Raw genomic sequence first — 144,179 nt, 5'->3', positions numbered from 1 at the left:
TGTTCACATAGTTGATGAGGTGGAAATAGCTGGCACAGTTCATTCCAGATGGATGTTCTTCTTAGAACGTTTCATGAAAACGCTTAAGGGATATGTGCGTCAAAAGGCACGTCCGGAGGGTAGCATGGCAGAAGGTTGGTTGGTATCAGAGTCCCTAGTGTACATTGGAGAGTGGCTAGACGGATTTGATAAAGCCCGGGACACGCTATGGCGAACCATAGATGATGAGCACATATCTAGGATTTTCATGTGCAATCTCGGTGTTGAGAAGAAGATGACGGAAGATCTAGAGGCTAAAATCAACCGATTTTGCATGCTTCACAATCCAGTGATGCAAAAGTGGATTTCACAATATGAGGATGCAAAGCAAGAGCGACAAAGGGCACGAATCGAGTGGAGACGGGGAAGACGACCACCGATGCACTATCCGACGGTTCTGGAGAGCCTACCAACCTTCATGAGCTTAAGATGGTTGCACAACCAATTGAAAAGCGCACAACAATGCGGTGACGAAGTGACTGAGGAAGAGTGGGAGTACTCTCGGGGTTGCGCGACCAAGGTAAGTTTGCAATGTACGACTAGCTAGTGACTTTATTTCTAAATGTTTGAACGGCCACTCATAATCTTTGTTCGTTGTAGTATAAGTCATATACAGCAGCATGGTGTAAAGGTCGACATTTTAGGGTGGAACGAATCGACAAAAAGCGTTTTACTCAAGATTGTGGAATCATGGAAAAATTTGAACAGTCTAGTCGACGACGTTCCTCTGATGCAGATCCTGTGGTGGCGGAACTCACTTACTTCGGCACGCTGCAAGAGATTTTGAGGATCGATTACAAAGGATTTTTTGTCGACTTGTTCGACGTGCAATGGTTCAAGATAATCATGGAGGGTCGCAACGCTACTGTGCGTAGAGGAGAGTCTGGTTTTCTTGAGGTGGATTCTACTAAGAAATGGACTGACCTAAGAGACACTTTCGTACTACCCGAGCATTGTGAACAAGTAAGTATGTAAATAGTTAACATCCCCCTTTTACAAGTTATGTGCTTGAAAGCTCTCATGTAAGTTATGTGGCTTTGGCAGGTAATATTTCATCCTACAAAGTCTACATCAAACTGGTGGTACGTCATAGAGGTAGCCCCTCATAGTGCAAGGACGTATGAAGGCTACCATGTGCCAATCACAACGGCATCAATGGAGGAGATCAGAGAAGATGCTCAATCAGAAGCCGCTGCGGTGGTGCCAGACGAGCATCAAGATGCTACTACTCTATATGGGGTGCATGCAGAGGAGCTGCAAAATGAAACAGAGGATATGTGTTTAAACGGAGAGCTCTATATAGATATAGGAAGTTATGCTGAGTTATGCGAGGATGAGAGAGAGATCTCTTAAAGCCACAAATATTGTATTTGAACAATTTTGCTCCGTGTTGTAAAAGCTCTGGCTCTCTAAGTACCTTCCATGGTGTATAACGCTCTTTTCTACTCGTGCTCACATCTTTTGATTGAAAATTCTGAGTTTTCGACTTGCCTCTTCTATCACTCAATTCATTGCGTCATTGTATTTATATGCGTCATTACGTCATTGTATTTAATGGTCTTTGCGTCATTGTCTACTCTATTCATTCAATATTAAGTTTAAATATTCGTGTGTTTAATGCAGGTATGGATGATGAGGAGTTTCTTTCTTCTTTGTCACCGCAGCAGAGACAGTGGTACGTGGAGCGTCATCGCTCTGGCGCATCATCGCGCGTTCCTACTCCATCCGCATCTCCCTCTCTTTCGGAGCATTCGGCGCGCTCCTAAGCTTCGACGTCGACGAGACGAGCTTCACACTCGTCTAGACACCGGCGCTCTAGTGGTGGCGGTGGTGGTTGTTGTGGGGATTCTGCCACCGATGCCTCCACACCGCCTCGTGTTCGACGAGGCTCTTTACCCTCCCCTTCTTTGCCCGCCCCCACACCAGCCACAACATCGCCATCTATGCCAGGTTTTGCACGGCTGACTGTTCCTAGCAGCTACACACCTCTACCTACTCCGCCAGGAGCCACCCCACTCGACACTCCTCGCTTCGGGGCCCAGACGCCGGTGGAGACACCTGACGTCCGTACCCCCATCGACACGCCGCTAGAGACCCCTGCCGAGACACCCAGGTTCACGCGTCACCGGCCAGAGGGCTTATCTTACTCCGTCGACTTCAGCGGCGGCATCATCATGGATGATGATGGCAAGAAGGTGATCTCGCGCATGCATGGTCTTTGCTCTCAGCTGTTTAGACACTACATACTAAACAAATAGAGTGAAGTACCAAGTGATTAAAAAAACAGAGTCATCAGCATACTTCATGATGAGTTTCCCGTTCCAACACGGGATCAGCGCTTCAATGAAGACCTGATGAAGATTCGAATGCGCGAATACTGCAAACACAAGCGTTCTGAAGTGCAAAAAGCAATCAAGCATGGGTGGAACAGGACAGATTGGCTGGCCAAAGAAGATTGGAAGAATGCGAAGAAAGCAGCGCGCGAGAATCCCGACAAGTGGAAGCAACAAAAGGATGCAGCCAGAGCGCGAGTAGAGGCAGGGAGCTCGCACCACTTGGGGAGCGGTGGATGGGCATCATTTGAGGCCGATTTTGTAAGTGTTTTCGCATTGCTCTTTATGTTCGATAGTTTAGGGTTTATGAGTTTTTTAATTCTAACATAATGAAATCTTTGTATGTTTTGACAGTGATCGATGACAGGACGTGATCCCACACCGTACGAGCGCGAGTACGCAGGCAGGAAGGGCTTAAACGCCCTGATGGACATTCTCAGTTCTCGCGGCGGCATGGTTAGTATTAGGGTTTACTCTTTTCTATTTTTTGTATTGTTTTATAAATGTCGTTATATGTTTATACTTACTGAAAGCTGTCTTATTGTCATTTTTTGCAGAATCCGACAGATACTCCGCTTGGACGCGATGAGACATCTGACTAGACGACGTCAGTTTAGCCGTAGCTAGATAGCATTAGTTTAGGGTTTCTCATAGGTTATGTATCATGAGACGGATTTTATACGTCTTTTTGAACCATGTATATTATTACATTTGTCACCGCAGTTCATTTTGCCAATCAATTCTTTATGCCTATGATGTTGTACAATTGTCATTATTACATTTGCCAATCAATTCATTTTGCCTATGATGTGTACAATTGTCAATTTTACGCTTGTCAATTTTGCAAACAATGCGTCTTGTGGGTGACTATTTTGGGTCTATTATCTACCCTTGCACTTTTTTTAAAAAGTGAATCAAGTACAATATGGTTGATGGGTGGCAGGGCATTCAATGCCCTGTCACCAAAAAATAATTCTCTCAGGTGTCGCTATAACCGTCGCTATTTATGGCTTTGTAGCATCGCTATGAGCGTCGCTATAGACTTCTGTGTAAACGTCGCTATAACCGTCGCTATGAGCGTCTCTATATAGCGACGCCTATAGCGACGGTTATAGCGACGCTCTCGTAGCGACGCTATTAGCGACGGTTTTAGCGACGCCAGGGGTTATAAAAACCCAGTGTATTTCCGTCGCTAACAGCGTCACAAGAGCACACAACCTCTTGTAGTGTGTAACACATATGACAGAAAAACTTAATCTAAAATTGTAAATTTTATAAGCTATTTCTAATGGAGTGTGTGGCACGCACAACACAACCATCAGCAAACAGCTCAACAATCTCAAATGTAAATCAATTGTTGTATATATCTACGTTCAGAGTAACACCAAGTCATCTGCTGATGAATAATGATGTTACTACAGAAATAGAAGCACAAAAATAACGAAAGTCGTATTAAGATGAAGAGGGCATAAAGTATGCATTTCTACACTCTTAAAATGACGAACGTTAATTTTTGTGCTTCTATGTAGAATAATCAATAATGATTTACTTTAAGATTGTAAATTTTATAGGCCACTCTGAAGTGATAGGTGTAGCATCATGCCTACTACACTCCATGAGTCAACCTCTAATCCTAACTCATCTCTATGGTGAGAGATATACTACTACACCATACGAGTGAGAATCTAAATTTACCCTAAGCCTTCCCTGGAGTGAGTTATATAACTACACACCACGGGAAAGAAAACTATATTCTATACACCTCTGGAGTGAGCCATATGGGCCTATGGCTACACACCACGAAGTGGTCTACGACCTGCAAGCCAACTTTGTGGTGAGAGCCGAAACTACTGCACCACACAAGTCTGGCACAACACAAAAAAAAGTTAATATTTATTGAAAATTTAAAAAATATACCTGAAAACCGCTGTAAATCAAAGTCGCTGTCTCTATCTGGCAAACTCTCAGAAGCTCCAAGCTCTCCAAACCCCAAGAAAGTCCACAATGCTTTTCGATCGAATACGGCGACGATTGTATATATAAACTTTTTTTCGATCGAAAAATATTTTATACAGCTATTCGGTAATTATTCGGAGATACGGCGTATATTGACGTTTTATACGTATAATTTTTGTTATACGGGCTTTGTTATACCTGAAAACCGCTGTAAATCAAAGCAAGAATTGTTCTTGGGGCTCTTAATTTTTGTTATACGGGCTTTGTTATACCTTAAATTTAAAAAATATACCTGAAAACCGTTGTAAATCAAAGTCGTTGTCTCTATCTGGCAAACTCTCAGAAGCTCCAAGCTCTCCAAACCCCAAGAAAGTCCACAATGCTTTTCGATCAAATACGGAGACGATTGTATATATATACTTTTTTTCGATCGAAAAATGTTTTATACGGCTATTCGGTAATTATTCAGAGATACGGCGTATATTGACGTTTTATACGTATAATTTTTGTTATATGGGCTCACAGATTGCGGAGAACCATCTTGTTACAAGGAAGCATTACAAGTGGTTGACTCGAAAAAATGGCAGTTGGCCATGCAGTCAGAGATGACAGCTCTGCATAAAAAGTAGACATGGAAGCTAGTTAAATTACCACAGGGCAAAAAGGCTCTACCTTGTAAATGGCTTTACAGGTATAAGATCACCGCTCATGATAGTCAGCCAAAGTACAAAGCAACGCTTGTTGCCAAGGGCTTTAAGCAAGAACAAGGCATTGACTTTGATGAAGTCTTCTCTCCAGTGGTCAAGATGACTACATTGAGATGCTTTCTTGCATTGGTTGCCATATTGGATTTGGTGTTGCACCAAATGGATGTCAAGACAGCGTTCTTGCATGGTGATTTAGATGTGGAAATTTACATGCAGCAGCCAGAAGGGTTTGTTGAGAAAGGCAAGGAAGATTTGGTATGCCAGTTGTTAAAGAGTCTCTATGGCTTAAAACAATCACCGAGGGCATGGTACCATAAGTTCCACCAATTTATGCTTTCTCAAGGCTACAAACGTAGTGAGTTCGATCACTGTCTATATACAAAGAATGTCATAAAAATTAATATCTATCCAACCCAAATGATTTTCTCATATTAAACTGATCACTTAATGTGGGAGAATACACGGGAACAAGGGTTAAGATATAGACATGTGCTTATAGATCTATCTCAACACGGGGCCAATGGTTAAGGGGCCCAAATGAGAGATGGTCTATCAAAGAGCAAGGCTAACCAATGGAGCATAAGACCTTAGGGTTAGCTTCATTGAAGACCTCCAATAATGTGTGTAAAAGTCCTTTGACCTTAGGCAAGCTAGGGCTGAGCTTGAGGTGGGAACCCGGCCTAAGCTCGAGGTGCTTGTCCTGCTTGAGGTGCTTGACATGCTTGAGGTGCTTGATTAAGATGCTTGAGGTGCTTGACTGGCTCCATGCTTGAGGTGCTTCACTTGCTACATGATTAAGGTGCTTGAGGTGCCTTGAGATGCTTGCCTGAGATGCTTGTGGGAACACCCCCTAGTTCAAGTGCTTTGTCATGCTTGATGACTAAGGGGCTTGCTCATCCAAAGTCAAAAATATCCCTACAAGGAGGGGGGCGAGCCTACAAGGGGGGGGATGAGAGAGAACACACACACACACACACACACACACACACACACACACACACACACACACACACAAGGGAAGCCCCAGCTTGAAGAGGCAGCAAGGACACTTGTCAAGTTCCTCCCCATGTTTCCCTCATGGTGTGCCTGAAGCCTATTGGTTGGCCACCCAAGGGGTCCAATGATAATTTAGGATATTTAATTAATTGATTTTGCATTTATCAAGTCCTCTCTCTCAAAGGGGAAAGGGAGACACTTGTCCCAAGGCTACCCATGTTGCTTGTAATGGCTCCTGCTTGTGATTGGCTAGGCCTGGAGGGGTCCAATGAGCTTCAAGCATGAGCTACAAGGGGGGGTCAACCCAAGCAAGCTAGGGGGTTGCTTCGGGGGTATACTCACCCACACACACTCACAAACACTCTCATGGGGTGCTATGCAAAGTGCAAGAGCTCCATCTCCTTCTCGAAGCTCCTGGAGAAGTAGAGAGCCTACACCAACTCTGTTGGCTATGGAATGCAAATCCAACCAAGAGCTATGCTTCAATGCTTAAGCTTTCCATCTTCTTCTTCTCCATTACTATGCTATTATGTATGCTAGCAACAAGAGTATGATAAGTGAGGAACTAATTCTTTCTCCTATGAAATGTTTCTTCTTCCTCTTCCCTACCCTCATTCCCTGCTAGCTCTCTCCACCTTCGAAGGTGTTTGAGGTCTTGGGATTGAGGCTTGGGATAGTTAATGCTTTCTACAAGTGCATGTTATGCTTATTGCAAGAAGGCTAATGGTTTATTGCAAGTAGATTAATTACTTAATGCAAATAGATTAATTGTATTGCAAGGTAGATTAATTATTGCTTTAAGCACAAGTTGATGCATAAAAGTATACATCTTCATGCACTCAAATGATTTAGGGAACACAAAGATTAATGATGTTCACAAGTTCTTGATTGTTTTCAAGCTAAGATTGATTGTTGAAATTATGCAAAAGCTTGGTGTGTGAACCTCCCATCTCCATATTGCCAAGGAGGTCTCAAGGAACACAAAGATTGTATTGTACCAAGTCTCTCTTAATGAGAGAATCTATAATACAAATGCCTTTTGGAGGGGGGACCGGCTCCACATAAATCCGGTCCTCAACTGTTGTCATATTCTCTACACTCTCTCGCTTATAAAAGTATTGTTCATGCCTAGTTAATTAAGTGTTATGATAGAGTTGCTACTACCAATTAAGTTCACCCTCTATGCTCTCAAAATTGCTCACTCTAAATTCCGCTATTCTCTAAGTTCATAGGCCATTCCCATTACAAAGAAGGCTAAGGATGGCAGTTGGCTGATCCTTATTTTGTATGTGGATGACATGTTGATTGCTGGCAAACACTTGGAAGAAATTTCAGCTTTGAAGTCAAAGATGGCAAAATCGTTTGACATGAAAGACATGGGTGAGGCAAGTCATATACTTGGTATGCGCATTGAGAGAGACAGATCAAAGAAGTTGATTTGGTTATCTCAAACAGTTGCAAGAGTTCAATATGGAGAAGGGAAAGGCATTGAGTGTTCCATTGCCACCATATGTGAAACTTAGCAAACGAGATTGTCCTATGTCTGAGGAAGAAAAGGCTGAAATGGATAAGATTCCATATGCGTCTGCAGTGGGTAGTTTGATGTATGCAATGATTGCTACATGTTTGGATATTGCATTTGCAGTGGGAGTGGTTAGCAGATATATGTCAAATCTCGGCAAGAAACATTGGGAGGCAGTGAAAGGTATCATGAGATACTTAAAACATACAAAGAGTATGCGCATATGCTATGGTAGTCAGGATTTGAGTGTTTGAGGATACACTAACTCAGATTATGTAGGAGACTTGGATAAGAGGAGATCTACATCAGGCTATGTCTTTACATTGGCTGGAGGTGCCATATCATGGCGATCTCGATTACAAGATTGTATTACGCAGTCTACTACAGAAGCTGAGTATGTTGCAGCAAATGAGGCATGCAAAGAAGCTATTTGGCTTGGTAGATTGGTAGCAGACTTGGGAATCAAAGTAGATATGCCAGAGTTATATTGTGATAGTCAAAGCGCTATACAATTGGCAAACAATCCATGCAGTGTTCCATTCGAAGACTAAGCATATTGATGTGAAATATCACTTCATTAGGGAAGTACTTGAAGACAAGCAGATACAACTGCTGAAGATCCACACCAAGGACAATCCTACTGATCTACTCACAAAGGGACTTCCAGGAGAGGGCTTTCTTCATTGTCGTGAGTTATTGGGCATTGGATAGATGGCAGCCATGTAAATCTTTGTACATTTATGTTCATAGATTTACAGTTACTTAAAGTGTCACATTGGACTTTAAGTGGGAGGTTGTTGGGATTAAAGCCCAAGTGGCCTCTTATACGGATATGGCCGGCCGCCCGCCTTACTCACTTATCACTAACTCTTTGTATATACTCACTTATACTTTTGTGGATAATAAGGTTTTGGGAGATAACCCTTCAAATGAATTCTCTGCGTACTATGTAAGCTCTTTGTGTATCTGTGTGTGTGTGTGTGTGTGTGTGAGTCGATCCACGCTCTGCTCCGCGACGTCAACATGTAGCATAAGACCATTGTGAACTGAAGCTCTCAAGTTCGGTCCTCCATGGGGGCACCAAAACGATGACAGGAAAAAGGGTAGAGCAAGATACTGCCTCTCAATTGCTCGCCCACATTGTCAAGCATTCAAATAGATAGTAGAGCTTGAGCATTCCCATCACTCTAAGGCTCTTGTCAGCATCACACCTGGCTGTAAGTGAGGGCACTTGAGTCTAGAGAGAACATGAGAGTGTGTGTCCTCGGGAATATATATGCCTTCAAGCTTGTAGACTTGCATACACCTGATATCCACAAGCTTTGGCACCCCTTGAACTTATAATACTCACATATATGGTGACATTTTTGTGCCAAAACTGAAAGCATATTGAACCAAAAATGATCATATCTACATAAAATCATTGAGCTCAAGTCGAAAGAACTTTAAACTAAACGTTTGATGCCGTGGGTGCTCTCTGATGATGAGCCTTGGAGATGCCTTTCTACCTTTCATTGCACAACTAAACCTTTGGCCTTTGGTCTATCATTGCCCCTTGCTTTCCTCAATTGAATCTTCCCTTGAATGCTCCTTGATGGCTCCCCTTTGGTGACCCCTTCATTATATCTCCTTTTTAAAAAGGCCGCAAGAGAAAATGTTTGTGAAACCGCTTCTTCTTCTGAAATACCACCATTGATTGACTTAGGAAATTGGCCACTGCTCCTACTCTTGATGACAATAAGGAACTTCATGTAGGATCTCCCTCTGGTGCAATCAATGCCCCTTTAAGCCAATTGCCTTCCCCTTCATGGCGAGCTTTAAGATCTTCCCTTCCTATTGGCTTCACTGGGTTTTCTATGGCCTCCTGTAATGCTCAGAATATAGGGGTCCTTCTATTCCTATGACAGTTTTCCTTGCTTTAACGTGCCCTGTAGAACTCTCTCCCTGTGCTCCCTTGATCAGCTAGCCCCCTCTTGGTGCTACACTCGGAGCTCCTCAGGACGTAGCTCACCCTTTTTGCCCCCAAGGCAAGCTGAGCTCCTTTCGTTTCATGGCGGCTTTGCTTGACCGGTTTCTCTTGAGCTCTCTCACGTCCTCTCTGGCCCTGTAAGTTTCCCCCAACCTCTATCTCCACTCGGTAGTGCTACCCTTCGACTTGCTCTACAATAGCTTCATCTTATCTCCCTCAATCCTCTCCTGTGCTGGACGATCCTGCCCAGCGCTCTTAACCAGATGAAGAGCAGGCCCGTGATGAGATCCCTCTTGAGCTCCCTCTCTTTCAACCTATTCCCGAATCCTCTCTGTAGCTTTCCGTTTGTCAGATGTTGCCCTACCTCCCCAGCAGTATGTCCTTTACATTTCACCAGCTCCTCCCCTCAATTGTTGGCGTTTTTTCCCTCTGCAAGTGGGTGGCCTCAGGAACTCTCTTGCATGGCAACCGATGCTTCTTTTCGTCACCATGGTGGGCGGCTCCACGTGATTGCCATCTCGTCCTCATTGCCGATGACTTTAGAATTTGTTTTTTATAACTTTCAATTTTTTTGAACATGGACTGATTCCCACAAAGATATTGCTATCATATCAATCGATGTTGGAGCTCCTCGCCGGAGCCGTCCAGCTTGGATCTCGCCATCCTTAACCCTTAACTTGACAAGCGATCATGCTCACTTACTGGCTCTGCCTCAAGCAATACCCAATGCCTATGAAGCCTGTTGATGTAACCTCATTCATCACATCCTAAATAACGCTCGACCCTCAGTCACCTCTGCAAAAAGATTGGGCATAACCATGGATATTGACAAGCCTCCTATAAAGACTAAAGACCTTTGCCAAGCTTAAAGTGCATCCATTGTTTGCAAACTTGGTCAAATGGAGAGTTGTAGAGCATAGCCAAGAGCACACATAAAAAAATGGCAATTCCCAGCACTATACAAGCAACCATAGCACACTCAAAAGTGGAAAAAATGAGCACACCATATATACATGAGGCGACAAACTTCAAACCAAAAAACTCCTATCAACGTCACAACGCGATAGGAACAACCCATATCATGGACACGCCTTCCTATCGTGTTGTGGTGCGACATTTGGATGTCACATCACAACATGATAGGGACCACCCATATCGTGGAGAGAGCTTCCTATCGCGTTGTGGTGCAATATTTTTATGTCGATGCACATTGCAAGCAGGTCAACGGTTGTGTGACATAACCCTACCACTCGCATTGTGGTGCGACACATTTTGATAAAAGCTCTACCTTCATAATCATTAACCAAAAAAAGAAACAAAGAGGTAGAGACAAATGAACAATATATGAAGACATTTGCATTATCTTCAAGGACTCCATTACAACTTCAAGGATGCACTATCTTGTTTGTCCATTTCAGTTATTCTTTTTCCTCCTTTATCGTTGGTGGTTTCTTGTCCTCGGTCTTTACGGTGCAGTTTTCCTCAGCCTTTGTCTTTTGGATTTTCTTCTTCAGCTCCTTTCGAAGAGCTTTTGCCTCAGCTATCGTTTTCTCTATCTCTTCATTTCTGCCATCATCTTTTGGGAAAGCTTTGCCTTTCCTTTCTTCTTGTCCTCTATACCTGCATTGTGTAGATGTGAGTGAGTTCTGGAGTGTGCAGTCAAGGTGCTTTATATAGCTACAGTACTTGCTGCATGAAGGACACGTATCGTAGGGATGGTGGAGCTTGCCTCGGTCTTTGTGTTTCATTCATTGCACCGTTACTAATGCAATCATAAGGGTGGCTGAAATGACATGGTCGAGTTCCTAAAGAGTCTATAAATAGGAGGCGAGTCAGTCTCCCCTTTGTACTCTTTAGTGTTAGCCAGTGCCTTCCTACCTTCACCCTAACCAACAACCCAAGTTTTCTTACCTCTCTCCATAAATGGATCCCTTTCAGATCGAGATAGAGGAGGAGCCGCCTTGCTCTAACGAGGCACCCAAAGACAAGCTGTACCATTTTCTCAATAGAATTGGACTTCAGCAGGAGCGAGAGCAAGAATTCAAGCCTATTTTCAATCCTGTCTTCTCATTGCAAGAGTTTTTGGCTTCTACATCATATTTCCTTGCAGAGTTTTATCAGACATACGATCGACAAATGATCAACGACACATTTGAGTTTGGGGGTTGTCGATATGTTCATATGAAGGATATCAGTTCTGATCATTTAAAGAAATATATTTTCTACAGAAGAAGCCTCAAGTTTTCATTGCAGTCTCGCAGGAATGGCATCAAATGTCCCCTACATAATTGAAAGTGTCGAGTTGCAGATTACTATGCTGGGTTCATACTCTTTTTGAATGTTAATATGGACGATCACGGGGACACAGCAAAGGAGGCCAAGAGCAGTCACCGTTCAGTCACTATTGACGAGTTGGTGGAACCACCTAGTGGTGCTTTGTGTGTTTCAAAAGGTGTTCAACTGTCAGAGGGAGCTTTGCCAACAAATGTGCTCCCTATCGTCCCCATTGGTGATCATCATTATGTAATGCTCAATTACATCATGGAACTGTTTGACTTGAGAGAGGACTACTGCCTTGCTATAGTCGCTCAAAATTTACAAGAGGATGTCAATATAATCAACCCTGCCAATGACAAGTATTTTGTCATGGATGCTCATGTAACAACGGTTTATCAAACCAATAGAGGCACTAGCAATGATATACAAGGATGCAGCCGCATGTGCCGCGACGCTTCCAATGGAGTCAAAGTTCAGGGGGGTAAAGGAAAGGCTTGGAATCCAGAGATGGGGAGAAGTTCTCCATCAACGATATTGACGCCGTCCTCATCCTCTACAAACGAGAGTACACTTGACTTATGGAATGCTGCATTACTCGAAGAAAACGAAAATCAGAAGGTATACTCCTGTATAAATATTTTTTTGCTTCCCTATATGAGAGTTTCATGTGTATATACCAACAATTGGCTTTTATTTCTCGTAGCTCGTAGTCTATGATGATAAGTTCATTCCTCGTCCCCGTGGACGAGGTAAAGGAGACTTGGGAAATAATTCCTCTCTTGGTCAATACTTGGAGAATTTGAATGCTTCAAATTTCCTCTGCTTCCATTCCAGCTTCTCCGAAGACAAGACTGAATCTCCCCTTTCTATATTGAAAACACTCTCAAGATATGAAGGAGGGGCGGCCATCAGATGGAGCGCAAACAAGGTGATGTTGCTAGACAAACAAGTAGTGGTCTCAATTTCTGGTGGAGGGCCTAGCATGTATGGCCTGCGCAGTTGCTACTTTTTGACGCATGTTGCGTATGGTCTAGCTTGTGGAATCACAAACTCATGCCAGTCGCCACAATATGGAAAACATGATATGTTGAAACAAAAGCAATCAATCATTCAACTTATAGAAGAGGCCCCCCGTAGGTTGAGGCAAGTGAGGAGACCCAATTGCTCGCCCTCAACGTGCTTGCAACGGATGCTGATGACAAAACATCTCATTCAAAGAGACCAAGGCATGAGGAAGAGGGTCCTTCAGATAAGGGGCAAGGAGCCATAATATTTTGTATCATTTCCAGATGACTAGAAATAAATAGAATGTATTTGTTGCATGCATCAAAGTTAGATTGATTATGTAACAATGTCTGACAATGTTTTTTTTTTTTCGCAACCATCATTCACAATATGAAAAGTTGAAATTATATAGATTATTCTAGATACATTAAGTTTGATGTTTGGATCTTGCTATGGCTCAGAGTTATGGCATAACTTGCAATGGTGTTGTCCAAACCCTTTTGATGCGTTGTTTTTGTAGCCGCCAATCCGCATGTTGCCTAGCCACCAATCGCATGTTGCCTAGCCGCAAACGATAACTCCCATATCTCCTTTCTTTGTCGTTTTTTTGGGTAATCTCACCGTATGGTCAATCTGTCTTTGTTTGACTTGTTCCTTGCGATGTGACCTACGCATTAGTTTTTGATACATCCATTAGTGTAGCTCCTCTAAGCTATTTGCTTTGTCCGTACCACCTCCATGTCGAGTGTGACTGAAATAACCAGTACAAGCTTGGTCGTGGGTGTTTTCCATGCCCTATGTAGAGCAAACACCCAAGCTGCCATATTGCCTTGGAAACCAAGGCATGTGGTTATAAATAATGTGCAAACATTATAAGGATGAGTATTTGCATTTTAAAAGATTATCATGTCTTCAAACAAATTACAGAACCATGTAGTGAGTAATATGTTGATTTGTCCGCACACTTATGAATGTTTTGTGGTAGGTCTCCATGGCTTCTTGGAAATTTGTATAGTCACCATCAGTCCATGAATTCAGTTTGCAGAACCTGAATATTACGTCCAAAGTTTTTCATACATTCGCTTTGCGAGTCCTTGCTGCACCATTGTTTGCATGGTCAACTATAGCATTGTGCAAATTTTTCCACTTGTTGTATCTTAATGCTTGTCTTTCTTTTACACTTTGACTTTTGCGTTGTCGTCCAGTTTTGGACACTGAAAGGAAGCGTTGGGCTTTCACACCACCAATGGACATCTTCTTTGGAACATCCCGGCCATTTTTTGATCTCTTCTCATCTTGCTCTATCTTAACATGTCCTCCGTGCAAACCCATTTCTAAGAAGGTCATCTTTAAGGTTGAGATTGCCCTTTGCTTTGCAGAGAGAGGTCGAGTGGTCCAGGCAAAATAGATGTTGAGAAACATTAGTTTTTATATTATTCTACAAAGTGCATGCATTGTGCATATGTGTACTCTAGATAGTGGGATATCCAAAATGGGTCAAAATTTAGGGTCGCGCAGATGCCTATCCGGAGATCTCCTCCAAATGGTTTGTCAAGGATGTGAACCCCTCCCATGCAATACAAGAAAGGGCTTTTGCTTGTTGCTCCTTTGGAAACATTGTACATGCATTTCAAGGTCTTTACGTCTCCAGCCATGTGCCACTCAATATTGTAGGATCCCATGCCCTCCACATCCAATTTCTTTCCATTTCTCTGTTCGCTTATTGTTTCTGGTATGTCTATTTGATGAAAAACCCAATTCAATATATCGAAGTTCTTCGTGGGCACTTGAAAGGATAAGTTGGAACTTTTTACAATGCACATTCAAAAGCATTCAATTGAAACATAACGATTGATTATCTTAAACATAACTTCTATGAACCTTGAACGTCGCAAGAAGGAAAATGTTGTGCTCAGATTGCACACTAAGGTTTCGAGGATCATCTGGTCCAATGCTTGCATCCAGAGCTCTATTCATAAGTGTGATTGTGACTCGCTCAACCTTTGTCTCCTTTACAAGCTCGCATTCATCTAGCTTGATGACAAACTTCAGGAGGCCGTTGCACTCTTCAGTAGTGACATCGAACAACTGCACAATGTACGACTACAGCGCGATGATATCATAAAAAATATTCCTATAATTGTCAAAGACCATTTCTTCTCCTTTCGGCAATCTGTATGTTGATTCAATGTGGAAAGGACTTCCTAGCTTTTGAAGCACCTCCTCATTGACTTCCCGTTTTGTTTTTTGAATAGAGAAAGGGTTTGGAAGAAGTGTGTGCTTGATGTGGAACTTTTTGACCTGTCTTTGCACAAACCTGAGTAAGAGGAGTTAAGAATCAAAACCCTTTTCTAGTGGAACAACACTGCAATGATGCTACATACTTAAAAATGGCAACATATCCCTTATTGGATATACCAGCTTCATCCAAAATTGATTGAACGTCCCGTGCAGGGAGTTTGTTCTCCTTTAAAAGGCTGTCAAGCTGTTTAGCAACGATCTTACCATAGCGTTTATCATCCAAGAGGCCAGCTACGTTTTTGCGATTCAATATGAGTCTGTAATGGGCCGAGGAGGTGGTTGTGCTATACTCCACCTCCTTGTCAGGGTGAAGCAAAGATTTGCACAAGCATGTTAGTAGTAAGAGATGTAAGAGTTTATGAATATAAAACTAAGAAGGATAGATGCACTCACTTGATGGCTTGCACTCTTTTCTTAATTTCTCCCGAGCCAACTTTCAAGTCCTCAATGTCTCTTAGTTTTCTTTCTCTTTGGCAAAGACCTAGCACTGTTTTTTTTTCTCTGAGTTGTTGTGTAAGCTCCTTGATGGTCTCCTTGCTGCCTTCAACCTGTTGAGCACATTGCACGACTTTCTGGTGTAAGCGGATATTCTCACTGTATACAATATCTCTATCTTGTTGCAGAACGTCATTTCTTGTAGCCAGCTGCTTAGTGTAGCCATACAAGCCATGGTGGCCATCTCCGATATAGTTCGCTAAGGATGTAATATCCTTAAAAGGTGGAGTGGAGTTTGTGATGGAATGCTTTGGATACATTCTGCTGTTTAGCCAAAGGTCCACATTTTTCATGTCGTGTGATCTTAAGTTCTCACTTGAAGCTTTAGAAAGCGTCTGCTGTTTGTTTTTCTTGCAGAGGGGCTCATACTCTTGTGAGAGCTCCATGTGCATCTGATATACATCTCTCCTATTCCTCGTAGAAGTTCTTCGTTTGGAGAATCTACAAGTGTTGATTGAGACATGACTGATCGAAACTGTGTCCATAAGGAGGTGGGGGCGATTGAAGAATGGCAATTTGAATATCGCGCGTGCGAGAGAGAACACAGGAGGGAATGGGGGAAAGAAGGAGGCGAGGAAACAGAGCTTAGTTTTAAAAAATGCAGAAGATTGAGATATTTGGCATTGAATTTAGTAGCCACCGCACACAGTGAAGTGTTATCAGGACTGGAATTCTTTTTGGGTTTTTTAATAAACATACCTTGCATGAATAAGATATCTAGATTTTAGAAAACAGGTATGAAAAAGGGTTAAAATGAATTTCCTATTATCTCTCTCTATGCTGACATGGCATTTCTTACAAGGCCCAAATTTGAGTCCAAACTTTTTCTAATGAATATACATGCTTAAACCACATCTCTCATAGTGATGGCCCTTGCGACCCTCTCCTCCCCGACAAACATGATTGTCCCTCCTCCTGCACTCTCTTTCCACAAAGCCTCTCTCTTTCTTTCTCTCTCTCTCTCTCTCTCTCTCTCTCTCTCTCTCTCTAGACATAGAAAGACAATTCTCTCATTAATAATCAGCAAAAATACAGTAGTACTTTTGGAAATGCTTATTCTTGTCAACAAGTAGAAGACCACTGTGAGATACATCTTCTTCAAAGCCCCCTACCCTCAAAACCCCTCCTTCATGGTGGTATGAAGGTTTTGTATTGTAGTTTGCAATGGGAAACACTTTGATAAACCTCTCCTTTAATATTTATGGGGAATTCAAGCCTACTCTTCTCTCTTAGAACCCATTGAAGCTTGTTCCTCCTGCCATGTTGCTTGCCATTGCTTCTCATAAACTGTCTACTCTTGTGTTAATTGCTTTAAAGTATCAACATCTTCACTCTTCTAGATAGACAACACTTCGAGTAAAGATATGAACAATAAAATCTTGCTTAAGAGGCTATTGGTATGATCTACAAGTCTGCAAACAATCAATTACATAACCTACAAGGAAACCAACACTGCCATTTAAGGGTTCTCCCTCTAACCGTAAATGAAATCTTTTCACCTATCTGGCCCATCATGGAGTAAAAAATGATGGATCCTTCGTGGTAAAATTCGATGGGGTCCTTCTTTGTAGATTCATCAGGCCCACCATGGTGTAAAAGAACGATGCATCTGAGTCTTTATAAAGTACGATGGAGTCCTTCTTTGTAGATTCCTTAGGCCTGATGTCTTCTAAACATTTTCTTATGATGACCTCTGCATCAATAACGTCAACATCCAATCAAACTTTCCATGTATCATGAACTATTGCTTGTTGGCGAAAAACAGGGATGTGGCCACCCGTAGGGGATCGTTGCTGGGCGACAGGCAGTTGCAACTTACGATTCCTCGGAACTCCTACTACCAAAGATGTGAGGATGGAAGCCATTGATGTCGAGCTGTTTGACTCTGCGATATCTGCTAGTTCAGAGACAAACCAATGATAATGAGATCACCTCTACATAATATGGCCACCACCACCATGGGTGAATGGATGTGCTCCTACACACGTTGGTGCAACCAAAGTTGGTCCAGTGTGGGAGACCTCAACAGGACAGTGGCAGCAGAAATGTATGCTTAAAGTGGCTTTTTAGGCCAGGGGGGCCTTCAAATTGGGATAATTGAGATGGTAGGTCAAGGTGTTCAAAGTGTGGGGATAGGCCCTAGAATGAAGTGCTCAAGATGCTCTAGGAGCCCGTCCAAACGGCTCGTCAAACGGAGCCACGGTGTGAAAGACATGCCAGTCCGAAGTTAGAAGGCTTTGCAGATCTCGACAAACAGGACAAATACGGACATGCGACCAGAACTGGGATCATTGGATATGCGTGTAAAGCTCAAGCTGTGGAGCATGCCAGTCTTTTCGATTTGCCATTCGAAGCTCAGACAAGCAAGTTATAGCCTGTGGAGTATTTACAGGGGGTTGGGTACGTGCTCACCGGGCCATGTTGGTAAGCGCGTCGATAGGGCTCGCCAAGATTTTGGAAAGTGGCATGAAATATGGAAAGCCGACCGGAGTTTATGGCTCGCTAATCGAATTCATGGTCAGCAAGATATGCGCACTTCAAGTTGACAATCAGTCGCGACAGGGGGACAACTCGATTTTCTTACTACTTGCGACTTGGTGTTCGAGGGGGTGAACTGACCATGTTTCTCTCTCCTCCGTTCCCTCGGTGGATGCGCTTTGCCATCGCCGTCCTGAGAGGCCTGCCATCTCGAGTGAGGCGCAGCTCTTGTCCCCCGCCCCCGGTCCTGCTTCTGAACAGGACCTCCTCAAGGTCTGCTCCACCACACAATTCTTGGCTCGCTCCTGCCACGCCAAGTTGGCATCTGTGCGTATACTCTGCACCTGCAACCCTCCCATAAACCCTGCCTATGTCTGGCATGGGACTCACTTGCCTGTCCGGTTTCCGCAGAGCACAGGAAATAAAAAGGTCTCTCTCTCTTTCCCCCGCCTGGCTCCCTCCATGCCCTCGTGTCTCTCTGGCTAGATGTCCTTGCCGCCGCGCCCTGCCCCATTACAAAATCAATGCAATGCACAGGAAGCCGAAAAAATATTCCGGTCTCTCTAGGTGCTGCTGTCTCTAGGCCAGGATCGTAGATGTCTTTCACTCTCTCTCTCTCATAATAGGTCTTGAGTTCAACTCTGCTCGTGGGCTAGATCTTGAAGGTCTCTTGGAGAGTTTCCTACGACGTTCACAATCTCTTCTTCTTCCTCTTCCACCTCGCAGCCACAAAGAGAAAACCCTTCGAGAATCGTAGCAGACGCCACCTGTGCGACCAGTTTCAGGAAAAATGTGTCTCAAGTTAAAATTGTGCCGTTTTGAATTTAGAAAATGTCGGTTGTAGGTGAGGGGAAAAGGAAAAATTCCGCCCCAAAATTTAAAAAAATAGTATAAAAACCTAAACAATAGATCTAATTTTTTACAATTTCCTCTTGGCAAATTCAAGAAACAGAATTCTGTATGTTTCTCTATACGAGTAGTCGCTCCTAGTGCTCCACGTGTCAAGTGAGAGCTTGACTCCTCAATTTTGCAGCACTTCAAGCTCCTCTAGCCACTTGGTGGGACGAGGTCTTAAAACAATTAGCTTTACTTTTTATCCCTTGAAACAAAGGTATCTCCTTGGATTCTAACAAAATTAATGAATGCAAAATTGGGTGTGCGCCTACTGCCTTTGAGCCTTCTCTCTCTTTTTTTCAGACCTTACTCACCTGCCCTCTATTTTTCCTTTTAGCCTTGGGGTTCCCTCTTTCTTTTTCCCCTTAACTTCAGCCAGCCACCCTTTGCTTTGCACTTACCACCTTCCATAGCATCCGTTTCGCATGTGATCGGTGCTCCGTGTGCTCGGGCTTTCTGAATCCCTTTCTCGCCAAGCTACCCCGGCCAACCCCAAATCTTGAAAACTTTTCCACTTTTATTTACCTGTTTTCGGGACGCAGAGAGGAAGGCATCTGGTGAGATTCGGTTTAAAAGAGCATCGTAGACCCAGTAATAAGTCAATTGCCTAAAAAAGAAGCTTTTTCTTTGCCTTAAAAAAAACAAAGAGGAAAAGAGCGAGGAAAAGAAGGGCAACGTTTTCGAGATTGGGGAGGGGTCCTTGGTTTTTTTCTTGGAGCTGGGTTGGAGTTTTTGGGTTTGGCGTGGAGTTTGGGGGAGAAGGAGGCACTGCACGTGCGTAGAGGGGTCGAAGCTGGGATGTGTGGTTCGTGCAACGGGCGAAGAGAGCGAGCGCTTTGGAAAAGAAGAGAGCACGAGGGCTTGGAAGGAGAAGGGGCTTTCATGTGCTCGACATTCGAAGCTGGCAAGCGAGATGTTGTGTGTGAAGCGGCTTTGAAGAGCGAAGGTCTTGCAAGAGAGGCGGCTAGCGAAGGCTACCAAGAGGAAAAGCTGATGTCGGGGCGAAGCCAGATAATTTTTTTGGTCAAAACGTGTGCCAACGGCTTTGGTTTGTCGAGGGAGGTGTGTGCCCCTCTGTGTGAAACAATTATGGCCATGGTGCGGCTTAGAGTAGACTGTACGGGTCTTGTAAATGGGTTTTTTCGTTGAAGGGAAGCTATCATTGCCGGTTTTTAGCGTCGTCTCTCCCCCCTTTCCCCCTTTCTTCTTTGCTCGTCTCCAAGGTGTGTGGTGCCGGTGTGTGTGAGCGTGTGCGTCCCCCGGGCCCCCTGTGTGTGTGAGAGAGAAAGAGAGAGAGTGTGCGCTCCTTGCCGCACTGTCGAAGCAAGGGACTTGCCAATACACCGTGTGCGAGCCACAAACGGCTCCAAGCACACAACAAGCCTAAACTAGCAAGCTCAAAGAGAGCAAAGGGTGTGTCACTCACCGCTCTACGCTCGCCTTCGTGGTGGATTCCTCGCCGCGATGAAGAAGAAGCTGCAGTCGTGCCGCGCTCAACCGCTTCGCCGCCGTCGTGCCTTCGTAATGCTCGATCGCACACACACTCTCCCTCTCTCTCTCTCACACACACACACACACACAAGGAGGTGAAGAAGAAGAAGATGGAGATGGAGCAAGAGCACTCTTCTATTGCACAAATGAGAGAATGAGTAAAAATTAGGTTTAGTTGGCTTTTATAGGAGCTCACCCCATTCACACTTGGGCGCCCATGCTTAGCCAACTAACCCCTTGAATGTCCAAGTTAGAGTGCGCCTCTCATCGGCGATCACTCTACCTTTCCCTATTGGTCCGACAAGCCCGGTACCTGACTCTACCAAATACATAATACGCGTCCATCGTAGGTGATGGGGTGTCCGTGAGCCGTGAGGGTTAACATGCCCCCCTTCCTGATGTAGATTCCGTCCTCGGAAGCTATTGAGTTGAAGCTGGTTCGTCGAGGTGGAAGAGCATTTGAGATGAATGTCCTTAGCCTTCTTTAGTCACTGCAAAATCAAACAACATTGGCACAGTAATTGCATTCTCTTAAAAAGCATATGCAGTTTCAGGTAGACAAATTGATTGGTAAAAGAATTTCAAACAATTTGTTAGCAATGAACATTAAATTGCAATGTAATCAAATGCATAAACAGATGTAAAGGTAGAAAATTAAACAAGTCTGGGGTCGCTAATTTGACGGTCGAAAGGCACTAGAGATCGAATATTAATACCATGGGTAAGCTTCTTAATTTTTCGTGGTCAATTAAGTTGTTTAATCGCGAGAGCCAAGTATTCATGTTCGAGGGCTGACTAGAGGCTATATCTAGAAAACCTTGTAGTTAAGCTACCATAAAAGGAATTTCTCATGAAATCATCGCCTGACTATTACTTTTTCTTTGACCCCCCAAAGTCTTTTCACATTGATTCAATTATGATGTGTGTGCTTATTTTGTATGCCTTGGGTTTTTTGCTTTTCAAGGAAAAGCGCCCACACTAGGAACCTCTAGGGCTCTAGTACCATACGCAATACATGTGAGTGAAGTACCAAATCAAGCAGGGATTTCTCTTCCAGCTTAAAATTTTACATTGTGGCACTTTGATTTTTTGTTTGTTCATTTTCAGCATTTAAATTTTGTAACTTTGGGGGGTCATATAACACTGTTACCCTCCCCAGGCTCATCACATTAGTAAACTCCCTTTATAATACTTAAGCTAAAGGTCAATAAGGTTAAGCCCACTAGAAAGCCCTAGTACATTTCATACAATGCTGCCTAAATCGGATTAAGAACCTAAGTAACCATTCCTTATTAGGAAGGCATTCCCCATGGTATTAAGAGAGGATTTCTAATACCTAGCTTGGTCAAACTAGCTTAGTCGGACTGCTTGATTTTTACACCTAGACAAGTGATTATGACAAAACATTACATTGAATTAAATGTTTGATACTAAGCAAATGCGCTGAATATTATGCTACCAATCACAATCAAAGCATACAAACATAGATGCAAAAAGATAAGGGCAATGCTAATGGACAAAAAACACCTGTTTGTGTCGATGGTCGCGCTTGATTTGAAGTGTGAACGAGAGAAAGGTTCCATGAAGGTCCAAATCCTATCAATAGCAACACGCTCCTGTACACACTATGAAACACAAGGAATACCTCCAGGAGGCACATTAGTGGGAAAAGAGAACTTCGCTAATCACTCAACTCTAAAACAGAAACACTCCTATCGTACTAATCTTAGCTACCCTCCATCACTCAAGTGATGAGGATCAAAGATGTTTCATGGCATAGGTTTCTGTTTCAGTGTACCAGATGTGACATGTGTAGGTCTGAGTCAATGTTTTGACTTTAATGTGCATACTCGTTTGCTAATTGCTCTTGCTCTTTTTTTTTTTGTGTGAGTATAAAGCTTTATATGTACATTCCCTAAGATCGGAGATTGAGAGGTCAGGGAAAAAGGTTGAGAGGGAAGCAAGTGAATAATGGATGTCCACAAACACTCCCCCCTTCCTTGGGTAGATCATACCGTTTGAAATGAGCTTGTCACCCTTTGAAACCAATTGTTCCAGTTGGTAATAGGTGAGGATTTTTGCCAGTAGTTTTCTATTACCCTAGGTGCCTCGTCAAGTTGCAAGGGTGGTAAGGTACTCTCCCAGGATCGAACTTGAAGTGGTTCATCAGGTGATTCTTGAACACTGGGAGGTGTGGATTCTTTTGTAGCTTCATGGAGGTCCACTACTATAGATGGAGGCTGTGTAGAAGCTTTTACCTCTATGGATGTATTACATGAGGAGCTAGAATCTTCATGGGACTCCCCCCTTCCTGAGCTAGGTGGAACAAATCGTTCTTTCTTTGGTACCCAAACTAGCTCGGGAGCAGGTGTGTAGCATTCTGTGATTTTTTTCTTTCCACGATCATTGATTCGTTTTGGAGCTACGGGATTGGGCTCACTTGGGTCAGGTGATAGGTAAGAGCACAATCTACATTTTGGCACCCAGATTTGATCATTTCCTTGATAGTAGCCTTGGGCTTCCAATAGTCGTTTAGGGATCCATCGCAACATTTTCTTACTTTTCTTGGAGCGAGTGGTACGTTTCTTACAAGGCTTCTGTTTTTTAGCACTAGTTATGGTCACTAAAGAAGCTTTAGGGACCCACTTGTATGTTTTCTTTGTTACATTAGGATGAGTCTTGTCAGAAGCGATATGCATTGCTTGTAGCATATTTAAGGGTATAGGCATTTCATCCCCCTCAGGTGTTACCCAGGTCGTCCCCCTATTTCCCCAAGTGTCTATGGTTGATGCTAGGTGGACCCAATCCACATTGTCCGACTCAGTCATCCCAGGTAGGATATCCATATAAGGAGAATCTTGGCCAATGTCTGTATCCTTCTTACAAGTGTAACAATATTGTAGTGGGGCCGAGTGAACTGTGGTGTCAGAGCGATGATCAATAATGGTTTTACTCCCTAAGGGGTGTACCTTACCAGTCACCAAATCCACTCTAAGGACAGAGTCTTGGAATTGCAAATAGACATGATTTTTAGACCAATCATGAACCATTTGTGCTTCCCTCATGAATGGTGGTCCTAAAATCATTTCATATGACATAAGGTGTTTAGAGAAATCCATTACAATGAACGTATGTCGTACCTTGTGTCCTAGAACTTTGATCTTAAGATCCTTGAGCATCCCCATAGGTTTGGCTATGGTACCATTTGCCATCTTTACCACAATGTTAGTAACACTGAGGCGGGGTTTTCCCATGGATTCCCAACAATCTTTTGTAATGATGCTAACTCCCGCACCACCATCAAGAATTCCATTTATAGTTAATCCCTTGGTAGTGATGGGTAGGGTCGCATTAGACTCATCGCCTTCAAAATACTGCCCTAATTCGTTAATGGGTACCTCAATCACAGACTCGTGTCCATCTAAGTCAAGTGATTGCACATGATTTTCCTCATCAATCATAATCGAGTCAGGCCTATTTGGTTGTGCAAACTGCGGTAATCCCGTTCGTAGCTCTCCGTTAAGGAATGCTCGAAGTGCAAGGAATAACTCAGGATCTCCATACAGCTTTGCTATGATCGTGGTTCGGACCTCAGAAGACATGAAGTCCACTAGTTTGGCAACATTCATTGGCGTTTTGCAGGGTGTAGGTCCTTGACTAGGAACTGGTGAGGATGGAATCTCATATTCCTCAATGGGATCAGGTATTCCTTCGTTAAACATCCTTTCCAACAAGAAGGGTGTATGCTCACTTTCTAATGTCCCGTCCTCACTCCCTTCTTGGATGATACTAGATATGGCTAACGGTCTATGGTTCATGTGGGGTGGATGAACTTGCGTGGGAATCACTGTGTCATGAATTCTGACATGCATGGGTTCTGGTTCTAGTTTCCTTTGAGTCTCCTCCACTAAACCTCTTAGATGTTTCACCTGCTTAATCTCATCTACTGGGTTTGGGTACGTCCCAATCTTCTTTTTACGATTCTTCCCTTTTTGCCCCTGCGGTTTATCTTGGGGGTCTTGGATTGGATTTGGAAACACTTGTGGTGTTTTCAGAGGCTCTTTATGGTTTTCTCTTATTCGGTTTTCATTTGGTCCCATGTTACGGTTTTCCTTGTCAGTCTTTCCCTTTGTGGTATTGGTTCTAGTCTCCATTGTCTCGACTGAATCTGAATCACCCTCGAGGTCATTCATATACACGGGGTCATCTCCTGTTCCTATGTTTGTTTTGGAACTTGGCTTTGAATTTTCCGTATTCTGCGACTTCTTCCTTCGTGTCTTCTTTTTCTTTGCTTGGATAACTGACGCGGTATCTCTCTCTTCGAGGATATGTCCTAGCCCTTGAAGCATGGACCGTGTAATCGCATAAGCGGGTGCGACGGGTGGTATTGGCGATGTCACACTAGCAATTTTGACCAAATTCAGGGGTGTGATTTTAGGCGCATTTGGGTTATAGGGGCATTGGGCAATCAAGTGATCTATGCCACAACGATTACATGTGAGTATTGGCATTGCAGACGTGCTCCCTTGATTCACTTGCATCTGTGCAGCATTCTTTTGCAGCCTAATAGGGCACTCCGCTACTCGATGTGGTCCAGCACACTCGTAGCATTGAAGAGGTGGCCTCCTAGCCTGGGTGTTGATATTTTGACCTCTGGATGCGAGGGCAGCAGCTTGATAAACCGGCTTGACTTGCCCCCAACAATCTTCCATGTAGTATATAGGACACTCTTCCAATGTATCAAGTCCGTAGGCAATACTAGTGTCTATTTCCTCCTCACAGCCATCTGGATAAGCATTTGATGGCTCGCAACCCACTTGGTTCATAGGGGCGACTCTTGGATGCGGGGGCTGCGGTCCTAGCACATGAGGTGGTAGCGGTGTAGCTTGTACAACATTTTGAGATCTAGGGACCATGTGTTGCGGTAGTTGCTCAACAGGTGGAGTAGGCATCAATACAGGAGCTCGAGGTGCATCCGTCCAGCCTACAGGTGGTCTATTTGCCATCATACGTTTGATCATTAAACAATCCTTAGCTTGGTGACCATACCTACCACATGCGTTGCAAGTTCCATTAAATTTTACTCTAAACGTAGGGCACTCACTAGTGCTATGTGGACCTAAGCAAATGGAACACCATTGTTGCTCCCTTCTTGGATACATGTGACTATTTTGAGGGGGTCGATTATCCTTAAGAGACTCTTGGATTGCCTTGGTGAGGTCTGTCAAGAATGTCTCAAATACCTTTGGCTCATTGGCAATGGGCTTTGCAGTCATGGGTTCATACTCAATGGCTTGTGAGCTAGTGGATCTCGTGTCAGTAGACACCCTCATGCCTGCTATCATCAAGTTGTCCTCTAATTGGATTGCATTGGCAGTGACATCTTCCCAGGTTGTGATACCTCTAATCACTAGTCCATTATAGATTCCTTCATTCCTCAACCGTCGAATGAATCGATCAAGCAGTTGGTTATTGTTGAAGCGCTCATTTACAGGGCAGCGAGAGTTTAAGTGCTTTAGACGACTAATGAAGTCCCATACTGACTCTCCTTCCTTACGTTCGGCCTTCTGTAGCTGAGATGCTACACCCCAAAGCACACCTTCTCGTATGTACTCCTTTAGAAACAACCTTCGAAGGGTAGGGTAGATTGTTTTCTCGTCCACCCTTAGGGTCCTATACCAATCTCCAGCCTTCCCACTTAATGTCAAGCTTAAGGCATTGCACTTATGTAGTTCGTTGCGTTCCCCTAAGGAATCACATACTTGTTCAAACACTTCAATGTGTTTTCTAGCATCTTCGTCCCCATTGAATTTTTGCGTGAGTTTGGCAATTTGTACTGCCTTACTTCTGGGCTCTCTATCAGATGCATGATGCATATTTTCCGCGATAGATCGACCTATGGTTTGAGCAAACGCTGCCAAGTCACCTATGTGAGGAGGTAGGGCCGGTGGAGGTACTCTTGGAATCATATGTGGGAGAGGGACGGGTACCGGTCTTGGCATATGTGTGGATGATGCAGGATATGGAACATAACCGGGCATAGGTCCACTCGGATAAGAGCTAGGGAGCGGCACTCGAGGAGCATGAACAAGTGGTACAATTGGAGGTGTGGGGGTCATGTGTGCATAAGGGGCTAGAGGCACATATGGTCGAGGCCCCATATTAGGTACTACGACACTAGGTAGTGGCACTGCGCTAATCGTAGATGTCATCGGTACATTCTCTGTCAGGCTTATCCCTGGAGTGAGCACTGTGTTTTCCTTGATAGAGGGTTGAGCCAAGTTAGGGAAGCTAAAGTTTTCGCTCGGAGGCTCAGATTGCATAGAGACCCCCGGTGAAATGACGTAAGATGGGTCCATGGGGCTCATTAGAGGAGTCTCCATTTGTGATAGAGTAGGCTGTTGAGCCTTGCTCGTATCCAGAAATCTCATGGGGCCAGTTGAGAGTATATTTACCCCTCGGTTTTGCCTGCCTTTCTGATTGAATAATGCCATGGATAACATTACAGATCATTTTCTGTTGATCTTCGATGCTCGTGCCACTAGAGGTGGATTGTACAATCTCTATCCATCCTACATGGTAGGCGTGGCCAGAGTGTAGATCCTTCAACACCTCAGTGTGGAGGTCGTATGTCGAATGATCATTAATGAACAATCCTTCTAGAGTCGACGTGTTAACGGTTTCTTGTGAGGTAGAAGCAATGTTGCTCCCCGTGGTTTTACTTGTCACCAACGGTACTCTAGAGGGAACTTCTGAAGGAGGCAGCTCAACAGGGCCTTCTTGGTAAGAAGTTGGTAGGATATCCACATGGACACTCTTTGGGGGTGTGGGGTCCACGTGCGATGTGAAAGGAGAGTCCACTTCCCCACCCCCTTCGTGTGCTTCATTTGCATCAGGTTCCGAGCGAGTAGCTCTACCTAATGTTTCCATGAAACGGCTAAACATACTAGTACTAGGCTGTGGAGCTTCGGGAGGTGCATGGCCTTCTCTCTCAGTGTTTTGGGTAGGGTATGCTTCCATGATTTCTGAGTCGGAGGAGGAATCACTAGCGGCTATTTTAGAGTCTTGGGTGGTGCTACCTTGTGTCCCCGCTGAGGGTCTAGAGCTTATCGTGGATGGGTAATGGGTGTCCGTATGAACAGAGGCACCCTCAATATGCTCGTGTTCTAGCACCCGCCCAGAGCATAAGTGCATGTGCTTTTGATACCCTAAGGTGTCAAAAAGCTGCTCTAGGAGGCCTTGTGACTATTTTTTAGCGTGTTTTTTGTTTGTTTTTTTGCTAGATTTTTTAGAGCGTGTCGTGGAATGGGCCGTGTGATAGCTCGAAACGAGCGTATCGGTCAGAGGGTCGTGCCGTGCTTTACAGCCCTCCGTTTGGTCACTCTATGCCCTCGGAATCCCTAAAACTGTCAATTTCCAGTAGGGAACTAGGCCCAAACTAGAAAGTCTAAGGGTGCAAGTGGGAAGAGAAAGGAGGAGAGTGGAGGACTTGTCCCACATGCTCTCATTCTCTCTTAAGGGAGTAGGGTATATATATAAGAGTGAGTCTAGTATATATCAGAGGACTGAGGCCTGGGCTTGGGCTTGGGCTTGGGGAAATGATTCCGATCCCGATCTACCTTTTATACAAACCAACCCGTCCGTTTTAAGAGACACGTTTTTTATTTTCTCGCCGCCCGCTCACTCGCGTTTATATTTTCCGATTTTTATTTATTTATTTTTATTCTTTTCCCAGTTTTTTTTTCAAAAAAAATATTAATGCAGAAAATTGCAGAAATTGAAAACGCAGAAATTGAAAATGCAAAAATTGCAGAAATTGAAAAAACGCAGAAATGCAGAAAATTGCAGAAATTGAAATTGCAAAAATTGCAGAAATTGAAAAAACGCAAGAAATGCAGAAAATTGAAAAAGCACAGACAATAGCAGAAATTGAAACTTGACAGAAAATGCAGAAAACGCAAAAAACAGAAATCTCCACACACTCCTTCCCTGCCTTTCCTACGATAGAAATTGCACCACAAGGAAGCGTAAAGTGCTAACCGAGCTTAGTGTAGGGCATATCCCCGGCAGCGGCGCCAAAAATGTGCGCTCCTTGCCGCACTGTCGAAGCAAGGGACTTGCCAATACACCGTGTGCGAGCCACAAACGGCTCCAAGCACACAACAAGCCTAAACTAGCAAGCTCAAAGAGAGCAAAGGGTGTGTCACTCACCGCTCTACGCTCGCCTTCGTGGTGGATTCCTCGCCGCGATGAAGAAGAAGCTGTAGTCGTGCCGCGCTCAACCGCTTCGCCGCCGTCGTGCCTTCGTAATGCTCGATCGCACACACACTCTCCCTCTCTCTCTCTCTCACACACACACACACACACACACACACACACAAGGAGGTGAAGAAGAAGAAGATGGAGATGGAGCAAGAGCACTCTTCTATTGCACAAATGAGAGAATGAGTAAAAATTAGGTTTAGTTGGCTTTTATAGGAGCTCACCCCATTCACACTTGGGCGCCCATGCTTAGCCAACTAACCCCTTGAATGTCCAAGTTAGAGTGCGCCTCTCATCGGCGATCACTCTACCTTTCCCTATTGGTCCGACAAGCCCGGTACCTGACTCTACCAAATACATAATACGCGTCCATCGTAGGTGATGGGGTGTCCGTGAGCCGTGAGGGTTAACAGAGAGGTGTTGGATTGTGGAAGAGCTGGAAGCGGGCAAGATCGGTGTGATCACTGCTTAGCAATTGTGCAGGTCGTGTGTGCGTTGGGTGAAGTGCAGGCGAGGCCCTGCTAGTGTGAGTTGGTCTTTTTGAAGGTGTTTTCAAGAGGACATGGGTGCTGTGGATACCCTGAGCTATATAGGGGCAGTTGCGTGTGTGTCGGGTGTGTTCCCCATTCTCCCTCTCCATCTTCTGGTGCCCCCACTGAGGAGCACACTCATGCTCCTAGTTGAAGTCAAAGCGATGATTTTGGTGATGCCAAAGGTGCGGCCATTGAAGAGCAGGTGCTGCTAGAGAAGTAATGGCTTGGACGGGATTTCCCATTTTCACTGGGGTCGAAGATGCAGGAACCTGGCTCCAAGACTATGGGTTGTTCGTGCTGGAAAGCGGTTTGTCGAGGGAAGAAGGTGCGGTACAGGTGTTTCCTCTCCTGGTTCGTGGTAAAGCGAGGCTATGGTTCGATGGCCTTCCTAATGAGGAAAAGGTGGATCATAAAGCACTAGAAGCGGCTTTTCGAAGCAAGTATGTAGCAGATGCGCAGTTGGATGAAGTAAAGAGAAGGCTGGACAATTTGAATCAAGGCTTGGAAGCGGATTTTCAAGCGTTCCTATGGGGGTTTGAGGTTCTTTGGGGAAAGCTGATAAAGGTAACTGCTGCTGAGAATGTTGGGTTTTTAAAATTGAGCAAGTTTTTGGATTGCCTGCATGAAGAAGTAAGAGACAAAGTGGAGATAGATGGCCTGGTGTCATACGAAGAGGCTCTAGCTCTAGCAAGAGGGCGGACCAAAAAGATGTTGAAGAAGCGCAAAGCTAGGCAGGGTTTGCAAGGCATTGTGATGCCAAGACAGGTTGATGCAGTGGTAGCCGAGCCAAGGATTGTGCAAACAGAAGTGCATGTGCGAGAGGAACCAAGGGTTCTGTGGTTGCAGAGAGATAGGGTGGTTCCTATGCCGAAGATGCCGGCTAGAGCGGCTCCAATTGTGGAAGATATGTAGGTTGTTCCCGATCAGGCAAAGGATGTGCTACCAAGTCAAGGTATGGCGGTTCAAGCTCCATCAAGTGGTGGTAAAGGTCAAAGAGTGCGGTTTGCAGATGACATTGAAGCAATGAAGCCAGGGGAGATTCCTGAGCTTGAGACAGAGGAAGAGATTGGGTCGAGCGATAGTAGCTCTATGGACGCTGACACGAGTTGGGAGACTGAGTCCTCTTAGTCAGGATATGATGAGTTTGATCTCTTGCAAGTGAGTGGAGATGCGGTGAATGCATGTGAAGAGCAAGGATCAGTGCAAACCGTTATGTTCGGTGGAGACCAAGTGGAGGAGCCCGAGCCTACAAGTGATGATATGGAGGTGAAAGTGATGTGCGGTGCCATGTTAATGGCCATGCTGATGAAAGTGGCTGTGGAGTATGCCATGGTAGTGCAATACGTGCAGAGTTTTGCCAAAAAGGATGGAGAAACCTTGCCTATGGGAGAGGACGAGGATAATGCGATAGAGAGTGAGTTTCTCTCTTCCTTGATGGAGCATGATGCAATAGTAGAAGAGATGCTTGAAGAGCAGGTGATGGAAGCCGACAAGCAAGTGGTGCTTATTGACCTTGAAGGGACAATTGATGAGGGAGATCTTGATGATGTTGGAGTTGAGTACATGACAAGTGTGAAGGTGAGGGTGGAGCCAAAGATAGAGGTGCTTCCTATGCAGCAAGTGCACTCTGTGGCAGGTGATACGGATTCCCAGATTGTGTCCGAGCTTTCTAAAGGGATTTGTGAATGATGGTTGAAAGGGATGCTGATAAAAGCGGCTGTGCAGCGGGCTGTTGAGCATATACAGGATTTGTTGGATGAGGATCTAGCTTTACATGGTTGGGAGGGTGGGTCAAGTATGTTAGGTCTGTTCGGTGCAAGTGATGGTGCAGGTATGTCTTTGGATGGTGAGCACGATGGTGCTTTATTTGGTGTTCTTGGAGGTGCTTTGTTGCAAGCGGGTAGTATGCCGTGGGGTGCATGGAATAATAGAAGTATGTTGTTGGCAGTTTGGCTATGTGCCTTGGTATGGAATTATGCAAGGGTGTTACAGATGGACGGAAAAGACCAATACATGGTGTTTGACCCAGGCGGTTGATGACAGGTAAAGCACGGGGTTGGGCAACCCGCATGAACAAAGGCAGCGGGTAGCAGATGACAGGTTTTCTACATATGTTAGGTGGTTTTGTGATGTGCAGAGAGTTTGTTTTGGTGTGGCAGTTTTTAAGTGCAATAAGCCTATTTGTGGTTGAATATGAATGTTCAACAAGGGGGTGGGCAATGATGGTACAACCAAAGTTGGTCCGCGCTATAAAGTGTGCTAGGCAATGCAAAGGGTGCTAGCAGGTGCATGGTAGAGAACTAAAGCCAGTGTGGGAGACCTCAGCAGGACAGTGGCAGCAGAAATGTATGCTTAAAGTGGTTTTTTAGGCCAGGGGGGCCTCCAAATTGGGACAATTGAGATGGTAGGTCAAGGTTTTCAAAGTGTGGGGATAGGCCCTAGAATGAAGTGCTCAAGATGCTCTAGGAGCCCGTCCAGACGGCTCGTCAAACGGGGCCACGGTGTGAAAGACATGCCAGTCCTAAGTTAGAAGGCTTTGCAGATCTCGACGAACAAGGCAGATACGGACAGGCGACCAGAACTGGGATCATTGGATATGCGTGTAAAGCTCAAGCTATGGAGCATGCCAGTCTTTTCGATTTGCCATTCGGAGCTCAGACGAGCAAGTTATGGCCTGTGGAGTATTTACAGGGGGTCGGGTACGTGCTCACCGGGCCATGTTGGTAAGCGCGTCGATAGGCATGTTTTTAGGGCTCGCCAAGATTTTGGAAAGTGGCATGAAATATGGAAAGCCGACCGGAGTTTACGGCTCGCTAATCGAATTCATGGTCAGCAAGATATGCGCACTTCAAGTTGACAATCAGTCGCGACAGGGAGACAACTCGATTTTCTTACCACTTGCGACTTGGTGTTCGAGGGGGTGAACTGACTGAAAGTGGAAAAGTTTTCAAGATCTGGGGTTGGACGGGGCAGCTTGGCGAGAAAGGGATTCAGAAAGCCCGAGCACACGGAGCACCCACCACATGCGAAATGGATGCTATGGAAGGTCTTCCATGGTAAGTCCAAAGCAAAGGGTGGCGGGCTGAAGTTAAGGGGAAAAAGAAAGAGGGAACCCCCAAGGCTAAAAGGAAAAATAGAGGGGAGGTGAGTAAGGTCTAAAAAAAAGAGAGAGAAGGCTCAAAGGGAGTGGGGCCATGCTTCATTACCTAAAAAAGAAGCTTTTTCTTTGCCTTAAAATAAACAAAGAGGAAAAGAACGAGGAAGAGAAGAGCAACGTTTTCGAGATTGGGGAGGGGTCCTTGGTTTTTTTCTTGGAGCTGGGTTGGAGTTTTTGGGTTTGGCGTGGAGTTTGGGGGAGAAGGAGCCACTGCACGTGCGCAGAGGGGTCAAAATTGGGATGTGTGGTTCGTGAAGCGGACGAAGAGAGTGAGCGCTTTGGAAAAGAAGAGAGAACGAGGGCTTGGAAGGAGAAGGGCCTTTCGTGTGCTCGACATTAGAAGCTGGCATGCGAGATGTTGTGTGTGAAGCGGCTTTAAAGAGCGAAGGTCTTGCAAGAGAGGCGGCCAGCGAAGGCTACCAAGAGGAAAAGCTGATGTCAGGGCGAAGCCAGATAATTTTTTTGGTCAAAACGTGTGCCAACGGCTTTGGTTTGTCGAGGGAGGTGTGTGCCCCTCTGTGTGAAACAATTATGACCATGTACGGGTCTTGTAAATGGGTTTTTTCGTTGAAGGGAAGCTATCATTACCAGTTTTTAGTGTCGTCTCTCCCCCCTTTCCCCCTTTCTTCTTTGCTCGTCTCCCAGGTGTGTGGTGCCGGTGGGTGTGAGCGTGTGCGTCTCTCGGCCCCCCTGTGTGTGTGAGAGAGAAAGAGAGAGAGGTGTTGAATTGTGGAAGAGCTGGAAGCGGGAAAGATCGGTGTGATCGCTGCTTAGCAATTGTGCAGGTTGTGTGTGCGTTGGGTGAAGTGCAGGCAAGGCCCTGCTAGTGTGAGTTGTTCTTTTCGAAGGTGTTTTCGAGAGGACAGGGGTGTTGTGGATACCCTGAGCTATTTAGGGGCGGTTGCGTGTGTGTTGGGTGTGTCCCCCATTCCCCCTCTCCGACGTCAACTGTGCTCCATCTCCCGTTCTTCTAGTCTGCCCTGCAAATCCACCGCCATAGCGATTTTTCTTGTGCTTGTTGCGATGAGGTATCAAGACCTTTCAATCCCTGTGTGTGTGTGTGTGGTCTCTTACAAGATTCTACTTAAGTATCGCTGCTCCTTCCTTGAGGTATTAACATAATGTCAATATGCAAGGAAGTGTCTCGGGATGGGGCACGGAGACTCAATGAGATTTTCAATCTCACCAAAGTGAACCTAAAGGACTATTCTTACGTCTATAATAGCAAATCAACCACTTCCTAGTCAGAAAAGCAGTTTATGTCCAATCTCACCGCTCTAGGTCATCATGCTTTTTCGGCATCCAAACGAATTTTGAATGCAACGAAACTTAAGGAGAGGGGTTACAACACCTAATGCATTAGGAGAAATATAGACCTTGCATGGGCTTTGTAAGGAATCCTAATTTTTAGGGATTAAGGGTAATGTTGTGTAGGGTTAAGGGGACAAGGGCATTCAAGAAGATAGTTTTGAGTAGGCTTTTCTAGCCGTTTTTTAAGACACATGTAAGATGTGGACCTAAGAGGTCACCTTCTCTCTCTAGCTTTTTGAAAGTGAAGGGAGTAAAGAGGTGTGGCCACATCAGCAAAACCGTGGGTCACTAACAGTCAAAATTTGACTTTTAAAAAAAAAATTATATTTTCGCTTCTTTTTGACTTAAAACTCCTCCCCAACATATATACATATCAAAAATTTATTTTTTGACCTTTTTTTAAACCTACAAACACTAAAAGTCCAATTTTTCAAAAAAATTCTCTCCCCCTAAAAAAAAAAAACCTTTATTCTCTCTTCCTCCTCTCTCCTTTGTCCCTCTCCTCTCCCTCCCTGCCCCTTCTCTCCTCCTCCTCCCCTCTCTCTCCCTCTCCCCCACTGCCCCTTCTCTCCTCCCATGTTCCTCCCCCTCCCTCCCTATCCCCTTCTCTCCTCCTCCTCCCCTCTCTCTCCCTCTCCCCCACTGCCCCCTTCTCTCCTCCCATGTTCCTTCCTCTCCCTCCCCCCTCTCTCTTTTCATCATTTGCTTTCTCATGCAACAACTGCCATGGTGCTCACGGACGTCACAAATTGTATGCATACATATTTGCTTGTCTGTGACGTTTTCACTCAAGACCGCAAGTGAGAGTGAGCAGAGGTCATCCCAGGAACATCGTACCATCGGTGAGACGAATGTCGATGGTTATTCAATATCTTGGGAGGGGAGAAGTAGGCTTCTTGGGCTATTGCAATTGGTTTTGTATGGGTGCAAGTGCTTCTTTGCATTCATGGATGCACGAATGTCAAGCTCTTCAGCTCAAAACAGTGTCATTACAAGAAAGTATTGCATCTTCGAAGAGGGAGGTTGAAACTCTCCAACAATAATTACAGGAAAAGGATGTGTATATTATGAAGCTTGCCAATACCATCACATATTTGAATAAAACACCCCTTTTTGCAAGGTAACAATATATTTCTTACTTTTGGTTGTGTTCTTCTTATCATAGACTTTGAAGTCTAAGGTGTTGTCTCTACTTGTTTTGTAGTGCTTAGCACAAAGGTTGCTTTTGTGCACAAATAGTGAAAGGCTGCAGGTTAGAGAGGCCAAGTGTCACCACTTTTCCTCTAAAACAATCTTCTTTGCTACATCTTGCAGGTAGGTGCTTCAAATCCATGCTTATTAGAGGTGGGTAATCTCATCCTAATGTATATTTTGCGATTGTTTATTCCCAGTTGGATGGAAATACTTGCAAATTTGTACAACATATACTTAACAAGTGTCTTTATTATACAACTTGCAAATGTTGAATTCATACATGTTTTTGTTACAAGGTGACCTCTTACTATGCTAGTTGAGTGGAGTTGTTTGCAAGAATGGCTCAAGGAACTGGCATAACATGAAGCTTTTACGGTGGCACAAAGCTCTCCTCAGCGGCAATGTGGCTCCCACTACACCAAAAATCATTATGCTAACATGGAGAGATCCCTAGTAGGACAATGAAATAGCTTTTCATCAATAGCAACACACCCTTTGCTAACATGAGGGCACTCCTACCAAAGATATTTTTATGTGATAGGTCACCCCATGAGCATACCATGTCATGGAATGGATGCAAGAACTATGACCGCACTACTCCTTGGAAGTTGTTCACGAATGTATGTTTATCAAAGTTAATGAGAAGAAATTTGGACTTTTTTGTTTGTTGATGTGTAAGAGCACTCTAGGTCTACCATATTTTCAAATTGTTTGATAAGTTAAATAAGATTTGTAGTCATGTAAAGTGTAAATTTGTTTTTGTTTGGTAAGATTGTACATGAGAAGACATGATAAAGTACAAGAGATCTTGACGGAATAAACCTCGATCTCGATTAGATTCCTACCATGCACTTGTGAGACCAGGCCTCTCCTTGAACCCTTTGATTTCTATCGCTGTGGGAAGTCCAACGGTGATCTATTTTTAAAGTTTTTAGCAATAAATTATTTTTAAAGGAAATTTTGGTTATTTTAAAGTTTGTACATAGTCTAGGAGTTCATTATGATTGTTTTCCTTCAGTATCAATTTTTGACCGAGAGCACTCCTTGAAAGCCACTTCTAAAGGTACTAGGGCACGATTTTGAGAAAGTTTTGTATGTGGGAAATATAGTCCTTAACACAATAAAAAACATTGGTTCTTTGAGTATTTTCAGATTCCACGGTTTTAATGCTCGTTCGAGCCCGTAGATTAAGAAAAAAGTAAGAAATGTTTGTTTTACATCTTTTTTTTAGAAATTGTCAACTTGCACGTTGATTTTTGGAGAATCCGAGCAAGATATACTTTTTTTGCATCACACGATGGCCGAAGAGCGCAACGAGATGAACAAATTTATGTGAGACAAGCCCAGACAGATCCGGAGCTGATTGGAAGCTAGAGGCTCTTGAAAACAGCCAAAAAGTCCAACACTTGAATCATGGCCATGCATAAAAAATATGCATGTACCTGCCATTTTAAGTCCCCAGGGACCCTCAACAAGAGGGGCCACAAGGGCGCGAAAAATGGCCATCCAAAATTTTGGATGGCCATTTTTCGCGCCCTTGTGGCCCCTCTTGTTGAGGGTCCCTGGGGACTTAAAATGGCAGGTACATTCTTTTTTAATGCATGGCCATGAGATAGAACTGGGTAGTTTAATGTGTTCATAGCACCCCCCCCCCCCCCCCCCACCCCCACCCCCCTGGCAAACACCTAAACCTTGTATCATGCTTATCAACCATTTTTTACTTCCTTGTGTCCATCCCCTGTTTTTCGCGTCCTTGTGGCCCCTCTTGTTGAGGGTCCCTGGGGCCTTAAAATGGCAAGTACAAGCATACTTTTGATGAATTTTTGGATGGCCGTTTTTCGCAGCCCTGTGGCCCCTCTTGTTGAGGGTCCTTGGGGCCTTAAAATGGCAAGTACAAGCTTCTTTTATGCATGGCCATGAGATAGAACTGGCAGTTTAATGTGTTCATAGCACCCACCCCCCCCCCCCCCCCCCCCCCCCCCCCCCCCCCCCCCCCCTCGCAAATACCGAAACCTTGTATCATGCTTATCAACCATTTTTTTCGTCCTTGTGTCCACCCCCTGTTCTTGGAAATATCTTGGTTCCTATTTGTCCCTGGATGACCATTTTGCATGCCCTTGTGCCCTCTTGTTGAGGGTCTCTAGGGCTTTAAAATGACAAATAGGGGTTTTGTTTTAATGCATGGCCATGAGATAGAGGTTTAGTGTTTGATGTCCGGAGTATTCACTATGTAAAATTTTCCTATATCATGTGTGTTCACCACAATGGATTAAAAGTACCCCTTATAGGCCTTACCTACACATGTTTCTGTAACTTTACAAGAATATAAATTCCCTTCTGCTGAACACATGTGCTATGTTACATATACTTTAGTGAACTCCCCGGGTCCAAGGCCTCACAAATTCTGTGCACTAAATATTTAACACTAGAAATCAACCAAACAAGGAGCTAATTTTTACTTCCTTATGTTCACCTCGTGTTCTTGGGAATGTTTTGGTTAAGCCATTTCTTTGGTATTTGAAACTGCATGTGACCCCTACTGTTATGATATCCAACCAAAGGTTTCTTGATTAGCAGTTTACATATGCGCGAGTGATACATATCTTCTATGTTAACAATGCATGTATCTATAATTTATGTTTACCCTTTCTCTATCCAAATGAGCTACATAGTAAAAATCAAATCCGCAATTTAACAATTCAGTTCACAAGGTGATAGCTATTAGTATCATCTTTAGCAATACCAAAGAAATAGCTACCAATAGCGAATGAATAGGGATATTTAAGAAGATCTGATACCAAAAACTTGTCAACACTACTCAAAAAGGTGGAAACTCAATGGCTTTACAATATATGTATGATGAAACACGAATCAATAATAAGTCACCCATATACATCGACACCTCCATCTCAAGTTGTCATTTCTCTAAGTTAAGCTTGGCATAGGCATAGTATGGAAACAATAACATGTTGGAAGCAAGAATTTAGCTTTTTCAACTTGTGAAATGTTGCTAATGATATATATTCAAGATCCCCAAATGAGGACATCTTGACAAAGGTTATGATCCCCTTTAATAAGAATAACCATGAATGATTAAACTGAAATCAAAATACTACATGAATTTCTTCATGGTGGAATGATTAAGACTTGAGACTTGATACATCTTACACGCAAATCAAAATATCCATAAAGATCAACAATATTTCTCAAATCTATTCAAACGCTAGTAATCTAAATTAAATACTCTCACTCAATGCGACACCATTTAACAAAAAGATATACTTATATTGCATTTATAGAGGAATCCAGCCTCATGAAAATAATTACAAATGGAGACAATGTTGTTGCTGTTAGGCTTCTCTTACAAGTATTTGTCTTCCTCATCTAGAGATTCATATACACTTGAGTATTTGATGATACTTGGGAAGATAGTAGTACTATATGGATGGCTTTTCTAAGACCTCTTAGAGAGTACTTATTGGTTCAAGATTCTACAAAAATCCTACTATTCTTATCAAAATCTTTTGACATGGTAGTGAAAGGTTCCTCTTACGGAACAAAAATAGGGTGATTTCCATCTTTGCACATGGTTGCTTGCTCATGTCCTCTCAAAACAAGTTGACTCTGCAAGTAAACAACTGATTATGTGAGCACAAAGTTATAAAGTACAAAATGATATCATTCTACTAATCTAATGACAACTATACAAAGAATAAATTATAAGAAAAATCTTTGATGACTCTCCATAGATAACACAACTTACTTGCATTGTGAGACTGAATCACATGCTACACAACTATAGATGGCGTACCAAAGCCATCAACAAAATAGCATCACCCAGTGTTATGAGGCGTGAAGCCTAAACATTGAAAGCCATAAAGAGGTTAATTCTCTCCAGCATGATAAACTTAAATATGGAGATGATGTTAAGATTTGAATGTAAGCTACAAGGGTAGTTTTCTCACCATTCTATCTTTATGTTGGAGATGAACCCTTGCAATGCCCATGCACTATCACACCTCGTCTTGTTGTGGTATGCAAGTCATGTGAGCTCATGCTTTTTCCACCTTCGAGAGTAGAGGTTTCCATGTAGTGCGAGTGAATGAAAGTAGAAGGAGTAGAATCTTGTTTCATGCTGTAATGGAGGTGAGAGAAGGGAGAGGAGCTAGCTTGGTGTGAAACTATGTGGTGGGCAAGGGGTAGAGATGGGGGAGAAGCTTGCTTGGTGCTACAATGGAGATGGGAGAAAGCTAGAAGAGAGATAATGCTGGACTATAGGGGGTGCATGTGGTTGTTGCAGCCATGGAGAGCTTGGAAAAGGGTTTGTAGAGAGAGAAAATCACTTTTTAGCTATAGAATAGGTTTGAAAAGAATTTGGAGGGTGGAAAATGATGTTTTAAAATTTTTTGAAATTTTTTAGTGTACGTTTTTTACTTTTGGAGGTCAAAAATACTGTTTGACCATAAAATAGGTTAGGGGACCTTTTAAGGAGCGAAAACTTGAAATTTGAATTTTTTTGAAAATTTGAAATTTTTAGTGTATTTTTAAATGCGGGCCAAAAAGTGGGGGAAAAGAGGTCAAAGTGGTCCCCCTCCCTCACCATCCCTTTCCCCTAGCCACCTCCCTTACCTTCTCACTAGGTAAGGGGCCATTAAGAGGTGTAAGGTTACCTTGTCCCCCTACTTTTTTGAGGGTATATAGTGTGTCCACCACCCTCTTCCTATTGGCTGGCCTCTAATTAACCTTAATCCCGAAGGGCCCCTAGAGGGTTCGTATTCTTCCTAATGGGTATATTCATACCAAGTTCTGGAATCATCTGGGAAAGTACATAAATCACGATCCATCCCAAAAAATGTATAGAAAATGAAAACAGAACTACATGGAAATGTTCCCTTTAAGCATAGAAACACTTTTCTTTAAGGTCAAAACATAAAAAAACAACCATTTAAGCCTCAAATCAATGCATTTAGCTCACAGACAAGATGTTGTAAACCACAACAAAATTGAGAATGATTACACTTAGATTGAAGCAGCTCTTAGTCGACGTCCAATAACTTTCCAAAGTAATGATAATGTATCTTTCAAAACTAATGGTTTTGACTTAAAACTTGGGACCCCTTCCCACAGCCATTTGGCCACTTACATGGTTTGTAGGCTCAAAGAGACTAAGAGGGAATGATAGACTATATTACAATTTGAGAATCATCAACAACAAAATTACACAGCTTCTTTTAAAAAAAATGAACATAGTTTGGTGAGTATCCGGCTTTTAAGTGACATTCCAATGTATCCACCAAACATTCTGCCCTTCCTATTCATCGCACGTCCTTGTGTAATCTGCATTTGATTGTCGCCTTTAGTAGTTGATCAGCCTCTTCTCCAGTGTCCCTGTGAGTTGCCTGAATTTTTTTGCACTTGCCTTGATCACCATTTTTTGTTGCCAGTTCTTTGAAAGGATTATTGCTAAGAGTGCTATGATATGTGATATGCCAAGCTGGTAGATCTTTGGTCATGGGATTAAAGATGGAGGAGTCAGCTTTAAAGAATCCTATCATGATTGCCTCCTCAAGGGTTTGCATGTAGTGTGAGGGAAAAAACATGACCCGCATACAATCTCATGATGATGTTTTTGCTGGGAATCTTTGTTTCCATATTCTAGCATAGTCCTTTGGTGCCTTCCACAAAGACCTATCAAGGATGCTCCACTGCTTCTATATCATTGAATGCCATTATGCAGGTGATTAGTATCTTTGCAATTTTGACAAGCATCTGGCATGCAAGATCAGTAATTTTCTTCATCATGTTGATGATGCCTTTGAGTGTGTGAAGCATATACTTTTCTGAGGGAAGGAGGTTATTGTTTGGCTTGGTGATGATTGTGTAATTTAGAACTGCTGGTCTCCTACTTTTCAATGAATAAAAGTTTTCCCATGACCACCGTTCGTTGATGGGACAATAGGATGGGTTAATCCAGAGATGCTATGGAGCATTTCTATAATAGGTTTCATCGGTTAGGTGCTGCTCAAACCATTTCCTTAGCTAGGTTGGTTGATTGTTGATGATTGTCTGGACCTATATGGTGGTGACAAGAACATCCCTGTAATTTAATTTTGGGTTGGGCTTGAGGGAAGGTAGCATTTCTCTTTTCCATAAAAGAGCCTCCTGCCTCATTAGTGGGAGTGCAATCATTTCATGCCCGAGATTTTTCACCACTTCGTCAGGAGTGATCATGAGAAGGGTAGATGACTCCAACACCTTAAGCTCATATTGCAAATATTCTTTGTGTGAAGTGTCTCTTTGACTTCTAAGATTCACCACTGAACTTTTTCATCTTTTGTAGTGTTGGAGATTGATGTCATGATTGGATCTTCAAATTTGTGCATTGCCGTTTTTGTGCTTGTACTTGGCATATCTACATGGTGAGATTCAAAAGTGAACTGTCCCAGTCCTTCAATTTGTGTGACTTCTACACGGGATGGTTTGCACTGGCTTCATATGTGTTGCCCTGTGAGAAATCAATTCTTCCTTTGTCTCTGCCAGTTGCTTCCTCAGATTTTCAATCTATTCATCTTTATCTTTTTGCAAAGTTCTGTGCCCGGCTGTCTTGATTTACCTGTCGTACTGCTTCTAAGCAAGGGCATCCTTTAGATCATTAACCTCTTGTGTTAGAAAGGTAGGTTTAGCTGATGTGCTTGTAGAACTTGGCATCTGAAAGCTGTGTAAGAGTCTTGCTGACCACTTCTCATTCTGTTCCTTCTCTTTGTATTTCTGATTGGAGTTGTATTTGGACTTTCTGCAATTCCTCAATTTGAGTTTGTAATTTCAGTGTGTTCTCAACCTCTTTTTTTGCCTCCTTCTTTGTGTCCTCTAGCTCTAGTTTATGCAGGTTGTAGAGTGCTCTTTGGTACTAAAACTAGAGCTTGATCTGGTCTAAATGTGCATCAATGTCAAAGGACCTGATCATTTGTGCTCCTTCATCTACTACAGCCTGCAAATGAGGAGACCTTGGTTGTTTTTGACTTCTTTGTCCTTGTTCAAAAGTATGAGCCTCATTCGTCGTTTTCTCTTCTGTTATATCTACTTCACGAGCAACCAAAATTGTAGTGATCTTTGATAGTGCTGTCTGTTCTTCTTGAACTGTCTGCTTTCGTGACAACACTTCATCTGTCATTCATTCAGGGGGTCCATGGTGTTGTTTTTTTTTTTGCCTCTAAAGGTAAATTTTCCTCTTTCGGTGATGGTAAGGTTTCTATTTGATTATCGAGGTTGTCTAGACCACCTTTGTCTTCTTGGTCTTTTGCTTTCTCCCCTTCCTTGGTAGACTCGTCGGATGATTCAAGATCATTGACACGTGGACGTTTTACTTCCTCTCTTTCTCTTTGCTCCATTTTACGCTTAGTTCATTCTGATTCCATTGCCGCATTTTGTTGGCAATGTTCAGATTCTCCGCTATCTCTTTTCTTTTACATTGTTTGATTCTCTTCAAAGCTTCAGACTTCCTGTGTTGTAGAGGCACATCTTCCTTGTCCTCTCTTTCATTATCTGCTTTCATTCCAAGACTTCTCTTTTCTTCATGCTTTTGTTGGAAAAGTCTTTCCCTTTGTGCTTGTGCTTCTTCCATTGTCCTTCGTGCTTGTGTGATGGGGATTGCCTCTACCGCTCGGGTTGGCCTCTTCTTCAGTCTTGTGTGTCTAATTGCAAATTCACTTTCGTGTTCCTCATCTGAAGATTGATACTCTGAAGGAGTTTCTTTTTCCTTTCATCTTGCTTCTTTGTTGTTTGGCACATCTAATTCTATCTTCTTCCTTTCAGTGTCGTGTTTCCTTGAGTGTTGCCTTGTACAATTGCTTGATCTTTGGTTGTGGCCTCGTAGATGGTCCTGCTACTGGCTTTACTGCTCTTTTAGACTTGTGGATCAGATCCAATTGTGCTTCAGTATGTGGTAGTTCATTAATCATACCTAACGCCTGGTAAGAAATTCAAGTCAGCATTGGTCCAACATTCATATAAGACTTGCTCTTTTGGCTTCCCTTGATGCTTGCTTCCATTATATTGTCAAGGAGATAGTTGCCAAAATCACAGCTGACCACTCTTCTTTCGGCCAACCCCATTGTTATCACTACTGCCATGTGCAAAAGTGGTTTCGTGTAGCATGATGGCTTTTGCACTTTGAAATGTTGCGATATTAGTCATAGCGGTAGCTCTGTCTCTCAGTAGATCAGGTCTTGATAGATTAGCTTGTGTCCTCTTTGCTTTAGAAATGCCTTGTCATTATCTATTGCCTTGGTTTTTTGCAATAAATTGTTTGTTCCTTGCTATAGGTGGAGAGCTTTCTTGATTATCTCTGCCGTTATTTTGACTTTGACAGTAGCTTCATCTTTGTCTGTGAGAGTGGCTTCCCCATTGTACTAAATGGAGCTAATAAGTTCATGGGCTCTCCTAAAGTCTGTTCCCCATGGAGGTAGTCTTAAAAAACTGTCCAATTATAGACATCAGGCCCTTGCTAGCACTTTGAACCTTTGATGTAATGTCCACAGTTCCCTTGGAAAAAGGGTGGCCTTTACTATCTCTCCATCTGTTGCTTGGAACTTTCCGATGAATATGTTTGTAGGTATTGTTTCTAACACCTGTTCCGTGATGTGCGCTTTCTCGTTTGAGGAGATATTAGTGATCTTGTATGGAGCCACCTCCATTCCTTTTGCGCTTTTCTGCGAGGCATCTTGAGGCCAGTTTCAGGTTGAAAAATAGGGTTAAGCGATGGAAAGTTGAAAAAAATGCAAACTTTGACCATAAAATGAAAAATGAGCATAACTTGTCAAAACTACCCCAAATTTGACCAAATTTCACCAGTGCATCTAAGATTACTATAGTCACAAAGGCATGAGGTCACATATTAAATCTAGCTCTGAGGTACATGGATTGCGATCCATGTTGGGAAACATTTTGAAGATGTTATGATACCAGCTGGTAGGGCTTATCAAGGTGATTTGTTGGTCCAACCTTTTTGAGATTTGGATCATTGGTTTGGTACTTAGGTTAACTCTTGGTAATTTTCCTCAGAGTTAGAGAATTTGGGCATTTTGGTTTGGATTTTGGGATCTAAATAAAATGATACTTTATGGATAGACTTTGTTTGATGCTCTGAGCCAAATGATGTAAGTTTTTCTTTGTTTGGACAAAAAGGTACATGGATTGCGATCCATGCTGGGAAGGATATTGGGGCAACCCTCTGCACACATGTTCCTATAGGTCTTCCTAGCATACTAGAGAAATTTTTTCAAGTTTGGACTTGTTTTCATGTGTTTACTCAATTTTCCACTTTATGGTCATGTTTGCCCCGTCTTGACCATATTGTTTTTTTGGGATTCACTTTTGGCACCCTTTGATTAACATCTGATAGTGCATTGACTCTGGATGATTTGTGCCTGCAAATAACTATTTTGCGCGACTCCCTGCCGAATTTCATTAGTTTTTGAATTCATCTGAAGAGGGAATTTGATGCAGGCAATTTGCATGACTTTGTAGGTATCCCTTTGCTATGCTTTGTCCCTAATTAGACCTTTAGTGTTGATTTTTCTTGGTCCTTGGTTTTTTCCCATTTTCGGATTCCCTTTTGTTTTGGTCTGTTTTTGAATAAAGCCTCTGGAAGTTGCAAATGCTGCTAGGGTGAAATCAAGGGATGGTGGTACAAAATTGGTTGTCCTTGACACCACCTAGGTTTGGTGGGTGTGGTAAGGAGAATCAGACCCAAGTAAAAGATGCAAAATTGAACAAAAAGGAGAAAAAATAAAATCAATTTCTTGGAGGCTTTATAATTTACTCTACTTTATTCTTTTTTCCCGAAATAGGTTATAACAGATAAACAACGTGGGTGCAAGAAGTGGGGAAGGAGATTCGGCTAGCTCTCTCTCTCTCTCTCTCTCTCTATCTCCCTCTCTCTCTCTCACACACACACACACTCACACACACACATTCTCTGTTTTGTTCTCTATGGAGCACCCACCCTTCCCGCCCACCCTCTCTCTCTCTCTCTCTCTCTCTCTCTCTCTCTCTCTCTCTCTCTCTCTCTCTCTCTCTCTCTCTCTCTCTCTCTCTCTCTCTCTCTCTCTCTCTCTCTCTTACTCCCTCTCTCCCTCTCCCACCATACGACCATGGCAGCTCAGGCCAGTACCATGTCTTCAGAGATGACGATGGTTACAGGAGCAAAGCAAACCCCGAACCCCCGACAGCCTCTAAAACACCAGGGACCGAATGGAGCACCTCGAGCCTGTCATGGTAAAGCAAACAGGGGCACCACCTAGCTTCAGCGGCTAGGACGCAAACAACACACCACCATAACAAAGTTTTCATCCAAGAGAGATGGATGCTTGGGAGTAATGATGAAGAGGAAGGGGAATGAGATCAAGAGAGAGAGAGAGAGAGAGAGAGAGAGAGAGAGAGAGAGAGAGAGAGAGAGAGAGAGAGAGAGAGAATAGTGTCTTAGTACTTAGGCACAACAGAAGGATGGCGAATCAGCACACCCTTCACACATACACAAGCTCACTCCATACACAAGACTAGGTGGCGATTCCGCACACCTCACATGGGCAAAACATTGCAAAAAAACATACTCACAAAACCTCAAGATTTATTTAGAGAATAAGGCGATGAAATGGGGGGCATAGGGTAGGGGAATGAGAAGGGAGAGAGTGGTAGAGCACATGGCTGATAGGTGGGAGCTGATGGCGAAGACTCGCACGAGGGTTATGGCCATCATCCTTCATTTAGCTGCCCTTCATCTTCCATAGCCCAAGGGTGTAGAGGTCATGCTCAAGACGAGCATGGTGATTGCGGTGATGGTGATGGTGATGGTGTGGGTGTGTGTGTGTGTGCACTAGGCACACACAGTGCATAGTGTACTCTTTGGTGATGTTGTGTGTGTATTTAGTGTGATGGTGACCCCTCTTTATATAGGGGAGGAGGGGGGAGGAATTCTAGAATTTAGAAATGAAGAAATCATTATCTACAAAGGCCATGTGACTGTGGGCCCCACTTGTCTGGCTGTGTGTATATGTGCCAAAACAGCAGTCTCATGAGAGAGAGACTAAGAGAGAGAGATGGGTTGATGAAAAAAAGTGATAGGTGACATGGAGAATAAAGTAATTACAAGAGGGGAGAGAGGGGAGTGTGTTCAGAGGTGAATTTGTGTGCAGATGTGTGAGAACACAAGAAAAATCAGGTAACCACTGGGTGGGGATGGGTTTGTGGGCACCTTTTTCAGTGAAATTGAGTGTGTGTGAGTGTGGGGAAGGTTATTTAGCTACAAGACAAGAGACATGGTGCCCTTTAGAGAGAGAGGGGGGTATTTGGGTCATGGGATATGATAGGAGAGAGAAAGGGGGGTGGGGTATACTATTTTGGAAGATAGGATAAGTTGCATGTGAGTTAGGGTGCATTATTGGTGAGTTATAATGCATTATTGGTGAGAGGTGGGGTAGCTTGAGGGGAGAGAGAAAGGAGAAAGGACAAGGGGAAGAGAGAGGGGTTGACCTTTTGAGTGGAGGAGAGGAAAAGGGACACATGGCGGGGCAACAGTGAAGAAAAAAAGGAGGCAAGGTGGGGATGGGCTACCCCGCAGGCATGAGGTGGCCTATTTTACCTTTCTTATATATTTACATAATCATACTTTATGTTTTTTCTTACTTTTTCCAATGCCTTTTATCACTCCCTCCCTAAGAGGGGGTTTTCATGGGGTGGGGACGAGAGAAGAGGGGTATGGGAGCTTGGCTTGTGAAAAGCCCCCATCAATAGCCCTCCCCTTTTGGCTAGAGGCATTCATGTCTCTAGCTCATCTGTTTGATCATTATCGTTGGAGGTGGCGGTTGATGGTGTGTCCTGATCTGGAATGTCAATAGGTGGAGCCTGGTCAAATCGAAGAAAATAAGGTTTAAGTTGCCAACCATTTACCCTGGTTTATGAAGTTTTCCATCAGCCTCAATAAGCTGGTAGCTTCCATTTGCATACTTTTTCCTGACCATGAAAGGACCTTCCCATCGGAGTAGGAGTTTCTTATCCTTGCGCATGTCGAAGCGATTGTCGTAGCGGAGCACCAACATTCCTTTCTTCAATTCTTTTTGCCGGATATGCTGGTTAAAGCTAAGCCGTCTATGCTCTGCTTGTGCCGCATAATAATTTATTGCTTCTTCTTTGTCCAGCTGGAGTCTTTCCAAGTTGATGATGTGATCTCTCAAATGCATGTTGGGCTGTTGAAGTTGGCTTGCCATTACTCTGAGACTTTGTAGTTGCACTTCAATGGGCAAGATTGCTTCCTTACCAAATACTAGATGATACGGTGTGAATCCCAAGGATGTACGGAATGAAGTTCTGTAGGCCCATAAAGCTGGTAGTAGATACTTATTCCAGTCTCTAGGATGATTGTTTACCTGCTTGGTAATAATTTTAGAAACCATTCCATTTACCTTTTCAACTAAGCCATTACATTGAGGGTAATATGGTGAAGAGTGCCTCCTTGTAATGCCCAGTTTCTGCATTAATTCTCCTACCAAGTCTGCTTTGAAACCTGGACCTCTATCATAGATGATCTCTAAAGGTGTACCAAACCTACAGCATATGTGCTCGTAGATAAATTTATCTACCTCTACCGCTGTGATTCTAGTGGTGGCTATAGCTTCTACCCATCTAGTCATGTAGTTGACCCCCATGATAATGTAGAATTTTCCTGAGTTGGCCCTAGGTAATGGCCCAATGGCGTCGATACCCCATTTTTCAAATGGGCCATATGAGAGAATAGGTGTCTATGGTTCAGACATAAGTGATCTAGTGCCGGCCTTTTGACACAACTTACATGTTTTGCACCAGTGGTGTACATCACGGTTGAGGCTAGGCCATATGAAGCCTGCTTGCAAGATTTTCCTACTTGTTATGTCTAGGGCAAAGTGACCACCACAAACCCCATCGTGACAGCTAGCAATTACTCCCGTGATTTCCTGAGAGAGAGGGACCTTCCTGAGTATTTGGTCCTTACCCTTACAGTACAAACCGTCATTGATGAGTCGATACCTTGTGGCCTTCCGCGTCAACCATTGCTTCTGTCCCTTTGTTAAATCTGATGGGCATTCTCCTGTTTCCAAAAAATGCATGATGTCAGGCAAGGCATCACTGCCTTGAAATAGAGGGAGCTTTAGCTTTATTGCTCCAACCACCACTTCCTGTAGTCTTTCACTTGCTAGGGCATCTGCTTCTTGGTTTTGAGCCCTTGGGATATCGTGTATTTGAACTTCTTCAAACTTACCCAACAAGGTTTTTACACCACTTAAGTGAGTCCTTAAACTAGGATTCTTGCATGTCCATGCTCCATTTACTTGCCTTACTAGAAGTAGAGCATCCCCAAATACATTAAGGCGTTGTACACCTTGCGAGACGCACCATTGTAGACCCTTGGTTAGTGCTGCATACTCAGCTTCATTGTTAGAATGTGAATCTAACAATTGGCCCAACGAAAATACCTTTGTCCCTTTGTCATCAAAGACCACTATGCCTGCATCTGCTTTGTCGGACGCTCGCTTGTAGGCTCCATCAAAGTAGAGAGAGTATGCTCCTTCTACCATCGGTGGTACTGGAGGTAATCAGACTTCTCCTTCCTTAGATTTCTTCTCCTTCCCTTCAAAGACTTGGTAGGTCATGAGTCCCCCCAAACTTGCCCTTGTCGTGCTTTCTACCTGTACTGTGTAGTCAAACTCTTGCAGACGAACTAGCCATTTAGTAATCCTAGAAGACACATCCATGTGTTGTACAACATAGGGAAATATTTCATCCGTGGTTAGAATCACAAATTTCTTAGGCAGCAAATATAACCTAAACTTTGTAGTTGCGAATCTAAGAGCTAGGACTAAGTGTTCCACATGGGTGAAACCTTTCTCTCCTGCTGTTATCATTCGACTAGAGAAGTAGAATTGCCTCATGAAAGATGTCGTCGTATCCTTTTGGAGTAGCACAGCCCCCAATGAGTCATCACCAACACTTGAGGTGACATAGAATTTTTCATCCCACTTAGGTGGTGAGATAGTTGGCAGAGTGGCTAAGACCTCCTTTACCTTGTTGTAGTGATGTTCGCTTTCCTCGTCCCAAGTGAAAGTTGATCTTTGAGTGAGTTGTTGTAGTGGTAGAACAAGTTGTGATAGTAGATGTATGAATCTACTTAAGTACCTCACCTTCTGTAGAAAAGAGACCAGTTGATGTGCGGTCGTTGGTGAAGGTAGGGCTATGAGTGCGGACACCTTACTTGGGTCGGCGTTGATACCTCTTGCTAAAATTTCATGGCCTAGTAGAATGACTTTACTCTCCCCAATGTGACATTTATCCACATTTAATTGCCCACCTAGGCTCTGCAACCTGGCCAAACCTTTAGTTACCTTTTCTAAATGTGAAATACAGGAGCTATATATACAAAAATCATCAATGAACACTCTTATGGATGTTCCAAAGAACGGTTGAAAAACATATGTGACATATCTTTGGAATGTGGCAGGTGCATTTGTGAGACCAAATGGCATAACCCTGTATGCAAAACAACCCCATGGCGTGATAAAAGTGGTGTTTAGCTGATCTTCCAAGGCTATGCGTATTTGAAAGTATCCAGAATAACCATCACAGACGGTATAGCATTCAAAACCCGCTACTTCATTCAGAATTTCATCCAAGAAAGGGAGAGGAAAGTGGTCTCTCTTTGTAGCTACATTTAGTGGTTTGTAGTCAACACAGACCCTCCACTTACCATTCTTTTTAGGCGTCACCACTACGGGTGACACCCATTCTGAGTTTTCTATAGGATAGATGAATCCCGTCTCCAACAGTTTCCTTACCTCGGCCAAGAGTGTCTTTTCTTGTATGACCCCCAGTCGTTGTAGCTTTTGCACAACTGGTTTTACCCCTTCCTTCAGCTTAATATGATGTTCCACCATTGTAATGCCAGTGATTCTTTCATAGTTGTCAATGATAGGAAATCCCATCAACATTTGCAAAAAACTATCTTTCTCCTCAAGTGTTAATTCCGTAGACAACATACCCTTCAACTTACTTCCTCCTAGGCCAGGTGATTTTCTCTCCTCTTCATTGGGTTGCCCTTTTGGTGATGGATCACCAGTTGTGCTTACCCTTTGTGGATCCTTCATAATGATACCCATCACATCAATGGAACTATCACTTTCGTCGGTGGATGTGGTCTCCTCCTCAGAACTGGAAGATTCGCTAGTGGTTTCATCTGCCGATGTTTCCAGATTCATTTGCTTCTGCTTGACAATCCTCATGTCGTAGTAGATTGTCTCCCCTATCTTACTGGTCATGCGTAGAAGGCCAGTACCCCAGTCCTGTTTTGCCTTCATGGCCATCAACCATGGCCTTCCCAATATTAGTGGATAGCCCTCCCCCTTAGTAGGCATTACAAAAACATCTACCTCTACCTCAGTGTTGAAAGCTTTGATTTTCACGGCACTTATTACACCCACACACTTTACTTTTGCGTTGTTTGCCATCTTTGCCTTGCATGGAGAAGGCCTGTCAACCTCGAGCCCTAATCAAAGCATCATAGCTTCGCTCATTACACAGATTTGTGCACCTCCATCAATGTAGGTGTTTCCAACCCTCTTTCCTTTTATGTTTACGTCGACAATTGGAAGGATGTCATCCATGTTGCATCCCGAAATTGCTCCGGCTACCTTTTTTTTGGAGCATCTTGTACTTACCATTTTAGACCATTGTCGCCTTACTTTAGGTACAAGATGTAGCAACTGTGGCCATGTAATCTTCGTTCCTTGCTCTGCCACATCCAATGTTAGATCGTAGGGCTTAGAACTTTCCCCTAGCTGGAAGTCGGTGATGCCCAATTTCCGTCGTGGCCTGGATGGCCTCTTGCTAGTTTCTCCTCTCATGCTTCTCTCATCATCTGATTGTGTAGCTTTCTCCCTCCTAGCTCTTTTCACAGTCATGTCTTCAAGTGGTTCTAAAAAGGTTACCTTCTCCTTACCCTTGTCCCTCTCCTTTGCTCTTGGTGGATCCACTACTCTGGCTTTTCCTTTCTCTTCTAGCCTTATGATGTTTACAGGGCGATCAGGTGGTGGGGCTGGTGGAAGAGGTGGAATGGATGCTTGTAGTGGTGTCTGGGGTGGACGTAGAATTTTTGTTGGTGGGGGTGGTGCTCGGGGTGGGGGTGTTCTTTCTCTAGGGGGTGACAATTGGTTCCTCCTACCTCCTCTATTATAGTTTTGTCGTGGTTTGGGACAGTAGTACATACCGTGACCGTCTTCTCCGCAGCTGTAGCAATGATACTCCCTGTGTTATCGTCGTGCTCTTCCAGGGTCTTGATATCTTTATTGACTCCTCCCTTGCTGTATTAAGTGGACAGACAAATTCTGTAGTTGGTCAGTAATATGGGCCAACATATCTTGTTGGTCATCTCTTACCCCAAGAGCCGGTGGTGGTGGTGGAATGGTGGTTGTCGTAGTTGCCGGTCAATGCGATGTTCCTGCTTCTGTTGAATCGGTTTCTTTGGCTTTCATTCACAGCTTCTTGTCCTTAAGGCGAGCAATCTCAACGGCTAACTCGTACGTAGCCGGGAATCTACCTTTCACCTTCTCCTTGAGAAGCGGCCATAAGCCATGCGTGAACCGATCTTTTTTTAGGAAATCGGGTGCAACTTCCCCCCTTGCCAGTGACTCAACCCACCGTTCCCACAAATCCACAAATTTGGACTCATAGGTGGCATATTCTAAAAGACCCTCCTGCTTCAAGTCTCTCAACTTGTCCCACAAATTTTCTGAAGTGGTACCTCCCCCAAAGCGCCTCTTAAAAGCGGTTTTTAAGGGTTCCTAGTCATCCTTGGTTGCTTGTGGAAGTGCATTGTACCATGATCTAGCTTCTAGCTTCATGAGATGCTTAAAGATTCTAACCCGGGATTCATCCGTATCTTTGTTGCTCACTACACATGCTACTTCAAAGTCATCTAGGAAGTATGTTACCAAATCCTCCCCCTTCTTTCCTTTAAATGTTGGAAATGCTACACTTGCCATGATTACTGAGAGAGAGCTAGAAAGACACACTGCTTAACTTGCAAAAGTTTTTTTCTTCTTTACAAGGAGGCGTGTATACCCTCTTATACTAGGACATAGATTAAAACTTCAAATGGTACATTGCCTTGTACCAAAGGTAAGACAAATGGTTGATCTGATGCCAGAACCTCAAAAAATCGCTCCCCACCGAGCATGGTGTCAATGACGTGCTGGTAGTGAGCCTTCAAATCCAATATTACCTTGATTGAGCGTACACGTGTTGGTATGTGTGATCTGTCTTGAGGTAGGTTGTACTGATTCATGTGAAGCTTAGAGGTGCTTAGTCACTATCCAAGCTTGTGGGAGAGGGTGGTGTTCTTTCCTGAAACAAACTCAGTAGATCCCTAGTTTCTCTAGTGAGAGTGTGAGCCAATGATTCCGTTATCTGTGCTGCAGCATCAGGTGCGACTTGAAAACTGACTGTGATAATTACCTCGGTGACTTGAGTTACCCGATTCTCAAAGTAGAATAGTGTTGATTCTCTATTGTGTAGAGCTCCTTCCATTTTGTTGTTGTGGGTTGGTTGTAGGTTGTGGACATGGTTTCAACCTTCTCCTTCTTCTTCTTGGAACTTGGCCTATGTATATCCACTGGGTTTGGCGTGTTCGTTGACTCTCCCACTGCAAATCGATTACCGTTACGCCTGGCACTCGAGCTTCGATGGAGATGTGGAGTTCGTCTAGTTGTGCTTGGATCTCTTCTTCTTCTGTCGTCCAATTAGCAAATCCTGCTAGCCATTCATCCATTCACAATAGTTTAGGGGTTTCAATCTTGTAAACTGAAGGGTTTCATGAAAAGATCCTCACTGGGGGCACCAAATGACGGGAGCAAAGCGAACCCCGAACCCCGACAGCCTCTAAAACACCGGGGACCGAATGGAGCGCCTCGAGCCTGTCATGGTAAAGCAAACAGGGGCACCACCTAGCTTCAGCGGCTAGGACGCAAACAACACACCACCATAACAAAGTTTTCATCCAAGAGAGATGGATGCTTGGGAGTAATGATGAAGAGGAAGGGGAATGAGATCAAGAGAGAGAGAGAGAGAGAGAGAGAGAGAGAGAGAGAGAGAGAGAGAGAGTATAGCGTCTTAGTACTTAGGCACCATAGAAGGATGGCGAATCCGCACACCCTTCACACATACACAAGCTCACTCCAAACACAAGACTAGGTAGCGATTCCGCACACCTCACATGGGCAAAACATTGCAAAAAAACATACTCACAAAACCTCAAGATTTATTTAGAGAATAAGGCGATGAAATGGGGGGCATAGGGTAGGGGAATGAGAAGGGAGAGAGTGGTAGAGCACATGGCTGATAGGTGGGAGCTGATGGCGAAGACTCGCACGAGGGTTATGGCCATCATCCTTCATTTAGCTGCCCTTCATCTTCCATAGCCCAAGGGTGTAGAGGTCATGCTCAAGACGAGCATGGTGATTGCGGTGATGGTGATGGTGATGGTGTGGGTGTGTGTGTGTGCACTAGGCACACACAGTGCATAGTGTACTCTTTGGTGATGTTGTGTGTGTATTTAGTGTGATGGTGACCCCTCTTTATATAGGGGAGGAGGGGGGAGGAATTCTAGAATTTAGAAATGAAGAAATCATTATCTACATAGGCCATGTGACTGTGGGCCCCACTTGTCTGGTTGTGTGTATATGTGCCAGAACAGCAGTCTCATGAGAGAGAGACTAAGAGAGAGAGAGATGGGTTGATGAAAACAAGTGAGAGGTGACATGGAGAATAAAGTAATTACAAGAGGGGAGAGAGGGGAGTGTGTTCAGAGGTGAATCTGTGTGTAGATGTGTGTGAACACAAGAAAAATCAGGTAACCACTGGGTGGGGATGGGTTTGTGGGCACCTTTTTTAGTGAAACTGAGTGTGTGTGAGTGTGGGGAAGGTTATTTAGCTACAAGACAAGAGACATGGTGCCCTTTAGAGAGAGAGGGGGGTATTTGGGTCATGGGATATGATAGGAGAGAGAAAGGGGGGTGGGGTATACTATTTTGGAAGATAGGATAAGTTGCATGTGAGTTAGGGTGCATTATTGGTGAGTTATAATGCATTATTGGTGAGAGGTGGGGTAGCTTGAGGGGAGAGAGAAAGGAGAAAGGACAAGGGGAAGAGAGAGGGGGTTGACCTTTTGAGTGGAGGAGAGGAAAAGGGACACACGGCGGGGCAACAGTGAAGAAAAAAAGGAGGCAAGGTGGGGATGGGCTACCCCGCAGGCATGAGGTGGCCTATTTTACCTTTCTTATATATTTACATAATCATACTTTATTTTTTTTCTTAATTTTTCCAATGCCTTTTATCACTCCCTCCCTAAGAGGGGGTTTTCATGGGGTGGGGACGAGAGAAGAGGGGTATGGGAGCTTGGCTTGTGAAAAGCCCCCATCAATGGATACTGAGCGTGATTCCTTCACCTATCTTGAGTCAAGGGTACCTGCATCTACAGAGGGTGCTATGATGGAAACCACGAGCATTCATGAACCTGTGAGCAACCAAGTATTTTTGCGGGACTATTGGGCACAAAAGAAGCGTTAGCAACGACACAAGGAGCGCAACCCTGCTAAGAGAGATGAACTTGCTACAACCAGATCAAGGAAAAATATATGCAAAGGCATGGCTAGATGTTGGCGTCGGAAGACCCAAGGACTAACAACACTAGAACAACAAGAAATTCTAGAGCAGCTCATGCACCATCAGCCATTTTCCAAGTTGAGGAGTTTGGATGTGCAATCGAGTCTTCTTTCCGGTGTTCGCAACACATTGACTCAGCTAAAAGTGCCCCACTCTTCAACTGAGATTTTTGTGAAGAGAACCTCTTTGACGATGATACTGAACAATGGTGATCAGAGCATAACCACTGTGAACCAGTCCAAAATTGCTACTGCCTTGGGTGTTCATCGATGTAATATAGCGGCAGCAAGCAGTCGACTGGGAATGAAAGATGAGGATGAAGTGTTGCCACTTAGTGCTTGTCAGAGACAGTTGCCTCTGCATACAAGTATCACAATCAAAACTAGAGATTTGGTGGCCGCTTTCTGGAAATTCGAGACAAGAGTTTCTCCTAACAAAAAGGATATCTGTAAGCACAGGATCGAGGCAAAATGTGTCATCAAACATCCCATACATCTTCTAGATGATTCTCAGGTAATATGTGTTGCCCACACTTTAATCCTTGCTCGCCTTTTTACTCTTGGATTAACACAGAATACCACAACTTGTTAGCCAACAATCATTGTACGAATACTCAGCTCCATAGTACCATTTCCAACATGCCAAAATTTGACCAATTCCCAGCATGCCAAACCTGGTATCATTCTGGTACCAATTCCTACCTCAGTGGTACCCAATTTGAAGATTCTCTAGATTTTGAATAGTACCAAAGAGATGCATAGTACCATTGTTTGGTAGAAATGCTCCAAAGTAAAGATGCACAATCCCAATTAGGTACTTTTTTGTATCTGGAAAGTTGTTATTTTGGAACTATGGATCCATTTTGTAGCTTTGCAGTATACAAAAAAGTACCCAAATTGGTACTAGGTTTCCAAATTGGTACTATGTAGGGTACAGACATGTACCCACTTTGGCACTAGGGATCTTATTTGATACTGTGAATTTAGGCTGGTACTATGCAATGTACAGAATTTGGTACTAGGGATACTCTTTGAAACTATGAATTCAGGCTAGTACTATGCAATGTACAAGATTTGGTACTAGGGATCTTTTTTGGTACTATGAATTCAAGCTAGTACTATGCAATGTACAGGATTTGGTAATAGGGATCCTTTTTGGTACTATGAATTCAAGCTAGTACTATGCAATGTACATGATTTGGTACTAGGGATCCTTTTTGGTACTATGAATTCAAGCTAGTACTATGCAATGTACAATATTTGGTACTAATGATCCTTTTGGGTACTATGAATTTAGGCTGGTACCATGCAATGTAGAGAATTTGGTACTGGGGATCATGTTTGGTACTATGAATTCAGGCTGGTACCATGCAATGTACAGAATTTGGTATTAGGGATCCTGTTTGGTACTATGAATTCAGGCTGGTACCATGCAACGTACAGAATTTGGTACTAGAGATCCTGCTTGGTACTATGAACTCAGGCTAGTACCATGCAATGTACGAAACTTGGAACTAGGGATCCTATTGGTACTCTGAATTCAGGCTGGTACCATGCAATGTATAGAATTTGGTAGTAGGGACCCTGTTTTGTACTATGGATTCGGTTGGTACTATGCAATGTACATAATTTGGTACTATGGAACCTGCTTGGTCCTATGAATACAGGTTGGTTCTATGCAATGTACAAAAATGTACCCACTTTGATACTATGAATCCAGTTTGGTACTATCAATCCAGTTTGGTGCTTTTTTGCACTTAATTTGGTACTATAGCCTGAAATATGGCAATACAGTGCCAAATTTGGTATTTTAGAATGAGTTGGTGGTTTACATTGTTAATTTTGGTATTGTAAACTACTTTGGTGCTTTGCTGTTTTATAGTAATATTCTGAGCTCTAATGTGGATCAAATTTTGTATATAGGTGGAGCTCTACAGAAGATTCAAAAGCATGTATCGTGCGGTGTAGTTGTCACTTAGGTCCTTTGAGACACTCAAGCTATTCTTTGTCCAAAAGTTAAAGGAGCGCTATACTTACTGCTGTATTTACCATATCCAGATGGTATACTTCAGGGATGCTTTCAATCAAATGCGCCAGAAAAAGTTTGGGCATCACGCAAAGGAACATCCATGTAGATGCTCCATTTGTGGTACACAGTGTGAAGTAGGTGAGTGTTCTGCAAACCAGGCAGTTTTTCAGCACATAAGTATCTTGATGGATTTCATATTGTGCCCTCGCTCTAAGGATCATGAATATCATGCATAGAGATGCTTGCTCGGAGAGTGCCCTAGATGTGGTGTAAGGAAGTTGTCATTCTGCCCAGACGAGATTGTAGCAGATAGCAGGGAGGTGAGTGTTAAGATATTTAAGGATGTGGGTATTGGACAGGTTAATGCTGAAGGAAACGAGAAGAAGAGAAAGGAGTTAGTCGTGGAAAGGATGAAAAGTGCAACTTTCATCCATCTTTTTTCAGATCATCTGAAAAGCTTTGTCAAGCACAACTTTGTTTTTAGGTGGCAGGCCCAGCAATTTAAAGACTGCTTGCTAAAGTTTCCAAGCGACGTTGTGGTTTCTGTTGTTGATTTTTCAGAGAATTACAGCTTTAAAGTGAAGAATGAGATTCAGTCCATGCATTAGTGGTCAACACAGGTCACAGTACTGGTACACATCTCTTATATTAGAAATTCAGTAGGAGCCATTGAGAAGACTCTGCATTTTACATATCAGACGATAAGCTCCATGACACGCTCTTTTTCAGCATTGTTTTCTCTTGCATGACAATTGGATGAAACAACAAGGACAATGTTTCCGTTATCATTGGGTTTGGTCAGATGGTGCCACTTCACAGTTCAAGGAACGATGACCATACTATTTTGTAGCCAGGTATTATCAGTTGTGACAAAATTGCATATGATGCACAGCTTTTCCGCTTCAGGACATGGAAAGGAGAGCATGATGGTGCAGGTGTTGTTATCAAGAGAACCTTGATGCATGAGGAGCTAAAGCCCAATGGCTGGCCCATGAAGTGTGCGACTGATGTGGTCATATTTCTAAACGCGAGGTTTAACACAGTGAGGGAAGGTGGGGGTTCCAGCACAAGAAGGGTCTTCTGGTTGGTTTCATCGAATGATGTGTTGCGTTCTCCACTATGGGACTGCAAACCAATTGTAGGGTATCGCTCATTCCATTGTATTGACGGCTACTCAACACACAATCCATGTGATGTGCGTTTTCGGACGCTGTCTTGATTTTGTGATCCTTGTGTGCATGGGCAATGGAGGAGATGCAATAATAAATAGCACACTGAAGAATGGAAATATCTCTCCATTGAGCATTGACAGAGTCTGTTCAAGTAGGTAGTGATGAGGACGAGGATGATGAGGAGAACTACAATGATTCGTTTTCCTCCCAAGTGAGTGTGGATTTAACCATGCGTATGTATGAAGGAGACCCTAAGGTGTTGAGCCAATTACTCTCCATTGGGGATAACTTTGTTGTGAAAGCAGCCGAGGAGAAAGAGGACTTCTACCTTCTAAAGTGCACCAAAACCATGTACCAGGCACCAAGAGTACTGAAGGACCTTTGGCATAACAAGATCGTAAAGGGTGGAATTCTGGTTGAGGGTTTGTACTATGCCCTGGTTGAGGGCAAAGTTGATACTTATACCCTACTTAATGAGAAACCACCGGTCATGATCTGCTCCCATCTTGTCAAAGCCATACGGTACCCCATGGAGGTCAAACATGGCCTGCGTAACCATTTTAAACTATCGTCAGAGATATATGAAAATATCTACAACAGTATGCCATATGACGAAGGGAGTGACCACGAGGGGAGCCATACAACATAAACCCCAACTACAAGTCTAGCCACTGGCAGCAACAATTGTAATTCTCTTGAATAGAATCTTACTTATGATCAGTAGTGTGTACTTGCTAATTTGTTTTCAGCTAACTCTTGTAGTACCAAACTTGATAGCTAGACTGCCTAATCCTTGTTTGATAGCAGGATACTTTAATATGGTTGAAAAAATCTTAGGCAGGTGCAAGATTCCGGGTTTAGTTATCAATGGGACAGAAATTAAAGTGGGAAGGAGTAATTAATGCTCATGGGTTATTTAACATTTCTGTTGATTAAGGCTTCACATGCAAATAGCAACAACAAAATTACCAAAGAAGTGGCAAGAAAAAGATCATGCGCAGAAAAATTAAGTGCATGTGTAAAACTTTTATAGACGAAGGTTCGTGCCTAGCAATAATTTCTTATTACACGAAAATGCCAGTCTTTTATAGAATCTTTTACACATCAGGGGGGTCAAACCAGTATGAGTACCCTTCCAAAGATACAAAGTAGTCAGCAACATACAGGGAGATGTTGTCCTCTACATCAAACAGGGGTGTGCACCGGCTATAAGCGGTGGGGAACTTCTCATCTAGCCATCCTGTGATCCATGGCAGAATGACATCCATGAGATACTTCGGCTTGTTTGGATCGTAATAGTTTGGCTCATATGTCCGAATGCAACAGCATGACTCATAATCGTTCTTCAAATAATTGTATCTTGTGTCGTCCACAAGGAGCGTGCTAGCTTCATTAAATTGAGGATGCTTGCGCCAAACTGTTCGTAGGAGCTTCAGGAAAATGGGATTGTCGTCGAACTGCCCCAAAAGGCCTGCCACATCCTTCATAGAGGAAGCCCATTTCTCACAATGGGACTGGTCAAAAATATTTGTGTCAAGTAAACTAAGTTGTTGGAGCAGGTATACAGTCAGAGTACCAAACTCTGAAAAACAGCAATAAGTTCTGTACATAACAGTACCAAAGCACCAAAGTACCAAAGGACTTAATCACCAAAGTCTGAAAAACAGCAAGTTCTGTACATAACAGTACCAAAGTACCAAAGGACTTAAATCACCAAAAAAGAAAAAAATCAAGTTCTGTACATATCAGTACCAAAGTACCAAAGTACCAAAGGACTTAAATCACCACAGTCTGAAAAACAGCAAGTTATGTACATAACAGTACCAAAGTACCAAAGGACTTAAATCACCAAAAAAAAGAAAAACAGCAAGTTCTGTACATAACAGTACCAAAGCACCAAAGTAAGTTGTGCAAATAGTACCAGGTTGTATGGACAGTATCAAGTTGTGCAAACAGTACCAAATGTACCAAATGTACCAAAGGACCAAAATGAATAAAAATAACAAAAAAGAACCAAAAGAAACAAATAGTACCCAATTGTGCAAACAGTACCAAATTGTGCTAACAAAAGAAACAAATAGTACCCAATTGTGCAAACAGTACCAAATTGTGCTAACATTACCAAAATTGTGTGGATAGTATCGATTTGTACAAACAGTACCAAATCCTATACACGATAGCACCAAATAGTACAAAAAGAACCAATAGTACCAGAATATGTACAAATCAGTAGCAAAGGTAGATACAGTACCAAAATCAGCCAAACCAGTTCGGAAGTTAAGGAATTCATACCTAAAAAGAGACTTTGCATCTTCATCAACTTAGGGAAGCAAACATGCAGTATGGTCATCAGATTGTGTCTTTGGATGCGAGACCAAAGCATCACGTAGCATCGCCTCCTCAGGCTAAGGATGAAATCCTCCGCATCAGGTCTGACCATGCAGTATTTGTGCCGGGAGACCTGCACGCATCGGGGCCTACATCCCTCTAGAAATGGGATTTTCCACAAATCTTTGGGTTCTTCATGACAATCCTTCAACAGAACTCCATTCACATCCAGAATGACAAGGCGCTTAGTGCTCGCCTTTACGTCCAATGGCATTGATGTATCCAGTCGCTTTTTCATTTAGCCATCACCTGTCCCTCACTGAAGTACCACGAAGCAAAATGAGTAAAGGAACACCCAGTCTTTTGGCAATAGAAAGTGTGAACGTTTAGCACCATTAAAGGTTACCAAGTGTTGACGGCATGACATAACAAGGAATGGACACATTAACATCTGACTGACATGACACCAAACATCGACAAATGCAAAATGGGATCGTATTTCATGATAAGCTAGAAGTAAGTAAAAAATGATGTTAAAAAGCTAATTCTTGGAGGTTCGCGGTGATAGATCGCTTTTGGCGTGTACAAAGTAGCGTTTATATGCATGGTCATATGTACAAAAATATGTAAATACATGCATTTGGGAGCTTTGCAAAGTGGTTCAAGCTCAAAAAAAGATGCAACGTGTACACATTGTAAATAGTCAGGTTCGTGCGCTAGCAGTCGAACACATGTACATGCCCGTATAGGGTATCGGGGCCTTGGATATGGTTTTAGGTGGCTTATTTTGGTTCTAGATAATGTGTTTGAGCTTTCAAGAATGTAAATAATGCAAGTGACAAGTGTGGGTACTCTCATCCCGCTCGAGAAGTTTGACACATGCGGTAACTGTCTATTTGCGGCGCCTGATCTGCGGTGATACGTGCATCGCCCTAGAAGTGGTCAAAAATGGAATGTGGGGATGTGGAAATGCGCTTTCTGTATCGAGGATCAAGCGTGCAAAATTTGGTGAATTTTGGAGTCCGTTTGGGGGTTTTCCTACGAAAAATGCCCGCCGGGGGTCAAAACTGGCCAAAACTGGGCCAAAAAAGGTCAAAAAATGGTAAAAAAAGGTGTGAAATGGCTTCAAATTGCCACATCAATCACGGTTCCATGATGGTTCCAGCTGAGGGAGTATTTTGAAGAGAAATATCAACACTTTCACCCCTCTGTGTGTGGGAGGAAGCAGGGTTCCTACAGGTGGTCTAGTGCAGTCCTGTTGCGTTCCCGTCCTGTTTTCGAGTGTGTGGAGGAGTGAATGAGAGATTTATCTCTTCAATTTTGCACTTGGGAGAGTCTATGGAAGTTTTGAGGTTTCCATGGATGTGTGTGTTCAAGGAATTGAGGGAAAAAGGTGCGGCTTTCTGCAAGACTATGTGACCCTGTATCGATGCCATTAGGGTTGACGCTACTCCAAAGATTCCAACAGAGTGGAGTTTGGTGAAGATTTTGCAATGGTTTGAGAGTGGCCTTTTGTGGCTGGAGTTTTTGGTTTTTTGATGGTTTTTCTTGTATACTTTGGTCACCATCAAGCGTGATTTCAAGTGTTGATCACCTCGACTCACCTTGTAGTGTATGCGGGCAGGCAAGGGCTTGTAGGTCGGGACATTTGGAGTTTGAATTGAGCTTGTGGGTAGAGTTTTTAGGGAGATTTTGAGTGGTAGTGAGTGAGGTGAGGAATTCAAGTAAATTACTTGTGTTGTGTTGAGTTGTCTGGGTGTGTGAGTGTGCGCACGACATATTTTGCTCCATCATCCTTTGGCGATCCCACTGGGGAGCGGAAATTTGCCGGTTGTGCACCCAGGTGAAGCGGTTTTGCTGTGAAGTTAGAGATTCATTGAAGAAAAGTGGTGGTTTGGTTGAGGTGAAAGACTTCAAATCTTGTGGAATTACTACGCAAGGGAGAAGCAACTTCAAAGGGTTGGCGTATAGTCGGCCAGTGTTTACAGGGAAGGAGGATGTGAAGGACTGGATTGCGGACTTTGAATGGCATATGCTTGGTATGCACATTGTGACTGACGAAGCCAAGCTTCATGTATTTCCTCTTACGCTCAAAGGAGAAGCTCGGGAGTGGTTTGAAGGTTTAGAGGAAGACAAAAATCAAACATGGGAGCAGGTGAAGCTGGCAATTTTTGACAGGTTTGGGAAGAAACTAACCGCAACAGAAGCAACGACAAAATTGAGAGGTTTGTAGCAAGATGTTCATGCTAACTTTAAAGAGTTTTTGCAACACTTCAAGGGGCTTTGGGTTCAATTAGAGGCGGCATCCCAAGTACCTCTAGGGGATTTCTTTAAAGTGCGTCAGTTTATGGATTGTCTCCATCCAAGTGTAAGGGAGAAGGTCGATCAAGATGAGCATGCTACATTTGAAAGAGCTGTGGAAATTTCCGAGGCCAAGAGCAAGAAGATCAAGAGGAGGTGGGAGAAAGGCTTGACACACGCTGAGCCAGTTGTGGTGCAACCAATGGTCCCTGTGACAACGGATGATAGAGTGGAGCGAGTGGTTCAAGGTCCTGATCCCGTTACGGCCCGGGTTTTGCATGATCTTGCTGGTCAGTTGCAAGAATTAAGAATTAACATATGAATAGGAACCAAAAAGAGGAGCGGCCAGTTGGGAGAGGCAGGGGACGAAGGCTACAAGGAAGATGCTACAATTGTGATGAAGAGGGTCATTACGCCCTTGATTGTCCTGAACCACCAAGAGAGAGAGGAGGGATATACCCCCTATATGGACGTGGTCGAGGAAGAATAGAAGAAAATCATCAAGAACGGGCACTAGAAGCACCACCGGTGCAACAACAACCGCAACTGTTGCCTGCAAATGGAGAAGGTAGGGCTATCAACATCATTACGCTTGAGCATCAAGATGTGGATGTTTTGGACAATAAGAGAGCTAGGCATGATAGGGAGAAAGAGACAGAAGAAGAGAGGGAAACAAGAGCAAGGAAAGGAAAGGCTAAGGTAGAAGACAAACCAGAAAGTAGCAAGAGGCGACGAAGAAGGAAAATTGGTCCAAAGGACTACCTCCTTGGCCAAGGTGTTGAAGACTATGATATTGTCGACGACATACGAAATCAAAAGGCAAATATATCTTTTGGTCAGTTGGTGGCTTTGAATGCTAAATTGAGGAGGCAGTGGACCAAGTGTGTGAGTACGCGGCTCCCTTCCAAGAAGGAAAAGCGTCAAAGCATGGTGTCATCTTTGAGGGTTGGTCACCCAGTGGATATGGTTCCAATAGTTGAAGCTATGCTGGGAAAGAAGATGAAAGTGCAAGCATATGTGGATGGTGGTGCCCAGGTGTGTGTCATGACCGAGGCTATCATGAAGGAAGCAGGCGTTAAGATGTCAGTGAATGCTTCGATCCGTATGAGGATGGCCAACCACAAAAAGGCAAGGTGTCTTGGAATAGCTGAAGATGTGAAGATAAAAGTCTTGGGGATTGAGTGCTTGGTTGATTGCTACGTGATGCAAGCAGATGAGAATGCATATCCAATCATTTTAGGGAGGCCATGGCTTATAACCCTTGGTGCTCAGCAGGATTGGGGCACGGGATTGATCACCATCCCCAACAAAGAGAAAGGAAGGACCATTGTCTACAACATGAGGACACATGAGAGCCGTACACAGCCCCTAGCAGAGATGCAAGATACGGATTCGACGGAAACCACATCATACGATAATGATGCTTCGTCTACATCATCAAAAGAAAGTGTAGAGGAAGGCTTGATGCAATTATGTCCTGATTTTTTTGGGATAAGTGTTGAAAAGGAAGCATCGATGCATGATGTGAAGGTAAAGGAGGAGAAGGATAGTCCAAAAGCAATTGTAGTGCCTGCCAAAGTGAATGTAAGGAGCATGCTAGGAGAGGACTTGACAGAAAAAGAAAAAAAGGAGTATGAAGACATGTTTACAGAGTTTCCAAAGCTATTCGCCACTGAATATACAGAGTTGCAAGGAGCTAAAGGAGTCGAGCATAAGATCAATCTAAAAGAAGGTGCCAAGCCAAAGGTTCAAAAGCTTAGGAGGTTGGGGGTCATTCATGAGAAGGCACTTCATGAAGAGGTGATGAAGCTTTTGGAAGCAGATTTCATCTTTCGAGTGGAGGAGTCTGAATGGGTCTCTCCAGTTGTTATTGTGCCTAAAAAGAACGGAAGATTTAGGATATGTGTGGATTTCAAACCTTTGAATGCTGCCACAAAAAGGAATCATTACCCACTACCCTTTCTAGATGAAATCCTCAATCAGGTTGCAGGTCATGAACGTTACTCAATCATGGATGGATTTTCTGGCTACTTTCAGATCTTGATAGCAACTGAAGATCGATTGAAGACGACCTTCATTACTCCTTGGGGCTGTTTTGCCTACAAAAGAATGCCTTTTGGGCTGGTTAATGCATATGCTACCTTCCAAGGATGGATGAATAGAGTGTTTGGTCCCTACTTGGGTAAGTTCATTCGTGTTTTCATGGATGACATTGGGTGTTATAGCTCAAGGGTCACACATTTGGAGAAGTTGAGGTTGAGTTTTGAAAGGCTTCAACAAGAGGGTGGGCAACTCAACCCAAAGAAGTGTAAGTTTGCGCATGCCAGAGTCCATTTTCTAGGACATGTGGTTTCGCAAAATGGAATAGAAGCTGACAGAGAGAAAGTTAAGGCTTTATTGCTTATGGATCCGCCCAGCAACACAAAGGATTTGGCATCATTTGTGCATAAGCTCAGGTACTTGTCACGTTTTTTCTGGATGCTATGTCAGTATGTGTATCCTCTCCAGAAATTGAGTCAAAGAGTTCAAGGGTTTGAATGGAATGAAGACATGAAACAGGTTTTTGATGGCATCAAGGAGGTATTGTGTACTTTACCAACAGTGAGTCCTCCCGACTTGCAGTCGATTTTCTATGTATCTATTAGTGTGGGGTCAGTAGCTTTTGGGTCGGTTCTCTTACAAAAGCAAGGAAGGAACTTCAAGCCAGTTTATTTTGACAGCAAGATGAAGAATGTAAGCGAGTTCTCCTATACGAAAATGGAACAGTGGGTATTTTCCTTTGTTCTTGCATGTCGAAGGTTTAAAACCTATTTGTTGCCCCAAAAGTTCTATGTGCTCACCACATCGAATCTTTTGCCGGATGTAGTACAACATTTGAAGCCTAGCAAGCGCATCTTAAAGTGGACTTTGGAGCTTCAAGAGTATGAGTTTGAGTTTAAAGTGGATCATTCTGTTAAAGCTCACTTGGCAGACATAGTGGTACATAAGGGGGGCGAGCTTCCATCTTACCCAAGGGTTGACAAAGATGATCATGAAGAGGAAGTAGATATTACAGATGCGTATACATTGATGTTTGATGGTGCATACAGGAAATTCCTTCAAAAGGCAAGTGGTGGGGTAGTCATTAAGAACCCAAAAGGCGATGTAATCTTTTCTAGAGCTTACAATCTTGATGAAGCTGAAAGTAACAATGAGTCCGAGTACCTCACGCTTTTCCTTGGGTTGAAGCAGTGTGTTGAGTTTGGACTGAAGAGGGTCATTGCAAAAGGGGATGCATTGCTAGTCATGAATCAGTTGCTTGGTTTGTGGAATGTTAAGAAAGACAATTTAAAGAAGTGGTTCTATGGCATCAAGAAGCTTTTGCATGAGTTTGAGAAGATACAGTTTAAGCATGTTCCTCGTGAGCAGAATAAAGAAGCTGACGAGTTGGCTAGGGACAAGTTGTATGCCTTGGTAGCTCCTTTAAAGGTCAAGGAAGCCTTGTATGCGGGAAGGGAATCATTGCAAGATGTAGAAGTATTTCTTGGTAAAGGGAAATGTCCAGAGGGCATGTCAAAGGTTCGGCGTAAGAGAATAGTTGCAAAAGCAAGAAACTACACATTGGTAGGTGAGGATCTCATGCTTTATGACAAGGATAGCATTTTGAGAAAAGTGCCATACAAAGAAGAGATAGGATTGATTTTGAAGCACTGCCATGAAGAAACAGGCCATCAAGGCAAGGATCAGGTTGTCTTTCATGTTTTGAGAGCAGGTTACTATTGGCCCTCTATGATGAGAGATGCTTATTTTTGGTGCAAGTCATGCCATGAATGCCAAGTGTTTGCAAATCGAAAGCTTTTGGCTGAGCCTCAGAAAGCTATAATGTCTTTTGATGCATTTGCAAAATGGGGAGTGGATGCTGTAGGTCCAATGCCAAGGACCAACAATGGTAAAAGGTATATCCTTGTGGCTGTGGACTATTTGACAAAATGGGTGGAGGCAAGAGCAGTAAAAGATGTAACAGCAGGAAGAGTGGCCTCTTTTTTATATGAACAGGTGTGTTGCAGGTTTGGAGCTCCTATGGTTATTATTTCTGATCGTGGACTAGGGTTTAGGGGAAAACTTGTTGCAGCTCTCATGGATAAATTGAAAATTCAGCATAGGCATTCTTCTCCTTACTACCCACAATGCAATGGGTTGGTTGAGAATTGCAATGGTCAAATTGTAAGGATGCTATCAAAGTATGCTAGAGAGCATCCTAAAAAGTGGGACTTGGACTTGGAAAAGTGTTTGTGGGCTTATAGAACTGCGTATAGAGTGTCAACACAGTTTACACCATATGAAATTGTTTATGGAAAAGAAGCTCTTATGCCCATACAAGTGCAGTTGGATGCCTTCAAGTTGTTGTGCAGAATGCAAGGTGAGCATAGTGACAAGCTGCAAGAAAGAATTCTTTCTCTAGAGTTGTTGCGAATGAATAGAGAGAAAGCCAGTGATTATTATCTTCAACAAGCAGAGACAAGGATGGAGAAAATGAATAAGAGACTGCCAGAGAAAGAAATCAAAGAGGGAGATCTGGTGATGAAGTATGATTCTCGCTTGGATTTTACTTTTCAAAAGAAGTTGAGGGACAAATGGTTGGGTCCATACAGAGTGAAGCATATATTTCCTAATGACACCTATGAGTTGGAAAAATTGTCTGGTGAACGTTTGCGCTACAAAATAAATGGGTATCGATTGAAGAAATGTTTTGCGAGAGATGTGGTTCCAAATGCAAATAGTCTCTTGGTTGAGCATAAATGCTCTACCTAGAGGGTGGGCAATGATGATAGACTGCTTTTGGCGTGTACAAAGTAGCGTTTATATGCATGGTCATATGTACAAAAATATGTAAATACATGCATTTGGGAGCTTTGCAAAGTGGTTTCAAGTTCAAAAAAAGATGCAATGTGTACACATTGTGAATAGTTAGATTCGTGCGCTAGCAGTCGAACACATGTACATGCCCGTATAGGGTATCCGGGCCTTGGATATGGTTTTAGGTGGCTTACTTTGGTTCTAGATAATGTGTTTGAGCTTTCTAGAATGTAAATAATGCAAGTGACAAGTGTGGGTACTCTCATCCCGCTCGAGAAGTTTGACACATGTGGTAACTGTCTATTTGCGGCGCATGATCTGCGGTGATACGTGCATCGCCCTAGAAGTGGTAAAAAATGGAATGTGGAAATGTGCTTTGGGTATCAAGGATCAAGCGTGCAAAATTTGGTGAATTTTGGAGTCCATTTGGGGGTTTTCCTGCGAAAAATGGCCGCCGCGGGTCAAAACTGGCCAAAACTGGGCCAAAAAAGGTCAAAACATGGTCAAAAAAGGTGTGAAATGGCTTCAAATTTCCACATCACTCACGGTGCCATGATGGTTACAGCTGAGGGAGTAATTTTGAAGAGAAATATCAACACTTGCACCCCTCTGTGTGTGGGAGGAAGCAGGGTTCCTACAGGTGGTCTAGTGTAGTTCCGTTGCGTTCCCGTCCTGTTTTCGAGTGTGTGGAGGAGTGAATGAGAGATTTATCTCTTCAATTTTGCACTTGGGAGAGTCTATGGAAGTTCTGAGGTTTCCATGGATGTGTGTGTGCAAGGAATTGAGGGAAGAAGGTGCGGCTTTCTGCAAGACTATGTGACCCTGTATCGGTGCCATTAGGGTTGGCGCTACTCCAAAGAGTCCAACAGAGTGGAGTTTGGTGAAGATTTTGCAATGGTTTGAGAGTGGAATTTTGTGGCTGGAGTTTTTGGTTTTTTGATGGTTTTTCTTGTATATTTTGGTCACCATCAAGCGTGATTTCAAGTGTTGATCACCTCGACTCACCTTGTAGTGTATGCGGGCAGGCAAGGGCTTGTAGGTCGAGGCGTTTGGAGTTTGAATTGAGCTTGTGGGTAGAGTTTTTAGGGAGATTTTGAGTGGTAGTGAATGAGGTGAGGAATTCAAGTAAATTCCTTGTGTTGTGTTGAGTTGTCTGGGTGTGTGAGTGTGCGCACGACATCTTTTGCTCCATGAGCGGCTTGAGACCGCGACCTTTGCGGCGCTTTTTACATTTCATAAGGAAGAGTTCGGAGAGTGTGGAATAGTCAATGCTATAACCTGTTTCTAAGGTTGTCGCCTGCCCCGCACCTTCGGCCTCCTCCATGGCTTTCATCTCCTCCGTAAAATAAGCTGCCTCCTCCGTGCCATACTCTTTCGCAGCCTCCTTCGTACCCTCCTTCGCACCCTCGGTAGGTTTCGCCTCCTTCGCACTGTCAGCAAGTTCCGCCTTACTCTTTGCCTGCTGCCTCGTCTTTTTGCGTGCCTTCTCCTCTACATACTTTGGAGTTGCATCGAAACACTCGGCCACCGAGGGAACTTCCACTGCCACCTCCTCATCAGCCTGAATTTCTGCGTTGTTCTTCTTGCCTAGCTCTATCTCTATGTCATCAGCTTCCTCAATCGGTTCGCTTTCCTGTTTATCCTTCTCCTGCACTTCAGTTTTCAGTTTAGCTTCTTCCATACCAGAGCCCACCCCAGCCTCAGAACCTTTCCCTTCCACTGTGCTGGCATTAGGGCCTTGCTGGCTTTCCTGCACTTCGGCTTTAGTGTTATCTTCCTCCAAACTGGAGTCTAGAGCAGGCTCACCCTTTTTTCCTTCCATCTTGTTGGCACCAATGTCATGCAGTACTTCATGCACTGACTTATAAGGATCTTCCTGGAACATCTGACTTGCCGTATCCAAGAAGATCCTTCCGATCCACAAGGGTGTTTCATGGGTGTCCGCACCAAAAGATCCTCTCCCTACATATACACAAAGATGAAAGAGAAGATTAGATCATAAATTCAACTGATATTATAAGCATGTAGTGTCCAACACAAACACCCCACTTAATCTTCAATAATGACCTCCCTGAAATCCAAGCCTTTGCCTCCGAAGGGATTGCAGTGTTGCAAAGTGCCTTCACTCACGTATCTTCCATTCTCAATACACCTGCAAAACACAGTGGATGGTACTGATGCCTACAGGGAAGCATGAAGGTACCAACCACGTAAGAAGCCTCCAAAGCCTCCCCACAGGCAACACAAGAACCAAACACATGTATTGTGTTTTCAGGGTCCACAACATGAGGCCTTGGAGTCAATGTGTGAGTCATCCCTCTCTTCACATCAGCAGAGAGCTTGCTTACAAATTCGTACTGGTCTTGGGTTTCCAGGGACTCGTTGTAGAGCCTGGCATACTCTCTCTGCAAAACATAATTCTCTCCTAATTTACTTACCAAAACAACCAAGATGCATGGAAGAACGCATGCAATAGCAAAAAATTATTGAAAGAGTACCAAAATAGAACAAAACAGTACCCAACAGGCACCAAAACAATACCAAAATTGACTGCTAGCAAGGAATAACACATGCAGTACCAAAATATTATTGCAACATTTACAAAATAGAACCAAGACTGTACCAAATCAAACAATTAGCAAAGAAAACATTATTAGAAGAAAATACCAATGTAGTATCAAGGTACTAGAAATACCAGAAGTACCAAAAGTTTCAACAGTACCAGAGCAGTTTCAAGCACCAAAAGTACCCAAGTCATACTCAACATTACAGTATAAGACAGTAACTAGAAAGTACCAAAATAAGTAATCAAACTACCCAAAGAGCAGATAAATACCCAGAGTACCAAGGATTGTGCCACATAGCACCCAAGGCAAATCTGTAAACTATATGAGTACCAAAATTCTCAAGGCAGTGCCAAAATGGACAAAGAGAGAACCAAATAAAATAAATAAGCACAAAAGGTTACAAGGAAAGTACCAAAAATACCAAAATAGGTTGAAGTACCAAATGTTTCAACAGTACCAAATCAGTATCAAGCACCAAAAGTACCCAAGTCATACTCACCATTACAGTATAAGATTGTAACTAGAAAGTACCAAAATAAGTAATCAGACCCCAGAGTACCAAAGATTGTGCCACATAGCACCCAAGGCAAATCTGTAGACTATATGAGTACCAAAAATTCTCAAGGCAGTATCAAAATGGTCAAAGAGAGAACCAAATAAAATCAAGAAGCACAAAAGGTTACAAGGGAAGTACCAAAAGTACCAAAATAGGTTGAAGTACCAAATGTTTCAAGAGTACCAAAGCAGTATCAAGCACCAAAAGTACCCAAGTCAAACTCAACATTACAGTATAAGACTATAACTAGAAAGTTCCAAAATAAGTAATAAGAGTACCCAATGAACAGAAAAGCACCCAGAGTACCAAAGATTGTGCCACATAGCACCCAAGACAATATGTGTAAACCATATGAGTACCAAAAATTCTCAAGCCAATACCAGAATGATCGAAGAGAGAACCAATTAAAATAACTAAGCACCAAAAGGTTACAAGGGAAGTACGGACATAGCAGTTAGTGTTCGATTAAATACCGAAATCAGTTTAAAAAGTACCAAAACAGTCCAAAAATAAGCAAACCACTTTCAAAAAAAAACTGGAAAGTACCAAGACATTTAAAAAAGATACCAAAGCACTAAGTAGCATGTACCATAGCAGTCCCAAAATAGAATTGAAAAAGACCAAATGATCAGAAAAGCACCAAAAGTACCATGGATTATGCCATTATAGAATCCAAAACAAAACAAATAGTACAGTGTAAGACTCAAAAATTAGAAACAAGGAAGTACCAATATAGTACCAAGTAGTTCAAATGAGTATCAAATGAAATGAAGCAGCAACATAAAGTACTAAGGAAAGTTCCAACACTACCCTTAGTGTTAAATAAAAGTACCAAAACAATTAGAGAGAGTACCAAACCAGTCCAAGATAGTACTAAAACCCATAAAAATGTCAGCAAATAAACCAGTCAAGAAGTGAAACATGACAAATCACCAAACCTTGTGCAGAATAAAAACTTTCAACAGTCGTACACAATGCAATAAGCCAGAAATACAATACCTCCTGCTGTTCAACCTCAGCTTGGAGCTTCTTGATATTTTCGAAAACCGCGTGCCATCGTAACAAGCACTGACTTGCTCCCAGCTCAGCCTCCACCTCTCTGATCTCTTCATCAGGGATAGGTATTTGTTGTTGCTACACACCGATGCGCACCTCCAGGGTATCAATATCCTCCATCAAACTTTTCACCACGCCCTCTTTACCCTCATATACCAGTAGCTAGTCCTTGTTTGCTTGAATAGAGGCCTTCAGGTCTATTAGTTTTGATGACCCTAGATGTGACACTTGCTTTTGGAGTCTTTGGAGCAATGCCTCTAAGTCCGGTAGGTAGTCAGCCACTGCCCCTCTGACACCTTGCTCTGGTTCTATGTAGATGTTGCTGCCACTTTGAGTCATGAGGGCCTTCTTAATTGAGTGCGGGACAGTTCCAGGGGAGGAAGCATTTTGCTTCCTCCATGTCTTAACTTTACAGTCAAGACCGCCAGTCCTAAATGATATCATCTGCAACACTCCTTCCTCAAACCGGGCCCATGCTATTCTATGCTCTGTTGGGTCTTTTCTCACTGCATCACATTTCTCGAACGCATAACCCTTAGCAAATTTGGTGGTCAGTTCACCGCATGAAGGGGGTCCCTGATAAACTTTGGAGAATAGAAATCTGCAGTCATCCACTAGATGTGGCTGCAAATGATTTAAATAAATTTTGCTGTTCTTTTGGAACTTGTATTTGAAAACAGATAACCACTGCTCGGATGGCAAGTCCTCATCAGTCAAGTCCTTAGGGAGTTTTCCTTCTAGACTAAGGCCATACTCCTCATGCAAGTCCTCTGCTGTATAACAGAACCTGGTTTGTTGAGGGTACTCCTCCATTTTATTCTTACCTGAAATGTCAAACAAATCAGAAATTATTGTGAAACAAATCCAAAGTACCACATTTGTTACTGTACATTTAATAACTAATAACTAATGTGTTCACAATATGATTTATCCATACTCTATTTCCACGAAACTTCAACAATAGTCTGCAATAACTTCAGTTTTAATCCTTAGCATATGATATACAAAGCTCTAACATAAAGCAGGGAAACTATAGAATCATGTACATTGTCTCAGCTAAACCTTTCAATCCACAAACATTGAAGCTCCACAACCACTTTTCTAGAATATCTTAGAAAAATACACTTAATACTATAGAGCAAGCTGGATAATTAGCATGGTCCAAGTCAATTTTCTAATTTTTCTCTCATATGCATATGGATTACAAATGCGATGCTCCAAGGTATCAAATTTTACACTGAACATTTAAATTCAAAATTTTACACCATATAATTAACACTAGCCTGATTCCAATGAATAGCTTACCACGTCTTGACTTGTTGGCAGATTTTGATTCATCCTCATCGACACGGTGTGAGATCCGTTCCGAGTCGATTTCAGAAGCCTTGAATTGTTTTGCACTAGCCCTTGTGTTGGGACTGCTTTTGTTCTCCAGCTCTGTTTGTTGAGAGGCGGGGGTGGAAGAACCTTTGTTGTTGCTTCTCCCATGGGTGGGCATTCCCTCCTTGGCCTTCTCTTTCTCTTTGCATGTTGAAGGTGACGCTCTGCTGGCAGCAGCTCCCTTGGCCTTTGGGGTCCTCATGGTGGGAGAACTCACATGATAGCAGCTCTGCTACAATGCTGAGAGAGAGAGAGAGAGAGAGAGCAGCTCTACTAAGAGTCTGAGGGGGGAGAGAGAGAGCCTAAGCGCTGGCAGAAAGCGCTGAATTTAAACGGACGCAGTTCGGACCACTAAATTTACTAATTACACCACTTCTCTCACACGGGCTGGCCCATTGTGAAACTGCATGACTTGTATTTTTGAGATACAATTATAGATAAAAAATACAAATTCCAAAACTTTTGGGCCTCAAAACTTTCCCTCCAAAGGACCAAACAGGTGCAAAAAAATTGGCCCTTTTTTTGTACCACCATCCTTTGCTTTTAGCCGCCATGGATAGTGGGTTAGCTTCATGTTCCTCTCCTAGCCCTATTCCATAGTTGTTTTCTTGAAAATACGATCATTTTAGCCTTGATTAATTCAAAAATGACCCTTTACAGACTGAAAGTACCAAATCATTAGGTTTTGATGATTTTAAGGCCGTTTTTTGTGACTATTTTGCCTGGTCGGTTATACTTTTGCATCCACCAGCAAGTGATCAACTTCTGTCCTGATTTTGTCATCAAGGTACATGGATCGCGATCCATGTTGGCCAAGGTTTTGCAAATCCAATTTGTAGAGTTTGTTCCTGAGCTTATGGGAAACTCACTGTGCAATTTTTACTGATTTTAGGGTTTGGGAACATGGATCATGATCCATGTTCCCAACCCTTTCTGCAAATTGTTTTTGCATGTGGTGATTCTGTCAGCTATCAGGTGTCTACTGAAGAAAGAATTTTGGTTTTGGGCCATCTTTGAACTCCCCCATTAGCTCTGACAACTTGCAAAATTTCCGTATTGGATTTGATATGATCTACTGTTTTGGTATTGTTGGTGCAATGTGGAGCATACACAAGTGTTCTTGTAGGGTTAATTATCATACCTGTCAAATTTGTTGGAGTAAGAGCTACTAAGTTGATCACAGCAGACAGAAGCACAACACAATCTCTAAGCTTCTCTGGCTCTCTTTCTCTCTCAGTGAATGTAAATGAGCTTATTTTGCCCCATTTTGACTATATGTTCCCTACCTACTCGGAATGCCCCATTCATACTTACCTCCATTGATCATACCTTCCTGTTCATATCACCCATGGTTCGAACCGTTCTTCATTCTGATATTTGGTTGAAAAATGGCCTCTAATCTGCAGTTTGATCGTTTAGAAGCTGGCTCAAAATCCGTCATGTGCCAAAACTTTTCATATTTGCCATGTTCGAAGCCCTTGCTTTGAAGATTCGGCATTTGATCTTAGAAGTCAATTCCGACTATCCTGGCTCAACCTATTATTTTTTGTTGATTATTTGTCCTTTTTAGTTTTCTAGTGCTAAAAAATAAAAGAAATTAACCACTATTGTTATTAATTGGCCAAAATTTTACCAAAATTAATGCAATCACTCATACATACATATTCTTAGCCCGACATCTTGGATGGTGTCAATATACTCATGATTATGCCTGCCAAGAGCTAAAAAGCTCTAAAAATTTGATAAAGAGAAATAAAAAGAAAATAATATATACAAAATGATGAGTATCTTGCTGCTTTCTCTCCCCTTCCCATAGTGAGCCGTCCATGACAAACATGGGCCAAAGTGCATGGGTACAAAGTAAGTGTCTATGAATAGCCGTATATGCATGGGATAACAAATGGCTATGCAAGATATGGGTTTTGAACCATTTGTCTAGGGGATTTTGATGATGAGGTTAGTTTGAAGCTGCCTGGTCCGAACAAAAGAAGTTGTAGAAGACGCGCTTGTTCTTTGACGGTGCTACCTAGAAGTTTTGACACTACATTGTCTTTTGATTGAGAGCTTTGTTTCTTACGCCACTAAATTTTTTTTGATGTGGACATCAAGTTCGAGAAATCCAATGATTGAGTTGGTCTTTGTTTCCATTTCCAAATGACTTCTTTTGGTTGTCAATGGTGTGATTATATGGACCTTGTTTGTTTGACAAAAGTCGGAGCTTTTGGTGGTTGGGTGGGGTTTGGGTTTGGTTGACACTACGTAGGTTGAATTTCAGTACAATGTCATTTGGGTATCCATAATTTCTTTGGATGGGTTTGCAAAATGGACCTTTTAACCTATATTTTTTTGACCACCTTTCGAGACGATCACGATATTGGATTTTAAGAGGTTCCCATATGTAATCTCATTGTACAAATGGTGTGGCAAAAGATCTGTCATCTAGCTTGAGTAGTAGGGTATTATTTTGCTAATTTTGTGTGGCTTTATAAGTGCGAATCCACGACACTCCCATAATAACTGCTTCATTAAGGTCTAATAAGCAACGGCATGAAATTGATGAGGATAAACCGTTCCATGAACAGTCCACAAAGGTGGAGTAGTTGGCAACATTTTCTCTTGCCCCAGTGTACACTAATGCTTTCTCAGTGGTACCATCATCAAGTTTCAGCAAAATTTGTAGATCTATGCCACCTAACCATGTAGGCTCCGTTTGTATGGATGCTATTGGGGGGGAATTGACACAATTGTTCTGAAGGTTTGCTAGCTCCTTCTGCTTTAATATTTTGATCTTGGCCTCTTCTTTACCCCGCTCTTGAATATCATGGGCTCAACTTCTTTGCTGGTTTGTTGCATGAATTGTTTGGAGTTCTTCAAGTGTCAATGATGGAAGAAGATATTTCTTTAACCTGTAGCCCCTCATCCAATTAGGCATCTCCTCACCTTCCAATGTTTTAAGCTTGATGGATCCACTTTGCGATATATCATGTATTACAAAGGGCCCCATCCCTCGCTTTTTGAGTTTTTTGGAGTGTTGCTTTAGGATATACACCAAAACGTAATCCCTTTTTTGGAACTCCTTGCTAATCACATGCTGATCATGGAAATATTTCATTTGTCATTTTTGAGCATATATACTTGCTACCACTCTCATTATGGTTTCATCTAATTGTTCCAAGATGTCTAGTCTTTGTGGTTTCATCTAATTGTTCCAAGATGTCTAGTCTTTCAGATAGCTTGTTCCTGTCCAACTAAACTGTGTTGCGACTTGAAGCATGTTAATCAAAAACTCCATGGGTAGAACTACATTAATCCCGAACACAAGGTTAAAAGGAGTGGTTCCTATGGAAGTTTTAGATGCTACCTTGTAAGCCCATAATGCTCAATGTACCTTCTGGTCCCAATCAGTTCTTGAATCACTCACTATTTTGGTGAGCACTGTGCATAAGATTTTGTTAGTACTCACGGATTTTCCGTTAGCTTGGGGGTGGTAGGGTGCTTATTTGTGTTGGATCACCATGAATTTGTCAAGTAAGCTTTTGATGACGTTGTTCACAAAGTGTGTTTCTCTATCACTCACAATTTCAATGGGTAGACCGTATCTAGTAAGGATATGTTAAAAAAGGAACTAAGCCATAGTTCGTGCATCATTTTTTTGTGTTGCTTTTGCTTCCACCCATTTAGTCAAATAATCTATGGATACTATAATGTATGGTGCATGCGTTGTTGAGATGTCGAGCTCTACACCTTGAGCTGGCATCCACTACGGGTCTTGGCCGCTTACGGCATTTACTCACTGGCGCGTTAGGTGACCGACACGGAGGATCTCTGCCAGTGATTCTACAGCTGGACTACACTTATAGTGCCAGCCTAGTACGCTTCTAGCGAGTTCACACTTAGTGACCGCATGTACATATGTGCTACTTTTCAGCTTTAGCACTTAGTCATTTTGTACTCTCTTTTCTGTGAAGAAGAAGAAGAAGCTTTCCATCTCTGTGTGCTTTGTGCTTGTCTTGTGTAGCTCTCTTGCATCCTCATTCTTTACATGGTATCAGAGCCTGGTGCAGGCAAGAGAGGCTAAGAGAGCAAGAGCATCACAATCCCTTCGTTCGCAATCCACGACCAGATGCAGTATACAAAGATTTACTGTACAAGTACAGTGGTTGTGAAACGCTTGATTGTGGACACTCGTTGAGTGTAGAAAGCGTTACAGGAACCACGATAGCAGGTTCAGCAGATTTGCAGGTTTTTGCAGATTACAGCTATTTTGTCTTAGTGCTTCAAGATGTCTGACGGTTTCAGTCAGATTGTTACTGAGAAGCTTGAGAAAAATAACTACCCTGCATGGAAGTTCAGAATAACAAATTTCCTAAAAGGAAAAGGTTATTGGGACTATGTAGAAGGAGACAATGAAAAGGAACCAGAGATTCCCGAGGCAAATGCTACAGCAGAACAAAGGAAAGCTTTGAGGGACTGGCAACAAGGCCAGAGCAAAGTGATGTATTGGCTTTCTATGAGCATCACAGATGGCATGATGGGCTATCTGCAGGATGCTGAAACCCCCGCCATTGCATGGAGAAACTTAGGCAGAGTGTTCGAGGTGAACACCAAAGCCAGGAAGCTTCAACTAAAGTCGGAGCTAAAACAGGTTAAGAGGAACAACCTCTCAATCAATGATTATGCCTTGAAGATCAAGAGTATCATTGAGGCTCTTGGATCTATTAAAGTCTCAGTGGAAGACGATGACATTGTCCGTGCATGCTTGGATGGTCTAGGAGATGAGTATGTACATTTTAGGTCTTCCATGAATACAAGAGACGACATCCCCGTGTTCCAAGATTTGATTTCTATGCTTATTCTTGAGGAGAAGAACCTTGACACATCTTCTTCTCATGGCAGAAATAATTCTGAACAGGCCTTCTATTCTAACTCCAACAGAGGTAGAGGTAGAGGTCGTGGTCGAGGCCCAAGGGGTTGCAGGGGCCAATTTCTGGAAGGTCAATCAAATCAAAACAATACAGGTGGCAGGGGAAACCAGTCTCAAGGCAGGGGGAGTCAAAGAGGTCGTGGTGCAGGATCAAGCAGGCAGCAACATACTCCAGATAGTAGAGAATGTTGGACTTGTGGTGAAAGAGGTCACATGTCACGTGACTGTCCAAAGGGAAAAGCAAGTAGAAAGAGAGAACAGGGCAACTATGCATCTACTAGCAGAGATGCAGATGACAGCAAAAACGAGCGCATGTTTGTTATGCAGCATGTAATGAATACAATGACTGCAGAGAATTCCACCCAAGATGATGTTTGGTATGTGGATTCAGGTGCCTCTAATCACATGACGTCTCGTGGAGAGTGGTTTAGAGATATGCGCAAACCAGATGTGTCAGGCTATGTGCAGACAGGAGATGACACAGCTCACCCCATTGCTCATGTAGGGGACATACCTCTAAATACGAAGAGTGGGAAATCAAAGTACTTAGCAGATGTACTTCATGTCCCAAACATTACAAAGAATCTTGTTTCTGTTGGACAAATGGTTGAGCAGGGTTTACAGGTTCGCTTCAATCCAAATGGCTGTTATGTAGAAGATTTCCAGAATGGCTGTAAGCTGATCACAGAGGGCAAATGTGTGGGCAGAATGTTTACGCTGAATGTAGACATGCCTGAGGTAAAAGCTGCATTATTTGCACAGGGCACAGGTGTTGTGGCTGATGTTCACATTTGGCATAAACGCATTGGCCATGTCAATGAGCAGAGATTGCGCAGCATGCAATCAAAATAGATTGTAAAAGGTTTGCCCAAATTCAAGGTGGATGGTATGCATAAAGTGTGTGCAGCATGCCAGTTTGGAAAACAGTCAAAGGGCTCATTTCCACATGAGCGCAATGTATGTAAAAGGCCACTTGAGGTGGTGCACACAGATGTTTGGGGTCCAACCGATACTGCAAGTATACATGGTTGCAGGTATTATGTCTCTTTCATTGATGACCATACAAGGAAAGTATGGGTCTACTTCATGCGTAACAAAAGTGAAGTGTTTGGTCACTTTCAAGACTTCAAAGTCATGATTGAGAAGGAGACAGATATGCAAATCAAGACATTGAGGTCAGATGGAGGGGGAGAGTACTTCTCCAATGATTTTTCAGATTTTTTGCGAATGCATGGTATACACAGGCAGTTTACATGCAGATATACTCCACAGCAGAATGGGGTCGCAGAAATGAAAAACAGGCACATTGCAGAGGTTGCACGTGCATTGATGAATGAGAAGAACATGCCTCATCATTTTTGGGCTGAAGCTGTAAATACAGCTATGTACATTATGAACAGGAAACCTACAGCTGCGGTGCATGATGTAACACCTGAGGAAAAGTTTACAGGTACAAAACTTGATTTGGCACACTTGAAAGTGTTTGGCTGCATAGCTTACGTGCATGTACCAGATGAGTTGCGTAGGAAATTGGATCCTAAAGCAGAGAAATGTATTCTTGTGGGATATTCCCTTGAACAAAAGGGGTACAGGTGCTACAATCCTACTACACGAGAATTACGAGTGAGCAGAGATGTAGTCTTTGATGAGATGAGCAGCTGGTACAGTAATGCACATGGCACTATTGGGGCTGATGTAAAAGATGATGTGGTTGTACAAAATGTGAGGGCACAGTCACAGGTTTTGAGTGGACAACAAGAGTCCTCTTCTCGTGGCTCTATTGAGAAACCATGGAATGGTAGACTACGTACGCAGGTTACTCCACCAACAGGTACAGGGAATGTATCACGAAAAGGAAAGGAAAAGGTTGATGAACCTCCCTTTATGGTTGATGCATCATCAGGTTTTTCACATGTAGACATGGATTCAGATGGTTCTGAACAAAGTCTTGATGAGGAATTTGGAATTCGGGCTGTCAGGACACCTGGTGTAAGGAAAGTACAAGAAGATGCTAGAGGTCAAAGGAGTGACCCAGGACCGCGCAGATCTAATAGAGTCAGAAATCCAGTTCAGAAATTGACTTATGATGGGTATCTAGCGCATCACCAAGCCTACATGGCTAAGGTGATACAGGATGTGGAGCCCATATGTTTTGAGGATGTAGTTGGAAATGTGCATTGGGATGATGCAATGAATGAAGAGATGGCTGCATTGGAAGCAAATGACACATGGGAGTTGGTGCCATTGCCAAGTGGCAAGAAAGCTATTGGCTGTAAATGGGTGTATAAAACCAAGCATAAGGCTGATGGTAACATTGAGCGTCACAAGGCAAGGCTGGTCGCAAAGGGTTATGCACAGACGTATGGCATAGACTATGAGGAGACCTTTGCTCCAGTGGCAAAGATGACGACAGTGAGAGCTGTCATAGCAGTGGCTGCATCTAGAGGATGGATTATGCATCAAATGGATGTAAAGAATGCCTTCTTGAATGGTGAGTTGCAAGAGGAAGTGTATATGGATCAGCCACCTGGTTATGTCGATCCAGGTTACCCAGATTATGTATGCAGACTTCTCAAAGCTTTGTATGGTTTGAAGCAGGGCTCTAGAGCATGGTATGACAGGATTGCCAAGTATCTTGTCAGTATTGGTTTTAGGAGAGCTCATGCTGATCATTCACTCTATGTACGTGAGAGTGATGTGGGGATTGTGGTCATTACCATATATGTAGATGACCTTATTATTGTTGGTGACAATGCTATGGAGATTGACCATGTGAAGGGTCTTCTCAAACAGGAGTTCGAAATGAAAGATTTAGGCGAGTTGCGCTACTTTCTTGGCATTGAAGTGATCAGGACTCCAGAGGGTGTATGGCTATCACAGAGACAGTATGCTTTGGACATGTTGTCAAAGTATGGTATGGCTGATTGTAAGCCAATTTCTATTCCCTTGGATGTGAATGCAAAGCTGAGTGCAGAGAAGGGTGATGTTGTTGAGGATGTCAACATGTACAGGAAGATTGTGGGTAGTCTAATCTACTTGACTATCACGAGGCCAGACTTGAGCTACACAGTAGGCTTGGAGAGTCAGTTCATGCAACTTCCGAGGAAGCCACATTTGGATGGAGTACGACGCACACTTAGGTATGTGCAAGGTACTCTTGACTACGCATTGTTCTATGCAGCAGATGCACCATTAGCATTGTATGGGTATACAGATGCAGATTGGGCAGGTAGCATTGTTGATAGGAGATCTACAAGTGGCTTCATGTTCTCTTTTGGGAGTGCTGCTGTTACTTGGAGCAGCAAAAAGCAGCCTACGGTTGCTTTAGTGAGCATAGAGGCCGAGTACAGAGGTGCAGCAGTTGCGGCGTGCGAGGTAGCTTGGCTACGCACATTACTTGAGGAATTGGGAGTGCAGGTGGACCAGCAGATTTTCATCCATTGTGACAACCTCAGCAGCATGCAGTTGGCTAGGAACCCAGTGTTCCATGCCAGGACCAAACACATAGAGGTCCATTACCACTACGTTCGAGAGCGAGTGTTGGCGGGCGACATCGACTTGGTCTACGTCAGCACAGAGGAGCAGATAGCAGATATCTTTACCAAGGCCCTCGGAGCTGAGAAGCTTCGACGTTTCCGGACTATGCTTGGACTCTGCGACATGCAGAGCTCGAGGGGGAGTGTTGAGATGTCGAGCTCTACACCTTGAGCTGGCATCCACTACGGGTCTTGGCCGCTTACGGCATTTACTCACTGGCGCGTTAGGTGACCGACACGGAGGATCTCTGCCAGTGATTCTACAGCTGGACTACACTTATAGTGCCAGCCTAGTACACTTCTAGCGAGTTCACACTTAGTGACCGCATGTACATATGTGCTACTTTTCAGCTTTAGCACTTAGTCATTTTGTACTCTCTTTTCTGTGAAGAAGAAGAAGAAGCTTTCCATCTCTGTGTGCTTTGTGCTTGTCTTGTGTAGCTCTCTTGCATCCTCATTCTTTACATGCGTCCTGTATGCAAGAGGTATGATGAGGCCTATAAAAATCTATGTCCCACTTGTCAAAGGCTAGGACTCCCATCATTGGCCATAATGGCATTTCATATCTCCACAGAGGTTCTTTTGTGCATTGACATTCACCACACCTTTTGACATATGTCTTCGCATCTCTAAACAGCGTTCACCACCATATTCCTGCATGAAGTACTAGCCTTGCAGTTTTATCAGCAGAAAAATGTCCCCTTGACTGGCCCGAGTGTGCTTGTTCTAGGATAGAGAACAAGGTTTGTTTACCAAATATAACAATGTTTGCTGATCTACAAAAAAATGAACTTGTTCGCAAGAAGGTAATGTTAAAATTTTTTGACATCATATATCATTCCTAGACCTTCTCTCTCCGTGGTGTATAAGTTTTATCTACGTTGTTTGCTGCCTACTGAAGTAGCAAATAGGAAAATCCATTTTCTTCTCTCTTGTTTGGGCCAATATGAACCCTATGGCATAGGCCGATCCATCTACATGAACATGGAAGATCTTGTTCCAATCAGGGGCTTGCAAAATTGGAGCAAAAATTAATCCCTGCTTCAATTCATGAAAAGCCTTCTCACATTCTTCCGTCTAGTCAAACTTAGCAATGAGGGTATACCAAGGCTTAGCTATTACAACATACATGTATATGAAGCGCCTATAATACCCACAATGACCCATAAATGACTGCACTTCCTTCATTTTTATTGGTCTCGGTAGTGCAACAATTGTTGTATCTCATCTTTGTTTTTGGACACAATGTGGCCCAAGATTTTACATTGTCTTACCATGAAGACACATTTTTCAGGGTTTAACCAAATATGATAAGCTCTGCACTTTTCAAAGGATTTCTTTAGGTGTGTTATGTGCTCACTTCTCAATTGGGAATATATCTCTAAAAATTGCTTGAGATATTCATTGAATGCATGACTCATTAGTCCTTAAAAAGTGACAGGGGCATTCGCCAGGCTGTAAGGCATTACCCTGTATGCAAATATGCCCCACTATGTTGCAAAAGTTGTCTTATGTTGATATTCCGGTTTATGGTCAAGTGGTTGTAGCCTGAGAACCCATCTAAAAAACTGTAGGCCTCCTTCCCTACAACTCTCTCAATAACGTGGTTTGTTATTGGTAGTGGATAGTTGTCCCTGATGGTAGCAGCATTTACCTATTTGAGATTCACATAGACCTATAATTTCCCAATCTTTTTGGGTACTACCACAATTGGGAACACCCAATAAATATATTCAATCTCATAGATAAACTCTGCATCCTTTAGTTTGTCTATCTTCTCCTTAATTTTTGTGCCAAAAGTCTCATTGTATGTATAAGGATGTTGTCTACACGGTCTGGCATCACTGTTAAGGGGTATCATATGTTGACAGATCTCTCGATCTATTCCCTTTAGGTATTTGTATTACCAAGAAACACATCTTTATATTGTTTGAGTGTTGCTATCAATAACTGCTCTTCTTCTTCTTCCGTGAGGTCTGTGGCAATGTATGCCCGTTTAGGTTCTGCTTCTAGTTCTGCTAAGTTTATGCATTTGGATTTCTCAAGCCCATCATTTAAGGATCCAGGCTCTTTTTGGGTCTCATTTGTGCTTTTGCACTACAATTTTTTTGTCTTGAATAGTATACCTTTTGTAGTGAGAAGGTGCATCAAACTTATCATTGTCTCGTTCATCATCAGTTTCTAGCTCGGTTGTCCAAACCTCTTTTCAAATTTTGTTTCAATTCGTTGTATTTGTGCTTGAGGTCGGTTTTGGAATTTCGTTGACTTCTCCAAGATACTTTCTACTTGTGGTGTTTGTATGGTTTTCTTTTTCAAGCTCTTTTTTGTTGAGTCGGGTTTCATGAAGCTCTTCAATATCTCATCTTTAAGGCAATCAGTTGTTTCAACCAGCTTCAAATACTACGTTTTGTCAGTTAAAAGAGGTACAAAATTTTCTTTTGTTTTATTCCGTTTGTTCATACGTTTATTCAGATATCCACACTGTCTTCGAGGATTTTGGTTTGGAAAATCATAGTAGACACTTGTTGATCCTTCTGTTTGATGTCCTGGTTTGAGCTACTAGAAAGATCGTCGTCCACGTTATCTTCTAAAGGCTTGTTTTTGGAGTCTTGAGATACTTCCTCTTTGGTTTGATCAAGGCCCCTTACGGAGATCTCCTCCACTATGCGTCGGCAATCTGCAACTCCCTCCATGTCAGGGACTTTTGATTGCGATTTTGGACTTAGACTGGCACTCATCATCTGGAATGGAATGATGTTATATCCTTCCTTATCACAAAATTTAGTTAGGGTCACCTCATTCACACACACATCTAGAGTGGAAAATATCTTATTCCATCCAAAAGGTTCAAACATCTCTTCCGAAAAGGCTTTTGTACATACACCTCGTCTTGTACTGACCTATCATGAATACAATCCTCTTTTTTCAAACTTCCAATGCTTCACACATCCAATTGTGAGCTTTGTTTTGCAGCCAAGCAGTATTTCTTGTTCTTGGTCAGTTGTGGAGTTTAATTCTTCTCCCGGGGTTCATTCCACATCTCTATAACTATGATCTACGACATTGATCTTAGTAGTGACATCCTTGTGTCTTAGGTAGATATAGCCATAACCCCAATCTTGTACCATTTTGAGCTGACACATAAATGGTCTGCCCAAAATGATATAAAAATTGATTCTCTCATCTAAATTCATAATAGCAAAGATGTGTCCATATGCAATTCCACAAGAGGTTACTACGATTTGGTCTAAAATTCCAATAGGTATCTCCAGATACCCATCCACTAATTGAAGTTTCATTCTAGTTTTCCTTAGAGCAAGCTTTCCCCATTTTTCCCACATTGCTTTGGTGGCTATGGTAATTCCCACTCCACTATTCAATATAGCTATCGATTTTACTCCTTTGTACTCCACAAGAAAGGTCGTGTTCCCTTCTTCTCCTTCACAATAGTCTTCCACCTTATTCAATGGTATTGGCTCATGTTTAGTTTGTTTTGAGGTCTCGTTATTTAGTGTTTTTGGAGAAATGATTGGTGGCAGAATTACCAGCCCTATTTTCTCCAAATTTTCTCCCACCTCTTCCCAAAGAGATGAGGTCTTACATGCAGTAACGTAGATACAACTAGCATACAACAGATAGGGGACGACATCAGCTCATGAAGAGTGTTGGTATCCGTCATCTTAGAACCAGATTTCCATTGAGATGGTACTTTCCGTACTTCTAATCTGGTTTCATGGTTGCCAATGAATGAAGGTAATGTCTTCAACAACCGAGGTTTGTTGTCTTTTGACATTTCTGTACATGAATCACCATATAGTGATAGGATATCATTTGGGTAGAGCTCATGTTTGAGGTGGATCTAAATGATAGGAACTGACTAAAGCGTTGCACTTTCATCTTTCATGGTTTTTGATATCCTTCCACAGATCCTGTGGCCATGGTTCTTCTACTTCAGGAATTGGTATAGATGTCTGTGAATACACCCCATCTGTTGTATTGGCTACTATCCTCGTATCCAAAGGCATTTTATCCATCAAACCTTTTTGGTCTCTATCTTTGATACCTCACTCCTTCAATTCTTGGATTTTTTTGCAGATCAACACCTCAGTCCTTAGATTAGTTGAAACAGGTGGTTCCATAAGAGCTTGAGCTGCTTGGATGAGATCCTTGCACATCTTCAACCTCTCTTTTTCATACCCTAGGTGAGGATATGTTAACCACCTGTGCTGCTAGGTTTGGTTGGGCTTTAATCTAGCCTCATAAGCTTTCAAAATTGCATCCAAAGGTTCAAAGACCTTGTCCACCAAGACAGATCCTCTACACTGTATTACTCATTGTTTTGCTACATCGCCCTTTTCTTTAAGGTCCCTTTCCATTCTTAACCATTTCTCTATTGCTGTAATTTGGTTTCCAAAGCTGATTTTTCTTTCACTATTTTGGCTTTCATCTTGTCTCTTTTTGCCTTCCTGGATTTCCTGGGGGTTCTAACAGAAAAAATCTCTATCTCGGTTTGGCTGGCTGGGGTGCTCCTTGTAGACTCTTGTGCTTGTGCTCTTGTTACCGTGTTTATTGGAACGGTTGGTTCTGTTTATGATCCACATGAGCTTGATACAATTCTAATTTGTTAGAAAATAAGACATAGCTAAATAGATTTTTGAGTAGATTACTTAATGGAGAGAGATAGATTTCACACACAAGAGATTATAGAGTAGAGAGAGAGAGAGAGAGTACACACGATATACGTGGTTCACCCAATGTGGGCTACGTCCACGGGAAAGCAGCCACTCAATGGCTTTAGCACTTCAAAAGAAGAAGTAGTTTACAAAGGGATTAAACCCTTGATAGAGCTCCCGCCTTGCTTCTCTCTCACCACCTCACACTCACCTTGTTGCATCAACTTCACACTATGAAATGTGTGTAGAAATGGCCTCCTTTTATAGGCCAAAAGGGCTGCCCTCTCTAATGAGAGACAGCCATGTGTAGCCGCCCTTGTGCGAATAAGTCCAAATCGGACCCTCCAATCCGCCCATGTGTGGCCGCCCTTGAGAAGACAAGTGCGCTTTTGAATTCAGCCACCGGCCATTGAATTCGGCCACCGGCCATCGGCCATTGACTTCCGACCACCGGCCAACCGACCGGTTGTTTTCCGACCACTTTCCGGCCGCCGTCCGGCCATAATATCCCGGCGAAAAAAAGTCTCGGGGGCCTCCGCCCCCGAGGCCTCTAAAGTTGCCCTTGATTCTTGTCCGTGAAAAATTTGGTTTCCGGTGAGTGATTTTCCTTCACGCACGATGGCTTCTCCTCATAATGGGGGCCTTACAAATGTGTGTTTTTACCACAGAAAATTATAAGGGTAAATCAGGCTCCGTACTTAACATAATTTTGTCCATGGTTGTTTTTCCTTTGTTATTAGGGTTTTTTGGACAATGCGGAGTGAGATGGTCATTTGTGCACTACTCAAAGTACCCAAAGAGTTTGATACGCTCTCCTTTGTGTGGACAAGTTCTTGCCCAATGATCACCGCCGCATTCATAGTATGGTCCTATTGGTGGTGGAGAAGCTTGTGGAGCCCCCATCTGTTATCCTCTTCTAGGAGGATATCCCCTAGGTTTGTAGTTCTTGGTTTCCATGAACATAAGCATATTTTCATTGACCAAGTAATGGTTTTTTGGTGGTTGTGCTATGTATGATGATTTTGGCATCTCCCTGGAAACCATCCATGGAATTTGTCCCTCAGAAGCATAGGCATTTCCATCAAACCCTCTCTCATAGGTATTGTCTGAATCTTCTTGAACTTGGACCATACTTTGATCAGGAGGTGCCTCTATAGGTTGTGAAATTCTTACCATGGGCCTGTTTTCCTGGGGTAAACAAGGTTGATGTCCCAACACAGGTTGAGGTTTTTCTGGCCTTTAGGCTACGTGATTTGGTCGTACTTGGTATCTTGGAGTGGGTGGTAACTGCTACAAATGGGAGCGTGGATGCCCTGCGAAATACCCATAATAACACAATAAACAGCATAGAACAGACTGATCGGCATACCTGGCACAACCACGTGGGCGCATGATTGCAAGATACACGAACAGAGAGAGACAGAGAGCGAGAGAGATTGCGAAAGCACGTGTAGACGCACCTCCTAGAGCGGAGTGCTACGCCGGCACGGCGAGAGAGAAGAGAGGAGAGATGAGAAGAGCAACGTAGACACTGGGTGCAATCTCCCCCCGTGCAAGAGTGAGTCTTTCCCTCTTGCACGTATTTAATTTATAGATTTCTTGAATGCTCAAAGTGAGTACAAACTGGCCGGCCAGTCATAAATGGCCAGAGCTCATAAAAGAGCACTTGAATAATAAATTGTACGATATATATATTTCCATTCGCATAAGCCTAGCTCGGTCTAGTGTTTTCCACCTGTCACATCTGCAATGAATAATAAAATATCAATTCCATAACATACCTCTCCGTTGGAAAGCAATTGTCCTCAGTTGCGAAGGTAAAAATCTGCAAACAACACTTGTCAAAAACAATGATTAGAAATCTGTATCAAATAGTAAAAGAAAGATACATAAAATTAAAAAATGTTTCTTATGCTTGCCTTCATCCACATACTACCTATTCTAGTGTCCCCTACCACTAGAATAAGCAGTATATGTCATATCCTAATGAATCAAGATATCATTGGTCACACTCATCATCAATTTGATAATGTCAAGTCTCATCACATAAACACTGCTGTGATAAAATAATCATGAGATACCAAATCCCAATCCAATTCCAATTCCACAACAAAAGTCCAAATCCAAATCACATTCATTATGTACCCGGGTAACAAAATCATACCAGTTACAGTGGTGGCCAGCCACTGCAGCATGATTTTGTGATCGGTGTTGCCTCATCCGGCGAGTCTACACCAAAAAATTGTGCTGCCTAAATCGGTGAATCTGCACTAATGCTGCCTAAATCGGCAAATCTGCATTTGGTATTGTTTAAAAATCATGAATCTGTAATGTGATGCCTAAATCGGCGAATCTGCACCAAGATGAGTATCTACACACTGCCTAGATCGGCGAATCTGTGTGTGTGTGACCAATGGACTAGGAAAGACATAAAGGAAACAAAATATTTACTATGTTGTTGACATCAAAGTGCAGTATATCAAATCACTTACAAATTGTTGTGCACTATCTCAGAGTACTATATCTCACATGAGTAGCTGTATAGCTTACTAACAAAGCATCTCAACAAAATTATCTCACAAAAATTCCTTTGAATTCAATTAGAGGGCATAATCTTTGCAGTGTTTGAGTATTCAGCTTAAATACAATGCACTAGAGAAAAGAGGAGTGACGTATTCGAGGTACATACCAATAGGATCCCGAGTGGCTACTTGATTATGCGTGTCGAGAGAGAGCGTGTGGGCATGGGTGGGGAACGAGAGAGAGAGGGAGAGCTTTGCTTGCGGTGATAATGGAGGAGAGAGAGAGTCTCTTGGAATGCTATCAGTAAACATAACTAGGAGCTTGACACAATCTTGTATGACAGAGTTAGTATAATCAAGCAGGAGGAAGTAAGGTTTAGGTGAGGATAGATATTGGATCGATAACAGAGTAGGGGGTATCATAAAACTCGATAAAATATGGTGAGAAGATTAGTACGGAATCCGTAAGCATGAATTTTGCAAAAAAAAAGTTAAAAGATGACTTATCTGACATCCTCGCATTATGGTCTGCATCAGTTTTTGTGAATCCTTAAATGAGTTAGAGAAATGTAACAAAAACAAGTGAAGATTTTGATAAAAATCATTTGATTAAAGTCAAGAAAGACAAATAATTTTAATTTCTTGTAAATTATGATAAACCAAATAAACGTATGGGGGTTGAGCAGTGCTACTGTACATTAAATAATGAGCCATTTGAAGAGGAGAGAAACCCATAAAATCTTCACAATTTGGTAAGTCCTACAGATTTCAAGTCCCTAACGAAGAATGCGGAACATTTGACAATCATGATTGACAGAAGGAATCGCAAAAAGAGCATGCAATATAGCCGCGTTACAATTAGATGAAGTTGCGAAAAGGGGTCACCGAGCAAGCTGGGAGTAGTAGTATGAGCATGAACTAACGTGTGTTAATATTAACCAACTTAAAATAAAATGCAAATAGTATTGCTAGGAATCGCAAAGGTTAATACTGTGCTACGTACCCAAAATCATGCAAGTCTTGCTATAAATATTTTAAGATTTAGAAGTAAAATTAAATTTCTGCAAATAGTGTGATAGAATCCACTGAGGATATGGGAGTTATACAGAGCTTAGAGATTAAGTTTACTTGATGAATCTTGATTGTTTGTGTTTCCAGCATTGTGGTCTAAATACTGGCTACCTAAATTTGTGTTGTTACCTACTACAAATTTGTATGATTCGTTAATGGGCCTGACTATGCTCTAGTTAGATTCGTGGATAGTATTATCTAGCCAGATTGTAGTTGGTGATCGGGTGTAGTGCTAATGTAATTGTAAGAGGGGGGGGGGGTTAAATGGGGGAGGAATACGAGCAGAGGCCATGATACATGGTCCAAGAGAAAGGGATATGTCATTGTTCAGTATACTAGGTGTAGTACGTCAGATTTGCGTGATGTAAATGTGGTAGAAATTTGGGGAGAAGAACACGATTTTGCAAAAGTAGGGATGACAATCTATACATTTTTAGGTTATTTGTATGTGCACAATGGTCATGATATTGTGTGAAATGCGAACATACATAGGTTGCACCTACTGTTTTAAAAAAGGTGTTATGCTTGCGCCAGGAGTAGTGTGGAAAATAGACAATATTTAAAATTTGATGATCGAAAAATGAGACCGACATTGCAAGATTAATAAATTTTTACAGTGAAGAGCTATGAAAAACGAAAGTGCGAGTGCTGCCAGTGTAGGCTTATTACATCAATTAAAAAAAATTAGGTTTCAGCTAGAGAGTGTCCACACGGGGTGTGGTGGTTTCGTTGCTAGATGGGCGGTCGAGGAGGTGTTCGGTGAGGTCGTTTAAAATGGCTTGGAGTGTGCGAACAGCATTTTGCATGTCCAGAATTGAAGATATAGCCGGCGAAAGCGATGCTCCAAGCGGTTGTAGTCGCGTCGGAGTAGAGCGAGTTGTGCCTGTAGAGACAGAGTAGTGTTGGTGATAAGAGGGTCATCGTGAGATGAAGCAAGGTCGGAGGGGGTGGCAGAAGGTTGAGAATCCATGGGTTTCCACTGACTAAAGGGTCTTGTCACAAGGTCGGAGGATACCCAGTCCGCAGAGTACGGTACCGATCTTTGTCAATGAGGGTTGCGGCAAGAGTGTCGTCAATGGTTGACACGGAAGAGCTTGGGCAATGGCTACTACTGCATGCGGGCGCAATTGGTGGAAGTTGAGGGTTCATAATCACGAGGACAAGCTCGACAAAGAATCGCCTCAGTTCGTACGAAGATATCAAAACATCATGCCCAGAGTCACCGACTTTGCTGGTTGCAACAATAGGGGAGCAGGTCGCAGGCACGAACCCCGGCGCGCAGCAGAAAGAAGGGACTCCTGCGGGCGATAGGGAGGATGCTCAAGTGAGCATATGGTGCTGCTTGAGATCGCACAGGCGGTGGTTTACTGCACAACCAATTTGGTGGCGGCCCTACAGAGGATGAGAGAAAGAGCGGCTACAGTGCGCATGTTTATGCAGGGCCAAAAAAGTAGGGAGAGGGAATCGGAGTTGGCTGGAACAGTTGGCACCACCATGCGAGAGGGAAAACTCTGTGTGTGTGTGTGTGTGTGTGTGTGGTTGGCAAACCATGGCCGCACAAGGGGTGAGGAGGGAAAAAGGCTCGGATGACTGGTGGTTGGTCGAGGGTGCGAGAGTCCAGAGGGTTTGGTGAAAACAGTTTCATAGCTGACCTCCCATTAGCCCAAAAAGGCGGGTGCCCTCTATCTAGTTGGTGAGGTTGGTGCATGGCACCTCTGGGAGTCACAAACTGTGGTTGGTCTGGTGGCCCCAGAGAGAGAGAGATAACTACTATGGGTTGTTGATATGTTGCATGCTCGTGAAAAAAAAAGGCAGCTGGGTGGGTGCATGCAAGGCGTCGTCAGTCACTGACGACGAAGAGAGAGAGAAATAGAGAGAGAGAGAGAGTTCATGTTATTGCAGGTGGGCCTCCAGTTAGTGGCAGGGAGAGAAAGAGAGTTTGAGAGGCATTGGGAGAGAGAGATAGTTCAATTGCGTTTCTGTGTGTGTGCATGGTGGGCGCTAGAGTTGGGTAGGAAGTGTGTGGCGGAAACTGAAGACAGAGAGAGAGTTCCGTAGGTGAGCTGGGTGGTCTCCTTTGCATGCAGTGTAAAAAAATATTGAGAAAACAGCTGGTTTGCATGCTCCTAACGAGGGGTAGGGAAAAGAAGTGCTCGTACAAGCTGCGTTTGAGTGCTCTATAATCAGAGCCACAACAACTGAGGGTGAGGGCATGTGTGTGGAGACACCACAATCTGCATCACTCATCGATGGTGTGTTGTCATGCACCAATGGTTGATCCTCATAAAGATCTATTCGTGTTCGAATAAAGATCCATTCGTGTTCGAAGCTTCCACTCAAACATGATAATAGTTGTTAGTGCGGCCATTTTTGTTGATGGCACTGCCAAGTAACATGCAAGTCAAGTAGGTTGCACTCAAGCCAGCAATGGTTGTGGTTTCCTTTGCCTACTACCGTGGGTGTTGAAATCAATCATTGGGTGTGGACACTCCTTCCATGCTATCCGCTTCCTGCAAACTCGACGCTTGGTGCCCGTTGAGATGGCGGCTTTGTCTCTTTTGGAAATTCGCCGAGGTCTCTTAGGATTGTGATACTAATGAGAAAAATTGCTCGGATGCTTCACCTTCTACAACTCCTGAGATTGTGCCGAAAGTATTAAAATTTATCGACAATAGCTCTTCTTCTCCGTCTCCTATACAGAACGTATGACGATGTCTATCATGCTTATTAATATATATATATATATATATATATATATATATATATATATATATATATATATATATGTATGTATGTATGTATACACACACACACGTTAATATTATGTAAACTTTGCTTGTACTAAAAAAATTATCATTTCTACTATCTTATTCAGATCTTTCACTAATTATAAATCAATGAAGGATTAACGTCAAATTTGCATGAAAAAGATAATATAAAACAAGGACATAGAATTATAAATTTTGAAAATCAGAAGAAAACAAGAGCACTTAGCTTTTGGTTATCTGAATCTACAATCTCTGGAGCGTAGCTTGCGGCTCTGATACCACTGCTACAAACCGGAGCGTGGCTGCCCTGTCCAAAATAACACAATAAACATCATAAAACAGACTGATCAGCATACCTAGCACAATCACGTGGGCGCATGATTGCAAGATACACGAACAGAGAGAGACAGAGAGATTGAGAAAGCACGTGTAGGCGCACCTCCTAAAGCGGAGTGCTACGCCGGCACGGCAAGAGAGAAGAGAGGAGAGATGAGAAGAGCAACGCAGACACTGAGTGCAATCTCCCCCCGTGCAAGAGTGAGTCTTTCCCTCTTGCACGTATTTAATTTATAGATTTCTTGAATGCTCAAAGTGAGTACAAACTGGCCGGCCGGTCATAAATGGCCAGAGCTCATAAAAGAGCACTTGAATAATAAATTGTACGATATATATATTTCCAGTCGCATAAGCCTAGCTCGGTCTAGTCTTTTCCACCTGTCACATCTGCAATGAATAATAAAATATCAATTCCATAATAGTAATTGTTGCCCTCCAGGTGGCTTGTATTGTCTTTCTCTAACATAGCTTCTATTGTAGAAACATTTGTGGGTCTCATGGTTTGTTCATTTATGTTCAATAGCACACCACTTCAATACACGTTGTATATTTGCTCATGGCCTTGGCTGTATGTTACACCACTGAGTTGGATAGTCTTCTCCACAAGTGTCACATTTTTGTGTTGGCTGTTGTCATGTGTTTGAGTTTGTTCTATTTCCTTGGTTCATCCTTCTGATCACTTCCTCGATCACTTGATCAACGTTCGGCATAGTTGGGTTTTGCCCACCCAATTTCATTGTGGATTCACTAGTGGTTGAAGAGGTGCTACTTGTCCCTTGGTCTGTGTCCTCCGTGAAGTCGCGGAGCGGAGCTTAGATCGACTCACACACACACACACACACACACACACACACACACACACACACACACACACACACACAGATACACAGGTAGAGAGCTTACACAATACGCAAAGAATTATTTAATGGGTTGTCTCCCAAATCTTATTATTCACACAAGTATAAGTGAGTATATACAAAGAGTTAGGCGGGCGGGCGGCCATATCCGTATAAGAGGCCACTTGGGCTTTAATCTCAACAACCTCCTACTTAAACTCCAATGTGGCACTTTAAGTAACTGTAAATCTATAAACATAATGTACAAAGATTTACATGGCTGCCATCTATCCAATGCCCAATAACTCATGACAATGCACAAAGCCCTCTACTGGAAGTCCCTTTGTGAGTAGATCAACAGGATTGTCCTTGGTGTGGATATTTAGCAGTTGTATATGCTTGTCTTCAAGTACTCCTCTAATGAAGTGATATTTCACATCAATATGCTTATTCTTTGAATGGAACACTGGATTCTTTGCCAATTGTGTAGCACTTTGACTATCACAATATAACTCTGGCATATCTACTTTGACTCCCAAGTCTACTACCAATCTACCAAGCCAAATAGCTTCTTCGCATGCCTCATTTGCTGCAACATACTCAGCTTCTGTAGTAGACTGCGTAATACAATCTTGTAATCGAGATCACCATGATATGACACCTTTAGCCAATGTAAAGACATAGCCTGATGTAGATCTCCTCTTATCCAAGTCTCCTACATAATCTGAGTCAGTGTATCCTCTGACACTCAAATCCTGACTACCATAGCATGTGCACATACTCTTTGTATATTTTAAGTATCTCATGATACCTTTCACTGCCTCCCAATGTTTCTTGTCGCGATTTGACATATATCTGCTAACCACTCCCACTGCAAATGCAATATCCGTACGTGTAGCAATCATTGCATACATCAAACTCCCATATGCAGACGCATATGGAACCGTATCTATTTCAACCTTTTCCACCTCAGACTGTGGGTAATCTTGGTTGCTTAGTTTCACATATGACGGCAGTGGTGTCATCAATGCCTTTCCCCTATCCATATGGAAATGTTGCAACACCTTGTCAATATACTCTTCCTGAGATAAGTAAAGCATCTTCTTTGACCTATCTCGCTGGATACGCATACCCAGTATATGACTTGCCTCACCCATGTCCATGTCAAAAACCTTTGCCATTTTTGACTTAAGAGCTGAAATTTCTGCCATTTGTCTACCAGCAAGTAACATGTCATCCACATACAAGATGAGGATTATCAAGCTACCATGCTTATCTTGTCGAGTATACAGGCAATGATCTCTCTCACTTCTCTTGTATCCTTGATAAAGCATAAATTGGTGAAACTTCTCTTTGCCATAGAGACTCTTTCTCAAACGACATACCAATATCTGTTTGCCTTTCTCAACATACCCTTATGTCTGCTGCGTATAAACCTCCTCATGCAAATCTCCATGAAGAAATGCCGTTTTCACATCCATCTGATGTAAATGTAGATCATGTTTGGCAACCAAAGCAAGTACATTTCTCAATGTTGTCATCTTGACAACTGGTGAAAAGACTTCATCAAAATCTATTTCGTGTTCTTGCTTAAAACCCTTAGCAACCAACCGTGCTTTGTATTTTGGTTGTCCATCATGAGGAGTAATCTTATACCTGTAAACCCACTTACAAGGTAGAGCTTTCTTGCCCTCTTTCAATTGTACCAAATCCCACGTTTGATTCTTATGCAGAGCCGTCATCTCTGATTGCATGGCCAACTGCCATTTTTTTGAGTCAACCACTTGTAATGCCTCCTTGTAACAAGATGGTTCTCCACAATCCATGAGCATGACATAATTTAGAGGTGTCTCATAACGATCAGGTGGTTTGGAGACACGCTCATAATGTCTCACCACAACTGATTCTGCCTCTCTAGCCACATAGGCTGTTTCTGAGCCTAACCATGTTGTCTTGTTGTGCTAGCACTAGGTCTATCTTCCATGAAGACAACTCTTTTGATCTCCTCTGTCTTCTCTGGCTTAGCCTGAAACTTGGCTTCATTAAAATGCACATCATTGCTACGAATAACGTTTTTGGACTCAGGATCCCAAAGCTGGTAACCCATCTCGCCCGATTCTCCGTAGCCAAGAAATATACACTTCTTGCTCTTTGGTTCTAACTTATTCCTCAAATCCTTAGAAATATGGCTATAAGCTTCACAACCAAAGAATCTGAGATGCTTATACGAAGGTGCCTTGCATGTCCATAGCATCTTGGCCACTTCACTCTTATCCAAAACCCTACTAGGAGACCTGTTGATCAAATGGACTGTTGTAGCCACCGCTTCCGCCCTAAATCCATCAGGCAACTCAGGATTTGACAACATGCTTCTGACCTTCTCTTGTATGGTCCTATTCATACGTTCTGCAACTCCATTTTGTGAAGGATTGTATGGTGCAGTAAGTAGCCGCTTTATCCCTTTTGCTTCACGAAAGTCTTAGAAACGTACTCTCCACCATTGTCTGTCCTTAAGAATCTCAGCTTCTGACCACTCTGATTCTCCACAAGTTGCAAGAATGTATTAAAGACCTTGAGCACCTCATCCTTGTGCTTCAAGAAGTAAACACATACTCTGCGAGAATAGTCGTCTATAAATGTACAAAAGTATGTTGCTCCCCCTAGTGACAAACTAGGCATTGGTCCGCATAGATCACTGTGCACAAGAGCTAACCGTTCATCCCTACGATTCCTCTTTGATCTATGGGGTTCTTGTGTTTTCTTACCATAAACACAATGCTCACAAAACTCAAAATCTTGAAATGAAAATCCAGGCAAATAACCATAACGAGAAAGAATTTCCATTCCTCTTTTTGACATATGTCCTAGCCTACGATGCCACAGTGACACACTTGGCTGTTTAATCACATTAATTACATGGTTTTTAACCTCTGAAACATGTAAAGTGCACAGAGTTCTTAACTTGCTACCATGTGCTATAGTCATCAAACCTTTGGAGATCTTCCAAGAGTTGTTCCCAAAAACTATCACGTAACCCGCATCATCCAACTTCCCTGTACTGATCAAGCTCTTTCGGATTGCTGGAACATGTCTAACATTCTTGATCCATAAAGAAGAGCCATTTTGAAACTTCAATTGCACATCTCCCACTCCAAGTATGTCACAAACCTGCTCATTGCCAAGTCTGACATAATCTTTAGTAGTCACATATGATGTAAACCACTCTTTGTGCAGAGAAACATGTAAAGATGCCCCTGAGTCGATAATCCAATCACTCATAGCATGTCCATCCTGTGCAGTCAAGAAAACAGAATCAAGATTCCTTGTGAGGAAGATGTCACCAGCTGCTATACTAGAATCACTGTCTGAACCAGATCCTGTGACATTCACCTCTTCAATCTTCACTGAACTCTTCTTTTCATCTTGCTCAGAACTCTTTGTTTTGCCTTTTTCTGGTTTCCACTTCGTACAGTCTCTCTTCATGTGACCCTTATTGCCACAATGGTAGCATTCTATGTCACCTTTGACTTCGAGTCGCGAGACTTACTTCGGTTTTGTGCCTTCTTACCCTTCTTCTCTTTAAATTGTTGTCTCCCTTGAACGACCAAAGCACCATTGCCTTTGCCTTTATCAATGTTCTTCCTATTCACTTCCTTTGTGAGCAAGCTGCCTTCTACATTGGCACTTGTAAGACCTTCTGGCGCTACAAAATTACTTAACGCTGTACGAAAAGTATCCCAACTGTCTAGCAAAGTGATTAAGAGAAACATAGCCTTCACTGAATCTGGAAAGAGTATCTCTTGTGCTGTTAACTGGCTGAAAATTGTGTGAAATTCATTGAGACGATTTGACATGGCTGTCCCTTCCTTCATCTTCAAATCCACCAATTTCTTGAGCCAGTAAATCTGAGAAGCAGCACTTTGTTTCTCGTACATACCACATAGCTTTTGCCATATGCCATATGTTGTAGTCTCTTCTGCTACGTTAAAGTAAACATTTTCTGCCAGTGTCAGCATGATTGTGGAACAAGCTAACTCGTCAAGCTCTTCCACTCATCTTCAGCCATACCTTCTGGTCTCTCCCCTTTGAGCTTCAGTGGCTTCACTTGTTTTTTCTACACCAAAACCTGCCAAACCTGCTTCTTCCAGAATGAAAAGTTTGTGCCATCCAGCTTCTTTATGCTGTAAAGAGTCTCACTTTGAGAAGATGCCATGTCTGCCAAACTGTTTACTCCTGGGAAAAATCCGGTAGAGTTTCCCCTGTAAACTGGCCTCTGTACACAATAAACAAGCTGTAAACAACAAGCTGAACACCTCTCCTCAAGAACTGTCAGTATTTTGAAATTTTTTGACAGAGTCTCCCATGTAAACTGAGCTCTGGAATCCAAAAGATAGCTCAAAAACAACCATAAATAGCTGACCAGTGACAAATCTAAAAATCTCTGTAATATGTTATCCTGTAAGCATACACTGTCTCCTGTCTGGGTGATCACAGAACCTATATCTGTCTCAAGACTGAACCCTGAACAATGCCTCAACGGCGTGACCCATAAGATGCAATCCAGTGTCTACACAAATTCATACATCCTATGGGATAAAAGTCGCCAAAGAGGATGCGTGTAGAGGGTAACTCAAGCAACCTAATCCACCTCACACTAGGTAACCCAGCCCCCAATGCTTGGCTTCAAAAAACCTTACACACGATCCTCTCAGAAGGCTCAACAAACTGGCCAGAACTAGCATACATCCTACAATAGACCAATCACTCTCCTATGACCACTGCGGCAGTTTGTTGCTAGCATGACTCACAACTAGCAGACCCACATTCACAATACATCAATCTGCAATACATGCCAGTGGTGTCAAGCCATCCTATAGCCACACCTCCCCTGGAACCTGGCAAGCACAAGAAGTAGCAATGCAGACTGCAATATATATATCTGATGATATATATGTGTACCTGGTCTATAGATGATGCTTTGAAGACTAATGAGTGATGTATGTCGATGCCGATATTGATGCCAACCACCTCCTTCTTGCCAATCTACACAAGACGAGTTTCTTTGCGGCTGAAACCTATCTTTTGATGTAGTTCTCAGAACGAAATTATGAGGGCATAAACAGCTTTGAAAGGGGGGTAAAACCGAAGGTCACCTGTTGGACATACTCTCAGAACGCCGAGTGTGGATTTCCAAGCTCCGGATCTACAATCTGCCTGAAAAGTGCGTGCACGCGCGATTATGTGAAAATGCACTGAACCTTGCTCTGATACCAATTGAAGTCACGGAGCGGAGCTTAGATCAACTCACACACACACACAGATACATGGATAGAGAGCTTACACAGTACGCAGAGAATTCATTGAAGGGTTATCTCCCAAATCTTATTATTCACACAAGTATAAGTGAGTATATACAAAGAGTTAGTGATAAGCAAGTTAGGTGGGCGGGCGGCCATATCCGTGTAAGAGGCCACTTGGGATTTAATCCCAACACTCCGTTACCTCCCCATATGCCTTACAATTGTCTACCAAATACAACGCCTCTTTCATGACTTGCTCAAAAGTAACACATGCCTTTAAGTGCAAGTCTTTTTCGAGAGTGTCATTCTGCAATCCTTCTATGAAAAGTATTGACAGTCTCTCATCCTGAGGTAGTTCTCTAGCAGGGCATCTTTCTATGTATTGCTTAAATCGAAGCGAGGTTTCCTTCACCTTTTCCTTCTCCTTTTGTCTAAATGCATAGATCTAAGAGACAATATTATGATTAATTCCTCTCTTTGAGAATTCCTCAGTAAATTCTCGGAGAAGTTTCTCGATACTTGGGCATTACAGGTTGTTTAAAGGTTAAAACTAGGTCAAGGCCGTTCCTTCTAAGGTCAATCCAAATCCTTCATATTTAGTATGGAAATCAGTTACCTGTTCAACCCGTGACACTTTTTTGAAGATTGATACATGAGCATATGAATCTCTTGATTCGCTATACTTTTTGGGTACTCACTTTGCCACTTGAGACGATCGCATGCATCTAGATTTCGTAACCATCCTTGGTCCTCCTGATGCGGTCTCTCTAGCTTCATGTTCTCCTCTTGGAACTACAATTGGTATCCTCTCTGCCATATGTTCATGAGGTTGTTCTATTTGATCTCGAGTAATAGTCAGAGGGATTTTAGTTGTGTAAGCCAAATCACGTGCTACACTACCCCTGTGTGTGTTCATAGAAGCCTTAGACCCCGTTGATCCCATGGGTCCTGTGTTCGATAATCATAATGAATCTTCCACTCTGGTTCTTATTGGACTTACATACCCAGTTTCTGGTGTTGTTTGAGTAGTCGTGGTCTAACTTCCTCTGAATTTACATAGTATTGGTGGAGTGGTCCCTCAAAATATGTATATTGCTCCAGCTCCTTACAGTCCATAGGAGAGTAGTTTTGGCCATGCTTATCCATTATGACCACTTGGATACTTCTCCCCTCTGTGTATGTAAAAACATATAGTTTTTTGCGGTCAGTCAGCTCCTTGATGCGGGGTTCATCACATCTATAATAGAGTGTCTGTTCTCCATTGTTGAATTTAGATAGCCCTATGTAAGTGTTGTATGTATTAAGCTGCTCCATTTTGTTAGTGCACATAAGCACATCGTTTGGATTGTCCATTTTGGGCGGTTCATATACTAACTCTTCATCTACCTTGTCCTTGGTGCCAGCCAATCCCCATTTTTCCACAATAAAGGGGTTGTGAAAAACTAGGTACATCATCCCTTCTCGGTCAAAGTATCTGTCTTTGTCATAGTCCACATCTACAAGGTCCTTGAACTTGCTTGGCTTATTTTCCAACTTAACACAGTAGCGGTCCATTCCATCCTTATAGATTTTGGCTTCAAGCACATTCTCCAATTGAAACTTTAGATACAACAATTTTACATCAGATTCAGGTGTGAAGGACCTGCCCCCATGGAAGTTTCTTCCTTAGGGTTCACCTTGTTGGATTCCTCAATCATTAGGGTGTATGATCTTTGTGATGAGGTATCAAAAAAGATTTCCTCTATAATGGCTTTTAGAGGATGCAGTGGTCTTTGATTCATGCTACCTTCAACCGAGTGATTTCTCACTTGGTCTAAGGCATTGGGATTCCTATTCTGGTACAATCTTCTTGATCGCAAATACATGAAGAATTGATCTTACAAAATCCAAGCCTTGTTACCTCATTGGCTAACTTGAATTCCCCAATTTGGTCTTACTTGTTGGGTCATACTCTCTAGTAGTTGCAACCTGTCAAAAAATTCTTAATGGGTATGAGTTTACAGCCGATCTTGTTGGTTCAAGCTTTCAATCGACAAAATTTAATCAGATACTTCAATACTCCAAATTTTGCTCACAACATCAACAATTCGGGTCTAATTTCAGTTTTTAAAAATCCACCAGGGTCCTGGGGACTATCTCTCTCTATGATAAAATTCTGCTCTTATGCGTACTTAGAGGAACATGGATCATGATCCATGATGGGATGCCAAACTGAATTTTCTTGGTACTAGCAAAATCAACATAGTTAGTAGGTCTAGAATTTCTAGAAATGGAGTTTTAGATTTAAGATTAGGTCAATTCTAGCACTTGCTCAGAATACTAAAAACGGTCTAGAAAACGAATTTGACCGGCACTGAGAGACTTTGTCGTGACACAAAATTAAAATAATGGGCGCCCGTGTCAATCCCAGAGATTCATATTCTCCATATGTGGAATACGTCTCATGTAAGGGTGTCTAAAAAGAGAATATCCTTCAAGTATGAGATGTACTTGTGCGTGGAGGTAACTGCAAACACTCTATGATGGGAGTAAGAGGGACCCTCATTAGCCTTGCTCCACATTGGCTAAATCGAACTCCTTGAGTTCCTAGACCATGTTGCACCCATGTGGCAACATGTGCCAAATAAAGAAATTTGCCCAAATTTCCCGCCTGCAAAGGCCTAGGAACACTAATTGAAATGCAAGTAGTATTGCACATGTAACCTTGGGGGTGTTGCCTTTGCAATCTAGACCCCTTTGTTAAAATCAACATTGTCAAACCCCTTGGTTAAATTGTGCAAGAAAAACTCTCAACAAGCAGTCGGCCCTTGGCCTAGGTCCGTGACCCCCCTTGGGTTTGCCCATGGCATTACATTACTTTTGAAGTTGAAATTGTTCCACTACCCCTTGGCAGTTTGTGGACTCGTTTCCTTGAAAATTCAGGTGTGAAGGTTCCAATAATTGACCATCATCCCTTACTAAGTGATTTAGTAATCAGAAGCAGGGTCTGACCCCAAAATTGTACTCATATGGACACTCTTAGTGCTATAGATAAAATAGAAGATCCACTCAAGTTAGAATTGTATTCACCACTGGATCTACTCTAGACCCAAAATTCCATAATCTTGGGTTTTTGTGAGAACAACAGTGTTGTCTGAAATTCTTGCTCCATCTAAAAACCTTAGTCGAGAGAAGCCTTTACGAGTTTAATTCTTTCAAAAACTCAACTTGATCTTCACACTTAAGGTGTAAAGTGCAAAAATAATACCCAAAAACTCAGTAATGGCAAGACTCTTGCTTGTCCAGTAAAATCAATGGGTATGGAACTGAATAAAGTTATTCAATCTTGAAAGTAATCACTGATGATTACAAAAAGATGTCTCTTAGCCATTCCAAAATAGGTGGCAATAGATGGCCCTTAGCTCTTCCTGTTTCCGTATTGACATAGAAAAATGTCAATAAAAGCATGCCTAGTTTCATCTTTCTCGCATAGAAGTTAGAGAGAGAGAGAGAGAGAGAGAGAGAGAGAGAGAGAGAGAGAGAGAGAGAGAGAGAGAGAGAGAGAGAGAGAGAGAGAGAGAGAGACCTAGGATGAGGAAAACCCCTTATTCGAATGTGTTGTATGCCCCTTGCATATGATCCCGTGGAGACCATGTCTGTGTCTTAGCTTATCCTATAAGTGTACAACTACACGCCCTCCTGGAGAGAGGCTTAGCTTATCCTATAAGAGTACAACTATGTAATTGTACCACGCCCTTGTAGAGAGAGGTACTAGAAGTCACATCTTGACTGTTAACCCTCACGGCACACGGACACCCATCACCTACGACGGACGTGTATTATGTATGATTTAGAGTCAGGTACCGGGCTTGTCGGACCAATAGGGAAAGGTAGAGTGATCGCCGATGAGAGGCGCACTTTAACTTGGACATTCAAGGGATTAGTTGGTTAAGCATGGGCACCCAAGTGTGAATGGGGTGAGCTCCTATAAAAGCCAACTAAACCTAATTTTTACTCATTCTCTCATTTGTGCAATTGAAGAGTGCTCTTGCTCCATCTCCATCTCCATCTTCTTCTTCTTCACCTCCTTGTGTGTGTGTGTGTGAGAGAGAGAGAGAGAGGGAGAGTGTGTGTGCGATCGAGCATTACGAAGGCACGACGGCGGCGAAGCGGTTGAGCGCGGCACGACTGCAGCTTCTTCTTCATCGCGGCGAGGAATCCACCACGAAGGCGAGCGTAGAGCGGTGAGTGACACACCCTTTGTTTTCTTGAGCTTGCTAGTTTAGGCTTGTTGTGTGCTTGGAGCCGTTTGTGGCTCGCATACGGTGTATTGGCAAGTCCCTTGCTTCGACAGTGCGGCAAAGAGCGCACATTTTTGGCGCCGCTGCCGGGGATATGCCCTACACTAAGCTCGGTTAGCACTTTACGCTTCCTTGTGGTGCAATTTCTATCATAGGAAAGGCAGGGAAGGAGTGTGTGGAGATTTCTGTTTTTTGTGTTTTCTGCAATTGCTGTCAAGTTTCAATTTCTGCTATTGTCTGCGTTTTTCAATTTCCGCAATTTCTGCATTTTCAAGTTCGGCGTTTTCAAATTCTGCAATTTTCTGCATTTTTGCGTTTTTTTAATTTTCTGCAATTTCTGCATTTTCTGTAATTTCTGCGTTTTTTCCTGCAATTTCTGCAATTTTCTGCAATTTCTGCATTTTTTTTTTTCTCACAAATTTTTTTTTTAAAAAAATAAAATAAAATAAAAATTCGGAAATAAAAAAACGCGAGTGAGCGGGCGGCGAAATTTTTCAAAAATAAAAAACGTGACTCTTAAAACGGACGGGTTGGTTTGTATAAAAGATAGATCGGGATCAGGATCCCAAGCCCAAGCCCAGGCCTCAGTCCTCAGTCTTATGATATATACTAGACTCACTCTTATATATATACCCTACTCCCTCAAGAGAGAATGAGAGCATGTGGGACAAGTCCTCCACTCTCCTCCTTTCTCTTCCCACTTGCACCCTTAGACTTTCTAGTTTGGGCCTAGTTCCCTACTGGAAATTGACAGTTTTAGGGATTCCGAGGGCATAGAGTGACCAAGCGGAGGGCTGTAAAGCACGGCACGACCCTCTGACCGATACGCTCGTTTCGAGCTATCACACGGCCCATTCCACGACACGCTCTAAAAAATCTAGCAAAAAAACAAACAAAAAACACGCTAAAAACTAGTCACAAGGCCTCCTAGAGCAGCTTTTTGACACCTTAGGGTATCAAAAGCACATGCACTTACGCTCTGGGCGGGTGCTAGAACACGAGCATATTGAGGGTGCCTCTGTTCATACGGACACCCATTACCCATCCACGATAAGCTCTAGACCCTCAGCGGGGACACAAGGTAGCACCACCCAAGACCCTAAAATAGCCGCTAGTGATTCCTCCTCCGACTCAGAAATCATGGAAGCATACCCTACCCAAAACACTGAGAGAGAAGGCCATGCACCTCCCGAAGCTCCACAGCCTAGTACTAGTATGTTTAGCCGTTTCATGGAAACATTAGGTAGAGCTACTCGCTCGGAACCTGATGCAGATGAAGCACGCGAAGGGGGTGGGGAAGTGGAATCTCCTTTCACATCGCACGTGGACCCCACACCCCCAAAGAGTGTCAATGTGGATATCCTACCAACTTCTTACCAAGAAGGCTCTGTTGAGCTGCCTCCTTCAGAAGTTCCCTCTAGAGTACCATTGGTGACAAGTAAAACCACGGGGAGCAACATTGCTTCTACCTCACAAGAAACCGTTAACACGTCGACTCTAGAAGGATTGTTCATTAATGATCATTGGACATACGACCTCCACACTGAGGTGTTGACGGATCTACACTCTGGCCACGCCTACCATGTAGGATGGATAGAGATTGTACAATCCACCTCTAGTGCCACGAGCATCGAAGATCAATAGAAAATGATCTGTAATGTTATCCATGGCATTATTCAATCAAAAAGGCAAAACCGAGGGGTAAATATACTCTCAACTGGCCCCATGAGATTTTTGGATACGAGTAAGGCTCAACAGCCTACTCTATCACAAATGGAGACTCCTCTAATGAGTCCCATGGACCCATCTTACGTCATTTCACCTGGGGTCTCTATGCAATCTGAGCCTCCGAGCGAAAACTTTAGCTTCCCTAACTTGGCTCAACCCTCTATCAAGGAAAACACAGTGCTCACTCCAGGGATAAGCCTGACAGAGAATGTACCGATGACATCTATGGTTAGCGTAGTGCCACTACCTAGTGTCGTAGTACATAATATGGGGCCTCGACCATATGTGCCTCTAGCCCCTTATGCACACATGGCCCCCACACCTCCAATTGTACCACTTGCTTATGCTCCTCGAGTGCCGCTCCCTAGCCCTTATCCGAGTGGACCTATGCCCGGTTATGTTCCATATCCTGCATCATCTACACATATGCCAAGACCGGTACCCGTTCCTCTCCCACATATGATTCCAAGAGTACCTCCACCGGCCCTACCTCCTCACATAGGTGACTTGGCAGTGTTTGCTCAAACCATAGGTCGATCTATCGCGGAAAATATGTGTCATGCATCTGATAGAGAGCCTAGAAGTAAGGCAGTACAAATTGCCAAAATCACGCAAAAATTTAATGGGGACGAAGATGCTAGAAAACACATTGAAGTGTTTGAACAAGTATGTGATTCCTTAGGGGAAGGCAACGAACTACATAAGTGCAATGCCTTAAGCTTGACATTAAGTGGGAAGGCTGGAGATTGGTATAGGACCCTAAGGGTGGACGAGAAAACAATCTACCCTACCCTTAGAAGGTTGTTTCTAAAGGAGTACATACGAGAAGGTGTGCTTTGGGGTGTAGCATCTCAGCTACAGAAGGCCGAACGTAAGGAAGGAGAGTCAGTAAGGGACTTCATTAGTCGTCTAAAGCACTTAAACTCTCGTTGCCCTGTAAATGAGCGCTTCAACAATAACCAACTGCTTGATCGATTCATTCGAGGGTTGAGGAATGAAGGAATCTATAATGGACTAGTGATTAGAGGTATCACAACCTGGGAAGATGTCACTGCCAATGCAATCCAATTAGAGGACAACTTGATGATAGCAGGCATGAGGGTGTCTACTGACACGAGATCCACTAGCTCACAAGCCATTGAGTATGAACCCATGACTGCAAAGCCCATTGCCAATGAGCCAAAGGTATTTGAGACATTCTTGACAGACCTCACCAAGGCAATCCAAGAGTCTCTTAAGGATAATCGACCCCCTCAAAATAGTCACATGTATCCAAGAAGGGAGCAACAATGGTGTTCCATTTGCTTAGGTCCACATAGCACTAGTGAGTGCCCTACGTTTAGAGTAAAATTTAATGGAACTTGCAACGCATGTGGTAGGTATGGTCACCAAGCTAAGGATTGTTTAATGATCAAACGTATGATGGCAAATAGACCGCCTGTAGCCTGGACGGATGCGCCTCGAGCTCCTGTATTGATGCCTACTCCACCTGTTGAGCAACTACCGCAACACATGGTCCCTAGACCTCAAAATGTTGTACAAGCTACGCCGTTACCACCTCCTGTGCTAGGACCGCAGCCCCCGCATCCAAGAGTCGCCCCTATGAACCAAGTGGATTGCAAGCCATCAAATGCTTATGCAGATGGCTGTGAGGAGGAAATAGACACTAGTATTGCCTATGGACTTGATACATTGGAAGAGTTTCCTATATTCTACATGGAAGATTGTTGGGGACAAGTCAAGCCGGTTTATCAAGCTGCTGCTCTCGCATCCAGAGGTCAAAATATCAACACCCAGGCTAGGAGGCCACCTCTTCAATGCTACGAGTGTGGTGGACCACATCGAGTAGCGGAATGCCCTATTAGGCTGCAAAAGAATGCTGCACAGATGCAAGTGAATCAAGGGAGCACGTCTGCAATGCCAATACTCACATGTAATCGTTGTGGCATAGATCACTTGATTGCCCAATGCCCCTATAACCCAAATGCGCCTAAAATCACACCCCTGAATTTGGTCGAAATTGCTAGTGTGACATCACCAATACCACCCGTCGCACCCGCTTATGCGATTACACGGTCCATGCTTCAAGGGCCAGGCCATATCCTCGAAGAGAGAGATACCGCGTCAATTATCCAAGCAAAGAAAAAGAAGACACGAAGGAAGAAGTCGCAGAATACGGAAAATTCAAAGCCAAGTTCCAAAACAAACATAGGAACAGGAGATGACCCCGTGTATATGAATGACCTCGAGGATGATTCAGATTCAGTCGAGACAATGGAGACTAGAACCAATACCACAAAGGGAAAGACCGACAAAGAAAACCGTAACATGGAACCAAATGAAAACCGAATGAGAGAAAACCATAAAGAGCCTCTGAAAACACCACAAGTGTTTCCAAATCCAATCCAAGACCCCCAAGATAAACCGCAGGGCCAAAAAGGGAAGAATCGTAAAAAGAAGATTGGGACGTACCCAAACCCTGTAGACGAGATTAAGCAGGTGAAACATCTAAGAGGTTTAGTGGAGGAGACTCAAAGGAAACTAGAACCAGAACCCATGCATGTAAAAATTCATGACACAGTGTTTCCCACGCAAGTTCATCCACCCCACATGAACCATAGACCGTTGGCCATATCTAGTATCATCCAAGAAGGGAGTGAGGACAGGACATCAGAAAGTGAGCATACACCCTTCTTGTTGGAAAGGATGTTTAACGAAGGAATACCTGATCCCATTGAGGAATATGAGATTCCATCCTCACCAGTTCCTAGTCAAGGACCTACACCCTGCAAAACGCCAATGAATGTTGCCAAACTAGTGGACTTCATGTCTTCTGAGGTCCGAACCACGATCATAGCAAAGCTGTATGGAGATCCTGAGTTATTCCTTGCACTTCGAGCATTCCTTAACGGAGAGCTACAAACGGGATTACCGCAGTTTGCGCAACCAAATAGGCCTGACTCGATTATGATTGATGAGGAAAATCATGTGCAATCACTTGACTTAGATGGACACGAGTCTGTGATCGAGGTACCCATTAACGAATTAGGCCATTATTTTGAAGGCGACGAGTCTAATGCGACCCTACCCATCACTACCAAGGGATTAACTATAAAGGGAATTCTTGATGGTGGTGCGGGAGTTAGCATCGTTACAAAAGATTGTTGGGAATCCATGGGAAAACCCCACCTCAGTGTTACTAACATTGTGGTAAAGATGGCAAATGGTACCATAGCCAAACCTATGGGGATGCTCAAGGATCTTAAGGTCAAAGTTCTAGGACACAAGGTACGACATACGTTCATTGTAATGGATTTCTCTAAACACCTTATGTCATATGAAATGATTTTAGGACGACCATTCATGAGGGAAGCACAAATGGTTCACGATTGGTCTAAAAATCATGTCTATTTGCAATTCCAAGACTCTGTCCTTAGAGTGGATTTGGTGACTGGTAAGGTACACCCCTTAGGGAGTAAAACCATTATTGATCATCGCTCTGACACCACAGTTCACTCGGCCCCACTACAATATTGTTACACTTGTAAGAAGGATACAGACATTGGCCAAGATTCTCCTTACATGGATGTGTTACCGGGTATGACGGAATCAGACAATGTGGATTGGGTCCACCTAGCATCAACCATAGACACTTGGGGAAATAGGGGGACGACCTGGGTAACACCTGAGGGGAATGAAATGCCTATACCCTTAAATATGCTACAAGCAATGCGTATCACTTCTGACAAGACTCATCCTAATGTAACGAAGAAAACATACAAGTGGGTCCCTAAAGCTTCTTTAGTGACCATAGCTAGTGCTAAAAAACAGAAGCCTTGTAAGAAACGTACCACTCGCTCCAAGAAAAGTAAGAAAATGTTGCGATGGATCCCTAAACGACTATTGGAAGCCCAAGGCTACTATCAAGGAAATGATCAAATCTGGGTGCCAAAACGTAGATTGTGCTCTTACCTATCACCTGACCCAAGTGAGCCCAATCCCGTAGCTCCAAAACGAATCAATGATCGTGGAAAGGAAAAAATCTCAGAATGCTACACACCCGCTCCCGAGCTAGTTTGGGTACCAAAGAAAGAACGATTTGTTCCACCTAGCTCAGGAAGGGGGGAGTCCCATGAAGCTTCTAGCTCCTCATGTAATACATCCATAGAGGTAAAAGCTTCTACACCACCTCCATCTATAGTAGTGGACCTCCATGAAGCTACAAAGAATCCACACCTCCCAGTGTTCAAGAATCACCTAATGAACCACTTCAAGTTCGATCCTGGGAGAGTACCTTACCACCCTTGCAACTTGACAAGGCACCTAGGGTAATAGAAAACTACTGGCAAAAATCCTCACCTATTACCAACTGGAACAATTGGTTTCAAAGGGTGACAAGCTCATTTCAAATGGTATGATCTACCCAAGGAAGGGGGGAGTGTTTGCTGACAGTCATCATTCACTTGTTTCCCTCTCAACCTTTTTCCCTGACCTCTCAATTCCAATCTTAGGGAATGTACATATAAAGCTTTATACTCACAAAAAAACAAAAAATAAAGAGCAAGAGCAATTAGCAAACGAGTATGCACATTAAAGTCAAAACATTGACTCAGACCTACACATGTCACATCTGGTACAGTGAAACAAAAACCTATGCCATAAAACACCTTTGATCCTCATCACTTGAGTGATGGAGGGTAGGTAAGATTAGTACGATAGGAGTGTTTCTGTTTTAGAGTTGAGTGATTAGCGAAGTTCTCTTTTCCCACTAATGTGCCTCCTGGAGGTATTCCTTTTGTTTCCTAGTGTGTACAGGAGCGTGTTGCTATTGATAGGATTTGGACCTTCATGGAACCTTTCTCTCGTTCACACTTCAAATCAAGCGCGACCATCAACACAAACAGGTGTTTCTTGTCCATTAGCATTGCCGTTATCTTTTTGCATCTATGATTGTCTGCTTTGATTGTGATTGGTAGCATACTATTCAGCGCATTGGCTTAGTATCAAACATTTAATTCAATGTAATGTTTTGTCATAATCACTTGTTTAGGGGTAAAAATCAAGCAGTCCGACTAAGCTAGTTTGACCAAGCTAGGTATTAGAAATCTTCTCTTAATACCATGGGGAATGCCTTCCTAATAAGCAATGGTTACTTAGGTTCTTAATCCGATTTAGGCAGCATTGTATGAAATGTACTAGGGCTTTCTAGTGGGCTTAACCCTATTGACCTTTAGCGTAAGTATTATAAAGGGAGTTTACTAATGTGATGAGCCTGGGGAGGGTAACAGTGTTATATGACCCCCCAAAGTTACAAAATTAAAATGATGAAAATGAACAAACAAAAAATCAAAGTGCCACAATGTAAAATTTTAAGCTGGAAGAGAAATCTCAGCTTGATTTGGTACTTCACTCACATGTATTGCCTATGGTACTAGAGCCCTAGAGGTTCCCAGTGTGGGCGCTTTTCCTTGAAAAGCAAAAAACCCAAGGCATACAAAATAAGCACACACATCATAATTGAATCACTGTGAAAAGACCTTGGGGGGTCAAAGAAAAAGTAATCAGTCAGGCGATGATTTCATGAGAAATTCCTTTTATGGTAGCTTAACTACAAGGTTTTCTAGATATAGCCTCTAGTCAGCCCTTGAACATGAATACTTGGCTCTCGCGATTAAACAACTTAATTGACCACAGAAAATTAAGAAGCTTACCCATGGTATTAATATTCGATCTCTAGTGCTTTTCGACCGTCAAATTAGCGACCCCAGACTTGTTTAATTTTTTGCCTTTACATCTGTTTATGCATTTGATTACATTGCAATTTAATGTTCATTGCTGACAAATTGTTTGAAATTCTTTTACCAATCAATTTTTCTACCTAAAACTGCATATGCTTTTTAAGAGAATGCCATTACTGTGCCAATGTTGTTTGATTTTGCAGTGACTGAAGAAGGCTAAGGACATTCATCTCAAATGCTCTTCCACCTCGACGACCCAGCTTCAACTCAATAGCTTCCGAGGACGGAATCTACATCAGGAAGGGGGGCATGTTAACCCTCACGGCACATGGACACCCATCACCTACGACGGACGTGTATTATGTATGATTTAGAGTCAGGTACCGGGCTTGTCGGACCAATAGGGAAAGGTAGAGTGATCGCCGATGAGAGGCGCACTTTAACTTGGACATTCAAGGGATTAGTTGGTTAAGCATGGGCGCCCAAGTGTGAATGGGGTGAGCTCCTATAAAAGCCAACTAAACCTAATTTTTACTCATTCTCTCATTTGTGCAATTGAAGAGTGCTCTTGCTCCATCTCCATCTCCATCTTCTTCTTCTTCACCTCCTTGTGTGTGTGTGTGTGAGAGAGAGAGAGAGAGAGGGAGAGTGTGTGTGCGATCGAGCATTACGAAGGCACGACGGCGGCGAAGCGGTTGAGCGCGGCACGACTGCAGCTTCTTCTTCATCGCGGCGAGGAATCCACCACGAAGGCGAGCGTAGAGCGGTGAGTGACACACCCTTTGTTTTCTTGAGCTTGCTAGTTTAGGCTTGTTGTGTGCTTGGAGCCGTTTGTGGCTCGCATACGGTGTATTGGCAAGTCCCTTGCTTCGACAGTGCGGCAAGGAGCGCACATTGACCCACTTACCTTGTATGCGAGTGTGATTGTATCAGGGAGATGTATGGCACCTTGCCTATGAATAAACATAAGAAAAAAATGTTTGAAAACATCAACAAGTAAGCTTGTCCTTGACAGAGTAGCTAGTGCTATAGCGGAAGTGTATGCAATGATGGGTGTTTTACGTCCATCATACTAGTATGCCATGCATACATATCAAAAAATGGAATGATAAGCCCTTGGCTTCAATGACAGTCTCAACCATGTGAGCCGATGGTATACATGCTTTGCACGATTATACTGGCATGGATACATCGTAGTGCATTGTTGCGTAAACTATGAGCTTATATCGACATAATGTCAAAGACGTGTGCCATTATCATTGATCTAAAGTCAATCAATAATACTATGGCACATAAGAGAATCCGCGCTTCACATGAAGACAGGCAAAGCACTTTTCTTCGTACAATTGCTTTGTATGGAGTCTATTGGGAGTCCACCCAAGCACTTTGCTTTGCACAACAGAGAGATCTTGTCCAAAATGAAAAGTAAAACATAGACAAAAATAAACATAGCTTGAAATTGACTAACCTTGTCGCTCATTTGTGGGCAGGTGTATAGTAGTGCGCTTGACTATGGCTCATAGTCATATATGCAAATAACTTGAGACTCTGTTGGAGTCCCACACATGCCTTCTTGGCTTGGTGTAATCCGATCTCTAGTGAGAAAATATGCAGAAATGTTGCAAAGACTCCCAAGTTCGTATGCTGATAGCATATCTTGAACGTCAAAAAATGCTATGCCATATGTCTTAGAGTGAAGCCTTGCTTCCTAGAACTATATCAGTAAGATAAGACAAAATAAATATTGAATGCTCATATCAAACATGTACGCTTGTTGACACACATGTGTCCAAGTAAAGAAGAATTGACCTTGTCAAAATTTTATAGAGAATAGGCCTTGCCAAATTGTGCAGCGTATTGAGAATCATGAGATTACCCAATACTGATAGAGTCTATAGATTAGCATTGGATTCAGCTCATAGCTGTGGATATCAATGTTTACCACTGCTTTGTATACTTATGTTGCCTACTCCTTGGCAAGCTACAATATCTTTGTTGTGATTATATATTCAATATGTAGATTCTTGCTCCTAAAAAGGCTTGCTTTCCCTCTTTTCTAGGTAACACAAGGGTTTGTCCTTGCCTGGCCACATCAATGGCAGACAATTTGCATAGGAGCCATGCCCCAACAAATGTGTTTGACAATTTATTGTAATGAATGGTCTGCCTTGCCAAATACCATTGTAGTAATAGCAATAGGCCTTGCCAGTACTGCTATAGTATCACTTTACAAGCCACAAGGCTTGCTTGTACTTGCTTTGTTGCGACCAGATAACTTACAAAATGTTACCTTGATTCATGACCACTTTGGAGCCAGATTTTGTGCATATACTTGAATAATGTGTCAAACAAAACAAAAGGCACTACATATTTTTTGAAGTAATCCTGCTGAGTTGCCTTGCTCATCACTGTTTGAATTGTGTGTATGTGGCAAACTCTCATTGTTGCCTTTGCAATTCCCATGGATTACATAGAAAAGCTTCATACCTCATGATTGTCTGTCTGCACCATGCCTTGCATGCATTACTTTCACTTCTATCGTTGCTATCCTCGGAATCCCACCAAAGGGCCATGGATGTTAAGCAACCTTGCCTTTGCATCAAACTTTAACTATGAAGAGATCTCCATAGAATCGAGATGATCCATTCAAATGCCTTGCTCCATAGGATTAGACTGATGAGATCCCAAGCATTAATGTAATACCATCTGTTGTATCCTCAACCAAAGCCCTTGACTTTGGTTTGCAGCCAGGCATGCCTTGCATGCATTACTGTGACTGTCCTTACAGGGTTGGCCATAGTTATACCAAGACGCCTTGGTTTTGGTCCCCCTTGAGAACACCTCTACATCAAAGATCTGTCTCAGCATGCAATCCGCATACCCACAAAATTTGTGTTCACTGCAGTTTTAAACTGATGCTTGCCGAAAATCCAAAACATGGTACTTCGCTGCAATGTTACCATGGATTGTTGTCCTTAGCTGGGGGTACCCAAGACTAGGGCGACCATGTCCAATTGCAAGAAAATAAATATAAATTTTTTTTCTATAGTGATGGCAGCAACGAAACTGCACAAGAGAGAAACTCGGACTCAGAGGGCCTTCTGCTACAAACTGGGACTCAGCCCTATGTCAAATAGCATTGCGTGTTGTCTTGCGAACTGAAAGATCCTGATCCCGTTCGTTTCTATGCAGGTCCACCCATGATGTCCTCCTGCTCAAGCGGTCATTTTAACGGCCTTCAATCTCCTCGGCTTTGTAGAGGGCAATCTTCCCACGTAGTCCCTCTGTCAAGGCCACCTTTGCACCTCATCTTCGAGCTTGGAAACCTTGCTTCCCACAACCCATTCTCATCCTGCTAAAGGCGCCTGCCCACGGCCTTCACAACTCATCCCTTGCAAGAGGGATTGTCCACGACCCGAGAGAGAGAGAGAGAGAGAGAGAGAGAGAGAGAGAGAGAGAGAGAGAGAGAGAGAGAGAGAGAGAGAGAGAGAGAGAGAGAGAAAGAGAGAGAGAGAGAGAGAGAGAGAGAGAGAGAGAGAGAGAGAGAAAGAGAGAGAGAGCGAAAGACCATGCATGCTTCATTCAACCGATCTCCTTCCCCCCTCCTTCATGGCTCCTCCTCCCTGAGCTCTGATACCAGTGAAAGGCAGAGGGGACTAGAACATGCTAATCTCCACCCAGCCATGCTCTATATAGGCCCTTGGCCTGCTAAACATAGAGACCCCCTTGACTGCATGTCCATCCTAGACCTTGGCCCTGTCTAGTTGTACCCTTGGCATGACATCTGCTTTCAAGAAAACTTGATCAAAACAGTGTCCCACTGAAGCACAATCTCATTGGTCACTTTTTTCCAAAATTGGTCTCTGCGGTACATGAATCACGATCCATGTTCCTCCTAAAATCTTGCCAAACTTTACAGATTGCTTCTAGAGAGTCTGCTAATGCCCTTGATCCACAAATTTTTCAATTTAGATCACTTTTGAGGTCTCTACCATCAAATAGTCAGAATTTTAGAGTTGTGGTAATTTCAACCAAAATATGGTTTTCACCCTTTCTTTACTCAATCTTTTAGCCCAAATTTGATGTTGGAAGTTTCTACTTATCCTACTCCTAACCACTGAAATGAAACATGAAACAAAACCAACCAGAAGGGTACAAAATAAAGTCAAAATGGAAAATGGAATAGCACTCTGAAAGTATAGATAAAATCGAAGAATGAAATGCTTTTTAGCTATTTCACTCACAACCCTCTTTACCTCTTGAGAATAGATCTAGCAAGTCCTCGACTTCTAGACTATATCAAGCACTAAACCCCATATCCAGCTGCTTCCCTGATAAGGTGTAAATGGAATGGAAGACAAAACTTTGGAAAAGAACGCTCTAAATACGCACTAGGTCACTCACCGTCTAAGGATCATATCGCCAACAACGGCGCCAATGTTAGCAAGTCACCGCGCGACGAACGTCTGTAGCATTGCGATTTGGCACTTACATAATGTCAATACTTAGGGAAGTGACTCGGGTGGAGCACGGAGACTCTTTGAGATCATCAATCTCAAGAAGTGAACCTTAACAAGCAAACACACCAACTTAATAAGAAATCCAACACTCAATGATCAGGGAAATTTTTCTACGTCCTTTCTCACAACTCTAGGTCATCACGCCAGTTTGTTACTCGAACAGACTCAAAATGCTACGAAACTTTAGGAGGAGGTCTAGGATATTTAGGGGCACTATCCTACCAAGTATGATTGCAATCTAACAAGGTACTGTTGACCCCGCTGGGTCAACAACACAACATCACTCAAGTTTCGTACCAAAGTCTTACCTTTTGCGAGTTATGAAATGCAGCGGATTATGGCTATAAACGTCATTTGTAATGAGTAGTTATTCTAGTTTCAGAAGTCGGGGTGTAATGGCACTTCCAGATTGTAAATACAAAGCTATTTGACCCTTTCAACCCCATTTTTGGTTAAATCTAAGGTAGCCTTAGTATATAAGGTACCTAGGTCATTTTGTAAAGGGAGACTTTTTCATAATCAAAACTTTAGCACTGTCGTCTACTGTGTGTGAGAGAGAAAGAGAGTGAGCGTGAGCTTCATTCTCTTGCTACGCCCGGCTTGCTCAACACATTGGAGATCCGACTGCATCATTGTTGTAGGCTCGAGGAGAGCTACGAGACAACACCAAGCATTCCACGCGAGACGAAGCGCACATGCCGACGCATCTACGAGCTATTTGTGGCCGTAAGTGTATCAAACAATGTTTATTTTCTGCGTGCTAGTAGTCTATAGAATCGTGGCGACATAAGCTACGCATAGGTACTCATAAATTTCAGTTTCGGACACTTTCAAAATTCTGCTCTATCATCCTACGTGTTTTTCGCAGATGGGTTTAGAGTGAGGATTTTGAGTGTAGAAGCTTAGGGACAGGTGTATCCTAGTGAGGGGATGGTGTTCCTTAAGTTTCATACGAATCTAACATGATTAGGTGAGTTACCTTCTGTATTTGTGTATGTGGCTAGGTGGTGTAGTTGAGAGCAGTGAGGTTCTTGATTGTGGTTTAGTTGGCCTTCCAGAGTGTTGTATGTGTAGGATGGTCTTAGCCTGACAAGCTAAAGAGATTTCCTCCGTGTGCCTATCGTGTCATCTGTGTCCTCGATTGACATTATGTTGATCTAGGTAGTGTTTGCATGCACTTCATGGGTGTGTGAGTCGCTCCCGCAGCATTGGCGTCGTTGCCGAGGACACAAGGACCTAAGTAGGATTCCTAGTAACACTCGTGTGATGGTTTCTTGATTTAGTTTCGGCTAAAGAAAGAGTTTTTCTTAAGTGGATAAAGAAGAGGATATTCCGTGATCAAGTAGATAGCTAGGAAGCGTGTGTCTTGCCGAGAGTCTGCAACTAGATAGGTTTAGTTAGGATCTGTGGATTAGAGTAGGTTGTGGTGTAGAGAGTAGGAGTTGGAGTGATAGATGTGGTGGTAGGTTGACTTGAGAGTCCGTGTGAGGCTAGGAAGCAACCAAGATATCGAAATCACCATCTCACATTGATGAGTAGGAGTAGGGTAAGTAGGATATCTTGATTGTTGATCTAGAGTACTTTATGCATGTCTTATTTGCTGTTAGGCTCATTAGAGAAGTGGAAAACGCTAAGTAAGAAAGACGGTAAATTGTGTTTGGAGGCTGATTTGAAGTCCAAAAGTTTCTGTGATTATTGCTGAGAGCTCTACAGAGCATAGGGAATACTACTGCCAGAAAAAAATTTGCATTTTAAGACAGTAGACATCCTACGCGTCGGATGTCTCCGGGGCACTTTTGGCTGGGAATTTGGGGAAACTGAGGTTACCAGTGGGTTCAGAGGGTAGGTTTTACCCTAGTAACATATTGACTTGGGTGTTTTTCCCTATTTTTGTTGACCAAAAGCCAAAAGGCGGAGTCAAAAAACGTAAAATTTCAGAAAAGTCTTAAATTGAGTGATTTTTGCAATTGTGAAGCATACTTGCACTTGCTGAGAGCATAAGGAAGCATCAGGGACACTTCAGTCTGAAAAAATAAGCACTAGACATCCTACGCGTAGGATGTCTACAGGGTGATCTGGGCATTTTTTTGAAAATCTGAGGTTACCAGTGTGTTTAGAAGGAAGGTTTTACCCTATTTTCACCTGGAAAGTGGAAATTTGACCAAATTTTGACAGATCAAAGCCAAAAGACAAGAATTGCCAGACATCCTACCCAAATTGTGTCCAAGGCCTAATTTTGAGACCAAACCATAGGATGACTCCATAGGCATGTTCTAAATGTTGTATTGAGTGCATGTGATTAATTTCATCTCATTTGGGTCAGTGAAAGTGAAGATTGAACAGACTTTAGTGTTTTTGGACAGACAAAAGGCAAGAATAGCTAGTTTTGGGGTCTTTTGAGATCCAAACTCAAATCTAAGCATACCATTGGGTTGCTGAAGACTAGGGGGATCTTTGGTCCAAGTTTGGGTTCCTTCTGAGCAAAAAGACATCCTTCGCGTAGGATGTCTACTGCATAATTCTGAAACCAAAATTCTATTGTGACCATACCATGCTGTCCTATAGCCTTAGATAAGCCTCCTAGGCAAATTTGGTCCAATTTGGAGTTGATTTGACTTGGGAACTCATCAGAACAGACATCAGGCTTTTGGAACAAATTCTTGATTATTTGACCAACCTATAGGTGTCAGAATCAAAAAGTAAAAATAGTTGTGAGTTTAGCACATCAAGGGGAACCTACAGTGCAAGTTTAAGCTGAAACAGAGCAAATAGACATCCTACGCGTAGGATGTCTCCTGGGTCATAAAGTGGTCAAAATTCTACTGTAGCCATAAAAGGAGGTTCTAAGTGTCTCAAGGATTCCAGAACTTTTTTCAAAAGTGAATTTGGACCTTGTTTGTCCTATTTACCAAGCAAAGACAAGAATTGTCAGACATTCTACTCTTGGAGTGCACTAGAAGCTCTTGCAGCCTGAATCTTGACCTATTTGCATCCAAATTCAATTTTGAGTATCCCATTGGGTTGCTGAGCACTAGGAGAATCTTGGGATCAAGTTTGGACAAAATCTAAGCAGTGAGACATCCTACGCATAGGATGTCTCCAGCTTGATTTAGGACTCCAAACCATTTTATGAGCACACCACTATGATCAGCACATCAAGGAGAAGCTGGGGTGAAAATTTCAAGTCATTCTGAGCAGAAAGACATCCTACGCGTAGGATGTCTCAAGGCCATTTTTAGGTCCAAATCAACCTCTGAGCATACCATTGTGTTGCTGGACTCAAGGGGAGTCTCTGGACCAAATTTTGCTAAATCTGAGCATATAGATATCCTACGCGTAGGATGTCTCTAGACCAGTTTTAGGGTCCAACTATACTTTTGACCATACAGGAGTGTTCACAGTGTCACAGAGATCCCAAATCTTCTTTTAAAATTGAATTTGGACTCATTTTGACCAGTCTAAACTGCATTTCACTATTTTGGCCATAACTTTCACAAACGGTATCGGATCGGAAAAGTTTTTATATCAAAACATAGCCTGAGAGCGACTCTACAGATCTTAGAGCAAAACTTGAACTAAATGCATGCCCACGGCAACCATTTAGTTCAAATTTGAAAAAAAACATCGTTTGAGGCCTCAAAATACATCCGCAAGTTAGGGGTGTCTAAAAGTGACAATTTGCGAGAATTGTGACGAAACGGTTGCGGTTTTGGACATAGTTTTGACTTTTCCCTAACCAAAGCACTTGAACACAGTGGACTAAGTCTACTTGAACCAAGAAAAAGCTCTTAAGCCCATAAATCATGTCTACCCTAGATTCAAATGCAGCTTACACAAGCTTGGAGATCCGGACTATAGAGGAATATCCTCCCACAATGGATCTTCCAAACTTGCAATTGATAAAGATCCATCTTGTTGAGAGAGTTTGGATGATTGGTAATGAGGGTGAAGGACTATATAGATACATTGACGACAATGAGGTCAATCTTTATAGGTGCTCAGATCCATACCTAGAAGAGATAACGTATTACAAGCTCTTATATGTCTACACATACGGAGTCGACTGTCAATGGAGATCTATAGTTGTCGACAAGTATGGACGAGAATACAGAGTTGTAGAAAGCACAAATCCATAGACTGTATTAGAAAGAGGTGGATATTTGGTCAATGAAGAACCACAAATGCCTCCACCAAACACAAGAATTCCTATATGAATTCCAAGAAGAGAGCCACAAGGATTCCTTTCAAGAGCGATAACGAGAGAAGGATTGGGAGAGACTTGTAGACAATCGATGAGTTAGACCATCCCAAGTCCAGAAATGGGTAAACAGAAAATACTCCGGAGATAAAGATCCGAGAGATCACGTAACGGCTTTTAGAAGAGTGATTAGAGCAGAGGAAGTTTCAGATTTTGTGACACAGTTTGTGGGATTTGGTTTGACTCTAGAAGATGATGCAGCTACATGGTTCGACTCGGTGGAAAAATGGGATTTTGAGACCCTAGAAGAGCTGTTTGAGGAGTTTATTGAAGAATTCTCGCCAAAAGACATTGCTCACAACACGGTCTCGCAAATCCATAGATTCAAACAGAAAGAGGATGAATCAGTATGCAAAGCATCATTACGGCTCAAGAGATATGTTAAGCTCTGTCCAAGAGCGGAATTACCTACGCAAGCATGACTGATGCTGATCTTTATCCAGGGAATGAGACATGCGGGCCTTCAGAAGGATCTGCATATGATAAGGAGCATGACGCTAAACGAGTTGATCAAAGAAGCTCTTTATCTAGTGGATAACTGTGAGGCATACAAAGAAAACGACTTAAAGAGTCAAGGAGATGACACATCCTCTCAGCACAGTGTTTCACAGATAAGTGAGTCCATTGCCAAGCCAACGGCACCTATTGATCAAGAAAAGCTTATCGACGACTTGGTCAAGAGGTTGATTCCTCTTGTCAGGTCTGATTCGGGAGAGCCGAAGTGGTGTGAAATTGAGAGAAAATGGACGAACCATACGGGGGAATAATTCTATTATAGCATGGAAAATGCTAGGGAGAGGTATGTACAACATGTTCCAAAAGCACCTACTCCACCTAGATACATTACGGGGAATGCGCCAGGACCAGTAGGAGTTTTAAGGCCACAGCTTGTCTTAGGACAACAACCTCCGCTGCCAGGTGCTAGAATGCCAGTAGACATGAGCTACATGCCAATGATGGAAGCATCAGATAAACCAACGCCAGTACCAGCTACAAAGTGGTATAGCAACCAAAGTGAGTACTATCCTTCGGAGCAACAAAATGTGAGAGAAACACATGGAGTGGTGAGGCCGGTACAACCTCCACCTCTTGGGTTTCCGTCGAAAGAAAGAAGGTATGAAACGGACAAAAGGACATTGTGATTCATTGCAAATAGCGGCTTATCTAGGTCAAAGCTTGGTTATAGCCAAGAGGAAATGCTAAAAGAATCTCCTCAACAAGAGACATATTCTCACAAAAGTCGTGACAACCACTTGGTCAAACAATGTCCTCATACGGAGATCACTGAAGTAAATGCCTATTGTCTTGAGTGTGGCATCACTCACTTGATCCCCGATTGCCCGGAAAAACCAAACCAAATCAGGAAAATCACGACAAATGTATTAGGGATTGTTTAGCTCCCTAGTAGCTCAGAAAATGAAAATGTTGTACCAGTTCAAGTAGTTACGAGAGCACAAGCTCAAAAGAAAGCTGATGAGAATCCAGAGACAAAGAGCACGGAAAGTGACACGAGTCCAAAGAAAGATGATGGACCAAAGACAGACACACCTAGTCAGAAAACCAAGAGCAAACGAAATATTTGGAAAGCTAGAAAGACTAGGATGAAAGCACGCAGGGAACAAGAGCAAAAATCCCTAGCTGAGAAGCTTACCGAAGCTGAGGAGAAGATAAAACAACATGAGGAAAAGGAGGCACCTTCGCTTACACAGATGGTTAAACCTCTAGAAGAACCATCCACGGATGAGAAACCGAGAAGTGCTAGTTCAGGAGAATCTGTGTTGGCGGAGAAGGTTAATGAGACATTAGATGCCCTCTTGAAAGCCTATGATGTGAGGCTCAAAAACAACCAAACCCAAGAACACAGGTGGATGACATATCCCTATGCGGAACTAGATAAGCAAAGGTTTGAAATGTGCCAGAAAATGATTCAAACGGCCCAAGCTTTACTAGAACCACTAGTTGCAAAACTTGAGGATGTGATCCGTGTCATGCCTACACAAGTAATCCCACCAAACCAGGAACTAAAAGAGCCAGATTCTAGTCATGAGCATAGACCAAACCTCGAAGACCCAGAATTAGAACCAAGGATAGTACTGAATACCACGGATAACTCTTCCGAGGGATTTCACCAAGCTATACCTGAGGATTGTAAAGAGATAGATGGTCTTGACGAATTGTGGAAACAAGTCAGAGAGGCCAATGAAGCCGATGACCTAAGAAGACTAGTAGACAAGACTGGTGATGAACGAGGAGTGTTTCTACCACCAATAGAGGAATTTGAGACTGGATCTCAAATGAATCTAGACGTGCGATCGTATTGGGGCGACTAAGGATCTGTACAATCTATGGATAGTCAACCCCATTCTCTAAGAACACTACCGTCCTACATGGGAGAGTACGAGACCAAGTCAGATGTGGTTGCAGTCCCATCACAGAGACTGTCTCCCAACAAGGCCATCGATTCAAAGGGGCTAGTAGATATTCTATCTACCCTAGTCACCTGTACAATAATGTTAGCCGAGTTGCTCAGAATAAGACCAAACATGTGGGCTAATATGGGTAAATTTCTAGAGAAATTTGGTGTAAAAATCCAAATGACTCAAATCGAGGAAGGAATCAAAGAGCTTGAAATGCCTCAACTAAATACTAGGCCAGTGCCATTGAACAAGGTAGGCGAGTATTACAAGGGAGAAGATGGAAACACCACCCTTCCTATGGAATTCAATAGTGTAAAAACCATGGAAATCCTTGACACTGGAGCTGGTGTGGCCATTGCAACCAAAGAGGTTTGGAAAATGGGGAAAACCTGCCTTGATATCCACAAGAATGACCCTGTAGCTTGCAGACGGACACAAGAAAAAGCCCCTAGGAATGCTAGAAAAAGTACTTGTTACTTCTTGTGGCATTGAATATGAACACACTTTTGCTGTTGTTGACTTTGGCAAGAAGAACAACTATGACATCATTCTGGGAAGACCATTCATGCGACAATTGAAAATGGTCCAAGATTGGGGTTATGACCATATATACCTGAGACATATGGAAACCATAACAAAGATAAACTTGAGGGACCATAGCTATAGGGATGTGATGAGAACACTGGTTGAGGAGTTTGATTCCGCCACAGTAGCTGGATCAGAACTTCCAGCTTGGTTAGGTAAGCCTAAATAACTGTGGATGTGTGGAGCTTCACAATGTGGTAGCTTGAAACGTGAGGAATATATCCTAGAGCGGGTTATAGAGGATAGGGACTATATCCCAAAACCATTTCCTGAAGAAGAGTTAGAGCCTTTTGGATGGGAACACATCTTGGCTACTCTGGACGTGTGCGCTGTGGAGGATTCTCCCACAACAAAGTTTTGTGATGAAAATGGCTATGATGTCATTCCATATTTTGCAGTAAGTGTAATCCAGTAAAACGAATAGATCCAAACATCAACAAGCTCTCGAAATAAGGAGCAAACAAAGAAATGTGGAGAATCAAAAGATGAAGAAGACGACGAGTTCTATGACTCTGTAGAACACTTCGAGCTTCAGAAGATCAACGACCCAGGAATCAATGTCATCGCTACATGAATAAAGTGCATCAAAAGTGGATTCCAAAGTCTTCGGTGAAAACACAGCCACCACAAGCATCCTCATACATGGCTCCCAATAAGGATACAAAGACTCAGCTAGGAGGAATACGACCAGAGCAACGAGCTAACAATGCTCTAATCAATGGGCTAGAAAAGTCCTCCAAGAAACTACCACCCACGAGCAAACAGACAGTAACTTTCCACTACCAGCCAAAAAATCAAGGGAAAATACAAGAAGTCAACCTTGTTGAGGATAGTAGCGATAGTTGAATCTTACGACATCCCCTATCATCAACTCAGGCCATCACTATCACCAACCCCTTCAACAACAACCATGACAGGTCAAAAGAACAGGACAACAAGTCAAAGCCAAAAAGCTCGACAAATCTAGATACCAAAAAGCTAGATCGGCCAAAAACAAATATGGATCAAGAAGACAAAGATCTCTAATGACAAATCACAAGATCCAACACCAAAACAAAAACAAGGAAAGCATGCATGAACGGGTAAGAATATCACAAAGTCGCAAGCTTTCACAACTTAGGTTTGGGCTCCAACGAAGTTGATTCAAGCACAAAAAAGTCGGGAATTCATTTGGATTCCAAAACAACCACAATATCAACTTTCAAAGCCTGAATCTCGTCCCCAACCAAGCATACAAGGGCTGAAGAAAAGACCACTGTCGACTCACACAACAAAAAGGTGGATCCCAAAGAAGTCTCTTCAAACACAAACGAAGCACAGGCAAGTATGGGTCCCCAAACGAGCATCAGTAACAAAACAGCCAATAATCGGAAAGAAATGGGTCCCAAAGAAGAACAACAAAACTGTCGTCAGTGCATCGCCGCTTGAATTCTTACAATTCTTCCTACGATTACAGTACGGTTAGAAGAGAGCAAGTCGCTTTAATCAAGCAACGATACAGGAGCTTCAAAGACCATTACATTGCTTAGAATAGGAAGCCTCGCCAACAAATGCCAATAAGAAAATTGCTTATACCCACATCTTGCACAACATAAATCTTTTCCATGCATTGACTGTGTATGCATAATAGGGCTACATTACAAGGCCTGCATAGGCACAACTTTTAATTGCCCAAGCACAACACATACTCTTTGCGATACCCTGTCGTAAAGGATAACTCCAAATAGGAAGGGGAGAGGCATTCTGAATGCGGACCTAACATTATGACTATTATAGGGCAATGTTTTGTGAGATGCATTGAATTTTTGCATTTTATTGTGATAATTTTTTGACGAAATTTAGAGTATATGCCCTCATACTAGTGTTACAGAGGAGTATGGGGACAAAATCCATATATGAGCCCCTAGGGACATGTGTATAGTGTACATAGCATTTAGATTTCTATTTGAATTATTTTTCTTTTGTTGAGTTGTTTTAAGATTTTCTTTGTTTATTATTAAGAAAAAATAAAAAAATCCATAATCCACATGAAGAAAAGACTGACGAGAGGCCTGAGCACTACAAAGAGAAGAAGGTACAGGAAAACGATGAAACTTCATGAGGTATGTCTCAGCAGCCACTACAACAGCCAAAGAACTTGTCACAAAGCAGTGTCAACATGCAACTGACAAGTCATAAAAGTCAGAGTCGAGTAGCTAAGCCACAAGATGATTGAGGTGTCAGTCCCAAAGCTTCAAGTAATATTCTCTGTGGTCTAAGCGTCTTAGCTATTCTAGGTACTGCTGAAGCTGGAACATTTGAGCATATTTACGTTGTGTCGCTCATGCTGGTATAGGTGAGCAAAAAAGTCGAAGTCTAAGTACTTAAGTCCGGTGAAGTGAAGGAGAAGGTCCAAAAGACACTCACGTACTGAGCACAGTGAGATACGAGTAGAGAAACTTTTACATCGACAACCCTTCTTGGAAAGGTGGGAGCTATTGAGACATCTTTTGATGTCACATGTGCTACATTTATTCCTTGAAACACCCATCATCTCCTTCTTTCACACTGCATGCTTTTGGTGACAAATTTCTCATATGCATATAGAGTGTCCCATAATTGGCACTTGCATCAGGCACTCTTTCCGTGTTTCACCCAAGCACTCACCTTTCATGAACATGTACTTCACGTTCAACTTCTCAACTCCAATAAGAGCGTATACCAAAGGCATTTTTTTCCCCACAGGTTTTTTTTTCCCTTTGGTCATCCAGGTTTTAGACCCTAATCTAAAGACACCTATCACCATCCTCTTGTAGATATTCCTTCTACATCAACAATAAGGAAATGCTACTCAAATCAATTGAAAAATAAATTGGAGCACCAATTTCAGATCATAGCATACTTCTCCTCAATGGCGAGTCGAAGAATGCCCTACAATGACAAAGCTGCAGACAACACTAACAACATGATTGCACAGGAACAAAGAAGTCCCCAATGAAGAAGAGAAGACATAAAAGTAATCAGAGGGTCTCAAAAGATGAATGGTTATGCTGATAGATGTCCGCTCTAATTATCATAGTTCTTGTTGTGGTTCGACAAAGTTACAAGCAGTGCAATAGATGAAGTCAAAACAACAGCAAAGACCACATCACCATCGACAATCAGGTCATGTTGGGGACGACATGAACACGGAAGGGGGGAGTGTTGACCGTTGGGTCAACAACACAACATAACTCAAGTTTCGTACCAAAGTCTTATCTTTTGCGAGTTATGAAATGCTGCGGATTATGGCTATAAACGTCATTTGTAATGAGTAGTTATTCTAGTTTCAGAAGCCGGGGTGCAATGGCACTTCCAGATTGTAAATACAAAGCCATTTGACCCTTTCAACCCCATTTTTGGTTAAACCTAAGGTAGACTTAGTATATAAGGTACCTAGGTCATTTTGTAAAGGGAGACTTTTTCATAATCAAAACTTTAGCGCTGCCGTCTACTGTGTGTGAGAGAGAAAGAGAGTGAGCGTGAGCTTCATCCTCTTGCTACACCCGGCTTGCTCAACACATTGGAGATCCGACTGCACCATTGTTGTAGGCTCGAGGAGAGCTACGCGACAACGCCAAGCATTCCACGCGAGACGAAGCGCACATGCCGATGCATCTACGTGCTATTTGTGGTCGTAAGTGTATCAAACAATGTCTGTTTTCTGCGTGCTAGTAGTCTATAGAATCGTGGCGACATAAGCTACGCATAGGTACTCAAAAATTTCAGTTTCGGGCACTTTCAAAATTCTTCTCTTTCATCCTACGCGTTTTCCGCAGATGGGTTTAGAGTGAGGATTTTGAGTGTAGAAGCTTAGGGACAGGTGTATCCTAGTGAGGGGATGGTGTTCCTTAAGTTTCGTACGAATCTGGCATGATTAGGTGAGTTACCTTCTGTATGTGTGTATGTGGCTAGGTGGTGTAGTTGAGAGCAGTGAGGTTCTTGATTGTGGTTTAGTTGGCCTTCCAGAGTGTTGTATGTGTAGGATGGTCTCAGCCTGACAAGCTAAAGAGATTTCCTCTGTGTGCCTATCATGTCATCTGTGTCCTCGATTGACATTATGTTGATCTAGGTAGTGTTTGCATGCACTTCATGGGTGTGTGAGTCGCTCCCGCAACAGGTACCAAATTCACAATCCATCATGAAAAAGGTCCTTAAAACTGCAACATAACTATCCAAAAAGGTCACCCTATAGGATCTAGGAACACTCTCCTATGGTCAAAATGACTAAGAACAGTGAATTTAAGCACTCAAATTTACAATTAAGGCTCACAAACGCGTAGTCGCAAACCACAACAAAACTGACCATGCTTACACTTGAATGAAAGAGCAAAGAGAGAGGAACATAATGCAAGTTTCAAAACTGAAAATGGATTACCCAATCATTAGTTGTGATGATTACAAGTTTACGTTTTCAGAGCTCCTTTCTTCTTGTCAAGATAAGCCCCCTTTCACATTAAAGTTATTGACCTTTATACCTAGGGATTTCTAAATGGCCAGTGGTCGGTTGACATGGACCTTTACAAATATCATGATAGCATTACAACTTAGGGAATCAACCAGGTGGACACTCGTTAGATCACTCCTCTAACAATTATTCCATATAGTGGGAGAGCCTTGGTTGCAAACATATGAATGAATCTTCAAGAAAAGTTGATATACCCCAAGAATGAGCTCAATTTAGATACATTCATTGGTGCTTTGGCCTATTGGACATGTTGGAGTTTTTCTTTGTCATCTTGATGCTATTGCCCTAGAAGTTGCCCCTTCTAGACCATAAAGACCACCTTAAAAGAATTCAAATAAATCCATTTTTCTTTGAATCCCTCAAATACCATCTTCAAAAAGAAAAGATGTATGTCCTCCATCGAAAAGACAATAAAATTATTCACAAATCTTATGCAAAAACTCACTGGATTTTTTTATCATACACTATTGAAATTTTATTAAAGCATTGCATAATCCAAACTCCCCATTCACTAATAAGTTTCATTTATGCTATGTCCTCTCGTGATATCCTTAGTTGATTATAGTCACTATATCCATCCAACAATCTTGTCCAACATCAAATTAGTGAATGGCAGCAAAAATGGTCCTTGATAGTCTGAGCATTCAACTTTCGATAATCCACATAGACCCTCATCTTCCCTTGCTTCTTCAAGAAAATCACTATTGGAAACAAATAATCACCACTCACCACTTCAATCATGAATCCTACCTTCAAAAAATTATCAATTTCTTGTTTCAACTTCTTGTCATAATTTGGATTCATCTTGTACCTCTAGAGTCTCATTGGTCATGCATCTAGTTTCAATGGTATTCAGTGTTAACAGACCTTTGGATCTAGCCCTTTTAGGTATGTATTTTCCCAAGCAAAGCATCCAGTTATACTTTTAGAACATCTCCTTGTCTTTTTCTTTTAAATATGGTTTCATATATTTGTTGATTTTGACCACTTTTGGATTCTCCTTTGAACCGAGATTCCATTCTTCAATTTCTTTATCATTTGGCAATAACCAATTTGGTTGTTAGACGGATACGCCGCGACGGACGTCAACACAACGAGAACTCACCTAGCATATAATGTCAGCTAAGGACGAAGCTCGACCCGCAGGCGCGTGGAAGCAATCATAAGGTGTCAACCTACACTCGACCTACTCCTAACTAATTCCTTCAGACGTCTCTACCAATTGTCTAAGTCACAGCCTTCAAGAGTGCATAAGAGGAAACTTCCTACAACGATTTCTAGAGCCGAACACCCATCAAACAATCTCGAAACACCATAGAAATTGAAGGAGACCCTACTAATACCAATACGTCGCTCTCCCTAAGGTCTATGAACCAAAACCCCAACCCAAAACACCCGGTGCAAAATCACGTAGGATGTCTGGTCAAAATTTGTAGGTCTTTGTTTTCAAAATCTAAAGTGCCTAATGTGTAGTTCTACTCAATGTGAACGCGTGGATATGCTGCAACGCAAAATCGGACAATGTATGCTCACCCAATCACTAGATGAAGCTCGTAGAAGGAGCTTGCAAAACCGGACCGTACGCGCGTAATGTAGGTATCAGCGCGTAGCTCTCGTCGCTCCGCACTCGATTCCGACCACCGGTGCACATGTAGCGTCAAGATGAAGCTCACACTCTCTCTTGTACACAGTACGCTCACTCACAGACTTTAAAACTTATTTTTAAAATGACAAAAGGTTTTTCATTAAGGTCAAAAAGTGGTATATATACCTTACAATTCTCAAACCCTAAAGTTCCAAAATCAACTAACTATTCCATCTATCTATCAAAACTGGGATACAATCTGGAAACTTCTGTATGTCCCAATATTTACAAGGTGAAAAATTAGGTTTCCTCAATAAATGAATAATTATAAAAAATGATAATCCTCCGAGTAGTTAGTCTCCGTGGGGTGTGTCCAGCTTCTAACACTCCCCCCTCCTTGCTCATGTCGTCCCCGACATGGCCCACTGATCCGCTTCTTCATCGTATGGTTTCATGCATCTTGATTAGTGATTCGTATCTTGCATGCAGGTTCATCATTGTTGGGCCAAAAATATCAGTGTTTATTGTGAAGAAGCCTGTGTAGAACGCTTCTTCAAAGGCCTGGATGTGATAGGATGGTAGAAACATTATCCTTTGATACAGCGCATGTATCACCTCCTTGGAAGGTTGACCAGACAGATCATAAGCGCATCTGTAAGTATCTTGGAAGAAGAAGATATTGTCTGTCACCTGGCCTGGCTTGAAAGTCTCAAATACTGCCAAAAGTGTTTTACAAATTTTCTTCATCATGATGCACGTAAGGTCACGTGAGACACTGAACAATTTGATGGCGCCCGTTAGGGTTTTCACCATGTATTGGACACTTATTCTCTCACATGCCTTCGAGCCCGGCAACTTAGGGTAATTCAGCCAAGTGGGTTGCCTCCTTTGCAAGATCTTCTGGGCTTTCCACGTCCTAATCCTTGGTAGAGGACAAAAGCTGAGGTTGTCTCTGATGTTTTTCGGTGCCGCTACCAAGTGGATTAGGTATTGTGGGTACTTTGTGAGCCAGGCCTTCCTCCATTTTGGCTGAGAGTCAACAATTAGCCTGACCCCTTCTGGTTGGGAGGTATCTGCGTTGTAGAGTGGTACGGTCGGCTCTTCTCTTATCCGCTTATTGATGGTGGCTGCTTCATATTTCAGCAATGGATATGGGAGAGAGGGTTGAAGCCATTCGCGCCTGAGGTTGTTGGCGTCAATCTTCTGAATGGTCATAGACTTGAAAACCCTTTGCTCCCAATCCAAGGCTTCCTTTGTTGTCTCTCTAAGCTCCACCTCTATTGCCTTCCGTAGATTCTCTTCCTCCTCTATTGCCTTCCGTAGCTTCTCTTCCTCCTCCTGTGTTAGATCTTGTCACTCTTGAGAGGATCCTTCTAGGATTTCCTCTTGCATAGGCGTGTCCACCGGATCTGCCACATTTTCTAAATCGATGCCCTCATTGGCTGCTGGCCCTGTGCCCTCTTGCTCTCCTGCTTGCTGTCCTCTCAGCTCCTCTATCTGCTTTGGTAGTTTCTATTTTTTTTATTCATCTTCTTCACCCATATTCACGAGGAGGTCATTTAATTCGGCGTTTATCCTCTCTGCCTCCTCGAGATTTCTTTTTATCTTTCTACTTCCTCTTGCAGGGCTTTTTGGTCTTCTTCCATTCTTGTTTGCATGACAATAGACCCTTCTGCCATCATCAATCTTTGCTTTTTCTCTAGAGTTAGCTCCTTCTGAAGTTCTTGCATCTGTTCTTCATAGAGTTGACTTTCCGTAGTGATGTGAGTCAAGCTAGCAGCTCTGACTCTAGCGAGGCTTTCTAATCAGCAAGCAAAGAAAATCGAGCAAAGCCAATTTCCGAGCAAATATGAGCAACACCCTTGACAGACTCATGAGAGCACAAGGTATATTGAAGAAACGTGTGGTTGTCCTCCTCAAATATCTCCATAGCATTCACTAATATTGGTCTAGATCTTCGAACACTTTTACCCTGCACCAGACCTTTAAATAAGTCACCACTTCCAATATCTCCTCATTAGTCACTAATATTGGTCTAGATCTTCGAACATGATCAAGAGCATAAACATGCTCTCCTATATTATTTTTTCTACGCTCAAGCTTAACATGATCTTCGTCATCAATGTCAAATGTTCTTAATAGTGTCAACTTTGATCTCATGCATGTGACTATGAAGGTAGTCGCCTTCTGGCCAAGAGTAAGAAAAGAAAAGCATCACGATCACTAGATGTAGACCGCTAGGTTGGCGCAGGAGGAATGAATGGGGTTGGAGAGGGTGTTGGTGGAAAGCGAGAGGATAGTGATGGTGCCGCAGATGTTTCGAAGGAGGTGGAAGAGGTTAGCAAGGGAGGTGGAGATATTGGATCAGAGGTTACAGAGGACGTGGAGTTGGAGATGGTGTTAGAAAGGCTGCCAAGTAGATGGGATCAATATCTGAGGTCGAGGTGGCACACACCGTCCATCTATTCTCGGTGGCTAGAACTCAACATCTAGGGTCCGTAGCGTTGCTCTTGTAGCTGTACCATGGGAAAATAGAGGAGCTATTTTAGCAATATGGGAAAATGAGGAAAGGGCCACTTGCAAGTTGGCAGGCTCCATGGCCATGGATTACCTCAACTTGTGAGTATTTATCGAAGCTAATGTAGGAAAACTTACATTACATGTTAAAGATCAACGAGAATTGGCAGTTTTGATTAATAATCTCACCTTTTTCTTTAAAAGCCTCGTTAGGGAGCTTGACATCATGGCAGCCAGCTAGTAGCCGGGGTTTCGAGTCACCCATAAGAGGTTACATTTGGTTGACCAAAAATCCAGTCAATGCGTACTAGAGTCGAACCCTGCATCGATGTTGCAGCAGAACGCACCTGCTTGCTTGCAAAGTGCGAGGAGATGATCATAGCTTTAAGCCGTATGGTGGCACCCCTATTAGCTTTGTGACTAATTGTAATAGTACAGCTGACAGAGCAGCGCGTCAGCCTGTTAGTGAAAGCAATTACATAGTTATTCGCTCCTCCAAATGTATAGATACCTTTCTGTTTGGTGTGCACGTCGATGGGGTGGCTATTGTTGTGCCTTTTGAAATTCCAACCAACTGCAAAATCCGCTTCTACAATATTACCTACTTCCATAAGTACTATTGCATGGGAGCTCGAAGCGATCTCTGGATCAGAAATTAGGAAGCATAAGAGGAGGTGGAGTCGTGAGGTGATAGCAGAGGGCGAGGGGCTGCACATCAATGGCCACATCAAGAGAGGAAGGCTTGGCCGAGGTTGAGGATCAGTCTACCTGCAAAAGCGCAGGCTTTCGTCTGCTATATCAGCTTTCTACTGATTAAAGCTTGGAAGTTGGAAGCTTGACATACCCTTTGAATGCCCCGCATCGTGCTCGTCAAACGACCTTATGAGCAATGCAAGTATGCTCTGTCCGTATTCTCCGAGGGGAAAACAATTTAGAGGGAGAGAGGATCAAAGTTGAAGAAGGAGAGCTTGGGATAACGGCCTGCGAGCAAGCATTCAGTTGGTGAAGAATGTTAAGGATCTAGAGAGCATGTGATTCAAAAGAAGGGGAGAGAGAGAGAGAGAGAGAGAGAGAGAGAGGAGAAGGCTTCAAGAAGCTGCCTAGGAGAAAGAGCGCATGAAGAAGCTAGGAAGGAAGCTCTTGGGTGGGGATCTACTTGTGCTCATATGTCGTGGAATAGCAGGCCTGCAGCTTTGCTAATTATCAAGCTCTTGTGCTTCTTCAAGCTGAATACTCTCTTGCGCTTCTCAAGTTCTCTACTTTTTTAGTCGGAAAGGTGGAAGAAGTAGTTGCTTTCCAGCTGCCTGGTTTCGCCGCCACCGGTTTGATCCCTAGCCAACACGTTTTGCCACCGCCACCATCCTCCAGCCACAAGGTTTCGCCTCAAGCCGCCAAAAATAGCCTCTGTCTCAGCTCGGCCAGCTCTTGTGGAAGCTATCGAAACCAGTCCGCGCCGGCGCGGACAGGTTCCAGCAACATTTATGAACAATGCTAATTGAGTCTCAACAAACAATACCGCTGGTTGCTGATCTCTAGCCGACACATTTTGCCACCGCCACCATCCTCCAGCCACTCGGTTTTGTCGCAAGCCGCTAGAATTAGCCTCTTTCTCATCTCGACGAGCTCTTGTGGAAGCTGTCGAAACCAGTCCGCGCCGGCGCGGACTGGTTCAAGCAAAGTTTATAAACAATACTATAGAGTAAAAAACGTCACCCCGCCCAATAGATACCCCGACACAGCCTCCGCTGCGGCCATGCGGCCTCCTCTTCATGACTTGCCATCGCGCAGAGATGCCTCGCCTCGTTCGAGATGAGAAAGAGAGAGAGGTATCTCCTTTCCTTGCTACATCCAACATGGGTGTATTGCACAATAACAATAGCCGGGACAACTGTAAAGAATATGCACTCTGTGTGTGTGAGAGAGAGAGAGAGTAAGAAAGAGAATCTCGATAGATTATACATGTTATTTTGCACAATCTCATACGGGTTCGTTGAAATTTTTTAACAAATCATTTTTTGCCCTAAAGTTTGCCTCCGTCTCAGCTCAACTTGTAAGCTGTCGAAACTAGTCCGCGCCGGCGCGGACAGGTTAGAGCACCGTATGCAAAGTTCAATCGTGCATGTGGCCTAGGGATAACCCGGCTAGGGGCCAGGGCATAGAGAGGAATGCCAAACGTTTTGAGCCCGCTGTAAGTTGTCGAAACTAGTCCGCGCCGGTGCAGACATGTTAGAGTAGCGTCTGCAAACTCTAACCTTGCATGTGGCACCCGACTAGGGCCCATAGCATAGAGAGGAATGCCAAACATGGAGAGTAGCGTCTACAAATTATAACCGTGCATGTGGCACCTGGCTAGGGCCCATAGAGCCTTTTGACAGTTTGTGCGTGCATACGTGTGTGTATATGTGTGTGTGTGTGTGTGTGTGTGTGTGTGTGAGAGAGAGAGAGAGAGAGAGAGAGAGAGAGAGAGCAACTTTTGATCTTGCAACTTTCAGAGCTGAAGCAATCAGCATCTAGCACCCCCATTGGACTCTGTGGTGAACTGATGACTTCCACAATGCGACTTTGTGAGCAAGCGGAGACCAAAAGGGATGTTGTCTTCGCAACATCTCATCCATGAGGCGTGTCCACTCCATCGCCTCTCTCTGGCACAATAAGTGAAGCATTTGGTGAAGACTGACCTAAATTTTCAACAAAAAATAAGAAGAAGACATCAATTTCAAGTTTGGCGGTTGAGGTTTGAGGAAACATAGAGAAAAAGATGAGGACTTGAGCGATCAATATCTAGAGAGCACATTCACTAGACAATCATCTTCATACCCATACAAAAGAAAGAAAAGGGATACTTGGCGACCATGAAAACCTTTTGGAACAAAAAACATGTCCTTAGTATTCCAAACATCTCAATTTAGTTAAACACATGAATGTGAGACCACCGTGCTCCTATCTATGGCTACCTAATCAAACACTTTTGAAAATCTCTCTAGTTCACAAAAACTTTGTGGAGGGACTTGCTCGTTCTTTTTGTCGCTCGAAAAATCTCGCTCACCATCTGGTAAGACTCACTCTGATAGGGGATGCCCGCAGCCTCAATATATCGTTGATTTCTTAACCACCAGGAAGTTTCCTAAGAACATCACAAGAGCACGGAAAAAATCTATAGAGCTGGAAGCCCGTGACTTTCAGATAATTGGGAACCAACTCTATAAGCGAGGAAAGGACAATCAACTTAGAATCTGTGCAAGTGAAAGCGAATACCTGCTGATTCTAGAGCATGCACATAGCGAAATAAGTGGAGGCCATTTTTCGGGCGATAAGACGTCAAAAATTGTCTTAACCGCAGGAATATGGTGGCCTACATTGCACATGGATGCGGAAGAGTTTGTAAAGCGTTGTGACGCATGTCAGTGCACCAAGGTGCCGATAAAGAGAGATAAGATGCCACTACAGCCAATGATGGGAGCAAGAGCATTTGCAAATGGAGCATTGATTTTGTGGGACCTATTTCACCACCTGTATATCGCACCCATACCCAATATATCATTGTGGCTACGGACTATCTCACAAAATGGGTGGAAGCCAAGGCAACGCAAAAAGCAGATGCACGAACCACTGCACAATTTTTGTATGAGAATGTTTTTGTACGGTACGGGTTACCTATAGAAATTGTCAGTGATCGTGGGACACATTTTCTTAATGAATTCATTGAACATCTGCTAGAGAAATTCATGGTCATACATAGGAAATCTGCTCCATACCATCCACAGGCAAATGGACAAGCTGAAGCCACAAATAAAAAAACTATGCACGGTTCTTACTAAAATAGTGTCAGAGTCAAGAACAGATTGGGATCAACAGCTACACTCAACACTATGGGCATACAGGGTAGCTTACAAAACATCGTAGGAACAACACCGTACAACATGGTGTTTGGCCTAAATGTTATACTACCCATAGAGTTTTTAATTCCAACTCTACGAGTAGCGAAACGCTTAGAATGGACAGGGCATGAGCTCTCTTCAAGAATAGATGATCTTGAAAATCTAGATGAACTCCGCTTGAGAGCTGTAGCTTCAATCTATGCTAAAAAGAGAAGACAAAAAGAGTTTTTTGACAAGCATTTGCGCACTAAAGAGTTCAAAACAGGTGACTATGTACTTGTTTATACTTTGAAGCAACATACCAAGAAACTTAAAAAGCGAGGGATGGGACCATTTGTGATTAGTGGTCTATCACAAAGTGGACCTGTCAAGCTTGCTACATTAGCAGGTGAAGAAATGCCGAGCTGGATTAGTGGATGTCGACTAAAGAAATATCATCTACCACTCACACAGGAGATGCTCCAACAAATTCATCAAGGAAAACAACGAATGAAGGAAAAACAGAGAGTATGAGAGGAAGCTCAAGCGGAAGCACAAGAACGCATAACAAAAAGAAGACTTCTGCGACAACAACAACAAAGTGGAACACCATTGCGTATCAATGCCATTCGACTGACGAAGTTGGATGAAGACACAGTGGAGCCAATAATTGCAGTCAAAGTGGGCAGCAATCAAGTTGAATCGACGGCATTGCTTGATTCTGGAGCTCAAGCAAATTTGATCTCTTACGGATTATACCAATAGCTCAAATCCACAGGTCAACTTCATCCTACTCCTCAAGTGCTGGAAAGTAGTACATCACACCCGTTGAAAACATTGGGATGCACTATATTGCATGTACAAATACATCAATATATTTACCCACACAAATTCTATGTGGTGGAGGTTGAAAACACACAACACCCAATGATGTTGGGACAACCTTGGCAAAAAGAGTACAATGTGCAGATAGATTGGAATGCAAAGGCAGTCAAAATTCAGCATGCACATGAACAACAGGTGATGGCCTTTGCTCAGCAATACCGGAATAACCAGCTGCAAGCCATGCAATAACAGGAAAAAGAGACAAAAGCAAGAATGCCACCAAAGAACAACATGATACCCAAGGCCAACAAACAGGTAACAGCAAACCATGCTGACTACATACATACGAAGTCACAGACCACAGTGCAAAGATCTAGGTTACCAAAACAAGGGAAACAAGTATGGAGGCGGAAGGATAGAAATGACATGACAAACAAACAACAATGCGACGAAAGAATTCCACCGAAGCAGATAGTTCAACCAAAAACCAAGGGCATAAAACAAATATGGATCCCAAAGAAAATGCTCAGCAACAACTCAAATGTCACTAGCATTTGGATACCAAAACAAAAGCAAAATGAACTCCCTTCAGTACAAGCAACAACGAAAGTTAGACAGCTGCATTTGAAAAAGGACAGCCGACTTATGTGGATGCCAATCAACAACAAAAAAGTGGCAACAAAAGAAGTAGCAAAACATCTACAAAAACCGGCAAAAACAAAATACCAATGGAAAGCAAAGGAAATACGGTCCTCGCCATTCTGGCCAAGCCAATCCTCTCCATAGAAACAACTACGGCTATATCAACAGTGTCGGCAAAGCAATTGCCTTTTGCAAAAAAGAAAATTAAACAGAGAGCAGTAGAGTTACAGCTGTTACTTGCAAAGAAAATAGGAAACCTTGACGGCGAATGCCAATAAGAATTTTGTTTATTCCCTTCTCTTGCACAACATTAATTTTTCCATGCATTGACCGAGTATGCATAAAATAGGGCCACATTAATCGGCCAAGCATTAGCACAAATTTTTCAACCTATGCACGACACATACTCCGAGGCGATACATTGTCGTCCGGGAGGACTCTGGCTAGGAGGGGGGGAGGCATTCTCAAATGCGGAACCAATAGCAGAAAGAGCAAAAAAGGGCATGATTTTCGACTATTTTAAGGGTTGTTGTTTGATTGCGAAATTTTCTGGAGTAACCCAAGTATATATGCCCTTATAAAACATGTATCTATAGGTATATGGGGCCAAACGCCAAATCAAGCCCCTAGGTGTGTGTATATAAGTAGAAATAACCATTTTTTGGGCAAAATATTGGTAAAACGGAGAAATCCGGCCATAAAAATTGCATGTGAGTGTATATAATGTTTTGCGGTGATGTTTGTGATTTATTAGGATTTTTGGGAATTTTCTGGGTTTGATTTTCTATTTTCCTTTTAATTTTGTTAATTTTCGGCAGAAAAACTTCAAAAATACAAAAAGCAGGTGAAAAACAGTCGTAATGAAAAGCAAAAAATGGGGATGATCAGTGACAATAGGAAAACCTATGGTACAGTGGGGGTGCCATTATGAGACTGGAGCGGAAAGCGTGTTTTGGCCAAGTTTTGATCGAAATGCCAAATTTCTGGTAAACAGAGCAAATGGAGTCCAAATCAAGAAATTTTTGAGCCTAAACCGCATCTCGCAAGAAGATAGGAGCACATGTCAACTTTCATGAAAAGTGGTTTGGAGACCTCCATTATAAGAAAATTTCACCTCATTTTTAGCTCATTTTCACTATTGACTTTGTGGAGAGAGCTTCTGCCACCTAGAGCGGACAGACCTTCCAGCAGCTTCTACGATGCGCACGACTACTTGACGAGATTTAGGCATGAGGGGTAGACTCACCACCTTCAGCTTTTCGCACATGTTTTTCGTTTTGTCGCGAAAACTAGAGTAGGGTTCACACACAAAGCGGGCGGTAGAGACCTACAAGTAGAGGCGGCGAGCTAATGGCTAACCCAAAAGCAACGAGACTTCATCGGCAACTTACCCTAGCATAGGAGACCAGTCCTGGATGTCCAAAGGCAGTAGAAAACCATCAGGAAAAACCCTAATTCCTAGAATCCCACAAGAGGCCACCAAATGGGAAATCGGCGATGAAAAGGCGACCAAATGCTACCAAAATTCATGGGTAGGAGCATCTCGACATGCTCGACAAGTCTATGTGACCCGCATGACCAAAAAGTGACCCGAATCGGCACTAAACTTCAGAAACGGCATCAGACACACAAAGCGTCAAATTGCTCTCGCGGCCAAACCGCGTGCCCGTTTGCCACCAAGCTTCACGAGCGGCTTTCCTAGACCATCAACAACCAAGTCCTATGGTGGTAGACCACCACTAATCATCGAAGACATGTAAAATCAACCACGGGTGCTTCTAGAGCGACAAAGTGCCAAATGAAGCTCCGGTGAAGCCAAAGTCGACAAAAACCATACGGCAAGGATCCCCAGGGGATCAGGAAGCTATGGAGACCAACATCAAGAAATTTCATCGCCGAAAAGCACTCCAAAAGTCAAAAAACGGCTCGGAGGCTCTGAAGTCCACACAGGGAGTTATTCTCTATCCATTTGACTTTTTTGTTGAAATTAGGCTTGAAAGGGACTCAGGGGGACTAAGGGTAGGCACTAGGAGCACAATCCATGAAAAAATCATCAGGAAACATCCTATGCGTAGGATGTCTCAAGGGCATTTCTGGGCACAGATTCCACATTTTTCATCATACACATTTTTTGAATGACCTTTACATGCTATCCACCAAGTCTCATCACATTTGGACCAAAATTGACCTCATATGCATGAAAAAACGCAAAGTTAGGGTATAGATGCAATAATGGGCCATAGACCTACCAAATCTTGTCCAAATCACATGAAACTTGCACAACACATTCACAAGCACATCACCAACCAATCTGTGTGGTCAGAAGAAAAAATTGGTGAAGTAGACATCCTGCGCGTAGGATGTCTATTTGACTTTTTGGGCCTGCAGAGGATGTTTGTTCATTCCAGATCCAATCCCATCATCATCAAGAGCTCATATATCAATTTTGAAGCCATTCTAATCATTTTTGACCCCCAACACCTTCAAGATACACTTTTGGAGCCCAAAAACACCACACAGGCTCTTACAAGTATCAATCCTTGTCCAAATCCAAATCCAAGAACATAGCCATGTTCCATAGGCCAAGAACTACCCACAGAACAAATCTCATGTCATTTTGATCAAAAAGACATCCTACGTTGTCGAAAAATTTGCGGTCTTGCCAGGAAAGCACTGGGCTTATGGCTGTGAGAGTTTGTGAGAGAACTCAACAAAAACTATATGAAGGAGTTAAACCATAGATGCCATGAACATTAGGGTTTGGAAATAAGTGCAATCAAAGAAGATTCACTCTTTCTCTCTTGCACTCACACACACAAAGAAAGAACACAAAAGAGAATGTCAAAACAATACGAAAATGAAAACATCAAGGCTATGGTCATATCGTATCATGGGTGATATGAAAGGGTTAATAGATGAGTTAATGGCATTCAATCTTGGCTGACCAAATAGGCTACGAATTGTTCTTTGGAATTGTAGTTTTGTGCTTATCATAATATATATATTTTGTCTAGTGATTGGGATTAATTGTGTGTAAAAATCCTCTTGCTTCATAGCAAGATAACTACGCTTACGTCAAAAGAAAAGTTATAGTCTATGAAAGGTAGTATGATGGGATCCAGTGATAGAAGTATTTCATTAAGCCTTTCTGGGCCAAAGAGAAACACTATACGCTGTTGAAAGTGTATTTTTCGGCTAATCCATACATTAATTCTAATAGATCGTACAGAGTGAAAGCGATAGAAATGATCATCATGTGAGTTATTCATCGAGGATAGTATGTGAGAAATGTAGATATGAGAGAAGTGAAGAGATGAGAAGTTTCCCTCCCGCCCGTAGGCAATAAGGATACTGCGGGGAGAGATGTACCTGTAGCAAAGAGAACCTAGAGAGGATGAATTAACAAGAATGAGAGAGATAAGTTTGGTTAAGGAGATGAGATTAGAAACATATATATGTTGGATTAGAGATGAAAATGAAAACAACAATAAATCAAGAAAACATCAATGTAGAACACATCTTACTTGAAACCCTTCGGCACCATTATTGATGGGAGAGAGAAGAAGAGGGGAGAATTCAACATTGATTGATACACCAAGTACAACACCTTCTTTTATTAGAGTTGATCTTCCAAGGATAGCGTACAAGAATGGCTAGTCTTCCTCTAGGAGAAAGTGTAGGCTTGGGCTTATGTTAATGGGGCTGTACAATTAGGTATTACTACTCACTCCCTCAAGAATTCCTTTCATCAATGGCTTGAATGCTTGAGTTCTTTTTTAAGTAAGAAGAGATCCCCTTTTATAGGTGAAGGGAGCCCCCAAGGGTTTACACAAGAAGAGAGGAGCCAGTGTGAATAGGAATTGGAAAAGTTGGAAATGAGTTGTACCTGCATGATGTGGATAGACTAGGGTCCAGTATTTTGATCATATCTCCTCAACCGTGGCTCCAAATAAAAAAGTAAATATATGGACAGAAACTTCAACTCATTAGCTACGATTTTCATTTTAAAATCATTTTCCAATTCAGATTGGAACCTTGTGTAAAAAATTCATCAAAATAGGGTCTATTTGTGGCAGCAAAAGTCTTCTCGTGGTTCCCTTAGCCTAAACTTTCTTTTAATTCCAAAGGACACCTCATGCCATATGAAAGCATGACATTGCTCCTTGACAAAGTTTTGTAATCATGCTTGCAATAATGCATTAAAATAAGTGTATCTTTGAAATCATGCCACCTAGTGTCCCACTAGGATTTGATTCCCTCCTAGTAGCTATTTAAAAAGAAATATAAGAAAAGTATAAAAAGTACATAGAATATATATATATTGGAGTTTACCCTAGATATAGGATCTAGCTAGGGTGTGAGATGATAAGGAGATAGTAGAAATAAAGAATCAATGCTTTTTGTCCCAAGTTAAAGAGGCGGAGCTATTGAGCTTTTCCCATAGTATTTTCTGATGGTAAAGTAAGGATAGGTTACCCTTGAGAAAAATAATAGGATGAGATAGAAGGCTTATTATTATACTTAAATATTCATATGTACATTATAGGAAAGATAATTATGTATCTAAAAAGTTACAAGGTAGATCTTGTAGCATGCGTTCCCACTATGTACGTGTCACAGCACGACATCCACCCCCTCTAAACCTGCACATCCTCCGGTATGTGCCACATTATTTCTTTGTAAGATCAGCCCTCTTGTACAGCTTCCTTGCTTTCTTCTTCACTGGATGATTCCAAATCTTCATCTTCACTTTGATCTTTACCTGTGGTTTGCTCTTCTTCCTCATCAACATCTTCTGGATCATTGTCTCCTCTTCTCTTAAACATTTTGATCTTTTTTCCTGCAATGGGAATCTTTACTTTTGTACCATCTAGTTCAGACAAGCTATAAGTAGCATTTTCATGCACATGCTTTACAACATACGGTCCAAACCATCTTTTTGAAAACTTACACATGACTGTGTGCTGGTTATCAAGGCTACTATCATTTACCAAAACCCAGTCACCTTTGTCAATTGATTTGCTCCTGAGGCTATGTCGCTTATCAAAGTATTCCTTTTTTTTCAACCTTGCATTTTTGAGTCGTTCTTTTGCAGCTTCAATGTCTCCAGGTCTTCTCTCTAGCTGCCTTATACGCAGTGCAAGGAGATCTTCCCTGCTAAGCCCCTCTTGCCAAGGTAGTACATTCCATGTGGGAATTGTATCTTCAATCGGCATCACTGGCTTTTGACCATACATTAGCTCCGCAGGCATGTAGCCAGTTACTGAGCTATGTGTTGTACAATCAGCCCATAAAGCATATGGTAATAGTTTTGGCCACTCACCAACTCTTCCTTCACAAGCCTTGGCCAAAGCTTTGATGATAGGAGGATGCCCTCTTTCACTCTTTCCATTGCCTTCAGGATTGTAAGCTGTGGTAAGAGAAAGCTTGATTCCTAATCTAGAAAAGAACTCCCTTGCTTCTTCGGCATCCAGCTCACCTCTCTCTGCAGTGATCTTTCCCACACAACCATAACGGCAAATCACCTCATCAAGAAGGAATTTGCACACAGCTTCTGTGGTTTTAGCTCTTAATGCTCTTCCTTCAACCTGGTTAGTTAGGTCCTCTCGTGCAAGAACCAAGTATCTCATCTGCCAGAGTCCTAGAGGCATTGTGACTAGATCCACAACCCATTTATAGTGCATGGCATGTGGATATGTAGGGTGCAATCCATCACGATGTCGAACATTTGAATACACTTGACAAGTTACACATGTCTCTACAAACTAAGATACATCTTTATACATACCCTTCCACCAGTATTTTTCTTTCAACTTGGAGAAGGTTGCCCATACACCCCTGTGTCCAGCCTATAGACTCTCATGAAACTCTTGCATGAGATTTACTTGAGTCTCTTTTTTACATATAACCCTTTGTGGTGTAGCACCCTTTTTTTTATGATGCTTCCACAAGTAACCATCCCTCAAAAAGTACCCATATGCTTTCCTGCGTATCCTCTTGAATTCTTGTTCAGACCAATCATCCTGTTTTGTTAGAGTACTCAAGTAACTTCCAATAAGAAGCCAATCACCTTCATAAAGCTCTTTCAAGAATGATTCATGTAGATTAGTCATGCAGACATTGTTACCTTTGACATGAAAGATAGAATAGAACTTTGTGCCTACATCATCTCCCTCGTCAATCATTTATGACTCATCTTCATACCTTGCCCTTGATAGCATATCTGCCACTGTATTGTCTTTACCTGCAATGTGCTTAAACTTAGGATTTAAGGACTTAATGTAGGCAATCCACCGCAACATAGCAATGTCTGGAGTTGAGCAGCTTGTAATCATCCCAAGAAGTGGTAGACAATCTGTTTCTACAACCACACATGCACCAATTAGGTACTCTTTCCCACTTTTCAAGGCTGTAACCATACCCCATAACTCTCTCTTTATCTGTGGATAGTTTCTTTGGCGAGCACTTAGCACCTTTGCTCCAAATCTTACCACATACCTGTGTCCTTCTTTGTCATCTTGCCCTATTGCCCATCCAATCCTTGTAGGACTGGTGTCTACTGTCACAATTACTGGCCTTTGACACTCATAGTCTACCTTTCTCAAATTTGTTTCTGACTGGAGCAACTCCTTTAGCTTTTTCATGGATTTTACATGTGCTTCTGTCCATTTAAACTTATGATTCTTTCTAAGCAGCTGATAAAGAGGATCAGCTACATGTGCATAATGTGGAATCCAAATAACATAGAAGACACATGCTCCCAGAAACCTTCTAACCTCAGTGATGCTAGTGCACGTTTCTTTCATTCTTTGGATGGCATCTACCTTTGTTGGACAAGGTTTCCTACCATATGGCCCGCACATGTGCCCCACAATAAGCACTTCATTGACACCAAACATAGACTTTTTCCCTAACAATGTAAGATTCACTTCTTCCAACCTAGACAAAATTTTATCACAATCATTTATGTGATTTACCACAAACCTGCGACATCCCTTGAGATCCAAAGCTTCATCTTTGTCACTTTCTTCACATCCTTTGATAGGCAAATCATCAATGAAAGGCATTGTGATTTGAGGAATAAAGTCACGTAAGACCTTATTCATCCCATTCATCATATGCGCAACCGAGTTGGTTGCTCCCTGTGGCAAGGTACACATCCTTACCAAACCCAAAGGTGTCCTCATGGTTGTCAAGTCTCTACTTTCGATTGCAAGCTGAAATTGATCATACCCTCAGTAGAGATCCCCCATTGAGTAGATTTCCCTCCCTGCAAATGCCTCTGCAAACTCATCCACAATTGGACCTGTACCTACATTTCTAATTGTCACCTTGTTCACTGGTTGCATATCTTGGATGAAGCGTAGAGAACCATTATTCTTCGGAACTGTGAACCACCTGTTTGAGTATGGAGCACAAGAAGGCTCCAAGATTCCCATTTTGATTTTCTCATTCAGTAGCTCTACTAACTTTGGCAAATGAGCCTTTGGAACCGGAATAGGCCGTAGATTCCAAGGCACATGAGGTATTGTGAAAATTACCATAGGAGCTACAATAGAAGGATCAACACATCCTATCTCATGTGGCTCAAATGCAAAAGCCTTACCATGCTTTGAAAGCATTTCTTTGAAGCACTTTGTCTCCTCCTGTGTTAGAAACTCCTTGCGACCAATCTGCAAGTCTTGGAAAGACTCCTTTGTGAAGGTATGCCCAATCTTTTTAGGATTACTCAAACTTGGTTGTAAAGAAGCCTACTCAATCTTTTCCCTGTTGTTGGGTGGTAAAGGTGAAGCTACTGGTTTCACCTTCTTTGCTACACTCTTGTATTTAGTTTCAACATGGACTTCTGGGCCAACTGTTTGGCTTTCTTTAAAGGCTTCTATTACTTGAT

Source organism: Adiantum capillus-veneris, chromosome 29 (assembly GCF_014529385.1).
Source record: "Adiantum capillus-veneris isolate H3 chromosome 29, ASM1452938v2, whole genome shotgun sequence".
Taxonomy (NCBI): domain Eukaryota; kingdom Viridiplantae; phylum Streptophyta; class Polypodiopsida; order Polypodiales; family Pteridaceae; genus Adiantum; species Adiantum capillus-veneris.
Note: the sequence above shows the minus strand (reverse complement) of the source record.